This window comes from Meriones unguiculatus, chromosome 1, assembly GCF_030254825.1.
Source record: "Meriones unguiculatus strain TT.TT164.6M chromosome 1, Bangor_MerUng_6.1, whole genome shotgun sequence".
Lineage (NCBI taxonomy): Eukaryota > Metazoa > Chordata > Mammalia > Rodentia > Muridae > Meriones > Meriones unguiculatus.
The window spans coordinates 96,175,988-96,320,166 of record NC_083349.1 but is presented as its reverse complement, the minus strand read 5'-3'; the positions used below and the strand labels follow the sequence as shown (position 1 = coordinate 96,320,166).

Sequence of the window (144,179 nt, the reverse complement as noted above, 5' to 3'; positions counted from 1 at the left end):
CAGAAAAGAAAATTCTCCAGCCACATAATAATCAAAACAGTAAATACACAGAAAAAAGAAAAAATGCTAAAAGCTGAAAGGAGAAAAGGCCAAGTAACATAATGGCAAACCCATCAGAATCACACCTGACTTCACAAGAGAGACTATGAAAGCCAGAAGGGCCTGGACCAATAACATGAATATCCTAAGAGAACACAGATGTCAGCCCAGGCTACTATACCCAGCAAAACTCTCAGTCACCATAAATAGAGAAAACAAGATATTCAACAACAAAAATAAATTTCAACAATACCTACCCACAAATCAGCATTACAGAAGATAATAGAAGGAAACATACAACCCAAGAAAACTAACTACTTTCAGGAAAACACAGGAAATAAATAACCTCACTACAGCAAAACTAAAATTAGCAAAACACACAAATACACTACCACAACCAACATCAAAATCAAAGGATCTAACAGCCACTGATCATTAATCTCTCACAATATCAATGTACTCAACTCTCCAATAAAAAAGACACAGACTAACAGAACGAATGCGTAAACAAGACCCAGCAATCTGTTACATACAAGAAACACATCTAAGTCACAAAGATAGACATTACCTGAGAGCAAATGGCAAAAAGATGGTTTTCCAAGCAAATGGACCCAAGAAACAAGGAAGAGTAGCCATTCTAATATCTAATAAAATAGACTTTCAGCCAAAATTAATCAAAAGAGATGGGGAAGGTCACTCATACTCATCAAAGGAAACGTCCACCAAGAAGACATCAATATTCTGAACATCTATGCCCCAAATGCAAGGGCACCCACATTTGTTTAAGAACCATTAATAAAACTGAAACCACACATAGATCCCCACACATTAATAGTGGGAGACTTCAACACCCCACACTCAACAAAAAATGAGTCAACAAAACAGAAATTAAACGAAGAAACAATGACTATACCAGAGGTCATGAATCAAATGGACCTAGCAGACATCCTCAGAAACATTCACCCAAACATAAAAGAATTTACCTTCTTCTCAGCAACTGATGGAACCTTCTCCAAAATAGACCATATAGCTGGTCACAAAGCAAGCCTCAACAGATACAAGAAGATTGAAATAATCCCTTGTATCTGACCATATTGGTCAAATAGGATATACCTCAACAACAACAGAAATAGAAAAAAGCCTACATACACATGGAATCTGAACAACTCGCTACTCAATGACAGCTGGGTCAGTGAAGAAATAAAGAAAAAAATTAAAGTCTTCCTAGAATTCAATGAAAATGAAGGCACAACATACCCAAACTTATGGGGCACAATGAAAGCAGTGCTAAGAGGAAAATTCATAGCACTAAGTGCCTTCAAGAAGAAATTCAAAACAAACAACTTAATGGTCACCTGAAAGACCTAGAAAAAAAAGAAGCAGACACAGCAAAGAGGAGTAGACAGCTGGAAATAATCAAACCCAGGGATTCAATCAATAAATTAGAAACAAATAAAACAATTCAAAGAATCAATGAAACCGAGAGCTGGTTCTTTGAGAAAATCAACAAGATAGACAAACCCTTAGCCAAACTAACAAAAAGGCAGAAAGACACTATCCAAATCAACAAAATCAGAAATAAAAAGGGGGACACAACAATAGACACTGAGAAAAGAAAGAATTAGAAGAAGATATCAGAAGATAGAAAGATCTCCCATGCTCATGGTTTGGCAGGAATAACATAGTAAAAATGGCCATCTTACCAAAAGCAATGTACAAATTCAGTGCAATTCCCATCAAATTACCAACACAATTCTTTACAGACCTTGAAAGGAAAATTCTCAACTTTATGTGGAATAACAAGAAACCCAGAATTGCTAAAACAATTGTCTACAATAAAATATCTTCTGGAGGTATCACCATCCCTGATCTCAAGCTGTACTGTAAAGCAACAGCAATAAAAACTGCATGGTACCGGCATAGAAACAGGTTGGTGGATCAACAGAATAGAATAGAAGAACCAGAAATAAACCCATATATTTATGGACACCTGATTTTTGACAAAGATGTCAAAACCATACAATGGAAAAAAGATAGCATCTTCAACAAATGGTGCTGGTCTAACTGGATATCCACATGTAGAAAAATGCAAATAGATCCATACTTATCACCCTGCATAAAACTAAAGTAGAAGTGGATTGAAGACCTCAATAGAAAGCCAGACACACTAAATCTGTTAGAAGAAAAAGTGGGGAAGAGCCTTGAACTCATTGGCATAAGAGACAACTTTCTGAACAGAACATGAACAGCACAGGCTCTAAGATCAACAATCAGTAAATGGGAACTTATTTATTTATACACTAACTGAAAAACTTCTGTAAAGGACACTGCTGTCAGAACAAAATGACAGCCTATAGATTGGGAAAGGATCTTCATCAACCCTATATCTGACAGGGGGCTAACATCCAGAACTGAAGAAGTTAAAAGTCAACAAATCAAGTAATCCAATTAAAAAATGGGGTACAGAGCTAAACAGAGAATTCTCAGCAGAGGAAATCGAATGGCAGAGAAAGAATTAAAGAAATGCTCAACGTCCTTAGTCATCAGGGAAATGCAAATCAAAACGACCCTGAGATTTCACTTTAAACCATCAGAAAGGCTAAGATCAAAAACTCAAGTGACAATACATGCTGGAGAGGTTGTGGAGAAAGGGGAGCCCTCCTCCACTGCTGGTGGGAATGTAAATTTGGACAACGACTTTGGAAATCAGTCTGGCACTTTCTCAGACAATTAGGAATAGTACTACCTCAAGATCCAGCTATACCACTCCTAGGCATATATCCAAAAGATGTTCAAGTATATAACAAGCACATTAGCTCAACCATGTTTGTAGCAGCTTTATTTGTAATAGCCAGAAGCTGGAAACAACCCAGATGTCCCTCAACAGAGGAATGGATACAGAAATTGTGGTACATTTACACAATGGAATACTACTCAGCAATTAAAAACAAGGAAATCATGAAATTTGCAGGCAAATGGTGGGAACTACAGTTCATCCTGAGTGAGGTATCCCAGAAGCAGAAAGACACACATGCTATATATTCACTTATAAGTGGATATTAGGCATATAAATATAGGATAATCATACTAAAATCTGTACACCTAAAGAAGCTAATCAAGAAGGAGGACCCTGGGTCAGATTTTCAATACTCATTCAGAAAGGAAAATGGGATGGACATCAGAAGAAGGAGAAAACAGGGAACAGGACAGGAGCCGTCCACACAGGGCCTCTGTAAGACTCTATCCTCCAGGATATCAAAGCAGATACTGAGACTCATAGCCAAACTTTGAGCAGAGTGCAGGGAATCTTATGAAAGAAGGGGAGATAGTAAGACCTGGAGGGGACTGGAGCTCCACAAGGAGAGCAACAGAACCAAGAAATCTGGGCACAGGGGTCTTTTCTGAGACAGATACTCTAACCAAGGACCATGCATGGAGATAACCTAGAACCCCTGCACACATGTAGCCCATGATAGCTCAGTGTCCAAGAGGGTTCTCTAATAAGTGGAGCAGGGACTGTCTCTGACATAAGCTCACTGGCTGGCTCTTTGATCACCTCCCCCTAAGGAGGGGAGCAGCCTTATCATGCCACAGAGGAAGACAACGCAGACAGTCTTGATGAGACCTGGTAGACTAGGGTCAGATGAAAGGGGAGGAGGATCTCCCCTATCAGTGGACTGGGGGAGGGGCATAGGAGGAGATGAGAGAGGGAGGGTGGAATTGGCAGGGGTCAAGGGAACGGGCTACAGCTGGGATACAAAGTGAATACAGTGTAATTAATAAAAAAATATTTTTTTAAAAAAAGGAAAAAGAAAGAACTGAAAGACCTAAAACTCACAGTTGCCACTCATTTTACTCTTTAATACAGCTGTTCTCAACCTGTGGGCCATAGCCCCTTTGAGAGACTGAATGACTCCTTCATGTTATAAGGGAGCACATTAGGTATCCCACATATTAGATACTTACATTTTGGCTGAAAACAGTAAAATTACAGGTATCAAGTAGCAACAGAATAATTTTATGGTTGAGGGTCACCAGAACATGAGCTACTGTATTATAGGGTCACAGCATTAGGAAGGTTGAGAATCACTGCTTTAGTACTAGGCACTGTGGTGGGCACTGGAGGAATGAGCGGACATCAGACATGGCCCCCAAGCACCAAGGTCATGCTGCACATTGGAGAGCAACAAGACTGAGAAACACAAAGCATAACCCACAATGCAGTAAAGGATGCTGACAAGACACCTAAGACAGTCTCCACCTTTCAAAATAGGTTAGCGACATGAAAGCAGAGATGGTTAGTTTTATGTCAACATGACTCAAGCTAAAGTCACTGGAGATGAAGAGGCCTCAACTGAGAAAATGCCTCAGTAAAATAAGATTACAGGCAGTCTCTACAGCCAGTGATTGATGGAGAAGGGCCCAACCCATTCTTGGTGGGGCCACCCCTAGGCAGGTGGGTTTTATAAGAAAGCAGGCCGAACAAGCCACTAAGCAGAACTCCACCATAACCTCTGCATCAGCTACTGCCTCCAGGTTCCTGCCCTATTTGAGTTCCTGTCCTGACTTCCTTCAATGGTGAGCTACAATGTGGAAGTGTAAGCCAAATAAACTTTTCTCCCCAAGATGCTTTTTGGTCATGGTGTTTCATCACAGTAATAGAAACCCTACTAAGACAGGGTGTGAACATAAAGTTTCATATTCAAAGACAGGGAAATGAGAGAAAACAGAATGGATTTTTTAAAGGTGGTGAACAGTGAAGCATGCTTGGAAGCTTGTGTGAGAGATGAGCATTGAACAGAAAATTAAGACTACTAAACTCCTACAATGTGCACCCTACAGCAAACATTTGCTTTTCCTGGTTTCTGGGAAAGGCACCTAGACATGTCTTCTAACTGATAAAGTTGTCTTAAAGTTTAGCCTTCTGCAGATCAGGAACCTCAGTGGTCTTCTAGCTCTTCCATCAGATCCAGATCTGATGACATCAGCATGCTTAACACAAGACCCTCTGCTTCAGCTTGAATGTAATCCAAAATCTGATGGGGAGTCTATTGCCCTGGGAAGCAACTTACTGCAAATTTCTTTGTGGCAAACTGAAAAGCATGTTTCTGTAACTTCTTCTTGACTTCAATAAGACATAGGCCAGCAACTGTCCCCAGAGGAAAGGTTCAAATTGCTGTAATTATAGCTCAAAGATTAGAGTTTTAAATGCACAGTGTTCAGTATGCAACCAATCATATCCCCAGGTACGATGTCTTCCCAAGCAGCCCAGACAGGACCAAAAATGTTAGGAATCAGAAACATCTCAAGAAGAGCTTAAAGTTATGAGCTCTGGGAGCAAAGAAGGCTGGAGGAACAAGCAAAAGGAGGATCCTGGATAAAATAAAACAGAAACTCGGCCAGTGGGGTGGCTCAGCAGGTTTGGCGCATACTATACAAGTTCAGTGACCTGAGTTCAATCCCTAGATCCCTGTAAAAGTGAAGCAAAGAAATGGTCCACAGAATTGTCCTCTGATCTCTACATGTGCATGTGTACATGTGCTTGTATATGTGCACACACATCAGTAATAATTAATAATAATAGATAAAGAATTTTAAACCATGGGAGCTAGAGAAAGGAAGTGCTAGAAGCGCACTCATGATGCAATGGTCCAATGATCCACAGGGCGCTAGGGAAGCTTATATGATATGATGCACACACACAACATAAAGGCTCTTTACATCGTGGACAAGAAGAATAGTCATAATCTGAGTCAGAAAATAGATTGTTACTCACTTGCAGAGAGAAGACAGAATTATTCAACTCCTATCCCTCTTTATTCCTTACATCTAAAAGATATAGTACTGTCTCTTCTAAAGGCATTTTCCGAAAAGAATTCAAGCCAGGGATAGAAGAGAACACAGCAAGACCCAGTAACTGCTGCTTTATATGCATTGAAGGTCCTGACCAGAGATAGAGAAATAACCTACAGATGAAACCAGAGCCCCAAGCTCCAAATCTCAGAAAAATGAGTGTCAAGGGCTGGAGCTTGGCTAATTCTGTCTTATGTATCAGAAACGAGAATACTGCATCCTATAAAATTGGGAAATTATGCACTAATAAGTAAACAGAACAAGCTAAGAATTTGGTAGTCAGGAAAGATAAGGGCAGAGACCCACAACACACACAAAAAAGTAGTTGATGGTGGGCATAGCAAATGAATCACTGATGAAATCAAACTGTGCTCACCATATCCTGAGCCAGACCAACCCTAAGGGGTATATGCCATTTTACAGGTCACATAACTAAGGCAAAAACTTAAAAAGGTCTTCAGGTTGCTATAGTAACTCATGGAGTCTGGATTTGAACCACATGCCAGGGCTGCCTCCACAAAAAGTCAAAGGTAACAGAGACAGACATTAAGGAGAGAAAGCTGAAAGCTGACTAAATGGGGAAGGTATCATTGAGTCAGAGTTGGAGAGCACATGGCGGTCATCAGGGAGACATTTTTTGTTAGAGCTCAGGGTTGACAACAAAGAGAAATACAGTGAGAAGTAAGAGGTCAGATTCAAAGCACGCTTAGTTCCATTCTCAGGGCATTTTCTAATTGTATGAGTCTTCTAAATTTGTTCCTTGATGCCAAGGTCTTTAAGATCTTTAGGGCACTTTCTGTTGTGAGCAATTAAAATATCTCCAAACCCCCACATGACAACTACAGAACAAAATGCAAGGAAAGGGGAGCTTTACTGGGCAAATCCAAGGTCAGGAAAGAGCCCTACAGAACTCTGCATCAGAGTTCCCTCCTGTGGAACTTAAAGTTGGCACAGTTAATGTGCCTGTTACACATGAAATGACATGTAGCTCAGGCTACATGTGTGTATTCTATCTTTTCGTGTTGACAAATGTTCTCCAACTTGTTTGACCACTATAAGAAATATAGTCAACATCCTGAACTAGTCTAGATACACAGGCAAGCATAAGCAACACATGATCCCCAAGGCATACAACCGAGGACCTCTACTCAAAAGCTACGTGTCGGGTGGCTAAGCACTCTGATGGTTGATATCTTCAGGGCATCTTATAATAAAAGCATAATATTCAGAAAAATGTCCCCAAAGATTGTTCCATCAGCGATGTTCAACACTTTTGGGTAGATGACACCTTTTTCCAAATGCAACTCTTAAGTGAAGGCCAAGCTACAAGGTGAAAGATCATCATTTATTTCACTGTACAGTAAAGAGAAGGCATAATTTCTATATTTTCCAAAATGGTTCTGATTTGTTTAAGACCTTGGACCATCAACCTACACACATACACAATCACACACACACACACACACACACACACACACACACACACTTCACATGGGGTAAAGTGATAGATGGATGAAAAAACACGAAAAGACAAAACTCATGATATAATTCCAAAAACTCAGTATCAATTCAACAGATGTCATTTCCTAGTTTACTTCTTCTATAAGGTTCTCTCAGAGTGCAGAAGCACGGGGAGCCTAGATGGTGAGGACAGAAGCCCAATTCTTCACCATTGCTGCATGTAGGTTCTTAGGTAAGTGTCCTAGCTTGGATCCACATGACCTTTTCTTGGTCAGTCCTGCAACGCCACCTCTGCTGGCTTCCAGTGCTGGTGTGCATACCAGATGTAATTCATAGAACACTATTTTCATCAGACCCAGTGTCCTCTCTTCTATCTTGACCCCTCCTTGGTTCTCAACAGCCCTGTGGTACATCTAAAGCTAGTGAGTTTCCGAATGTGTTTCAGTAAATTACCAAGGTTTTTGTTTTGTTTTCTTTTGTTTTTTAGCAGTCCTTCATGGCTCTCCAGCCAGGGTCCCTAGTTAAAAGTGTCTTCTACTCTTTAAGGGGGCGAAGTCATTCTGTCTAACCAAATGGCCATTGCAGCTTACCATAGGGGAAGCATCCGGACCTAAAGAAGAAACCAGGACAAAATCCCACTACCCTCAGTCTGATAGACCACTCCTCTTGCCAGATCTAGCCGGTGAGGACAACCAGTACATGCATGCCTCATGTCTTCCTCCCTCCGCTCCTCACTGTGAGGGGCATGTATTTGTTCCCTTTCACTAGAACATTTCGTCGTTCCAACCCTTACCCTATCCTGCTACCCTGGAGTCACACTTGTAAATGGAGTGCAAAAGGAGAAGATGAAGTGAGAGAGTAAAGTTCCTTCAAGGTTCATAAAGAAGCTTAAACTCAAAGGAGAGAGTATCTATTTCATGTCAGCTATGAAACTTCAGTGTCCCTGCATGGAGCCAGAATAAGGGACTCAGAACTCCCTCCATTGTTTGGATTCCCCATAACTATTTCAGAGCCATGAAGACAAAAAAAAAAAAAAAGCCATGGTAAGTTACTGAAACACATTTGGAAACTCACTAACATAGCCTAGGCTAACATCTCTAACAGACCCATCCCTGGCCATGCCAGTATATGTATCTTCAGTATTCATAGGTCAGCCTCTGCAGGGCTTCCTCCCCACAGCTTCCTCCCACTCAAGGAAGTTATCAGGACAAACCAACAAGATGCATCAAATGTCTTTTGCTCCAAGAAAGAAAATCACTGTATAAATTCTTGAACTTCTCATTATTACACACAAAAAAACAAACATTGTAGAATGCAAAACAGTTAAAATTGTGTATGTTAGTACTTCATAAAAAATTTTAATACACTTCTGACTATGGCTATGTTGGTGTCTATTATATCTGGGAATGTCATGCTGAAGCCACACCTTCACCTTTATTTAAAAGGAAAATGATGATTCAAAATGACAGAAGCCACCTTCATTTGCTATAAATAAGTAAGAGCTATGGGTTTTAAAGAATGTGTTTGTAAAGTTGCATTTGGGTGCAACTTGCCAGTTAATAAGGTAGAAATGAATCTTCAGGAAAGCAAACTGGATATAGGACTTCTGGAAAACTCAAATCTTCTCACAAATCATTTTTGTTGTATTTATTTATTTTGCCTTGTAACTACAAAAATGGCATTCTGTCCTGTTGTATTCAAAGATGTTATATTCAAAAACACAGCTTGGGCACTTTGGCATAACAGCCATGTGAGCTACAGACATATGTGCATAAACCCAGAGTTGGATATTGGGGTACAAATTAGCATAAAGAAGAATAGTGGAATCAGTCACTTCTTCCTTTGTCCCCAGACGTGCTTCTGTTTATGGCTCCACCATAACACTGGACACACAGACAAGGCACCCGTGAATAATAGGGCCATGTCTTGATCATATCTGGATTCTGGCACAGAGCTCAGCACATGGCGAGTGATTGTGAAAGTGATTTTACTGCATTGGACAATCCTTGGGCCCTGAGAACCAACCAGCAAACACATTCCCAGAACACAGACCTTTCATTGTTTGTTGCTGTTGCTCTTTAGTTTTTATTTGTTTTGTATATACTTGCTGCTGCTGTTGCTGCTGCTGCTGCTGCTGCTGCTGCTGCTGCTGCTGCTGCTGCTGCTGCTGCTGCTGCTGCTTCTGCTGCTGGTGGTAACAAGTTTCACAACAGAATCCCGACTATCCTGGAACTCACAGAGTTCCACCTGCCTCTGCCTCCTGAAGATAGGAATCCTAGACATGAGCCCCCACAACAGCTGGAGCATTCCATTTCCAAAGCAGGACAGTTCCCAGCAGACCACCTCTGTTTGCCTGGTATCATTTCCCAGAATATAAGTTTTTCAGTGCTATCAGGGAAAGTATCAAATTGGAACCAAGTGGTCACCCAAAAGCCAATATTCTCTTCACCATATAAATCCATGTCCTTAATATCAATTTGATAAAATGTTCCTGGTTCTGCCCCAAATACTTAATCCCAACAAGAGCCCTTTGATAATAGAACATGACAGTTGTTCTTCCACTGTGGCCCCTGTAAGAGGCATAAAATTCTACCCACTAATTACAGCAAATAAATGATGAAAACTCGAACGTCAGTAATCATGTTGAATTTTCTAAAAAGAGTTTTCATGTCTTTAAATAATTCAAAGATCCAAGAGGAAGAAGTCGCTCATGAAACAGAGCATCAGGAAGTCAGTCCTATTTATTATGTACCAGGCTGTTAGTCTGTGTCCAGACTAATCAACTCTCATGTCGTTGCTGCTAAGGGAGAACCATAGGCTCACAAAGTTATGCTGATTACTTATCTCAGGCACGGATTCAGAATGCCTTGCTCGGAGACACTGTTCTGACCCTGTAATTACCCTGCAATTCCCATCATCACAGGGAAGACTTCAGAGTTGTCTTTGACTCTCCTAAACCGTCCCCCACCATTGGGAGCTGTGATGCTATTTGCCTTGTCTAGAAGGGACTTGAGATTCTGGCCACATGGTATCTTTGTTGATACCGATGTTACTATTCTTCCCTCCAATGTCAACCAGTAACCTCATAAAGCCAGGCTGTCAGAGGCAGTTAGTAGAAACCCGTTGCTGGACTGGACCAATCTGATGGCCACGAAGTGACGGGTGAGCCAGACATCTTGATGGCACTTCAGACTCGGGCACTCGTATGATCATAGCTGCTCTTCAGGACTCTTTATATCCTATGGAGGTGAGAAGTAAGGAGGATGCAGTTCCATGCCTTCCCTGGTTCCAAAGCCACAGAGCCGGCATGAGGCAGAACCTCAGCCTGGGTCACTTCAGGACTTTTCCCTGAGTCAGTGCCCCCATCCCCATGACATTCTGTCAGATACACTAATCAAGTACCCTGTTCTGGGTGCAGGGTGGCATGTGACTCATATTGTACATGAGAGACAAGACCTGGGGGCAAAGGGGGAATGTCAAATTGCCCTACTGAAAAGAAAGAAAACACTGCCTTACGAGTAAAGGTGACCACGGTAGTTTAAAAATAAACCAACCAAGGCATTTTCTATTGCACCCATAGTTAGTAAATTCTGAAACTCATTATCTTAATCCAATATGCCATAAAAAGTCTGCTTCTCACTTATGAATAATTAATTCTTCTAACCAAGTTCCTACACTCCAGAGGTAAAAAGAAAAAATAATGCTAACAGTCCAAGTGACAAAAATCTCTTGGCTCACTTAAAGTGCTATGGTCAGACAGTGTTCCTTTTAAAAGAATTCAAGGAGATATATTTAAAAGTACCCCCACTCTCCTCAACACTCATTCTGAACCTCTAGCATTTTTTTCCTCTTTACTTCCTTCCTTGGAAACAAACAGAACGAAACCAAAAAGCAACTGAAGGACTTTCAGTTGGGAAGTTAACATTCCAGATTGCTGTTCTTTCCAAGGATGCTGATAAGGTGATTTACAGCCTCCTCGCCTGGCTTAAATCAGCGAACATCAAGTACAGAGTCTAGATATTTTCAAAGACAAATTTACCATTGCAGAGGGTGATGTTACAGGCAGCCAAGGTTCCAATGCCCCCGCTAATAAATCCCCTTGAGTCCCTGAAACTTTCACAGGCAGATCGGCCAAACAGCAATTCTTCAGCCCTCAGGATTGAGTACTGTGAGGTCCTAACCCAGGCTTCCCCTCCTGTAGCCTTTCTTTGTGTGTTTTGGCAGGCATTTCTGCCTCCTTTGCTCTTGAAGCACCCTGAGGATACGCCACCATCATCACTCAGTGCTGCAATGTCTACAGAAGGTCCCTGGTGACGGCAAACTTTTTAAAGAAATGCAGCCAGAATTCCTACAAACTTAACATTTTAAGAAGAAATTACATTACTACTTTTAAAACAAAATTCGAGAATTGCAAATTATTTCTTATGATGCCAACCAGAAAGATGATGGCATAAGATTATTTCATATAAATAACAGCAAATGCATTATAAAAAGATCACTAAAGAGAATTCTTTGACAAATGTGGAGGGTGATGGGTAATGTGAATGTCAACCTGAGTTGATTATTGCACAATGTATAAATGAACAGAAAATTCACAGTGTACCTTATAATGTTATTCTCCTATATATTAAAGATATGGATTTCTGTACTTCTGAAGTATTTCCATCACTCTTTCATCTTAAATTCTGTAATTCTTTTTTTATTTTTCTGGTTCAGTTAAAGTTATGAAGTTGAGACAGGAACAGGAATTTCTCCAGGGATTAGGCCAGCTTCACTGACCAACTAAAGAAAGAGCAAGCCTTGGCCAAGACTTGGTCAATGTCTCCAGGAATACAGGAAATAAGACTGGATTTTATGCAGATCTCAGTATCTGTAGAACTTATTTCTCCATACTGAAACAGTTTTGTGATGGTGGTGCTGGTGAATGGAGGGAGGGGGTATTTTGGTTTGGTTTGGTTTTTAGTTTTTTGAATTTTTTTTTTTACTGTTCTTGGAATCTTGGCTCTTCTGGGCATAATGATTGTGTCTTTATTTTAATGAAATGTCTGTTTACAACAAATAAAAAAATCAATGAATGTAAATCAAATGGATGCAAAAGAATAGAGTTTGCTCACACAAAAGCTGTAATTAGCAATTTCCCCTAATCCATTCCAAGCACAATTCACACTATGAGGCAATTAAAACAAGGAACTTCAGGGGACTAAGGATGGCTGGGAGTAGAAGAAATGGTCTTCCTCAAGGCACAGTCCTCCTGATTGCTTATTCAATACCAAGTGCGTGGCCTTGAATCATATACATATAAGTAACTTTATACAACTGAGCAGGTTGAACTTATACATTGATGAGTGTGTGTGTATCTGTGTGTGTGTACATCTATGCATCTATGCATGCGGTATGTATATTCCCAACAACAATCAGATAAAAAGAAATCATGAATCTGAGAGAACTAGGATGTGGTACATGAGAGGGGTTGGAAGGAGAGAGGTGAAGAGGAAAATGATGCCATTATCTTTTCATTTCAAAAACTAAAAATTTATTTTAAAAAATTGAAGCTGCTTTGGGAGCTGGAGCATTAGTTCAGCAGTCAAGAGCACTTGTTACTTTTGCAGAGGACTCAGATCCAGTTCTTAGCATCCACAGCGATCTGTAATTCCAGTTCCAGAAGACCTAATGGTCCATCTCTTCTGACTTCTATGAGCACTGCATGCACAGTGCGCACAGACTTTCACACAGGCAAAGCAGCCATAGCCATTTTAAGTGGGGAAGTGGGGCAGGAATTTGAATCTTACAGTGGAAGACTGAACATCTTGGTCCATGCTCAGACTGAAAGTCCCTTGTGATTACAGGCTTTTCAGGCACAAATGACCAGGGATGAAGGAGCTATATAGGCCATGAGGGGAAAAAGAGAGGAGGTGTCAAATGTTCTTCAGCTCAAACTTCCAGACCCTGTGAGACTGGCTCCACTCTCCTGTCTGACTCATCTTGAAGTTCACTCCTAGTTTATTTCCTGCTTCCCTCAAGGTGAGCAGAGAAAATAAAACAAACAAAAAAAGATTAAATTAAAGTATGGACTATATACCTGAACAGAGTAATAAAAAGAAGAAATAAAAATGACTAAGAAATATCTCAAAAGGTGTTCACCATCCTTAGCAATTAGAAAATTACAAATTAAAACTACTTTGAGATTTCATCGATTTCATCTTACCAAAATGGCCGAGGTCAACAAAATGCTGACAAAAAATGCTGGCAAAGGTTTGGAAAAAAGAGAAACCCTCATTCACTGTTGGTGAAATTGCAAACAGGGGCAGACACTCTGGAAATCAATGTGGAGAATTCTTAAAAAGCTAAAAATAGATTTGCCAGATCTAGTCCTCGTTGGTATATGCCCAAAGGACTCAACATCTTACTCCACAGATACTTGCTAATGTTCACTGCTGCTCTAGCCACAGTGTAGGAAATAGAAACAAACTAAATGTCTTTCAACTGATGAATGAATAATGAAAATTTAATACATTTACTCTATGGGATAGTATTCAGATATAGAAAAAAAAATGAGATTTGAAAATTAGTGGATGAACCTAGAATATATTATATTAACAAAGTAACCCAAACCAGAAAGACAAATGCTTGTGTTCTCTCTCATCTGTGATTCCCAGATCCGAATACTGAAATGTGAGCATGTGACCTGAAATAACTTCAGAAAGCAAGAGAGTAGAAAAGGTACTACGGCCAGGGATGGGGAGATGGAAAGACAAGAATAGCAGGATATGGAGGGTGGAATGGGAAAAAATAGGAAGAACATTAACTGGAGATGGAGGAGGGAAGATGATAACTAAAAGAGCAAGAAGGAAGATTAGTACTACGGAAGTCTGAAAAAGACATGGGGAATTATTATCTTATTGTTTTATAGTTACCAAAAATGATATATAATACATATAATTATAACATGTACATAATATATGTAGATTATTTCTTCCACTGAGTCTGCCAATTAGGAAGTCTGCTGAAAGACTGTCCTATAGATATCACATAAAAGCTAAAATACCCATGAGATCTATCAGCATGGCTGCCTAAACAAGACCTGAGCAATTCCAACACCAGTTGACATGCCAATATGGATGTGAAAAGTCTCATGAGGCCCAACCTTAGATGAAGGCAATTAATCACTGCTGAGAGAGGAAGAATCCATTTCCTCCAGGGATGAGACCCCTAACCGATCATTCAATGCCAAGTGTTCAGCCCTAAAAACATATACATACAAGTAACAGGCTCAGCAGGTTGTTTATTTGTTCCTTTGTGTATCTGTATGTGTATATAACAACAATAATTTTTAAAGGCCATGAAATTGAGATGGAATAGTGGAGGGGTTAAAGGGAAAAGATCGGTGGGAAAATAATACATTTTAAGTAAAGGTAAAATTTAAAAACAACAAGCGTGACTGCTGTTTGAACAGCTACATGGAAAAACTTACTACACGAGAGAAGCTGCCGTTCTCACCCTCTGGGATTACGTGTGTGTGTTTCAGTTCCCCATACTAAACCTTTTTCTCACTAGCCTGAGTACAAGGAAGTCTCCAGAAATGATAATTATTCCTTTCAGAGTCATGAACTCTTGCTCACTCTCCCTTCAGCTTCTGCTGCCTTGGAAAACTGCTGAATCACCAGCTTGTTTTCCAGGCAAAGAAACACCTGGTTGCAAATTTCTCAGGCTCTGTGCCCCATCCCTCCAAACAGATGTTCCTACCCCTTTGTTATTCCAAAGAAGGTACATTCTCTTTTGTTCAAGCATCTTGTTATCGTCATGTCTCTGTTAATGGCTCTTCTCCAAAAAATAGTCTGAACCAAAGAAAGCTGGCCCGTTGGAGCAATGTAAAGCCAGTGTTCCGCTGTTAAGAGACTAGACTGGAGTGGAGGTCAAGTACTCCTAAGCTCTCTTATCTGCAGTCAGGTCCACCCTGTCCTCAGAGCTAGCAGTTTGTAATTGTCTGTCCAAGGAGTTGGCCAGGTCCACATCTGGCAGCCTGAGAAGCATGACATGGAGGGAGTATTCAGGGAAATGGCAAGAACATCTGCTAAGACTCAGAAACTCATATTTTTAAGAAACTCGAGTCTGCTTGGCTCTCTAAAGTGTCAGGATTTTGACCACAATTATACATTTCCTACTAGTGTTTATTATACATGAAATGTATGCTGAGTGACTGGGCTCTGCTGTATGAATCAGTGGCAGGATGGTACAAATGTTAGACTCCAAAGCCAGCTGTGATACACACATGCTCAGTGGACAGAATCAAGTTAGGGGTGGAAAATGGGGAGAAGACTACAAACAGCATGTGGGGCTTGGGAATCCTGCTGTAGCAGAACCCCAGGAGGACTGTACTGGGAGAGAGGCAGCAGCATATTGCTGGTGGTGGCACAGGAGATACATCAGCAGTGTTTGTGTTCCCTGCAAGAGGCACAGGAGCTGCAGTGAATCTAATTGGACCTTCCAGACTCTCGGAGCCACAGAAGGAAGCACCAAAGCACACTCACTTGATCAACAGCAGGAGAATAGGAGCATGGTGTAGAGCCAGGCTAGGGAGAAGATTACAGCAGAGGCACAGGTGTAACTATTCAGAGATGCATGGGGCATGTGGGACAGAGAGAAGGCTACTGAGGCATAGACAACATATCAACCAGGAAACCATAGTCAGTGCTTCATATATATCATAATATTTGAAGTATTCAAAAAATAAGCAAGTGAGCTCGGTTGATAGGGAAGGCTAGAGAAGATGAAAAATGTTAACACCTGGGTAATATGAGCAAGAGCTCAAAGGGGGAGGGCAGCTCTAGACAGGATGGCTCTCAGTTATCTGACAGTAACTATGGCCTGAGAGTGAATGGCTTTCTGACCCCTAGGTCTGCTCCGGGTGACTTCAAAGCAGTCAAAGATGCCAGTGTTAGCAGGACGCTCCCAACAAAGGGCATGAGTTTACTCAGTCACTGATTTTGTTAAAGGTCATTATCTTGGCTGTAATTAGAGGATTTTAATGCCAAATTAAACATAAAAGGCTGTCTGGGGTACAAACGAGAAAAGCGTGGAAGCTTAAGCTTGTCCTTTTTGCCAAATAACACATCACTTGTGCCAATGTGTAGTGAGCATTCTACAGCATGATCTGGAACCCAGGAGCCCCATGCAAATGGGAAATATGCCTTCATCTTCAGATGGCTTCAGAGTGACTTTCAAGTCCTTCCTTTAATCCATTGCCTGTGGTCCTCATCCTTCTCTCTCTTCTGTCTAATTCAGCATGACTGAAGCAAACAAATGACTAAAGCAACCACTATAAAAGAGTATAGATTGTTCAAGGATAGCAGATTGAGAGAAAAAGAAATATTCAATATCTCTAGACAATTACCTAAAAGGTAGGAGAAATTTATGGAAAGAAAACATCACTCCCCAAAGCAGCAGGTCTTCAGCAGCAGGCATGGGATTTCCGAGTCAAAATCAGCATTTGTCTTGACCCTCTGGATGCCTGAGAGAATTACTGAACAGAGGAAAAGAAATGTCATTGGCATTGAGAAACATTATGGCCATATGAAGCTTTATAGGCATTTTTAACCTCAAAGTACATCTTAGAACTGAGAGCCAATGTCAGAAATAGGGAGAAGACTGGACATTTTGAAAAATCCAACTCAGTTTCAGAAATACAAATGCGGGATGTATGTCTTAGAAACTGTGAAATTCAGTGATACCATTTATAATGGACGTGACCAAAGCCTGTAAGATTCTTGAGGAATGATGCTAAGGGGACAGCTCAAATCCAACCACAATGTCACATGATATGCTAATAGGCAATGCATTCTGAAATGATAGAGAGGGACACTAAAAGGAAGAGTAACTTCACAGGCTAAGGAGCTGGCTCCGCAAGTAAAGTACTTTCTGCACAACTATGAGGGCCTGAGTTCAGATCCCAAGATCCATCCTAAAACCATCTGTAGCCTCGGAGCTCCCATGGCATGATGGGAGGTGGAGAAAGGATAGTCTCCCGAAGGTCATGGGGCAGCCAGCCTGAGATAAACAGCAGTGAACAAGCAAAGGACCTTGTCTCAAGCAAGGTGAAAAGTGAAAACTGACGCTCAAGGCTGTCCTCCAATCTCCACATGCAGGCCACGGCACACTCATGCTCACACTCACACACATGAACATATACACGCAACATACACAAAAGCAATGTTTAAAGAATATTTTCATAATCAGTGACAGCAAAAAGTAAATGGAATAAGACCCTGCAGAAAGTAAGAAAGGAGGAGTGGGTACAGAAAGAAGAATTTCTAGTGGTTTGCATTTCACTTCTGTTTCTTAAACATGCTTTTTGTTCTGGGTGGAAAGCGGGCCCAAGTCACTGTTTGCTGTGAAGATGTAAGCAATCATGGGGTGACATCTGTGGAATTTTAATCTCTTATGGAAGGCAAGATATCCTCTCAACCTAAGTAGATGGCCTCCAAGGGTCATGATCCACTTCTCCCACTCTGATTACAGTCAGGACCCTAGATTTTTACAGATGAAAATGAGTTAGAAAATTGGTGCTATAATACTTCTGGAGCTGGAGAGATGTCTCAGTGGTTAAGAGCACTGTGTGTGTGTGTGTGTGTGTGTGTGTGTGTGTGTTCTTCCAAAGGACCGGGTTCAATTCCCAGTACCCACATGACAGTTCACAACTGTCTGTGATGCCAATGTCAAGGGATCTGACACCTTCATAGTAAATGCACATAAAATAAAAATTAAATACATTATAAAAAAAAACAGAAAAGTCATTTTAAAAAAGTTTTTAAAAATAACTTTACCTCCTGGATAGGAAAGATCTTCCTTGGAGTCAATCCCTAAGGTCAAAACAACACTACTAGGGGCAACAACTGATTCTAGCCGTTTGTCCTTGGTACACTGGGCAACTTGATATTTAAGTTCAAATAGAGAAAATGCACCTTATTGTTTGGGGGGAAAGCTCACAGATCTTCCCCTTTTCCATCACACTCTTCCCTCAGTTGATCCCAAGCCCTGACAGAGAACCCTGTCCTTCTGGGACAGTGCTTTCATTTCTGGTTCATGCTTGGTTAAGCATGTGGTTCTGAAAATGTCAGTGTGAGGCTATCCCTGCAGCAGACATGTTTAGACCCAAGCTAGTAAGTGTGACCCTGTCAACGCCTCTAAAATTCTAAAGCAAAGAAATGCTTATAAAATCACCCAATCGTCATTTCTCATATCAGGCAACAATGGCTGCTTTCAGTAAAGTAACCTTGGTGGGGAAGATATCTGAGGGGTTTTTTTAAGGTGTTTTTTTTTCATTCAATTTTCTTTTTTTTAATATTTTATTTATTTATTTTATGTATCAGTGTTCTATCTGAAGAGGACATCAGATTCCAGTATAGGTGGTTGTGAGCCACCATGTGATTGCCGGGAATTAAACTCAGGACCTCTGGGGAAGCAGACAGTGCTCTTATCCACTGAGCCAACTCTCCAGCCCCCAGATATCTGAGTTTTACGCATCTTCCCTGGGATGTGTTCAAACACTAGGCATCCTCTACTTAGAATGTCAGGCTCCTTCATTGTTTTTGGCAAGACAGCAAATCTAATCAGCATGTAACTAAAAGGGTTTTTCTGGGATTACAGGAAATATCACCCATGCTGTTTGGTGCAGTAAATAGCCAGGAGGCAGACATTCTGCATTAGAGACTCCTCACCCCTTTCAACTTGGAATAAGCACTGTTCTCTACAGTTCCGTTCAGCCGTTGCTTCTTTAAGCAGAGCCCAGTGTGACCCCAGACACAGAAGCCACAACAATTACTCATACCCGTTAAAAGGCTGGGTGAAGGCTGTGGACCGCCTCTCTAGCAAAATATACAGGCAGACTGTCAGTAATTATTCAGAATACCACATCCTTCCATGCCCATCTAGACCTCAGATTTACACCTCTTTTGCTTGAATGGATACTCATGTGGGAGCTACCAGCTCACCCCATCTGATGAGCTTGCTTCCTTTCACTTAGAGGATGTTATCTATCCAAAATGACAGCAGGTGGTTGATATAGCTCAGGAATACAGTGCTTGCCTAAGCATGCATGAAACCCTAGGTTTCATCCCCAAACCATGAAAAACACAAGTGTGACGATTCACACCTATATTCCTAGAGCTCAACAGGTAGAGATGGGAGTGTCAGAAGTTCAAAGCCATCTTTAGATATAATAGTGAATTCAAGGGCACCTGGAGATTAAAAAAAAAAAAAAAACAACTTGTGGTTGTTTGTTTTAATCCTCCCTTACTTATTTTTAATAACAGTTTCTTCAAAACCAGGGAACTCAGCCAGGCATCAGGCCACACACATGGAATCCCAGGACTTGGGAAGTGATACAAAAGAATAAGGAATTCAAATTATCTTCATTTACTGTTGGTCCTCCTCCCAAGGGTCCAGCCTATGGGTGAGGACAGGGGGTTCAAGCCAAGGGAGTGAGAGGCACGGAGTCATCACACAGACATCAGGAGTCAGGTGAATGCAAATCAATGGTGAGGGGCTGCAGACTCCTTTATTCTGGAGGAGAGAGCACGGGTGTATAGCTTTGAGCAACCAGTCAGGTTCCTCCACACCATCTCTGAGCCTGCCATTGGTTGTTAGTCTCTGGGCGGACTCTCCAAAGTCAGGCCACATACTCTTGGCCAGACTACTTCCGTAGCCACATCAGCAAGAGCTGCTCCAGGCTGTGAGTCTAATGAACCTTTGCAAGGGATGCCCACAATTGATAGGACTGGTTCAAGGCCAGCAGAGGCTTCATGGGACACTGCCTTAAAAAAAAATAATAATACAGAGTTAATAAAATGTAACTGATAATAATAATAATAATAATAATAAAATAAAATAAATTTTAAAAAATGGAAGGAAAGCAGGTCACAGATTTAAGAGGGTCTTCTGGGAAATTCTTTCAGTAACAGTGTTTGAAGCAATGAATGTTTGAGTTGTGGACATAGCACATGGGCAATACAAAATTTCTTAAAATTTTTCTGAAATTCTACAGTTTTATAAGTTAGTTATTTATAACAGTGGCCAAGCTTTAGGTGTATGATGTTTTTCTGCATTAAAATTAACAATAAGAAAATTTATATCTGTAAAAAATAAAATAATAATAATAATAATAATAATAATAATAATAATAATAATAAATAAACACTAGAAGCTTAAATGTGTTCCCACCTGCCTCGTGGCATATTGTGGCTAGCAAGTAAGGAAGCAGCATAAATAAATATCTTCTAAACTTTGGATTAAGCATTGCAGATGTGTGCAAGATTGGTGTGGAATGCATGTGTCAGCTCTAATGGACTCTGTCCACTCTGTTTCCAGCCTTTGGCATCTCCGTGCTGAAAACACCGAAAGGCTGATTTGATTTTTTTTTTTCCACTGAGGGCTTCTGGGTTCAGAGTGCTTCCATGCGCCTTTGCAAATGAGGATGTATAGGGGCGCCTGCAAGGCTGTGGATCGTTTAACCACAGTATATTGTCACTTGGGGAACAGCCAAATGTTGCTGCAATCCCAATAATTCAGAGGCCATCATAAATCATTCTGATGAGAAAGAAAAGCTAAAGCAGAGATATTGCTTTCTGCCACCTACAAGAGAAAGTGAATGGCTTAAAGATGTTCTTTAAGTGTGGCCTGGTTTCTAATAACCCATTCCTCAATAAGACCATCCCAAGCTGTTGTGTATATCCAGAGAACTCACGAGTTTAAACACCAGAGAAAAGAAAGATATGAATTCTTTCTTTGAGAGATTTATTTGCTTCCTCTTTATATGGCTCTAATAACTTCATAAGCATTCAAACATTGGCCTGCATCTGTCTTGGACATTTGTGTTAACCCTTTTCATGGACTGAACAATTGTTTGTGTAAATTTATGCTCTAGGATAAGATAATCTAAGTACTCTTAGAAAAGAAACCAACAGATCAACCATTGCAAGCCCATGTGTCATAGAAGTACTTCTCTATCAGAGAAAATATAAGGCATTTCCCGTTTGTTTCCTGGAAGTTGAGCAAAGCTCCAAACTTGTAGGATCTCCCCTATTTTCAAAAAAAAAAAATTGGTGTTTGATGCTGCCCTGTCATTAATGTGTCGAAGGAAAGAAGGAAGGAAGGAAGGAAGGAAGGAAGGAAGGAAGGAAGGAAGGAAGGAAGGAAGGAAGAATTAAGTTTGGATGGTTTAATGAACCCAACTGGAGAGTGAGGTACAGTTCAGCCCCTCATGTTCTCTTGTGCTGGTGGAATGAGAAATATAACCTGGCTGTGCACATAGGAAAAGGAGTAAGTAGAACTCTATGAGCAGCTGGGTCTTTCATTGTAGAAATCATATAAAATACTAATTACTTTAAAATCAGTTCAATTCAACATTTAAATGAATGCAGTTTGTTATCTAAGTTACTCAAATACTCATTTATGCATTTATTGAGGACCTACTTTCTGCTAAGCACTGGTTAGGCATCAAGGATATAATATACATAGTATATGTCTACATATCTAGATATACTATATATGTTTATACTATATATACCATATAGATATACTATATATTATATCTAGATATGTATATAGATATATATGTGTGTATACATATATGTCTTCATATATATAACCAAAGGCTTTACTAACAGTATAACTTATACTTTAGTATGGTAAGAAAGACATTCCATAAGTAAAATATATAAGAAACACATACTGACAAGTATTAAGATAAATAACATAACAGGAAGAAGGAGGTAGGGCAGGCCTGTGAGAAGTCTCTTCCAACTTCAGATAGAATGGACAGGAATTATGTCAATACCTTACCCATAGGCTAAACTGTATTCCCCAAAACACATGTGCTAAAGCCCTTACTCCCAGTATTCAGCAAGGAATACTAAGAGGTAAAATTATACAAGGCCTTAATAGTAGTTCCTGATCCTATGAGACTGTGCCTTATAGGAACAGGAATACATACCACACCAATATCAGATTCCAGCCTCTAAAACCATGAGAAAATTAATTTCTGCAACATAAACTACAGTCTATGGAAATTCAGAAAGATAGCCAGAGCTGATAAAGGCACTATCTGAATTTGATTTAAAGACACTCTGATATTGCTTCTTTTCAAAACAAACGCTTTACGTTTTTATCATTAAGAATAAGCTCCCTGAAACTCAAGAAATATCATCTCTGCTTTGCTTGCCAAGGTCAGCTCTGGCTCATGATATTGGAGTCAGCTCTAGAAGTCTTAATTTCAGACATGTAAATCAACTATGCTCCGGGAGAAGCTACCATGGAGACAAAGAAAGTCAGAAATATATCTGTGTTCCGTTCACCATTTATGTATCAACAACCAACTTATTCCAAGCACTTTCTGTGTGTTTGGATGGCTTCTTTACTCAGGAATTTTTTAAGACAATAAATAAGTCAACAAAGGTAGAAACAAGTAATGTGAAGTAATGAAGTTATAAGCAAAATTATAAGAAAGAAAGACTGGGAGATGGGGAGAGTTGGGAATGGTAGGGTTAGAAGGCCAGGAATTGAAGCTCATTCGAGAGGGGTGCTAGCCATGTGAAGAGCAGCCAGAGTCCCCAAGGCACACAGCTTCGCACGCCCCTCAGTGAGGCGACACTTGGTTGGGTTAAGTAATGGGAGGAGGGATAGTATAACCAGCCCATCATGAACGAGACAGAGTGGCAGGGTTCTGGGTAGGAAGCACTTGGGGTTGGACACAGACCTGTAGGCTACAACAAGGAGCTTGGACTTTCTTTCCTAAGAATGTGCAGAAGTCATAGAAGGGTTTGATCAGTCAATGACATAAGGATGTCTTCATTTCTCATTGCTTCCATAACAACTTTATGTATTCATGGTGGCTTCAAAAGTGCAAATTTATTTTCTGGCCATTCTGCAGGCCAGAGTCACAGACTCACCTTCAGTGGTCCGAAGTGTTGGTAGACTGTATGGTTTGGGCTCCTTTGTCAAAAATCAGCTGTGCATGGGTGTGTGGGCTTATTTCTGAGTCTTTAATTCAATATCATTTTTCAGCAAACCTATTTCTATGCCAGTACCATACAGTTTTACTTACTATTGTTCTGTAGTATAGCTTGAGGTCAGATAAGATGGAGCTACCTCCAGAAGTTCTATTATTGTATAGGATTGTTTTTGCTAATCTGGGCTTTTCATTTTCCATATGAAGTTTAGAATTGTTTTTTCAAGGTCTGTGAAAACTTGTGATGGTATTTTGATGGGGATTGCATTGAATCTGTAGATTGCCTTCGGTAAGATGGCCGTTTTTACAATCTTAATCCTACCGATCCATGAGAATGGGAGATCTTTCCATCTTCTGGTATTTTCTTCAGTTACTTTCTTCAGATTCTTGAAGTTCTTGTCCTACATTGTTTTTTATTTCCTTGTTTAGAGTTACCCCTAAATACTTTATATTATTTGTGGCTATTGTGAAGGGTGTTGTTTCCCTAATTTCTTTCTCAAACCATTTGTCCTTTTTATACAAGAGGGCTAATGGTTTTTTGTTTGTTGGTTGTTTGTTTGTTTGTTTAATTAATCTTGTATACAGCCACTTTACTGAATGAGCTTATCAGCTGCAGGAATTCTGTGATAGAATTTTGGGGATCACTTATACGATACTATTGCATCATCTGCAAATAGTGATACTTTAATTTCTTCCTTTCCTATTTGTATTCCTTAAATCTCATTTAGTTGTTTTATTGCTCTACCTAGAACTTCTACTCTTATATTGAAGAGATATGAAGAGAATGGGAAACATGTCTTGTCCCTGATTTTAGAGGGATTGATTTGAGTTTCACCCCATTTAGTTTGATGTTGGCGATAGGCTTGCTGTATATAGCCTTTATTATGTTTAGATATGGACCTCATATCCTTGATCTCTCCAAGAGTTTTATCATGAAGGTGTGTTGGATTTTGTCGAAGGCTTTGTCTACATCTAATAAGATGAACATATGATTTTTTTGTCTCAGTTTGTTTATGTGGTGGATTACATTGATGAATTTTTGTATGTTGAACCATCCAGGAATCCCTACTTGATCATGGTGGATAATGTGTTTGATGTGTTCTTGAATTCTGTTTGCAAGTATTTTATTGAGTATTTTTGCTTCAATGTTCATAAGGGATATTGCTCTAAAATTTTCTTTTTTATTGAGTCATTGTGTGGTTTAGATATCAAGATGACTGTGACTTCATAGATTGAGCTTGGTAGTGTTGCTTCTGTTTCTATTTTGTAGAATAGTTTAAGGAGTATTGGGGTTAGCTCTTCTTTGAAGGTCTGGCGGAATTCCACACTAAAACCATCTGGCCCTGGGATTGTTTTTCAGGGTTTGGGAGACTTTTGATGGATGCTTCTATTTCCTTAAAGGTTATAGGGCTGATTAAACTGTTTACCTGATTTAGGTAAAATCTATCGAGAAGATCATCCATTTCCTTTAGGTTTTCCAATTTTGTGGAATATAGGCTATTGAAGTAAGATCTAATGATTCTTTGGATTTCCTCAGTGTCTGTTGTTATGTCTCCCTTTTCATTTCACTTTGTTAATTTGGGTACTGTCTCTGTCTTTTAGTTAGTTTGGCTAGGAGTTTGTGTACCTTGTTGATTTTCTCAAAGAACCAACTCTCCTCCATCTCTTGTGTTCTGTTGGTGATCTTACCTCTGTGATTCCTGACCTCTTCTCTAAGTTTTCAAGCTCCAGAGTTTTCTCAGTTTGTGTTTTCTTTATTGATTCTAATTCTATTTTCAGGTCTTGAACAGTTTTATTTCCTTCACATGTTTGATTATGGTTTCCTGTCTGTCCTTGATGGCCTCTATTTGTTTGGTTGTATTGTCCTGTATTTCTTTGAGAGATTTATTTGCTTCCTCTTTATATGGCTCTAATAACTTCATAAGCATAGATTTAAGGTCATTTTCCTGTGTTTCAACTGCATTAGAATGTCCATTGTTTTTTGGGTGGTGGAGCCATGATGTCCTAGTTTTTATTGATTGTGTCCACCCACCACAAAATAACCAAAACACTAAATCTGCAGATATATATATTTATACATATATTTAAAGTGGCAAGGCTAACCAACATATAAAGGTAGACCTATCAGAATCACACCTAACTTCTCACAGAGGCTATGAAAGCCAGAAGGACCTTGGCAGATGTCATGAAGACTTTAACAGACCACAGATGCCAACCCAGCCTACCATAATTGAGTTTTTAAAGAAACCAAAACTTCCATTACAAAGATGGTGATCACAATGAGAACCTTCACGATCCTCCACCACAGCCTCTCCATCTCAACAGCATTAGTTTCATCACATATGCAGAGTCCTTTCCCCAAATAAGGAACTATTTGAGGCTTTTTGGATTAGGACCCAGATGTCTTCCTGGGGAAGGAACATTATTCAGCCCTCCATGGAGTACCTGAAGAAACTCCAGTATGTAACAACTTTCCCCAAAATATGTCTTTACATCTTAATGATGTTGCTAGCTGTTACATGAGGGGAAGTGTCCCTGGACAATTAAGTTAAGGTAATCAGATTAAGGCTATCAAAATCAATACTTTTTTTTTTAACTCTCAGAGCCTCAAATGAGATTTCCAAGATGGAATAGAGGTGCAGCTTATGTGGTCACTGACCCATTTGTACACAGAGAACATCTTAAGAAACTGCTATTTCCTGAGACAAGTTTGAAATGGTCCTAGCCTCCGAAAATCTCCAGGAGAATTAAGCTGCTTTGAAACATTTGAAGAACTGTCATGGAAAAGACAGAGAGGAATTATGTAAGGCTCTGGATGTGAAGCCAGAAATCAATGAGAACATGACAGAGGTCAAGTTTCACCTCAGCAGTCAGCCTTCTTGCAGTCTACAGAGCTGCTGTGAGAAGGCTTCCCAACTACTATTTGTTTCACATCTTCAAGGGTTACCACCATGGCTTGTATTAATATTCCTCAGGTTTTACTATAATTAGGCAGCAGCTCCAGGATTGGATACACTCTGTCTCTGTATATTCGGGGCAAGGCCTGTGGTTCTACAGATCTCACAGAGGATTGAGAGCAATGTCAGAAGATGAAGAGAGACTGCAGCATTATATAAGAGTTTAGACACCAGAATCTTCAAAAGAAGCTCCCTTCTAATAATCCTGAAGCTGATGAACTATTGTGATGATAAGACGCTTCCTGGGTGTGGAGGACTTATCTTCAAAGATAAGCATGAATCCATGATACAGTGAGACTACAATTTGCTGGATATTAGTGGAAGCATAACTGAATTTGTGAGTTTTTTCCAGGAGAGAAGGTATTTTTTCAGGTTGTGTCAAATTTGAGAACTTTTCTCCTGTGAACCACACAGTAGACATAAGTGGCTTTTGTGTGCCTTTATTTTTGATTGGTTATGCACAAGATGCATAAAGTAGGACTGGTTTTATTGGGTCAGCCTAATAATAAACTAAACGATATTTATTCAACAGATCATTTTAGCACCCAGTATGTGCCAGATCTACACTAGGCTCTGAGAGCCAACAGTGAACAAAATAGACATGATTTGGGGCTCTAAAGAGCTTATCAGGAAGCTAGGAAGATAGCCTGGAAGGTAAGAACGCTTGTTGTTCAGGCATGACAACTAGAGTGGAAATTCCCAGAACCCATGTAAAAAAAAACTGGAAGTGGTTCCGCTCTTCTGTAATCCCCGCACTGTGGGGATGTGGAGACAGGAAGCTCTCAGGCACTTCTCAGCCACCAACCTCACACCAGATTCAGTGAGAAACCCCACCTTGAAGGACTAGTGCAGAGAGTGGTAGAATAGGTCACCCAGCATTTCCACGTGCTTTCTGCAAACACATACACAGACACACATGCACACGTGACCATTAATATCCACTCCAAAAAGAACAATGGAGCATGCCAGGCAATCCTAGGACTCAGGCAACTGAGACAGAAGGATCATGAGTTCAAGACTGCCAAGAGTATATACTAAGGCACTATCTCCAAAAGAAAAATTAATAAAGATTTAGAGCAGTGGCTCTCAACCTGTGGGCCACAGGGGACAAATGATCCTTTCACAGGCGTCATAGATCAGATATCCTGTATATCAGATATTTACACAATAAATTATAAAACATAAAATTTCAGTTAATATTATTGTATTAGTTATATCATACCAATGCATCCAGACATTCAGGATAAAACTGAGTATGAGAAACATGAAAACTCTTTACAATTTGTCTGGAAACCTAACCCCCTGCCCTTTGTTATTTCACTTTATTTTATTTCCAGAACTGGGGGTAAAACCCAAGGCCTCACGGGCATTAGGCAGGCACTCCTCTCCTGTACTACATTCCCAGCCCTAAAACTAGCTTTTAGAAGCAACCATTTTGACTCATTCCAACTACACATGTCTGCTGTGCTCATTTGGCAGCAATTTCCTTTTGTGCGTTTGTTACATGAGATGAGGTGGGGAAGAAGAGAAGGAAGAAAGTGAGTCGGGGCAAACAGCAAGGCTGTCTCTGTACTCAGCTTTCAGTGTGTCAGTGCATAACAACCATCTAGAATAGCAGTCAGTGGCTTGCAGGTAAGACAGGCGCTGTCTGAAAGCCACGCTCACCCCTGGATTCCTCCATGTTGGTGAAATTCTAGCCCTAGTCGCACTGCTGTGCAGTATCCGACTGCCTTGTATCTGGTAACAGTCTCCTTGGGTCCTTTTTAATAGCAATGATGACAGTCCATAAGACAAAGTATCTGATCGGCACTAGGGTTTTTTTTTTATATTATTTCTTAAAATTTTATCAAATTGTCACTTTATCGATTATGACTCTTTCACTTGGCAATTTCACAAAACGAAATCAATAGACACTTAAACAAAATAAGACTTTATAAAGTCACCTAGCTGAGAAACCCAGAGATAGATCTGGCAGGTACATTTCTATTTAAGAGCTCAAGCACTGTCCTCAGAGCCCAGTGATTCTCTGTCCATTAGGCCTTTGTCTCCAGCTCCGTTCTCAAGTCCTGCATAGTGGCTCAAGCAATTCAAATCACATCCTCCCAAGGTCAAACTCACTGCCTCTCTAGGCCTGACTTTCACGTCACAGGAACTTTCTATTTTCCTGGTTACAAGCGGAGCAGAGGTCCATCTCAGAAGCATGGTTGCCCCTGTGCATGCTCACAGATGGTGGTGGGTGTGTAAGTGATACCCACACACACAAATGGCACATAAGCTGAGACACAGGAAGATGGTGGAGCCCCAGAGGAATCATGGACCAAAATGGAGCATAGAAAATGGAGAAAGAGTATCAAATATGCGAGCAAAGCAGAGAAACTCCTGCAGACAAGCATAAGCAGAGCATGCAGACCCTCCTGCATATTAGAGTAGCACCTTCTCTTTCACAGCCAATCGTTTCCTAGGAGTATACCCTTCCACTGTCCTGTGTGCAGGCTCCAGTGATGTGCTGGATGAATCTGCCACGTTCAGAACTGTTCTCCATTCTCTGTATCACCCACGAAATGTACCACTCCACCCTCCTCAGCTATGTCAGCCCACACTTCTGTCTCATCCACACAGAACTGAGGAGGGTGAGAAGGAAGAAAAAAGTGAACTTGTGCCAGGCTGCATCGCCAGGGGCAAGTGATCAAAGTGCAGGCAACTGAGTTCATGACTGAGGCACCCGCTGCTCCCCTTACTCGGACACCCACACGGAGACTGAGCTGCCTATCGGCTACATCTGAGTAGGGGCTCTAGGTCAGGGCCACAAAGGAAAAGGATCCAGGTAGTCCTGATGAGACCTGATAAACTAGGGGCAGGTGGCAGGCGAGGAGAACTCCTGCTTTCAGTAGACTACGGGAAGGGAATAGAAAGGAAGAGGAAGAGAGGGTGGGGCTAGGAGGAGATGAAGGAGGGGGTTACAATCGGGATATACAGTGAATAAATTGTAAAAAGAAATAATTCATTAATTTTTAAAAAGAATTTATGCTAGGATATTTTGGAAAAGATCTTTTCTGGGTTTTCTGCATTAAGAGAGAGAAAGAGGGGTTTCAAGGCATCTTCCAGAAAATGTAGATTTCTTAGCCAGTTTTGACTAGATATCTTATGGAACTTTGAAGTCACTTGTCCTTCTCTCTGGGTCCACTACTTGTATGTAAAATGAAGGCAAAGAGCCTGCAGGCTCTAACCAGAAATAATGCTATGACTAACTCCCAAGAACCAAGCCCACCTTCTAAGCCTTTTGTCAGCTCACCCTGAGTAATTCTTTTTCTAGTCACAGACAAGGGGAGGTAAATACTGGTACACACATGCAGGGTAAACATCACAGGGTGATTTGTAAATCACTTTTATAATGCTGCTGTGCATGCTGTGGGCATTGCTGACAGAAGAAATAATATCAGAAAATGGAACCAAGACAGAGGGAGGAAAAGAAAAACAAAAATTTTTACTTCTTGGGGTTTGATACGGCAACTCTTACTGGGAAGGTTTGTCTATTCTTTTTTTTTTTTTCATTTGTAATTTTATCTTTATTAATTACAATTTATTCACTTTGTATCTCAGTTATAGCCCCCTTTAGATCCCCTCCAAATCCACCCTCCCTCCCTCTTCTTCTCCTAAGCCCCTCCTCCAGTCCAATGATAGTGGAGGTCCTCCTCCCCTTCTGTCTAACCCTAGTCTATCAGGTCTCATCAGGTCTGGCTTCTTTGTCTTCCTCTGTGGACTGGTAAGGCTGCTCCCCCCTCAGGTGGAGGTGATTAAAGAGCCAGCCCATTGATTCATTTCAGAGAAGGCCCATGTTCTTATTATTGGGGAACCCTCTTGGACACTGAGCTGCCATGAGCTACTTCTGTGCAGGTATTCTAACTTATCTCCATGCATGGTCCTTGGTTGGAGAATCCCCGAAAAGACCCCTGGGCCCAGATTTTTTGGTTTTGTTGGTCTTCTTGTGGAACTCCTGTTCCCTCCAGGTCTTTCTATATCCCCATTCTTTCATAAAATTACTTGAACTCTGCCAAAAGTTTGGCTATGAATCTCATCATATGTTTCGATACTCTATTGGGTAGAGTCTTTCAGATACCCTCTGTGATAGATTCCTGTCTTGTTCCCTGTTTTCTCCCTCTTCCAATGTCCATCTCTTTTGCCTTTCTGAATTAAGATTGAGCATCTTACCAGGGTCCTCCTTCTTGCACATTTACACAATGGAATACTACTCAGCAATTAAAAACAAAGATCATGAAATTTGAAGGCAAATGGTGGGAACTACGCAGGACTAGCCACAGGATTATCATCATGGATTGCCGCAGCCATGAATCATCTGAAGGAATGGGCGGGCATGGGAGCGTTAGCAGGCCTTCTGGTGTTGGTCACCTTGGTTTGCCTGTGGTATATATGCAAGATTAGAGTCTCACAACAGCGTAATGCAGCCACGACCATTCAGGCATTTACAGCCATTGAAGCAGGACAGTCTCCCCAAGCATGGTTGGCTACCATAAAAAGCCAAAATGTTACGCTCAGGTTTGTCTATTCTTGGCGCTGGTGACAGACCCAAGTTCCAGCATCCGGGTCTGTCACTACAGCAAGCCCTCAACGAGGCAGTGTGTGCTCAATTGTGGCTCCCTCACAGTTTTCTGAAGGTTGGGAAAGCCTAGGTTTTCAGACAGACTTTTGGGGATGTTGCCATCAAGGTCACATGGCTCAGACCTCTGCCCCTATAGTGGAAAGAATAAAGGTCATGGGAATTGAAGCTTATCTCCCAGGGTAGCTGGGTGGTCTGGGCGCTGTGTATTCACATGCAGAGTTTCAGGTCCACAGAGCTCCATTAGGGACTTTCAGCTTTTTCTACCCTTTGACATCACTGACCATAATGAAGCTAATTAGACATTCCACAACCCCAGGTCCCTAGCACATCCATTCTCCCTCTCATCAGGCTGTCGGTAGCCTCAAAGCTAACCCATCCTTGCCTCAGCCTCACCATCACACGTTAGCGGCCTCAGTCTGCAGGTTCTCTCTCGGTACCACGTTCAACATGTTAGTGCCTCCTTTGCATCTTAACCAAGCATGTGAACCCTGTCACACTCCTCCCTAGAGCACTGCCCTCAGCTGCAGCAAGGCTGGAATTCTGAGACATATTTTGTCATTGTCACTCAACAGTTTAAAAAAAAATGGCTCCTGGCTTTTACAGAATGAACCCAGTCTGCTCATCTAGATTCACTTTTAATCCAATTGCACCCCCATGCCTTTTCTCTAATACCCTCCACAGAGCTGTCCCTGAGCAGCCTTTCAGAAGGGACCCCACTGTGCTCCCAGCCTCCACCTCTTGACTTGACTCTGCCTTTCATCTGTCCTTCCCACCACTAATTCTGTCCTCCTGTTCTACCTTTTCCAACATATCTTGATTCCTCCATTGTCAAAATGAGCCTGCTTCTTTGCTTTTCTAAACACTGTACTTTACAGCAAGTGTAACGTTTGCATTATCTGTCTACTTACATGCCTGGTGGACAAGCAACTGTGTTATCATGATCTTCTGCTCTCTCATCCCCTGATAGCACGAAAGCTCTAGCTTCTTCCCAGGGACTTTTACACGCACTCTTTCCTTTGACCTTCAAAACTTCCCTACATGCAGTTGCTATCATTTTAACTATTCCTTTAACCATTCCTTCTATGGAAGAAAAACTTAGGCACAAGTAAATTCAGTGTCTAACCCAGGAACACACAGACAATGAGTGACGCTAGCCTGCAGGGGGCATTGGGTGTCCCACCATGGCACACAACCAGGTACAAGATAATGAACAGCCTAGGATCCAGCTAGATACTAAGTTAAATCTCTGCCTGACAAACACATGAATGCTGACAATTAGTCAACCGCAACATGTTGTACAAACCAACTAAGATTCTCTGGCTCCAGTGACAGGCATTTTGGCCATGTTCATGTTTTTGCTTTTCTTCTCACTTTTAAAACAAAAAGTTAATTAGACCTTAGTCTTGGTTCTTCCTATAGAAAACAGCTTCTCCTTACTTCTTTCCAGGGCTGTCCCTTTCTACCTGCCGACCACCCTTAAGTTGTGCAGCTCCGACAGTAAAGATACCCATCTACAAAGATGCAGAGCCCTCACATCAGGAAGCTTGCAAGGAGTTTAAACAGATGGGATAAAGACTCATCGGCTAAATTCTGAGCCTGAATCTTTTCTTCCTCAAGCCCATTAATCTGTTAAAAAAAAAAAAAAAAACTTTTACCAGATGATTGAATAATTTGAATAATGACACATTTCTTTTGTCACAACTTGAATACAATGGCTAAGCCCCAGATCTACAGGTGAGTGTGTGCTTTCTGGGAAAGTGACAAGTCAGCCTTATTGCTTTTGTGTGGGAAGCATTTCAAGTAGCAGAGAGAAGCAAGCTCCATCAACTGCAGGCATAGAGACGAATACACAATGAGTGGCAGTTATTTTCTGCAAGAACATTAATTAATCAAGCAGAGTTGACAAGGATAAGTGATCTCACAAGGCAGGGAAGCAAAGGTTCTTGCTGCTTTCTAAACGGTCGAAGTATCTTTCCCAGCATCCTGTTTAGGGGCAGTGTTTACCATTTCCTTGGGTGCTAACTCCCTTTCTAATGTTGCTATAGCAACATATGTGGGTCAGGTTTTTGTTGTTGTTATTTTGTTTTGTTTTGGAGGTTGTTCCATTTTTTTTTCAGGTTACCAGGTGAAATGTTTGAAGCAAAAGCCTTTGCTGCATTAGTGAGGGGACAAGAGATGTAGTGGTGCTTTAGTCTGTGATGTTATCTTCTGTTTGTGTGGCCCATTTTCTGGGATGACTTGAACATGCCAGATCTCGCATACTTTCACAACAATACTGTGAGGAAGGGCACAGTTTGCCACAGTCTTACAAATTTTACATCCAAGATAGATGAGAAGCAAAGAGAAGAATCACGAAAAATGCCATGTTAGGAAAGACTTTAAAAAAGCATATAAAGGGTCTAAGACTGTAAATGAAGAACGTGGAGATGAGCAACACTGTTTTGTAATTACCAACAACTAACAACATGACTGTTCCTGTCTTCTTTGCTACTGCATGCTAATTTCAGTAAATCCCACTAAAAATTTCAGGAGTGAATTATAGTGTTTGGACTTGAGATTATAACCGACACTGTAGAAATGATGAGAGCAGATAGCACAGGCTATTTGAAGAGTAACAGGCAGATTTTGGAATAGCTGAAAAACTACATGATATGATCTTCTGAAAGGAGCAATCAGGCTGTTGTGAGGGAAATAGATGCAAAGGTGGTAGCAAGGACAGACAGGAGGCAACTACAGAAGTTTGTAAAACAGATGGCAATGGCTCAGATGGAGACGGGAGAAGAGACAGTAGAACTTGATCAGATTCCAGACAGATAGCAAATACAGACTATAATACTTAGACATGAAGAAGACAAAGAAAAACCAAGGATAATTATGGTCTGGGACTTTAAAATGAATGCTATCAAGGAGAGGTAGTCTACAGCTGTTGTGGGTTTGGTAGGAATAAGGAGAACAAGAATTCAAGTTTGAGAGACTTTAAGCTTGAGAAGATGATCTATCTTCCAAGTGGCAGTGGAAGTGCCAAGTAGGCAGCTGGCTGTAGGAATCCAAAGTGTGAAAGTCTGGACTGGTCCTCTAAGCCGTCATGTTGCTGGCAGGTAGAAAATAGCTATAGTCACGGAGCAGGGTGCGCTCTGGAGGAGAGTGGATGGATACATGAGCGAGCTGAGACTCTCCCAACAGTGCATCAGAGGGAGGAGGAAGATCCAGCAAAAAGCTCAAGTAACAACCACGAGCATGCAGCATGCCTCAAGCCAAGCGTATTGAACAGCATATTGAAGAGATGGCAAGGAGCACCATTGTCCAGCCATGCTAACCATTCAAGAAAAATACAGAGTAATGACTAACCAGGCCCTGGAACAGCCTGAGTGTCGTGGGTAATGTTGATAAGAATGATTTTCAAGGAGGGATTTGCGAAATGGCTGGAGTAAGAAGAGGGTGTGGCTTGGAAGTAATGAGCATAAATGCTGTTTTCCCAGAACTTTTGTTGCAACCAGTGGGAAAAAATGAGGGGACAAGCTTGTGGAGATAATTTTCACTGTTTGAAGAGGCAAGAGTAACCGTATGTTCGTAATAAGGACACAGGAAAGAACAGGAGGCAGGGATGACATGCAGCCAGGGAACACTGGCTGCAGTGACAAGCTGAAAGAGCAATACGATGGTGGCAATGTAGGGCACAGGTGAAGCTGGGGGTGGCTTTAGACAGGAAAGCTGGAGCACAGGGGACTTGGTCAGGTGCTGGCAGGAGAACCTCTGTGGAAGCCTCTTCTAAAGGCTATCATGTTCTCGGTGCAGTAAAACACATTTTCTGGCTCCCAGCAACATAGGAGGAGAAGGTGTGGAAGGTTGGAGGTGTGAAAGAATTGTTTCTTGGAGGTACAAAGCGAAGTGCTTCACTGATCTTTAAGTTTAAAAAATATGCACTTGGCTACTCACACTGGCCTTGTTATGGAGCATGCCTACATCCTTTGGTAGTTGAATGGATTTTAAAATGTACACACACACCACACACACATACACGAGTAGAGTTTTATTAAACCACAAAGAAAAACAGACTATCATTTTCAAAAAAAATAAATGGATGGAACTTGAGATCATTGGGTTGTGTGAAACAGGCAAGGCAGGTATCAAATATATTCTGTTATATGTGGACTCTAGGGGGACAAGGGGAATGAAAACAAGGGGAGGATTGTTAGGCATGTGAAGGAGAAAAAAGAAAGAGGTGAGAAGAGATTAATGTGATCTTGTATGCATATATAAAATATATATCACAACCCATTGTTTATTATAATTAATACATGCTAGTAAAGATAATCAACAAAGTAAGAATCATAAACCCTTGAAATCATAAACTCAATAAAATCCATTCTACCCAATGTGGAAAAAAAAGAGAAAAGCTCCTATGACTACTGTAGGGATTAGCTTCAAACTTTAAACTTGAGAAGATAAGTTGCTTGCATCTAAGTACCAACTGAAATATTTCCAAGTAGAATTTCCCCAACTATTGCCTATGGCTGAGATAATAAAAGCATAGGCTATCAGCCTTGAGGGAGAGACCATTAAAGCCCTTTCCCAGATGTTGGAACTTGAGGCTAAATCTAGATTTTTTTTTTCTTCATTTTCTATGAAGAAAGTTGTAGCTGAAGCCAAAATAGTGGTAGAATCAAGAATGTTAACAGACAACACAGTACAGGAAGAAAAGGAAAAGAAAAGGTAACTTTAAACCAGTGTGGAACACTTGGTCAGGATGTGGAGTGAATGAAAGGCAAGCTCACTGACTCCAGAACTCCAGGGACAATCGCTATAGTTTTCCATGAGCAGAAGGCCGTGTCTGGGATAGAGAAATCTACCTCACCTACCACAGCAGAGCATCCGTCACAGCAAAATGGCTAGCAGAAGGAAAGTACCCAGTTGATAGTGGTGAGGCTCCCTATTACTATGGCCTGGAATTTGGCCTTTCTACCACCAAAGTGCCAGCTGCTCAGTATCCCCTAACTACTACTGAAAAACAAACTAGGGAATGTTCACAGCCTTTCATGCACAGGGTCCAAACAATCTAAAGGATACCACCTAGTTGAAACATTATCCTCTTCACATCACCTCAGGAGCTTTTAGGTCTTCTAGCTGATCTGTCAATAAAGCATTCCAGTCCATCTTTTCAGGAAGGGCTTATTTGAGCCAAAGGAGTGGAGACTAGTCATGTGACTACATTATGTATTGCTGTGTATCAAACTGCCCCCAAAGCCCAACATATTTACATTTTCTGGCCACTGCTTAGATGAATCCTCATAAAACGTAATAGTATAAGCTATGTTAAAAAAAAAATCAGCCACATGGGGTTGGAGGGTTATCTCAGGGTTAGAAAGCTTGCCTACCAAGCACAAGATCCTAGGTTCAGTCTCAGCTCAAAAAAATTAATCAGTCATAGCTCCAGTCATGGCAAAACTCAACTAGGAAGGATTTTCCTCAATGTCCATGTCTTTGTGGGTAATATTCAGTTCCTTGAAGAGTGATGCAAACAATTTCTCAGTTTCAGAAAGTCACTCAATTTCCCAGACCCTTGTCATGAGAATCTCTATAGAGAAGTCCACACCATGACAGCAGATACCAACTGAAAAGCAAGTGAGAGTCAAGTGGGGGAGAAGAGAATGGAGCCTCTCTCTCTCTCTCTCTCGCTCTCTCTCTCTCTCTCTCGCTCTCTCTCCCCCCTCTCTGAAGTGAGTGATATATCCGTCCATCTCTTGCTTCCTTCTATTGGAGTCGGCACTACATGTGGCCCCCAGTCAAGGCTGGGCTGAGGCAATGCTTGGACTGCACACTGATGGGACACCAGCACATGGAAATTGGTCAGACCCACTTTACAGGCTGCCTGCTACAATAGTGAACTCAAAACTAAGTTTCCATTGCTGCTAAGAAGGTGGCCTCCACTCTTGGCTCTGGGAAAAATAAACCTGAGAAAAGAGAGGAGCCGGCCATCTGCCTTCTAGCATGTTGCCTTGCTACATTAGAGGTCTGACCCATCAGGTCCCAAGTAACAAAACTCACTTCCCTTTTCTATTTTTCCATGTGTGTAAATAGTATGAATATATGCATGCATGTTTTGGCACATACTGTGTGTGCGTGTGCGTGCATGTGTGTGTCTGCATGTGGAACCCCAATTGGATTTCAAGACTCATCCTCAATCATTCTTCTACATCATTCACTGAGGTTGGGGGTCTCACTTAAAAACCAGAGTTTGCCAATAGGGTTGGTCTTTCTAGACATCTTGCTCTGGCAACTTCCTGTCCCCCATCTTCTGAAGCTGCAATTACAGGCAGACACCACATCCACCAGGCACAGAAGTGGGTTTCTGAGGATCTAAATTCCAATCCTCATACTTGCCTGGCAAATACTCTAATTACTGAGCTATCACCCAGACCTAGCCTCCTTTTTTAAGGCAGGCAAGTCTCTAGAATAGCTGCAGTATATATATACCACTTGAGTTCACAGCTCCCCTGGGCTCGTGAGGCCTCTCAAGATGCTTCCTCTTTGAGCACCTTTAATTTTATTTAGTGTCAGTCCCACCACATTTCCCCCACCAAAGGCCTCTCTCAAGGTTAGAGACACCATGCCTCCTTCTGCCTCCTATTGAATTTCCTATGGAGAGTGAGTGAATTATTTCCCTTTTCTCTCACTCAGACTCTAACCTAGTCAACTTCCACTAAAAGGAAAAACGGGTGACAGAATTAAATAGGTGAGAGGCAGTATAGAATATTTCCAAACTTCGGTTGTGAGGGATTAATTATAACTTGCAGGAGCAGTCACTGGCGTGGCCATTGCTCATGGTTCACAGAAGAAAGCTGTACCCTCTGGGAGCAAAGGACCGCTTTCCTTCCCCGTGGCTTCCGCAGCTGCGAGGGTTGTGGGGTAGGTGGTAACTGCTTTCCATATTTCAGTGCCTCACAAACCTGGGCTTTGGTCCCAGCTCATTTTCTTCTCTTCGCTACCCTGGGCACACATCTGAGCCTTCTGTGCTGGTTACGCGGGGGAGGACAAAAAAAAAAGGGTTATATAGTGTGATTCCTGGCAGAGATCAGAGGCCAAAGCTCTACACCACCCTCGCAGAGACTTCTCTTCCTGCTGGGCTCTCTTCCTCTCAATTCCAAGTCTCTCTCATTCCTCTGAGGTATGCTTGCCTTTTTCCTTAGTCCTTCCCCACAAAACCCACCTCCAACATGCGGTGTGTCAGGACAACCTCCTCCAGGAGGCTCTCGGGTAGAAGGTCAAACAAGTGTCTTTGTGCTAGGGCATTCAAGACCTGATAAATCTGTGAGTCATCCATCAAAAATGGCTCCACAGTTAAAAATGGGCATGTAGAAATACCTTGAAGTGTCCCTCTCAGATTTAATCCCAACCTGTAATCATGCCAATTCCCAGCTCCAGCTAAGCCAAATCTTCCATTTTATCCACTCCTGTTCCCAAGCTGTTGAAAATTACAAATGCCTGATGACCAGCCCCCATTACAAATCTGTGCTGTTCAGCATCGCTTGCTCACTAATCCTTTTATTCATTCTTATTAACTGTCTAGCCTGCTCCATATGGCAGCAATTTAGGTCTATTTTACTCTTCTCTAATACCCCACCCACTTCTTCCATAGCCTCCTGCATGACTACAAACCTGATGTCCTTTACCTCAGTTCCTCTTTCCTGTACCTCAGACAGCTGGCTTGCCTCACCCAGCCCCCTGGCCTCCACAGTATGCAATAGAAAAGAAACCCATCCTTTTCTATTGTTAACTGTGAACTTTTTTTCATTAATTTGTGTATTTAATCACTTTAGAACCTAATCAAAACCCCCACTACTCCCAGTCCCACCCTCACATGCCCTTCTTTCAAACTCCTTCCTCTTCTCCTCAAAGAATGGAGGCACCCCATGAGTGTCAACCCACCTGCCACTTCAAGTCGCAGCAGGACTAAGCACATCCTTCTCCCACTGAGGCCAGACGAGGAAGCCCAGCTAAGAGGAAAGGATTCAAAGGCTGGCAACAGAGTCAGAGACAGGCCCCTGCTCCAACTGATAGGGGACCCACATGAAGAACAAGCTACACAGCTGCTACTTATGTGTAGGGGGGCTAGGTTCAGTCCATGCATGCTCTTTGGTTGGTGATTCCGTTTCTGTGAGCCCCCATGGACCCAGGTTAGGTTACTCTGTAGTGTTCTCTTGGTACCCTTGACCCCTCCAGCTCCCTCAATCCTGCCTCCCACTCTTCCACAAGACTCCCCCAAGCTCTACCTATTGTTTGGCTGTGGGTCTCTGCATCTGTTTCCATCAGCTGCTGGATAAAGCCTCTCAGAAGACAGTTACGCCAGGTTCCAGTATGCAAGCATAGCAGAGTATCACTAACAATGTCAGGAATGGCTCTCTCCCACGGGGTGGGTCTCAAGTTGGGCCAGTCATTGGTTGGCCATTCCCTCAATCTCTGCTCCATCTTTATCCCTGCACTACTTGTAGACAAGACAAATTTTGGGTCAAGTTTTATGGGTGGGTTGGTGTACTTCTCCATCCACTAGAAATCCCACTTGGCTACAGGAGGTGGTGACTTCAGGCTCCACATCCCCCACTGCTAGGCGTCTCAGCTAGGGTCACCCTCAAAGACCCCCAGGAGCCTCCTCTGTCCCAGAGATGCTCTGCCACAGATTTCTTTTACACTCCCAGTCCTCTCCCACTCCCCGCACCTGATTCCCACCCAGTACCCCTCTACACGCAGTTCTGTTCCTCTAGCTACATCAGACATCTGTTTTATTCTCCCTTCTGAGTGAGAGTCAAGCGTCCTTCCTTGGCCCCTCCTTGTTACTTAGCTTCTTTGGGTCTGTGGACTGTAGAGTAGCATGGTTACCCTCTACTTTATAGCTAATATCCACTTCTAAGTGAGTATGCCCGACCCCCTGGCTGCCACAGTGGGCAGAGGAAGAGATGTATCCCTTTTCTATTGTTAACTGTGAACTTCTCATCTCGTCCTTCATGCCTAAGATTTTGTCACTTGAACCTACACCTATCTTCTTACAGGTGCAATGTCTCCCTCTAAGTCAATGGTTTTCAGTCTATGGGCTGTGACGCCTTAATGGGGTTACATATCAGATATCCGGCATATCAGCTATATACATTACAAATCATAACAGTAGCAAAATTACATCTAGGAAGTAGCAGTGAAAATAACTCTTTATGGTTGGGAGTCACCACAACATGGGGAACTGTATTAAAGGGTTGCAGCATTAGGAAGGTTGAGAACCACTGGGCTAGGTCTTTTCTATGTCCTCAGCAACTTCCCATGTCAGCAACTGTCCTTCCACCCACCAACATCACAGCCAAATCAGACTCTCCACCTCCAACCTTCCTCCACCTCTCAGCTTCCTGGGTGTCTATTTTCAGTATTTCATGGAAAATACTTTCTAAAATGTCTAAGTGACAGTTTCCATCACCTGCTATGTCTCTCTCTCTCTTTCTCTCTCTCTCTCTCTCTCTCTCTCTCTCTCTCTCTCTCTCTCTCACACACACACACACACAGAGGCTCATGAATTCAAAGTCAAATTCAAAGTCAGAAACTGTGCCACCTTGTGGAGGCAGGAGCCTACTTGTTGAGAGTAGGTCACCAGGGGTGGGCCTTTGAGGATGAAAGCCCAGACCCTGGGTCAGGCTGCCTTGCTTCCTGGCTCGCCCCAGCATCAAGAACCTCTGCCACTCAACCCTGCTAACATGAACCCTGCTGTATTTTCCCCACTGCAGTGAAAACTTGAGCTGAGATAAACTTCTCCTCCTTTAATTTGTTTCCGAGATGTACTTGGTTCACAACAGGGCAGAAGCATCATATATTCTCATCTACATCCTCTTCCAACCACTATTGAGCAGCAGCAAGCATAGATACTTTATCCTCTACCTTCATCTCTTCCTCTCTATGGTTCAGCTAACCTGCCCAGACCCTATCTACTCTTAGCCCTTCAGTGTAAAGATATGTTCTGGGGGTCTCCTCTTTCCTTTTCCCATCTTCTCTATGCACCGCTCTTGGTAGGTAATTAAAGCTGCTCCCTTGGACTATTAACCATGTCAAAGCAAAGACTCACAGCTGTTTCACTAGAGCTGGCATTCTTTGTGAATCTCAGTTCCTTCTGAGACTTCCTATTTTATATAAAATACAACCCCATACTTTCTCACCTTCACTGCTACCTTAGATATTCTAGAACTGTTCAGAAAAGAATTCATCACTTTCCCCACAGCCTCCCAAACACTCTGCCTCACCTGTTTCCTTTTCTGCCATCTTTGTCATTCTTCTTTTTTCCCTTTCAAGAGAAGGTTTCTCAGTTTAGCTTTGGCTGTTCTGGACTCGCTTTGTAGACCAGGCTGGCCTTGAACTCACAGAGACCTGCCTGCTTCTGCCTCCTGAGTGCTGGGATTAAGGTGTGTGCCACCACTGCCCAGTTTCTTGTCATTATCTTGTCTCCCTAACCTCCTGTTGTGGTGATGCTCTCGTATAGCTTCCTGTGCAGAACTCCAGTTCCCGCATGATGAAACATCACACAGTCACCAGATCTATTTATTCCCTTTCCACTTTCAGCAGCAGAATCTTCAGCATTGGTCATTGAAGCATCATGGCTGAAAATGAATCTTGAATCTCTCACCTCCCCCAAATGATGTTATCACACTGGAGAAATTGAGTTCAAACAGTCTCAAGCAGTGAGAGCAGATCACTGGAGAAGTCCAATCAGTGACAGAACAACTAAGTGAGCAAGACCAGGTTCCTGACTGGACAGACTGATGCCCTCACTCCTTCCAGTGTGTGGTTAAAAAGGGACAGAGCAGTGGTAGGGGTGGCAAGTCACACACATATGTGCTTTTTCACTGTTGACCCCTGTGAGAATGAAGACTATGCTTTAAGGACTCTAAACCAGAGGAAGAAGTCTTAAATCCTCCCACAGAACCACCAGGAAGGTGACAATTCCTGTAAAGTCTTATCCCTGCATGTATCATGAGAACACTAGCAAATGTGTGTGGTTTTCTTGTTTAATTTTTTTTTTCCAGTGGTGGGGTGGGGGAGAACTGTGACCATGGAAATAGACACAGCACATCAGGGAATCCTTCTGAGTTGAAAATCAGAGCTTCTCTCCCAGGAATTTGCCTCATCAGGAAAGATTATTCCTTGTCTTGATTTTACCATCATGGGATCAGCAAAGCTGGCCACTCCAATGGAGGACAGAGTACAAATGAGATATTTTCTCCAGTCCCCTTCAGCTGATTCAGATGTTCTTGCGGTTTATCAAAACATCAAAAAGAGACAAGAACAAGTTTCTAAGAAAAGTATGTTTCTGTGCTGGCAATGAACTAGTGAGGGCAGAGATCGTCAGACAGTCACCAGCCAAGCGAGGCCAGCCTTGCTAACCTAACGGTTCAGACACATTCATCAGTCTCCACCTTCTGCCTGAAGGCACCGCATCTTAAGATCTCAGGGCCCCTGCCTGCTTCAGCAGCCTTATGCAGAAACATGCAGCCTACTCCCACCTGCCTCCACACCACATCTATCATTTCGCTTCCTAGTTCCATCGAGAATTATAGGGATGGCTGGCAGCAAAGAGCCAGCAATGATTAACTGGAAGAGATACCTTTAAGTCACAGATCAATTCACGTCCTTCTGTGGCAGTCTGAAGAAGGCATCTCATTTCTCCACTTTTTTTTAGTATCTGAATCTCAGTAATAAATGAAACCTTCAGAGTCCCTTGCTCCGTTGGACAGTGAGACTGATACCACCTAAATTTGGGGACTGATGCAGAACTGGGAATGGGAAAGAAAGTTTTTAATGGGCCTCTCCTACCAGGTAGCCTCACCCTGCACCATGACCTCTCATCCCATTTTATGGTCCATCTGAGGGTCTGCAGTCACTCCTCAGGTGGCAAGCAAAAAGAAAGTCTCAAGATTCATGTTTTATTCAATAAACACCTGGGAAAGAGACCTCAACACTCAAACCAACATTGAGCAAATTACCTTTTTCAGGTTAACTCAGTCTTCCCATAACACCTCAGAGCACTTGGCAATAAAATAGTCAAAGCAGGTAAGGGGCTGGGGAAATTTCTCAGTTATCAAAACGCTCGCCTTGGAAGCGTGAGAACCTGAGTTAGAGACCTAGTCCCACATGGTTTAAGAAAATCTGGGTACAGTAGCCCATGCTTGTAATCCTAGTACTGAAAAGCAGGCAGACCCTGGGAGCTCACTGGCATCTTTCTCTACCGGCAATAAACTTATGAGGCCAGTGAGAAAAGGCAGAGATGGTCAGACGGCCACAAGCCAACCGAGACCAGCTCCGCTAACTGAACAGTTCAGATATATATCCTCATCTATCATTATATTCTCCTCCTTCTGCCTCCAGTTGCTGCATCTCAGAATCTCAGGGCTTCTGATTCAGCATCCTTTCGTAGAAATATGCAACCTATATCCACCTCCCTCCATGCCGCATCTATTCTTTCTCTTCTTAGCCACCTAGCCTAGTCAAGCAAGAGCATTCCAGGCTAGTGACAGACACAGTCTCAAGGGGAAAAAAATTTTTTTAAAGGTGCACATTGCCTGAGAAACAACACCTGAAGTTGTCTTGTGGCCTCCACATGCACACATATACATGTGTACAGACAGACAGACACACACAGAGCAAGAAAACTAACTAGGAACGTGGTGCAATAAGCCTAGTCTTGAAAATGACTGCATGAGTGTTACAGAAGACAGCTGCAGGGCCACGCTCTGAACCTCTGGGAGAGAAGTTTCTAGACACTTTTGATAGCCAACTGGGAGACTACAGAGCACACCCTCATTTGTTCAGACCTTTTGGTTTGATTCCACTAACAACTTTATCATTGAGGAGGCTCATTGCTTCATAAGATTTCAGTTCTTGTCAGTAGAATTCCGTGTCTATGCTGGTTCCAAAAGACAACTATACACAGTACTTTCTGGATGTCCTGATTGTTAAAAAGAAAATCATTAAGTAAGGACCAAGTCAGTAAAATGACTATTTTCTTGCTTTGAAGGATATTTAACCATATTAAGCATCTGTAAAATGGGGATTATAAGAATACCCACTATCCCATAAAAGTGAGGTTTCTCAGTCTCGTATTATGATATTCTGGGATCTGATGATCCTCTGCTGTGGAGACTGTCCTACTTGTTGCAGGATTTGGGGGTATAATCCCTCACCTCCAACACCCCTGTTCTAATAGTATCTCCCCTCTGCCCAGTTATGATCATCAGGATGTCTCTATATACTGCCAGAAGTCTCTCTCAAGGGGCGAAAGTCACCCTTGCCTGAGAACCACTGCTGCAGAAGAATAAAAGAAACAAGATAAATAAACTTCTTAACCCTGTTCCAGGCACAAAGGAAAAGTACCCTGACGTGACTCAGGAGAAGACAGTGTTCTTTAGCAGAGGATTTCAGTCTGCTGGCAGAGATTCTAAGAAAGTTCACCTTTCTAGACCACTCTCATCCTTCAAAGGCCTTAGTGAGAGAACCCAGGTAGCACAGACCACCTTATAAACTTATAAGCATGTTTGTTACTATCTCTCCCTCTTCTCTATTGACTGGTGCAAGCAATTTGTTGGAAAATGGACTTTATTACCCACACACACACACACACACACACACACACACAATACCTGACTGTCTGCCCTGCCAAAGACATTATAGACAATAGAGAATATTTTTATTGGATTTTTACAAACAATAAAAATAACCCATCTGGTCTCAACCTTTTAATCTTTGCTTAGAGGCCATTTTGTTAGAATATGGAAATTTTGGCTCCCCCGAAGCACAGAGGGAGAACACTACTGCAGCTCCTTAACTCTTCAGTGCCCAACACTGCTCGGCTCTCCCCAAACAGTAAAAGCAGTAGGTGTGTCAGCTGACAGTTCCCTAGAGATGGGTGTGAGTGATGGCTGCCTTTATCCTAGCCCTGACCTTCTCCTCTGGAATCTCTCTGCACATGTTCAGTCACATTCATAGCAGTTGCTGTGCTCCGGTCCCAGAGTCCTTAAACTCACTCATGAGCCCCTTCCCCTTTCAGCGTGAGAATCCAGGATTGTGAAAATAATGGTTGCTGTTCAATTTCATCTTGTCTCTTTTCTTACTAAAGGTTCACTAGTCCTTACACATGATGCTGCCTGACCTTTAATCATCTGTGTGACTCCCATCTGAATGAGCTTGGATACTTGAGCCAGTGGACTCTTAAAATAAGGCACTACACACTACACTGCCTGGGTGATCCTACCCAAGAGTTGGTGGGCCTATATTAAGCTGTCTCTTCAGTAGTCTCAAAGACTCCTAAGCTTTAGGCAAAGTAAAGTATTTTTCATGCAAATCCCCACCTACAGAGTCGACTCCTACCCTCTGTACTCTCAGGTCATATTTTAAACTAAAATGTTTAATTGTCTATTTATTCTCTCCCTTTCAAATTGCAGCACCTTAAACTGAGATCAGGATAGTGAGACAGCTTTGAGTCTCTAAGTCAACCTTCAGCTACAATTCCTTCCCCCAACTTTTTCAGCATCTTTAAACCCTCTTAAATTGTGACTGAAATAATTATTATCATCATAAAAACAGGGCGGGTGAACCAATAGCCAGCAACCCAAATCCAACCACAATCTGCCTTTCTAAACAACATTTTGTTGGAACACAGCCATGCTCATTTGTTTATATGTTATCAAAGCTGCTTTCCTACCACTGCAGAGACCATTAATTGGGCATAGATCAGAAATATCTACCATCTGGCCCTTTATGGAGAATGTTTACCAAAACCCCCAACCTAAGCCTTGAAGTATACAGAGCAGGATGAAACCCAAGTCAGGTTGCTATGGGTTTCCCGTTTGTTTTTAAAGTCACTAAGCAGTATGTTTAGAAATTGTATCTCACACGGTTTTGGATTCATGTAAAGTTGTGATTACTCAGAGAGGCTTCTTCTTGCAGTGGATGATAATGAATCCAAAATCCACAACTAAGACAGTGTGTGGAGAATGAGAGACTTTGGATCACTCGGCCCTCAATAGGACATCTTCATCTTTTTCCCCTCAAGGCTCAGGGATCTACGCCAAAGTGGAGATGTTAGGCCATTCCAAGGCAAGAGTTTTCCCCAGATCCAACACCCCTGACACATCTATGAACTGACAGAGACTGTAGCAGCATGCATAGGACATGCCCAGGTTCAAACCAGATGGGTCTTCAGCCCTGGGAGTGGGGGGACGTGGATGAGCAGTTCCACCCCTAACAAAGACACTATTTGCAATTCATACACGCTGGCAAAGGAAAAACAGGTTTTGTCCAATGGAGTGTCACTGAGCATATCAACCACACTCCAGGCCCCATGCCCAGGAGTAGTTGGCCAACACAAAATAAACTCCATGGGTTTTGTGTGTGTGTGTGTGTGAGAGTGTGAGATTTTTTTTTCTTTTTTTTTTTTTTTCAATGAGTGTGAGATTTTTGTTTGGTTTGGTTTTAGCATTTGCTATTTGGTTTTATTTGTGTGTTTTGATTTTCCTTTGGGGGATTTTTTCTTTTGAGAGAGAGAGAATGAAATTGTGTGGGCAGAGGGAGGTGGGGAGGATCTGGGAGAAGTTGGGAGAGGGAAGAAACATAATCAAGATATATTAAATAAAATTTTTTTTTCAATGCAGTTTATTCAGGAACCTTGAACAATCATCTGACCCTGGGGAAAGCCAGCCCACAGCTTAAATAGCCTCTGGGTAGCTAACCCCAGCGTGCCATGTGGGCAATGCAGATAGGTCCACATACATGGAAGCAAGCCAGATCCTCAGCCTTAGCCAAATATGGAGTTGTTCGTGACAGAGAGCACTCACCATCGGAAAGGTGGAAGGCGGAAACCAGCTCCATCTTTAAGGCGCGGCATTACACAGCTCTCTACAGTTCCCCCTTTTTGTTTTAGACGCATCAGGCAAGAGTAGAGGTCTGATCTCTGATATTAGAAATAAATTGGGACTTTGTACTGATGTTCATTTAGGTGTCATCCACCCAAAGAGCATCAGACCCGTCCAATACCTTTTTCTCAGAGGCGGGAAATAAAAATATTTTAAATGAAATATAAATAAACAAGTATGATCATCCTTAGGAGCCATTTCAGAATTCAAGATACACTCTGTTCTTGGTGTAGCTTGATCCTAATAATCTCATCAAAGTCAAAAGGATAGATTAGTTAATTAACTGTTAATCATCTATTTCAAAAATGTTCATCTAAATATAATGGGAAAGACTGGAAAGTAAATTCTGAAAGAACAGTAGAAGGTTAGAGATAAAATTGATGCTAAGAAGCAGCCAGAGGCCCAGGACCAGAGAGGCTTCTGCAGAGATGAATGGACTTGTCCCAGTGATAGTTAATGCTTTCCACTCATGTGGACCTGGCTTGAAGGTTACCCTGGTTACTGCTTGAAACAAGGCTCCCTCTTTGTTGGCCCTGAACACGGGTCATTACTTATTAAACCTAACTGTATTAGATTCCAACATCACTGTATAAAAGTTAACTCTCACAGCCCTAAATCCAGAGAACTTACAGCCATTTGTCTTCTTTTAAACTCTGGAACATTCTCTTGTTTCCAATGAACAGTTCTCCCAGATGCTTCCAAGGTCTGGATCAGTTGCCTGGATTATGCAATGTAGAGGCAACTGTTCAAATGAGAAAATATATACACATTTGGACTCATGGAGACACTAAACAAAACTACTATTAATAAATCCTGAGCATAGGAAACAAGCAGGGGTGGCTCATTTGTAGGAAAGAGGAGGTTACAAGTCATCCAGAGAGCACAGGTTGGATACTGACAATCTTGTATTAAAACCTTTTCATGCTAATTGATATTTTTGTCTGAGATAAGTTTATGTTGCTGAAACCAAAAACAACTTACTAAAAAAAAAAAAGAGTTGTTTTATCTTACAGCTCTAGTTTCACAGTCAGTCACGGAGGAATGGCAGGGCAGGAACCCAAGGCAGGAACGTGGAAGCAGCAACTGAAGCAGAGACCACAAAGGAATGCTGCTTACTGGCTTGCTTTCCATGGCCAGCTTATGCTGTATTTTGTATAACCCAGGACCACTTGCTCACCAAGTACTACCACCTATCATAGGACCTCCATCAGTCATTAAATCAAGAAAATGCCCCCACAGACTTGCAAACAGGCCAATCTAGTAGAGACATTTCTCCTCATTGAGATTCCTTCTTCCCACATGACCCTAGCATGTATCAGACTGACAAAAAAAAAAAAAAAACCCACCCTACCAGCATACCTTCCAAGCCTCAGTTTGTTCACCTGAAAGATTAGAAATAATAGTAATTCTCCATTATAGGGGCTATATAAGGATAAATGGTATAAATTATATAATGCACGTGGTACCTAGAACCCAGTGAGCACTCAGGAAAAAATAGAATTCCGGTGACTTCTAAGGTGATTCCCCAAATACTCCTCCAAATATAACACTGAAATCATGTGTTTTGCTTAACAGATAAGAACGTGAGGACATAAGAATGGCTCAGTTTTCCGAAGGCAAGAAACAAGCTCTGAAATTGACCTGGAAAGAATGTTCTCGGTCCGCTTGATGAAACCCCCATCAAAGACAGACGCTATCACATTAAACAAGCAATCACCTTTGTTTCATTATTTTTCCAAATAAAAATCTCCCAGGTTGAACTTGAGCACCAACTGCACAGGCATTTGCATGTCTTCCAGCCTCACAGAGGCTGATCAACCTCCCCTGATGAGGCACTGTGGCTCAAACTAGAGTGATTCTTATTCTACCTTCATGGGAATGGCTCAAAGGTGACACAGGGTCTTCAGGGCACTGGGACTCAGGCTCCTTCTCCTTAGCTCTCCCACCTCCTGTGGTCCTTGAGCCGGACTTGGTTGGTTAAGGTTACACTTGGGTGGTTAAGGTCATACTTGAATAGTTGAGGTCACACTTGGTTGGTTAAGGTCACGCTTTGTTGCTTAAAGTTATAGGTGATTGGTTAAGCTCATTCCTCATTGGTTAAGGTCGTTCTTGTCTGGTCACACTACAATGATGAGTGTGTCTGCAAAGGTTCTGAATGAGTGCCTCAGCTAATAAGCCTACACTAAGCATCTTGCACGCAAGTCTATAATCTTTGCAGCAGTCTGTCTGCCTTTAGCTCCAATTTTACAGGTGAGTAAACTGATTCACTGAGAGACATCACCAACTGGAATAATGTCACACAGGAAGCCACAGAGCTGAGAAAAAGTCCTGTCTTGAGGAACCCAGAGCCCAGGCTCTTCAGCACTCGGTTTACCATAGCCTTCTCCCAGTAAGCCATGCCTTTCTCGGGGAAGCTCCACAGAGCCGCTCCTTCCTATGATGCCCCAAGACAGACAAGCTGCTCTGTTACAAATGCACATCTGGATGAGAACAGAAGAAACTGCTGCTTTGAGCAGCAGTTCTGAGAATTCCTCCTGGAGGCCAAATGCCAAAAAAGAGTGTTTCTGGTTCCATTTTATCTTTTACCCCTACCTCAAGCTACACTTGAGGAAATGACTGATGCCTCACAGGTGGGCCAACTGCACTGACCACCCCCATGCCTCACTCCAGTTTCTGCCATCAGTCCCCAGACTAGCAGCTCAATGATGCCCCATCTAAACTCACTTGCTGTAATCTATGGCTCTCGTTTTCCAGATTCACAAGAGCCTGGACGCCACTGACTTGGGAGAAGTTTTATGTGACTGTGGGTGTCTGGCACCCCTACTCCTGAGATTAAGCCCATCTGAAGTGAGGAGGGCCTCTTCCAAATTCAAAGACACCCTACTTTTCCTGCATCAGTATCACTGCTGATGTGTTTTCTGCTCAGCGAATTAAAATGTATATTTAAAGAAAGGAAGAGTGGGGAAAAATGAAGGAAAGAAAGAAGTTATTTTAGTCACTGTAAGGGCAACCTTAATGTCACCTTGGTCAGGTGACAGGGTCCCTACAAGTAGACTGGCCCTTATCTTCAGGGACAGTCCCTTTGTACCCACTACAGCACATCAGAACATGTGTTTCTTTTCATTGTTTTTGAAAGGTAATTGGGGTTTTTGCTGTTGTTTTTGTTGTTGATAATGATAATGATGATGATGTTTTGGGGGTTGTTTCTTCTCAGGTTTTCTTCCCTCTCATTTGGGCATCTGAAATGTTAGAATTCTGGAAATCATTTCATTTAAGCAGATGACACCGAATGGCGAAGCTTCATAAGAAGCGTTTCTCAGCAGTGCACCAACTCGGCTGACTTGGCATTTTTTTCGAGGCTGTCCTGCTTCCTGCAGAGGCAAGATAGCAGCCATCCAAGCACCTCTATTGCTAACAGGCTTACATCTGCCTAAGTCAGGGCAGCTTTTCCCTGGATGGCTTTGGTACCATTCTATTCAGAGACTAGACAAATGGAATACCATTGGCAAGGAAGACAGAAGATGTTCAGAGACTGCCAGCAGCAATCTGTGCAAAGCGGAGAAGGAGTTCTATTGAACCAGAGTTGCCAGGAGCCGGTTCACAGCCCCAACTGCACAGAGCAGCTGTCTCTGCCTCTGAAAGGGAAAATGAATCTAGAGGCTCTCTATGCCTCTTTAATGGAGACTTCATCAAAACCAGTTTAATTCCCATCTGCTGGGTGGTGTGAAAGGCTTTGTCCACAGCTTTGCTATAAGGTGATATTTCTTTTCTATCGCCAAGCTTTGTATTTGCCCCACAATGATGCAAATACATGTCTAAAATCCAAAGCCTGGAGCTGCTTCCCAACCTCGCCATCCTGGAGTAAAAGGAAACCCACCACACAGCAGCACCAGATCCCCTCGGCTTATTCCATCATTCACTCATGCAAAGAAAAAAAAAAAAAAAAAAACAAAAAGCACAGCTCTCACTCTGAAAGGAATACACAGAGTTCATTCTGGAAATATGAGTGACAGTTACCCCCAAATGCTATGTCTGAAAGAGGTGAGAGTTTTGTCAAGCTTTTATACCTGCAGAACCAAAGAAATGCATCAATCAAGGCACTGTGCAAAATCATGGGTGGGAACAAGTGGTCTCAGCAAGGAACTCTCTGCTGCTGCCTGACGGCATGCATAGCCTTTGGATTAATGGAAGTTAGTGGTCTGTTATGTTTACTGTTCTCAAGTTGCTTCATCTGATACTTAGGAGGATGGTAGGTCAGACATACAGAAGGGTAATAAATGGTTATCAAGAGGCTAAAGATAGCTCAAGATAACAAGTCCTAGATCTGCAACATTCCAACTCCCTGAAGTCACAGGAGTTCTCATCAATCAATCGGCCTTATAGAATCTTTAACACAGGTGTTTTGTTGTTGTTGTTGTTGTTTTCAAAGAACTCCAGTTCACACAGTGACATTAGTGGAGGGACTGAAGGATTCTAATGAGAGGTCTGTTTCTTCATCCTACATGGCAAACAGACCATTCAGGCTTCCTGTGAACTGAAGTCCAAGGATTTTCACAGATGACCTTCTTAGGGAGTCAGGAAGCCTGTCCTGGGGACCCTGTGAAACTCCCCAAAGTTGATTTGAGCCATAAAAAGAGACATTTCCTGTTTCTGCAAGACAAGCTGAGCACGCTGTGGATAATCCCACAGGCCGAGCTCTCTTCCCAGGGAAACCTGCAGTTGTCAGTGAAATTCATACCCACAGGGAAAGGTGGGGAGAGCTGTCACTCATTCAGCAGCTCAAGGGGAGAGAGAGAAAGGAAGAGGCAGCCCCATCTGGGGATGTTTGTTCTGTGTGGAGAGGCAACAACTTTCTGAACCGGATCACCCTGAGAATCAGGCTGCCATCAGTCAGCTTCTTCCTCGGCTCAATGTATCAGGAAAGCTTTTTTTTTTCCAACTAAAAAAAATTAACTGTTTTGGGGGAGGGGGTTGTTTTAGTTTTTGGAAAAATGTTTTATGATTATATTGCTTTGTTTTTCATTCAAATTCCATTGAAATAGTATCCACAAAAGCCCACTGCTTTTCAAATCAAAGATGGCTGTGACATGGGGACACATGGAATGGGTTGATGGTTGGGTGTGATTCCCTGGGAGAAAAGCCTGTTGGCCGTGGTGCTGAGGGGCCCTGCCTTCAGTTGCATGTGACTGGACTGATTCTCACCTCTCTTGCTCCATGTGTGGCACCAGCTGAGGTGATGAAACTGGGGCTAAGGACCATCAGACTGTTGGAAGGGCTACCAGCTTTTGCCCAAAAGTTTGTCATAATTTTACATGCCTGAATCAAGTCTGAACACTAATCAGTTCAGCCTTCCTCCCAGCCCCCAACTCACAAATACCCCCTGAACTTGGATGGAGCAAAGACACATAGTGACCAGGAAAGGCCTTGACATTGCTGAGGCTCCTGCTTATGGGTTGCCAGTTCACAGGGTTGGAGACATATGGTCACGTGTGCTCTTTGTACTCCCTGCGCCCATGTGACCAGCTTTAGAGGACTGAAGGAGCAGAGGCATGTGCTCTTCCAATGACTGTGTGTGTGTGTGTGTGTGTGTGTGTGTGTGTGTGTGTGACAAAAAGAGCAATAAAGAACAAAGCTGATGTTCTCTTAGACCAGGTTCCTACCTGCCAGGTACAGCGCTGGGAGCGCCGGCATGTCCTGACTTGATATAGGAGGCCTGAAAAATAAGCAAACGGAGGCGTGGTGGGGGCTAGATGGCTTGACCAAACGCGGCAACCAGTGCTATGAAGTCAACTTTGAAAACTCAGGTCCGTGTGAGCCCACAGATCAGGGTCTGCAGTGCGCTGACAACAGCGCTCTCCCTGTACTGTCTTCCCTTACAGAATGGGGAGGCGTGGGGACGCTGATTGAGAAAGGAAATGAGTAATGTGAACCCTTTACCGTCAGAATGCGTTTATGTGTCGTGTGTGCCATTAAAATATAATACGGGCAGGGACAGCCCCTGCTGGGGAGGGAGCCGCAGCCATGCCTGTCTGCCATGGAGGGAGCCCGCAAGAAAAAAAGAGCTAATCCTCTGCTGTGGACAGGACTCTCATGCCAGCTCACCAGGAAAAAAATAAAAAATGACCCTGATGTATCAGCCCTCACACAGAAGCTGTGAAGTAGAGTACAGACGGGTGTGGCGGGTGGCTCTGACAGCGGGGTGCTGGGGACGAGGGTCACTGAAAAGTCTGACTCTGTTTGCTGAGAGTGGGACAGCGCAGCACAAACACTGCTCTCCAAGCAGACAATCCAGAACCACCTCGGGGAGGAGCTCCAACGGAACTCCTTGATCAGCTTCGGCCTCGACTGCATGGCCCTGCTCGGACTGCCCAAGAAGCATGGAACAGCCGCTGAGTTCCGGAGTGGCATGCTGAACAGCTTGCCCATCGGCCACAGCTGCACCCTGGAGAACGGGATCGAGTCCTGTGAACAGGGCATTTGTGGCAGCTCTCAGGACAGAGTTTGCTGCCAAGGGGCTGAGGTTCTCCCGAGGCGGCATAAGCTTCAATGTCTTTCCCCAGGGCTGGGAAAAGCCCTGATGCCTGTACGAGGACAGCTTTGACAAGATCCACTTCTTTGGGGAATGAGACCAGTCCTTGTGGGAATGACTTTAGGATCTATGAGGTTATAGCCATGGTCTCCCCTCAGGACCCTGTACAATGATGCAGGGAGCTTTCCCTCCCAGAGACAGCCCAAGAGGCAGAACGGTATCCACAGCTGAACATTGGGACCTTCAAAGAGTTCTGGCCAGGCTTGAAAAGAGAACCTGGGGTGCCAGGGTTCCTCCCCCCCCCCCCCCCCCGGCCCAACATGTAAGGTCATGTGGAGGCCCACACATACAGGATCACGATCTGGGTATCAACCGTCCCCAGCCAGGTGGCTCCTGGTGAGATGCATCCCTGCAGTCTGCACTGAAGGACCTCGCTTCTGGGGCTGCTGGTCTTTGGGATGGAATGGGTTTCACCCCAGAGGGAGGCGTGTGAGTTATGCTATGGAGCCTGCTTGCCACAGACTGACAAGGGGCAGAGTAGCAGGGAAGGGGCATTACTCAAAGGGCCTTGTCACGGATATTAACGTTCCCAAGACAACAATAATAATAATAGTAATAATAAGTACTAAGTGAACCAGTTAATTCCCGAAGTCCCTTCCACGTGTGCCATTGTACAGTGTTGCTTAGCCAGCAGCCAACTCAACTACCTCCTGCGGAAGCATGGAAGGGTGGTTTTACTAACGCTGTGGGGCAATTTTGCCATCTACTGGGCACTTTGGAAATTACGGCCTCTTCCCTCAGCCTTTCAAGAGCTTCACCACACTAAGCTTCTAAACAAAAGAATTTTTCCTGAAGACAAAGGGGGAAAAATGATTTTTTAAAAATCTAGAAGCAAAAAAGCATACCCAAAGCTGTGGAAATCGTTGGATTCATTAGGGTACTTCAGAGAGTAAATACTTTACGAACTACTAAAGGTAAATTTGGATTTAAAAAACTGACTTGCAGAGATTGCTGTGGTATGCTATTAAGTGAGAAAAAAAAACAAATTGCAGAGGAAAATCTTAATAAACATACATACATTCACACACACATACATACATATACACATACATACACACATATATACACACACACATACACAGACACATGAACACACATACATACATACAATGGGAAGAATATGTCTAGATATACATCAATTAAAGTAATTTTGCATAGTACATTAACTTAACAGCATATTATCTGGACAGATAATTTCAAGAAAATGCTAAACAAATTGCCAAAGACAGTATAGATGGCCCTGCCTAAGATGACCATATTGCCCCACTGAATCCTCTGCAGTGTGTGTTGGACCTCCCTGGTGAATGGAGTAGATGAGTATCAAATACCTTACATGAATGTCTACACTCACATAAACACAGACACATGGACACACACAAACATGGCAGGGGTGGCATCCGTCTATCTCAGAGTCATCCTGAGGATCAAATAAGATGGTGTGTTTTGGCACTGTGTTAGAGGAACCGTGGGAATGACATGTTGCGTGCACCACAGCGACTGAAGATATTAAATACTCAGTAAATGGTACTTCTACTACTGCTGCTCTATTGCTGCTAAAGAAGACCATGTTTATTTAGACCCCAAGGAAGCTTGAGAATTCCATCTCCAGAACGGCAGACCAGCCGTCACTCAAGTTAGATAAGACACAGGGCAAGGGAATCAAATATCTGCTCTGTCTCAACGCCACGGTTTCTGGGAGTTTGTCTTCTGAGTAAAGTATCTAAGGTTCAGATATGCCTTGTGTCCCTCCAGCCCCATTCCACCTCTACAGCAAACAAAGAATCAGATACTTACATGGAAGACCTAAGGCTCAGGAGGAGGGAAGGAGGAGAGGCTTCCACCCCCTCTCACTGCCTGGCACCTGGCATTTACTGAAGACATGTTTCCTGAACTAAATGTCTGTTGGCAACATTGCCCTCTTCATTTTGTTCTGTTTAACAAGGATATGGCTTGATCCTTGACCTCTGAGAACAGCGAGGTTGAACAGCACATTGAAGTACTCCTCTTGACTCGTGAAGGTGATTTGTGATTTCTACTCATTCTTCCATACAAGCAGAATCCTGCATGACCAACCAACACTGACTTCATTGTTACAGAAGGATTCTTCACTGCTCCAAGTGCATTCTCATGCCAGTCCCGTGAAGCCCATAAACCCATCATTAAAATGCACTGTTACCAGCTGGACAATAATGGTGACATGCAACTCTGTCTAAAGAGTCACCAGACATGGATCAGGTAAGAATCTTGAGAGAGATTTCACTAAGCAGAAGAGAAATCTAAATCAAAATCTCAGTGAAGTATCTTATCCCACTTAGAACTTCTAGGAGCAAAAAGACAAGAAGCTGAGGGTGCAGAGATAAGGGAACTCTAATACCCTGTAAAGGGGAAGGAAATTCACACACTGCACATTGTTGTAAAATGAAAACATTAAACATAAACATTTTTTAAATGTAAAGAACCTGGAGAAGGTTTTGATAGACATCTCCCTGGTCTCCAGCACCTTTATAAGCAGGTGACCATTAGCTCCTGCACTCTCCTGTGGTCCAAAGACGATGTCTTTGAGCTTGTCACACCCACACTGCCTTTTTGTTCTGTTTCAGGAAAACACTCCTCATCTACAGAAGTCTATTTACCCGCTAGCCCCAGAGCCTCTCTGGTCAGCAGACAGGACAAGAATCGCTTCGGTCACTGTGGCATCATGTTCAAAGCAGCAACTTTGGAATGAACAGGGAAAAACTTGCGATTCTCACTTCTGGCCTGGGATAAGTCAGTGTGAGGCTCTTCCTCTGAGACACAGCGCAAGGAAGGTTGTGTCACAGCTAGGGTGTGTGCGCAGGGTTCAGGACAGAGCCCAGCAGATGGTGAGTGTTCTGGATGTGACTTCCTTCCTGCACAGAAGAGTTTGAGAGAAGCCACATGCTGGCGAGCACCCTTTGCCCTTCCGACTCCAGTCTTCAATCTTCATACTGCTTGTCCAAGTGCACAACATTGATCTTTCCCATATCTGGCTAAATCTGAACGTTGAGAAACTCCAGTCGAATACCAAAAGGAAAAGAAAATTGAGTCCTGGCTTCAAATATTTCCCCACTACTGGGTCAGCGAGCTGGATTCAGACTTCCAACAAATGTCACAGCTGTGGTCAGTCATAAATCTCCCTGTCCAAAAGGTTGTTCTCTTCAGGCTTCTATAAATACCTCCTCCCCTTGTAGGAATAGCCCCAAGGACCTTGAGTATGGAGTCATGCACCCTACTGGCTCCTTAGTCTACACCACTATAAGCAATCCTTTTGCAAAAGACACCTTAGTTACCTCCATCAGGGTGGCATTTGTTTCCCACTAGAATTTAACTAACTTAACAACAGTTGACAAAACAAATAATGAAGCTGTAATAGTCCATGGTGCATGTGCCGAATAAGGCAGATACAGACACACATGTACACATGCATGCCAGCATTTATTCAACATGGAAACGTGCTCACATAAGTATGCACTTATACACACCTCTATACATAGATGTATACATATACATATACATACATACATACATATGCATGCACACTTGTGAACATACTTCTCTGTGTATACATGCATTGCTGTAAACATAGAGCCAGTATAGCTAAATTGGTGAGCTCCAGATTCAATATTATACCTTGTCTCAAAAGTAGGGTGGGAATGATGGTCAACATCAACCCCCAGTCTCCATATGCACACACATACCTAATAGTTTCGGAAAAACTTCATGATATTGGTCTTGGAAATGATCGGACCCAAATTCTTTTTTTTTTTTTTTTCAATGCAGTTTATTCAGGAACATTGAACAATCCTCGGACCCCGGGGAAAGCCAGCCCACAGCTTAAATAGCCTCTGGGTAGCCAACCCAGGCGTGCCACGGGGGCAATGCAGATAGGTCCACATACATGGAAGCAAGCCAGCTCCTCGGCCTTAGCCAAATGTGGAGTTGTTCGTGACAGAGAGCACTCACCATCGGGAAGGTGGAAGGCGGAAACCAGCTCCATCTTTAAGGCATAGCATTCCGCAGCTCTCTACAGTTCCCCCTTTTCGTTTTAGACGCATCAGGCAAGAGTAGAGGTCTGATCTCTGATATTAGAAATAAATTGGGACTTTGTACAGATGTTCATTTAGGTGTCATCCACCCAAAGAGCATCAGACCCGTCCGATACCTTTTTCTCAGAGGCGGGACCTGGGGCATCAACCCGCATGCAATCAGACATGCTCTTCTCTGGGTCCAAAGCGGCTGACCCTGAGTGCAGTGCTTAGCCTCGCATCCTGAGCGTATCATTTTAGCTTTTTATGGTATCCAACCATGCTTGGGGAGAATGTCCTGCTTCAATGGCTGTAAAGGCCTGAATGATCATGGCTGCATCACACTGTTGTGAGACTCTAATCTTGCATATATACCACAGGCAAACCAAGGAGACCAACACCAGAAGGCTTGCTAACACTCCCATGCCCGCCCATTCCTTCAGATGATTCATGGCTGCAGCAATCCATGTTGATAATCCTGTGGCTAGTCCTGCGTCCACTCCGGTAGAATTTACTGTGACAATGGCCACTCTCAGCTGCTCCATCGTAGTATCGAATTCTCCAGTCCAATTACCTAAAATATAGCTCGACAATTGTTTAGACAGATTTGAAGCACAGGAAAAATTCTCATGTTGTATGCTAGTGACACAAAGTCCAGCATACTTTCATTGACAGCCAGGTTGAGCGATTTGCCATAGGGTATCAATTTGCTCCTGCAAGAGGTCAATCCTCTGATTGAACACCATCAAGCTTCCTTTTAGTTGAGCATTAATTCCTTTATGTACAACTAAGGCATGAGCTACATTGGCTAAATGATTATTCAGGGTCTGAGCAGTCTGCCCAGTATGACTCATGGCTAATGCCCTGGTGGTAGCTCCAACAGCCGTCAATTAGATGGTAGTAACAATGGTGGCTGTAGTTCCAAGATCCCTTTTCTGTCTGAAGAGAGTCATAGCGTGAGGGGCATCAACAGATGTAGCCCAGGGCAGTTCAGAGTCCAATTGGGTTACATAGTAATGTGAAGAGGGACTGCCTCTGACATAATCTGATTGGCCTGCTCTTTGATCACCTCCCTCTGGGGGGGGAGCAGCCTTACCAGGCCACAGTAGAGGACAATACAGCCACTTTTGATGTGAACTGACAGACTAAGATCAGAAAGGAGAGGAGAATCTCCCCTATTAGTGGACTTGGGGAGTGGCATGCAAGCAGAGGGAGGAGGGAGGGTGGGATTGGGAGGAGAGGAGGGAGGGGCTTATGGGGGGATGCAGAATGAATAAAGTGTAATTGATGAAAAATTTAAGAAAAAAGGGAAAAAAATAATTTAAGAACCTTAAATGACTTTCAAAATTGGAGGAAAACATGGAGTTAGTCAATTGGCATGGAGCACGTCTCGCCCCTGGGGGCAATGGTCTCCTGAACCTACTCAGACCTCGGACACCACCACTGCTAGTTCTAGAACTGACGCAGGATGTTCCAATGAGGGGTTAAGGCTTCTCATAATATTTCCTATAAGCCCACACCTGTTTGTCTATATCCCCCATTTTTATTCATTATTAGCCAGATAGAGCCAAGTAATTGTGGTAATGATACTTGCTTTTTTGCCCAATGGACCCAAATTCTTAAGCAACAAGAGCAAAAGGACATAAGTTAAACTACATAAAAGTAAAAGAGCCTCTGAACAGGAAAGGAAGTGATCAGCAGGGTGAAAAAGAACCTTCAGAACAGAAGAAAATGCTCATAAGCCATTCATCCAGCAAGGGGCTAATGTCCTAGCTGTGTAAGAAACTCTTACGGCTCAATAGTGAAAAGGTTATTTAAAATTGAGTAAAGATGTTGAACAGACATTTCTCCAAAGAAGACATTACAAAAAGCAGCAGATGTATCAAGTTAGTTAGCATAACTGATCATCGGGGAAATACAAATCAAACTTCAATGAGTTACCACCTCACACCTATTAGGATGCCCTTTTTGTTATTAGTTATTCACTTACATCTCAGTTGTAGCCCCCTCACTCCTCTCATTCTGGTCCCTCTCCTCTGTCCCTCCCTCATACTACCTCTCCTTCCCCTCAGAAAAGGAGAGAGCCTCCCCCCCAGAAACCCACCCCAGCATGTCCAGTCTCATCATGACTATGTACTTCCTTTTTCAGTGTCCTGGCAAGGCAGCCACACCAGGGTGAAGTGATCAAAAGTCACACAACAAAAACCATGTCAGAGACAGCCTCCATCACCTTTCTGGGGGACCTACATGGAGGCTAAGCTGCCCATGGGTACATATGTGTAAAGGGCCTAGGTCTAGTCCATGCCTAGTCCTTGGCTGGTGCTTCAGTCTCTGCAAGCCCCCTCTGGGCCCAGGTTAGTTGGGACTGTTGGCCTTCCTTTATTTTTTAAAGAATAACAAATGTTGGTGAGAATGTAGGGATACTGGAATCTGTGTGCATTATTGGTGGGAGTATACAATGGTGTTGCCACTATGGAAACAGTATGGATGGTCTTTAAAAAAAAACAAAAACAAAAAACTAAAAACACACCTGCCTTGGGGTGGGGGCAACATAGAACAAATTGGTAGGAGGAATGTAAAATATGTAAACATAATACTCATGAATAAATGAGAGAGAGAGAGAGAGAGTCACATAATCCAAATAAAACTTTCAAGTATATATAGCTCAATTTTTCAAGACAGGGTTTCTCCATATAGCCCTGGCTGTCCTGAAACACTCTTTCTCTGCAGATCAAGCTGGTCTCGAACTCACAGAGGCCTGCTTCTGCCTCCCAGTTGCTGGGATTAAAGGCGTGCACCACCATGCCCAGCTATAGCCCAATTTTTTAGGTCAAGCTCTCAAGATATATCTGTACTCCCATATTTATTGCACATCATTTACTATTTTAAAAAAATTTTACAGTTTATCCCAAGGTTTACATCCCACAAAAACAGATCTTGGTTAGTGATCATTTTGAAGCCAGGACACATTTGATAGTATCCAGAAGCATTTTCTCCTAACATAAACCATAAATAAACTTATTTCAACAAATTGATTTTACTAAGCCAGTTGTCATTTAACAAATGTTGCTGGAGCAAACAGACACATACAATAAAATAAATGAACCTGAACCCAAACAAACCTCAAAGACCTGAAAGCAATCACAAAACCAAACACATCTAGGAGAAAACTTAGGGAAATATCATGATGACTTCAAGGTAATGATGTTTTCTTGAGGAAGACCCAAGACTCCTGACTGATGGGTCTAGAAAGATGGTTCAGTGGTTAGACTCTCTTACTTTTCACCCAGAGGCTCTGGGTTCAGCTCCCAGCACGCCCATGGAAGCTAACAACTGTCTTTAACTTCAACTCCAGGGGATCTGACCTCTGTGGGCATCAGGAAGCACATAGTACATATACATACATACATACATACATACATACAGGCAAAACACAAAATAAATTAAAATTTTATTTATTAAACATAAATCTTTTTTAAAAAGGATTCATGTACCATAAAGGAAACTGATTAGACTTAAAATTAAAATCTTCTATTCACCAAATAACACCACTAAGAAAAAGAAAAGATAACTATTACCTAGAAGTAGCTACTTAGAGCATACATATGTAACAAAAAAAGTCTATGAGCAGCATATGTAAATAACTTAGACTATCAATAAAAAGACAAAAGAGCTCATTTAAAATGTACAAAATGGGGAGGCTTCCCTTTTCTGAGAAGAAGAGGAGGAGGGGTGGATAAGGGAGAGGTAAGGTGAAAGGGAGGAACTGGGAGGAGAGTACAGAAAAAAAGCTGAAATCAGGATGCAAAGTAAATAAATAATTTAATAAAAATTAAGAAGACAAAAAATAATAAAGTGTAGAAAATGCATGTAGACACTTCTAATTAGATCTACAATAATGGCCAGTGGGTACATTCACCATCATTAGATATAAGGGAAATAAAATTCAAAAGCACAATAAAATATTACTTTATTCCCACTAGAATGATGAAAATTAAAATGACTAGCTAAATGTTGGCAAAAATATGTTTTATCACAGCTCTCAAACACTACTGGTCAGTGTGTAAGTGGCACAGCTGTGCTGGGTAACTGTGACAGTTGTTCAGTTTTGTACAAACTATACATCAGTCACAAAGAAACAACTTACCTCTACTTTCCTTTGCTGATCACTCCATAACATAACAGCAGCTATGAATAACAGCCTACAGCTTTGTTATCAACGCCTATATCTTAAAGGGCTATGTAAAAATCTCACTACTTGATCTGGAAAGACAATGGGCACCATTTACATTACCCGTTCTTGACATTTTACAAATAAATGAATGAAGACCAAAGAGATGGAGTGGAGTGGTTTGCCTACAGTTTCTCATCTGGTTCTCATCAGTCCATATCCTCCACATCTCATCCCAGGGTTTCTTCTTACCTATGATAGCAGGGGGTGGGGGGGGGCCAAGGAGGGGTCTCGTGTACCCACGTGAGATATAATAAGCAGTGGAGAGGCCTATAGTTTAAAGCTTAGGTCTTTTGCTGGTGCAGACTCTAAGTTAACTTCTAATTTAATCTTATTTCCCAGCCTCCCTCAGCCATGTGGCTACTTCTTTACCTCTCTCTGCTCCAGTCTCCCTTCCACACCCTTACACGTCTGTCTTGAACCTCTCACTTCTGCTTTTGTCCTTTCTGTCTCCCTCTGTGTCCGGAAGTTCCTCCCTTGTACTTCCTGCCCTAGCCATTGGCTGTCACATCTTTATTATAACCAATCATCAATAAGCAAATGCCAGAACGGTTCTTAGATTGCCTTTAGGCAATGAGGACTGTTACAAATAGAAAGCCTGTGATGGGCCACAAAAATAACAACTAAAAATTCACCTTCATACAAAGTCAAAGTAAGCAAGGTCACCCCAACAACCCTTCATCTCACAGTCTCTCCAGTCTGACTTGGAAGCAGCAATCCCCAGAGGAGCAAGAGAATTGAAGCCTGACATTTGCATTTTACCCTTCATCTCTAAATGCGATTTTCCAGATCCCTGTCATGGCAATTTCTTGATGTGTTTCAGAGGGGAGAAACTTTAAAGCTGAAAAAGGAAATAAATGTCAGCAAGCTTCCTGCTAGCTCCCTGGAGAGATGCCTGATCCAGGAGGCAGGTGCTGAGTGGGCTATCAAAGACAGTGCCAAGTTGTCCCAGGCAGGCATGCATGAGAAGGAAGCAGGCTTCCTCAGCTTCATGATAGTCTAGTCAGCCCCTTAGCCATTGCTCATGGTCTTACATAGCCTGTAGATATGGAAGCTGGCATCCCAGAAGCTGATCCAGTGTTGTGAGGTCCCCTGTTGTCCTCTGCTGTCTCTACCTTTCTTCTGTCTTACCTCTGTGCAGCCACTGCTGAAGCTGGTGGCAGGGCTTAGAATGCCTTTGAGAATTAGGCATTCAAGAAGAGGAAGACAGGAAGATGCCCATGCAGAACCCTGTGCCCCTCAGCTGGAGACAGGAGACTGAGGAGAGCTCCTCTTCAATAAGATACATGGAGAAACCAGAGTCGAGGTCCACCCCGGGCTGAGGGAAAATACCAGGGATGTAACAAGACTCCTTGCAGCTTAGAGCCATCATGTAAGATGATCCATCAGGAAGCTACTTTCAACAGCTCGCTTCACAGAATCTCTACCACAACTCTGTTGGTCCCTTCATAGCACATGGTAGTTTAAGATCCCATTCTTTGTTTGCTTATTCGTTATCCATTCCCCACATGAGAAAGTTTCCCACGACAGCACCTGAGATTCAGCAGGTGCCCAAGGAAAACTACATGTGGAGATTGTTTGATGATCAAGTGATTCCTATGAAACACCCTCTCTTCTAGAGAGGCAAAAAAATTCTTATTTTGTACAAAGGGCAGATTACTGGAGATTCCTGAGTTGCAGCCAGAGTTTTTCAGGCACAAGGCCACATTCCAGAACACCCAACCATCTAGGCTCAGTCACCTGTCCCAGTACACCAATTAAAGACTCTGGTAACAAAAAGAAGATTTATTCTTTGTGTCCACACTGGAAAGAGAGACAAATAAGGGAGTCAAGTGATCCCAACTCCACCCTCCACCCAGGTACTGATATAAGTTTTAGGTTTAAATGCAGGACAACTTGAAGGTGGAGACAGGAAGTACATGTAATCAAGCAATCCTAGTCGAAACAATTGATGGTCACTGTCCTCATGCTATAAGTTTGTCTGAGGAGATCTATGTTGTTGGAAGGGACCACCTGCTTCCAGAAGACGACTGCTTCTGTCCCAGACAACAGACCTCTCTTCTGGATCATTTCCCTCATTCTGAGTCCCTCTGGCTGGCAAGGTTTTGTTTTTCTTAGAATCTGAAGTGGCCACAGGTTTAGGACAATGATTCATCTCTGTGCCTGCAGCCTTGAAGGGAGATGAATGACATTTGACTGACACTCTTTGAGTGATTAACTGAAATAAACGACACAGTGCAAATGGAAGGCAGAGATGCCAGGCTTTTGTGTTTTACTTAGGCACCTTGTGGGCCCACATAGGAAGTCAACATCTCTTAGGAAAACCTAAGTGTCTGTCTCAGAATCCCATCTGGCTGACAAGAGTCCCACTATGCTGTTAGACATTTATGGCAGACAACATTCATAAAGAGCTATGCTCGTATTCAAGCACTTTCATGAGCATTAGTTGAACCTCACAAATATCATCTTCACCCTTTTTTTACCATTTTTCAACTTTTTATTGATTCTTTGTAAATTTCAGATCATGCACCCCAATCACACACCTTATTCACCCTCTGCCCTTGCAACCTTCCCCTCCAAAAGAAAATAAAACAAAAATAAAAAAAAAACAAAAATAAAATCTCATCATGTCATACAACATACCCTTTTTTCTATACATCTTTACTTGAAAATGTCCATTGGTGTGAGTGCAAATTTGTACAACCACTTTGGAAATCAATCTGGCACTTCCTCAGAAAATTGGGAATAACACTACCTCAAGATCCAGCTATACCATTCCTCGGCATCTACCCAAAAGATGCACCACCATACCACAAGGACATTTGTTTGCTCAACTATGTTCATAGCAGCTTTATTCATAATAACAAGAATCTGGAAACAACCTATATGTCCCTCAACCAAAGAATGGATAAAGAAATTGTGGTACATTTACACAATGAAATATTACTCAGCTATTAAAAACAAGGAAATTATAAAATTTGCAGGCAAATGGATGGAACTAGAAAAGATCAGCCTGAGTGAGATAATCCAGAACCCAAAAGACATGCATGGTATGTATTCATTTATAAGTGGATATTAGCCATCTAATATAGGATAACCATCCTACAGACTAAAGAAGCTAAATAACAAGAAGGACCCTGGAAAGGATGCTTAATTCTCATTCAGAAAGGCAAATAGAATAGACACCAGAATCAGTTGAAGAGAGGGAACAGGACAGGAGCCTAACATAGATACTCTCCGAAACACTCCAACCAACACAGCCAAACTTTTGGCAGAGTGCAGAGAGTCTTATGGAAGAATGGGTGGATAGAAGGACCCAGAGGGGACAGGAGCTTCACAAGAAAACTAACAGAGCCAACAAATCTGGGCGCAGGGGGGAGCCTGCAGAGACTGAAGCACCAAACAAGGACCATGCAAGAAGAAGACCTAGACACCCTGCTCAAACGTAACCCATAGGCAGCTCAGTCTCCATGTGGGTTCCCTAGTAAGGCAAGCAGGGGCTGTCTCTGACATGGACTCTGTTGTCCACTCTTTGATCACTTCCCCCAGGTGGGAGGGCCTTGCCCAGGCCACAGAGAAGGGAGATGCAGGCAGTCCTGATGAGACTTGATAGGCTGGGGTCAAATGGTAAGGGAGTAGTTCTCCTTTCTAAGGATTAGGAGAGGGGGATAGGGAGGAAGAGAGAGGGAGGGTGGGACCAGGAGTAGATGAGGGAGGGGTCTATAATCAGGATATAAAGTGAATACATTATTAAAAAAATAAAAATAAATTATAAAACCTGTTACAAGAAAAAGTGGGGAAGAGCCTAGAACTTATTGGCACAGGAGACAACTTCTTGAACAGAACATGAACAGCACAGACTCTAAGATCAACAATCAATACATGGGACCTCATGAAACTGAAAAGCTTCTGTAAAGCAAAGGACGCTGTCATCAGTACAAAACAACAGCCTACAGACGGGGAAAGGATCTTTACCAACCCTATATCTGACAGAGGCTAATATCTTGAGTATATAAAGAACTCAAGAAGTTAAATAGCAACAAATCAAATAATTCACTTAAAAATGAGGTAGAGAGCTAAACAGAAAATTCTCTGTAGAGGAATATAGAATGGCAGAGAAACACTTACCCAAAGAAATGCTCAATGTCCTTAGTCATCAGAGAAATGCAAATCAAAATGACCCTGAGATTTCACCTAACACCCATCAGAATAGCTAAGATCAAAAACTGAAGTGACAGTATCAAATAACAATACACACTGGAGAGGATGTGGAGAAAGGAGAACCTTCCTCCATTGCTGGTGGGAATGTAAACTTGTACAACCACTTTAGAAATCAATCTGGCACTTTCTCAGACAATTAGGAATAGCGCCACCTCAAGATTCCACTCCTAGCATATATCCAAAATATGCTCAAGTACCCAAGGACATTTGCTCAACCATGTTTGTAGCAGCTTTATTCATAATAACCAGAACCTGGAAACAACCCAGATGTCCCTCAATTGAGGAATGGATACAGAAATTGTAGTACATTTACACAATAGAATATTATTCAGCAATTAAAAACAAGGAAATCATGAAATTTGCAGGCAAATGATGGGAACTAGAAAAGATCATCCTGAGTGAGGTATCCCAGAAAAAGAAAGACACACATGATATATACTCACTTATAAGTGGATATTAGACAAATAATATGGGATAAACATACTAAAATCTGTACACCTAAAGAAGCTAAACAAACAGGAGGACCCTGGATAAGATGATCAATCCTCATTCAGAAAGGCAAATGGGATGGACATTGGAAGAGGGAGAAAACACAAAACAGGACAGGAGCCTACCACAAAGGGCCTCTGAAAGACCTTTGATACCTTTGAGGGGTATCAAAGCAGATGCTGAGGCTCATAACCAAACTTTGGGCAGAGTGCAAGGGAATCTTATGTAAGAAGGGGGAGATAGAAAGAGCTGGAGGGGACAGGAACTCCATAAGGAGAGCAATAGAACCAAAAATTCTGGGCACAGGGGTCTTTTCTGAGATTGATACTCTAACCAAGGACCATGCATGGAGATGTCCTATAACCCCTGCGCAGATGTAGCCCATGGCAGTTCAGTGTCCAAGTGGGTTCCCTAGTAAGGGGAACGTGGATCTTTGATCATCTCCCCATGAGAAGGGAGCAGCCTTGCCAGGCCACAGAGGAGGGCAATGCAAAAAGTCCTTATGAGACCTGATAGGCTAGAGTCAGATGGAAAGGGAGGACCTCCCCTACTAGTGGTCTTGAAGAGGGGCATGAGAGGAGATGAGAGAGGGAGGGTGGGATTGGGAAGGGAAGTGGGAAGGGGCTACAGTAGGGATACAAAGTGAATAAACTGTAACTAATATAAAAAATAAAAATTTAAATTAAAAAGATAAATTATTTTAAAAACCCTCTTATTTTTGTTTAACTCTATTCTTTCCACATGTATCCCTCCTCAATACAGAGATTAACACAGTGTTTACTCTGGGCGTAGATTCTGATTAGCCTGAGCAGATTGGTGAATGGCATTTTCTTGAAGACACTTACTAATCACACAGTGCATGTGGGACCTAAAACAATCCAAACAAATTAAATGTAATCATTTCTCACTAAATACTTGAGAAAGTCATCTCCTTTTCACTTTCTCCATCTCTTCCCCCCTCCCTCTTTCCTTTCCCTTTCTTCTAAATTTCTTACATGAAATTGAGAGCTCATGTCTTCCCAGTTCTTATTAGTAGCTATCTTGTAGCTTGCGCCTCCAAAAGAGGCTCAAGTACACAATAAGGACATTTGATCCTCAACACTGAGAAATGAAATTAGTTAAGGAAGGAAAGACAGGGGGGAGACAGAGAGAAATGGAGGGGTAAGAAACATAAAACTGGGGAGGCTAGGGAATTTTAACTTGTTTTTCTCAACTAAGGAGCTGAAAGCTGATAGAAACCCTTTGGCAAGCTCATGGTCCTAAGACAGTGATTTGGCTGAGCAGCAAAAAAATGCTTATTAGTGAATCGTTGAAAACAGTAGATCTAAGCCAGCTGCAGTGGCACATACCTGTAATCCCAGCACTAAGAAAGGCAGAGGCAGATGGATCTCTGGTCTACAAAGCAAGTCCAGGACAGCTAAGGCTATACAATGAAACCCTGTCTTGAAAAACAAACAAACAAACAAACAAAGAGTAGATCTATTTCCCCAAGCTATGGGTTATATTCTTCATTCTCTGTTTACAGATACAGAGTGCCCAAAAATAAGTACAAGTGGGAGCCAAAGATGCTGGAATGAAGAAAGCCTGGCAGAGGGAGGAGGGAGTTCAGGAGCCAAGGATCGATGTGATTGTCTGGGCACTCCTGAGAGCCTGAAATGCTGATAGGTTTTGTGGTCTCCCAGAGAACAAACAGCTGTTCTCAGCCCAGCAGTGGGAATGTGGGGCAGGGAGTAGACTACCCCACATTGTCTAACAGACACTGCTCACAGCAGTGGCACTGTGGAGGAATTTCCTGACACAACGAGTGGACTGAGAGCCACTGCCAGAAAGTTAAAGAGCAAGGAAAGGGAACTGAGGAATGGACTGTGAGAAAGAAGTGCTCGTTTGAGAGCCCAGATAAAGCACTTAAAAAAAATACACTTAAAAACCTGGGTTTTAAGGCTGGAGAGATAGCCTAAGTGGTTAAGTGAGCTTCCTGCCCTTCCAGAGGACCCAAATTCTGTTCCCCTGACATGGATCAGATGGCTCACAACCACTTGAAACTCCAACTCTAGAAACTTCAACACTCTCTTCTGGCACCTGAGTGCACCCACACTCATGTGGTATATATTCACATAGATATAAATGCACATACTATATACACATTTAAAATTGAAAATAAAACTTTGAATTTTCTACAATCAGTTTCTGATGGCCGTGTGGCTGTATCTGAATCCGTGCTTAATTTCATATGAGTTACTTTACTTGAGCAATAAAAGTCTGGTACAGCTGGAAGTTCCTGAGTCCTAGGCAAGCTGAGATGTCTGGCTGCTCTCAAAGTGTGCCCAATACACCTGATAGGATGATTTGAATATCCTCTCCAACACTCATGGGAAAAAGTAACCCTCAATGCAACAATGTAGAATTGTGAAGGCCCAGAAGTGATTAGGCCATGAGAGGAGAGCCTTGGTGAAAAACAGGCCTGGGTTAGTTATCCAGGGTTAGAGTCTCCTCCATCTCTTGTGATGGTGTGTCATTACCCAGCTCTTAGACTGGACACATACTGGGCCAACCATACTCTTAGTCTATAGCAAAATGCTCAGCAGGAACCAAGAAAATCAATGAGGAATTTCCTAAGCTTGCTGTGAGCCACTGAGGTCAGGGTATTATCCTGTTTGGAAAGGAGGGTGCCTCCAGAGAAGACGACGCCTGGGCCTGGAGAACCAAAAGGGCGATGGATGGCATCAAGGTGGAGGCAAAAGTCTTCAGTTCACTGAGTACCGTATAACAGATGTCAACCCTTGCTTACTTTGGGAAACTGCCAAACACCTAATGAGCAAAAGAAAGGCTAGTTCAGAGGCCTCTTAAAAATAAATTAGCCAGGGAACAATTAAAGACCTTAAATGAACAATTAGCCCAACTGGCAAAGACTTATAAATCCTCCCTTGGTCAAAACAGTTAGTTGGAATTATCTGCCTTCAGAGGCAAATTACTCTTTGTAAATTAGTAGTTGTGGGCATTAGGGTGATGAAGAGCTACAAGGAAAAAGGTCAATCAGGCACTTATTCAGAAAGAAGAGGTCTAAATTCTTTACCCAGATCCACAGTAATTAAATCAACAATGTAACCAAGCAGCACAGGTGTCCTTGGTCATTATTTGGATATAACAGGGTATTCTGTTTTATTGTCTTGGAGCAGACAAGTTATGTGCTAAGCCAAGCCAAAGAAAATACGAGCCAAGAAGTCTACCGTGGTCATCCAGATTCAGTCCGTGGAAGGAGCACTAGCGCAGAGGCACCTAGTGTTGCCACATCTAGTATATCTACTTTGATTCTCCTTGATTTTTTTCTACATTGACAGGTACTTACAATGCAGGAACCTGCACTGCATAATCACGTGTTCACACAAGTATATGACGTGCTTTGAGTCTGTTGTGCCCACCTCCTCTTACCCTCCCCTTTCTTATCCTTGGTTCCTCCTTCTCAGCCCCTTCATTGTTAGTGTTTTGGGGTTTTTTGGTGAGTGTGCAAGCATGTGAGCATGCATGCATGCAAGCATGTGTGTGTATGTCTGTGTCTGTGTGTGTACTTGCATTCACTCACATTTGTTCCTTTGTAGGCATATGCAGGTCAAAGCCAAAGCTCAGCTTCAGGGTGTTGGTCCTCTAGCATCATAAAACAATTGCCTTTAAAACAATGTCTCTCATCGGCATGTAGCTAGCTCACCAAATAAACAATGCTAGCTGGGCCAGTGAGAGCCCCCCACAACCCCACCTCACCCCCCAGCTATTAAGTATATGAGGTCTTGGGATCAAATTTAATTCCTCATGTTTCCAAGGCAGCACTTTAGCAAGTGAAACATCACCCCAGTCACCTGTTAGTTCTGTTAGTTCCTTTTTTTGTTCCTACATAGTGTCACTGTGTGTATACTGAGATATATATATATACATACATATAAATAATGTATATACATATATACATTATATATATATACATACATATATACATTATATATATATATATATATATATATATATATAATCTAGGCTCCATAAATGGAAAAACGCATCTGTCTCTCTGAGTCTGACTTTATTTAATATATCTCCAATTGCATCAAATTTCCTTCCACTAATGTGGCTTTGTTCTTCTTTGTGCAACAAGAAAATCCCATAGTGTATGCATACCACATTGTATTTATTCATTTCCCTGTTGACAGACATTAATCTGTTCACTATAGAAATCAGCATGGAGATTCCCTGTAAGAACTGAAACTACATCTACTATATTGACTAGTGTAGTCAATATAAATATTCCACTCCTAGATGTTTGCCCCAAAGCCTCCATAACAACGTATCACTGAGAGACTTGCACATCAGTGTTTCACTCTCATTCAAAGACATCCTGTCTTCTGTCTTCATTGTAGAATGGATGTGAGGTAAGACTTCATCATTTTAACTGCACTATATTAGACAGCTCAATAGCTTAGACCAGTGCCTCCCGGACATTTAACATGTTCCAGACATTTTTGTTTGTCATGCATGAAGAAGTGGAAATTGCTGACATGTAGTATGGACCAAGGACCCTGCTGAATTCCATAGATTACAAAGATGGCACCTACAACAGCCAAGAATCTCAGTAGTGCTACTATCAAAAAGCTTTATGGGAGATGTACTAATTTCATACTTCAATGTACTCTAAACATCAAAAAGGGGGCTTTCATTGACAAAATAATAATACTAGTATGAAAATAGATTTGGTCAGTTGGTTGTTTGGTTTTGAGACAGGATCTCTAGCCCAAGCTGACCTCAGACTCTCCACGAAGCTGAGAATGACCCTGAACTTCTTATCCTCCTGCCTCTACCTCCCAAATGCTGGGAATACAGGCACATATCACTGTCTTAGTTTGACAAAACACCATGACCAAAGCAAGTTGGGAAGGAAATTGTTCTGCTTACACTTCTACGTCACAGTTCATCATCAAAGGATATCAGGGCAGGAACTCAAGCAGGTAGGAACCTGGAGGAAGGAGCCAATGCAGAGGCCACAGAGGAGTGACAATTACTGGTTTGCTCTCCATGGCTTGCTCAGCCTGCTTTCTTATAAAACCCAGGACCACCAGCCCAGGGATGGCACCACCCGCAAGGAACTGGCTCCTCTCTTATCAATCACTAATTAAGAAAATGCCTTACAGTCAGCTTATGAAGGCATTTTCTTAATTGAAGTTCCTCCCTTCAGATACAGGGCACAGTTACAAGCTGAACAAAGCAAAACCAAACTCCAGCCATATAAACAACTCAATGGCTAATGTCTAGAATTCACTCATGATCTTCTAAGCTCCTCCAAAGGGATTGGGTCATTTCTCAGGATCTGCCCTCTGACACACACACATACACACACACACACACACACACACACACACACAGCTTGTCTTCTAGGCTTCACTGGCTGACTCCAGTCCACCACTGTTGCTGTTCTTGCTGGTCTTCCATCCCTAGAGCTAAAATGTTATTGAAACTGAGTAATAATAGTTGCTGAGAAATGTCTTTACATGTTAAATTTTAAAATTCTGGTTTGGGAGCTAGAGTTGATCCCATTGATAAAATTCCTGCTGCATAAGCATGAGGACCTGAGTTCAGATCCCCAGTACCCTCATAAAAGCTGGGTGAGCAGAACACATCTGTGGCACAGGGCCAAAGTAAATGAAGACAAGTTGGCCTCCCAGAGTCCATTGGCTAGCCAGTCTGGCCAATCTGGGCTCAGTAAAAGACTCTGACTCAAAAAACAGAGTGGAGAACAATGAGGAAAGCACTAACACCAACCTTTAACCTTCACATACACACACACACACGTACACACGTACACATCTGGCCTTCACATGCACACATACATCACACATATGTACATGTATATATCTCACCTTCACATGTGTACATGTACCCACACACATACACATTACACACACACACATATAGACCACTCCCACAAAAAATATCGACAATTTTTTCTTTAAACAAAATCTGTCAGCATTTTATTTTTCCCTTCCCTTTAGTAAGCAAAATGATCACTTTGTCTCTTTGCCCAAAGCCTCAGCAACTGAGGTTGTGGGTGCATATTTTATTCCTGAGCATGCAACATTTATTACCTGAGGGACTCTTTTGCCAACAGAATGCATATTAAACCAGTTACTAGAAATGTGGGGGGTTTTAATGTTAATTTACAGTGACAAACTCACCTCCTCGGTTCCTTGCAGAGATACCAGATGAAGACGAAGCCTCCCTTGCATTATCAAAATCACAGAAACAAAATATCCAAACCCCTCCCACAGGGACATAAAAACATAAACTGCATGATTCAGTGAGGGATTCTATGATAAATGGCAGTCCCAAGGGAAAAAAATATATTTTTAAAGAACATTGCAACCTTCATATATTTCCCATCTCTGGTGAGATTTCTCTAGAAAAAAGAAAGACCCTTAGAAGCCTACACTGTGCCTGTTGGGTTGTTAATTGGAGTGTTGGCATTATTTTTGTTTGTGCTGTAAAAATCTTTCCTGTCTTTAAACGCTATGAAAAAAAAAAAAACAGCAAGAAGACAAGCACGGCATGTGGCAGAGCCCTGGGTTCATCATGCCACCAACTCTGTGACCTCCATGAGTCATCTAACATTCCCGTCCAGGTTCTGTGAAACACTCGGCCCAGGAAGTCAGATTAAATGTCTTCCAGCTGCTCCTAAAACAGTTTAATGTTGCCAAAATCTAAGCAAAAGTAGTATCCTTACATGCACCCTCTCCCCTGCCCCTTGCCCTTGGTTTCCACTGAACAGAACACCTTGCATTGGTGTGGTACATGGGTAAGAAGCCTATGCTTGCCCAGGATCACTTACACAAAGGTCTCATTACCAAATGCAGCACTGTGTTTTGCTAGATGGACATGGGCACGTTCCTATTATCACAGCATGGCAGAAAGGAGTCCACCACCCAGAAACTTTCCTGCCTTTTCATCTCTTCACAAAATGTGGCATTGGTCTTTCCACTGCCCTTACAGATTTCCTTTTTGAAAATGGCTGTCATTGGAACTGTGTACAATGTGGCCTTCTGAGACTGGCTATTTTCTATTAGTGTTATGCACTTAGGTTCTTCTGTGCTTTTGAGTGATTTTATAGCTCATTTTTATCATTGAATAATATTCTATTCTATAAATGTTCTTTATTTGTTTACCTCTTCACCAATAATGACTATGAATCTTGCAGTACCTTAATGACCTAGGATACTGCATGTGTTTTCATGCATGTCTTTTCCATCTGTGTATTTTCTATAGTGAAATATCCATTCAATTGTTTTCTTTTTAAGGATTATTTCTAAACAAACTGTTATCCCAAATAAGGTTTTATTATTTATTATTACAAGTCTGCAGTATTGTCATTTTGTTCTCTTTCATGAATGGAATTATTTTTCAGAACATACAATCTTAATGTTAATAAACCATAACTGAGTCATTTTTCTTTCATGCATCATAATTTGATCTATACAAATCAAGAATCATTGCCAAACTCAAAGTTGGCTGGATTTTTTTCCTCTATCACTTCTTACATGTTTTATAGATTAAGGATAATCCATTTAGCTCAATTTTGTGAGAGGTGTAATGATTTTTGCAAATATATGTACAACTGCTTCAATGTTAGCTTTCAAAATCTCTATCCTCTATCATATTGTGTTTGTTCCTTAGTCAAAGACAAAGTCACCATAGGTGTCAGTATCTGCTTCTAGAATCTCTATTCTAAAGATATAGCTCTCCTTTCACCCACTTCTCCCTATCTTCAGAGTAAAAAAAAAAAATAAGTAATATAATGTTAGTCTTTTAACTTTACTCTTTTTAATATTGTATTTGATGTTCTGGATCTTTTGACTTCTTGACACCAACACTAATTTGTAAGGACTTTTACTGAGGTTATCTGTAGCTATAGATAATGTGGGATAAACTAAAATGTTAAGTCTTCTTGTATGAAAGGCACAGACTTTCTGTATTGCTAACCAATAAGCTATCTCTTCAGAAACCACATGAGCATGAAGGGAGTGGTGTACAATACCAAACAGTGGATAAGAAACCCACACACCGAAAGCAATTTACAGATCCAATGAAATCCCCATCAAAATTGCAACACAAACCTTTACATACCTTAAAAGAACAATATCAACTTTATATGGAAAAAAATGGATAGCTAAAACAATCCTATACAATATCACCATCACCTATTTCAAGATCTACTACAGAGCTATAGTAATAAAAACTACATGGTATAGGTCATAAAAATAGACAAGTTGAAAAATGAAATGGAATTGAAGACCCAAATGTAGACCTGCTTACCTGCATACCTCTGACCATCTGATTTTTTTATTTTAAAAAATCTAAAATTATACAATGGAAAAAAAAGAAAGCATCTTCAACTAATGGTGCTGATCTAGTTGAATGTCTATACGTAGAAAAATGCAAATAGATCCATATCTATCACCCTGTACAAAACTCAAGTCTAAGTGGATCAAAGAAAGACCTCAACATAAAACCAGGCACATGAACCTGATAGAAGAAAAAGTGAGAAATTTTCTTGAATTCAATGGCACAAGACCTGAACAGAACACCAACAGCTCACGCTCTAAGATCTAAAATCAATAAATGGAACCTCAGGAAACTGAAAAGCTTTTGTAAGGCAAAGGACACCATCAATAGTTCAGAATGTCAGCCCACAAAATGAGAAAATATTGTCACCAATAAAGGACTCAAGAAACTAGACATCAAAAAACAAATAACACAACTTTTAAAGTTACAGATGTAAACAGAGCATTATCAACAGAAGAATCTCAAATGTGCAAGAAATGTATGAAGAAATGTTCAACATCTTTAGCCATCAGGGAAATGCGAATAAAAACTAATTTGAGATTTCATCTTACAGATGTCATAATGGCTAAGGTCAAAAACACAAGTGACAGCACATGCTGGGGAGGATGTGAAGAAAGGGGAGCACTCCTCCATTGCTGGTGTGAGTGTAAACTTGTACAGCCACTTTGGAAATCAATATGGCGATTTCTTGGAAAATTGGGAATTCATCTACCTCAAGACCGGCTATACCATTCCTAGGCACTCCATCCATTCTTCCACTAGCTACCCTACCAGCTATACCACCCCAAAGAAACTTCATCCATCCTACCTCGAAGACACTTGTTCAACTATGTTCACAGTAGCTTTATTTGTAATAGCCAGAAACTGAAAACAACCTAGATGTCCCTCAGTCAAAGAACGAATAAAGAAAATGTGGTCATTTACAGAATGGAGTATAACTCAACTGTTAAAAAAAAAATGACATCATTTTTGCAGGCAGCCAGGTGTGGTGGTACATGCCTTTAATTTCAGTACTCAGGAAGGCAGAGGCAGGCAGATCTCTGTGAGTTTGAGAACAAACTGGTGTATAAAACAAGTCAAGGACAGCCAAAGCTACACAAAAAAAACCCTGTCTTAAAAAGAAAGATATGAGTCCTCTGTCAGAAAAAGGGTTGGTGAAAATTCATTCCCAATCTGTAGGCAGTCACTTTGTTTTGATGACTATGTCCTTTGCTTTACAGAAGATATTCAGTTTCATGAGGTCCCATTTATTGATAGTTGCTCTTAGAGCCTGTGCTGTTGGTGTTCTGTTCAGGAAGTTTTCTCCTGTAACAATGAGTTCTAGGGTATTCCCCACTTTTTTATCTAGCCAACTTAATGTGTCTGGTTTTATGTTGAGTTCTTTGATCCACTTGGACTTCAGTTTTGTGCAGGGTGATAAGTATGGATCTATTTTCATTTTTCTACATGTAAACATCCAGTTGGACCAGCACCATTTGTTGAAGATGCTATCTTTTTTCCATTGCATGGTTTTGGCATCTTTGTCAAAAATCAGGTGTCCATAAGTGTGTGGGTTTATTTCTGAGTCTTCTGTTCAGTTCCATTGATCCACCATTCTGTTTCTATTTTAGTACCATGCAGTTTTTATAACTGTTGCTCTATAGTACAGCTTGAGATCAGGGATGGAGATACCTCCAGAAGATCTTTTATTGTACAGGATTGTTTTAGCAATTCTGGGTTTCTTGTTATTCCATACGAAGTTGAGAATTTTTCTTTCCAGGTCTGTAAAGAATTGTGTTGGCAATTTGATGGGAATTGCATTAAATCTGTAGATTGCTTTTGGTAAGATGGCCATTTTTACTATGTTAATCCTGCCAAGCCATGAGCATGGGAGATCTTTCCATCTTTTGATATCTTCTTCTAATTCTTTCTTCAGAGACTTGAAATTTTTTTCATACAAGTCTTTGACTTGCTTGTTTAGGGTTATACCAAGGTACTTTATGTCATTTGTGGCTATTGTGAAGGGTGTTGTTTCCCTAATTTCTTTCTCAGCCCTTTTGTCTTTTGTATACAGGAGGGCTACTGATTTTTTTTTAGTTAATTTTGTATCCAGCCACATTGCTGAAAGTGTTTATCAGTGTAGGAGTTCCCTGGTAGAGTTTTTGGGGTCACTCATGTATACTATCATATCATCTGCAAGTAGTGATAATTTGACTTCTTCCTTTCCCATCTGTATCCCCTTGATCTCCTTCAACTGTCTTCCAGCACTATGTTGAAGAGATATGGAGAGAGTGGGCAGCCTTGTCTTGTCCCTGATTTCAGTGGGATTGCTTTAAGCAGCAAACCAAGTAATCCACTTAAAAGATGGGGAACAGAGCTAAACAGAGAACTCTCTGTAGAGGAATATCAAATGCCAGAGAAGCATTTAAAGAAATGCTCAACCTCATTAGCCATTAGGGAAATGCAAATCAAAACAACCCTGAGATTTCACCTTACACCCATCAAAAACTCAAGTGACAACACATGCTGGAGAGGTTGTGGAGAAAGGCGAACCCTTCTACACTGCTGGTGGGAATGTAAACTTGTACAACCACTCTGGAAATCAATCTGGCACTTTCTCAGACAACTAGGAATAGCGCTTCCTCAAGATCCAGCCATACCACTCCTAGGCATAAATCCAAAAGAGGCTCAAGTACACAAAAAGGACATTTGCTCAACCATGTTTGTAGCAGCTTTATTTGAAATAGCCAGAAGCTGGAAACAGCCCAGATCCCCCTCAACTGAAGAATGGATGCAGAAATTGTGGTACATCTATACAATGGAGTATTACTCAGCAATGAAAAATAAGGAAATCATGAAATTTGCAGGTACATAGTAGGACCTGGAAAGGATCATCCTGAGTGAGTTGTCCCAGAAGCAAAAAGACACACACGGTATACACTCACTCATATAAACATACAACATAGGATAAACCCGCTAAAATCTGTACATCTAAACAAACTAAGCAAAAGAGAGGACCCTAACTAAAATGCTCAATCCCCATCCTGAAAGGCAAAGAGGATGGACATCTGAAGAAGAATAAAACAGGGAACAACCTAGGAACCTGCCACAGAGGGCCTCTGAAAGCCTCTGCCCTGCAGACTATCAAAGCAAATGCTGAGCCTGATGGCCAACTGTCGGGCAGAGTAAATGGAATTTTATGTAAGAAGTGGGAAATAGCAAGAGCTGGAGAGGACAGGGTCTCCACAAGGAGAGCAACAGAACAAGAAAATTTGAACACAGGCAACTTCCCAGAGACTCATACTCCAACCAAGGACTATTCATGGAGATAACCTAGAACCCCTGCACAGATATAGCCCATGGCAGTTCAGTGTCCAAGTGGGTTACATAGTAATGGGAAGAGGGACTGCCTCTGACATAATTTGATTGGCCTGCTCTTTGATCACCTCCCCCTGAGGGGGGAGCAGCCTTACCAGGCCACAAAAGATGACAGTGCAGCCACTTCTGATGAGAACTGACAGACTAAGATCAGAAAGAAGGAGAGGAGGACCTCCCCTATCAGTGGACTTGGGGAGGGGCATGCATGCAGAAAGGGGAGGGAGGGTAGGATTGGGAGGGGAGGAGGGAGGGGCTTATGGGGGAATACAAAATGAATAAAGTATAATTAATAAAAGTTAAATAAAAAAATAAAAAGAAAGAAAGAAAAGAAAGGAAGGAAGGGGAAGAAATGAAGGAAGAAAGGGAGGGAGGGAGGGAGGGAAAGAAAGAAAGAAAGAAAGAAAGAAAGAAAGAAAGAAAGAAAGAAAGAAAGAAAGAAAGAAAGAAAAGAAAGGAAGGGGAAGAAATGAAGGAAGAAAGGGAGGGAGGGAGGGAAAGAAAGAAAGAAAGAAAGAAAGAAAGAAAGAAGAAAGAAAGAAAGAAAGAAAGAAAGAAAGAAAGAAAGAAAGAAAGAAAGAAAGAAAGAAAAAGAAAATTGTAGGCAAATGGATGGAACTAGAAAAAATATCATCCTAAGTGAGGTAACCCCAGGCCCAGAAAGACAAACATGGTATGTACTCACTTGTAAATGGATAATAGCTGTTAAGTAAAGGACAATCATGCTATGATCCACAGACCCAGAAAAGCTAAGTAACAAGGAAGGCTCAGGGGGCATGCATAGACCTCCCTGGAAATGGGAAATAGAGTAGATTTCACTAGTGGACTTGTGGGTGGGTAGAGATGGGAAGGGGAGGGATCAGGAAAGGAGGTAGAGGAAGAGAGTAATGGGAGAGATGACTGGAACTGAGGGCCATTTTGAGGGTGACTTAGAAACACTGTGCAATAGAACCCCCTGAACTCTGAGGGTGACCCTAGCGGTAGCTCCTAGTAATGGAGACATGAAGCCTGAACCAAGCAACCATCTCCTGTACCAAGCAAGCCTGCAATGGTGGGACCCAGCCACAAAACCTTCCACCACGGTTTGTTCTGCCTGCAAGATGGCTGGGGTAACTGTGGCACAAAACTTGTGGGAGCAGCCAGCCAATGACTGGTCCAACTTGAGGCCCATGCCACAAGAGGGAGCCCAGGCCTGACCCTGCCTGAATGGCCATGAATCAGAGGCTTGGTAGCCCAGAACATGAACTAACCAAAACAAACAAACAAACAAAAAACAGAACAGTCAATGAAATGATTCCTAATGATATTCTGCTATACTCATAGATTTGTGCCTAGCCTTAATTATCATCAGAGAGGTTTTATCTAACAACTAATTAGAGGAATGCAAAGACCCACAGCCGAACATTAGGAGGAGCTCAAGGAACCCCACAGAAGAGGGGAAAAAAGAATTGTAGAAGCCAGAAAAGTAAAGGACACCACACAGACTGGGCTTTAAACACTACCATTACGATCTTAACAACTCAAAAATATTTTTTTCAAAGATCCTCAGTGAAAAGATATATGACCTCAAAGTTTGGGGCATGGGAGATGTGAGTTTAACTTTTTATTACTTATGTGTTTATTTGAAGATTCATGTAGGTGCCCACAGAGGCCAAAGAGATCCCCTGGAGCTGAAGTTTCATGGGTACTGGGAACCAAATTTGGGTCCTCAGCAAGGACAACATATTCCTGACCACTGAACCATCTCTCCGGAGTTTTTTTTCATAGTTTATTTTTTAAATATTTTTTTTATTTTATTAATTACACTTTATTCACTTTGTGTCCCCCCATAATCCTCCCCCCTAATCCCACCTTTCCTCCTCCTTCTTCATGCATATACAACCAAAGTATTTTGCATACATAATATTATCCTCAAATGTTCATTTTGAAAATTCTACCAGAGTTTCACCCAATTAAGAGAAGGCTGCAAAAATCTGACCAAATTCAATTTCAGAATTGATTATAATTATTTACAAATCTAAGGACAAAACTGAGCTAAAACAGAGTTTTAAAAGAACACACAAAAGATAGCCAAGCTCCTGCCTCAGCCATTATGAGGAGGGAATATGTGATGATGGCATACACATAGTGGAGAGATGGGAAAGAAAGTGAAGCACTGTGAAGAGAAGTGGAGATGGAGATGAGATGGTTAGGAGCAGGTGGACATGAGGAGCCTGAGCAGCCACCTTAGGATGGCTGTGATGTCCCTGCCCAGGCTGCCACCAAGGGCTATGTCTGGGTCCATGGACATGCTGAAGCTGAGGTATGTTTTGATATTAATGGCTCAAGTTACCACCAAAGGCCGTGAGGATGTTCGTGGTCTGGGCTGCCATCTGAGACCATGTGGATGTCTGAGGGTCATGCTGTTGTGGGGGGCTGAGGAAGACAGGACAGGGATGATGAGATACTGATCTGAGTGGCACTGACTCCTGAGGCCATGGTGACACACAGGCCCATGCTGCCACCAGGGGCCATGTCTGGATCTGTGGTCCTATAACAGCCAAGGTCTGGGTTAAAGTCCAAGGTCTGTGTTACCACTAAAGTCATGCAGATATCCCTGGTCTGGGCTGCTGCCTGAGGCCCCGTTAATGCCCGAGCTCTCTGCTGAGCTGGCACCACGCTTTGCCTGTGGCTGAAGAGCTTGCCTTAGCAGCATGGGAGAGCTGGCACTGGGTGCAGTGGAGGGGACACCCAGGTGAGCAGACCCTGGCAACATGAGTGCGGGAAAGCCAGCCCCTGCCCCTGATCTGCTGCGCATGGGAAAGATGCTTCCCATCGCTGCCACCGGCAGAAGCTGTGTGAGCTGGCCCCAAGACCGTGAGAATGGGTGAGCTGGTGCCGCCCCTCCCCTGGGCAAATCGGGAGAGCTGGCCCTGGTGGAGTGAACACAGGAGAGCTGGTAGACTGACCAACTCAGCTTCCACCCAGGCCCAGATCCGGGGTTCTGAGTTGGTCCGATGCAACACCCACCCCATTTATGAGCTACTGGAGCACAAGAAGGAGCTAGTCCTACAGATCCAAAGCTGCAGGATTTCCATGACACAGGGCAACAACAGGGTATCTCAGAGGAATCCCCATGAGGATCCAGTATTGACAGTGCAGCAGAAGCCAGAGCCCTTGAACAACATTTGCAAGTTATACTGCCTGAAATACCATGACACATCCCAGTTTCCACAGCGAGATGTTTTGTTGTTATTATTGTTCTTGTGCTTGTTGTTTATTTTATTTTGCTTTTTTTTTTGGCAGGGGAGAGGTTGCAAGGGCAGAGGGTGGATGTGAAGGGACAGGAAAATTAGTGGGATTGGGATGCATGCAGTAAAATTAATAAAGAATCACTAAACATTTTTTTTAAAATAGCACACAAAAATGTATATATTCTGATAAGACAGAAATAACATAGTCTTTTAAAATGAACACATTTGTAGCATAAGAAATGTAGAAGGTGGTAATTATTGCAGAAAAACCACAGACTGAGGCTAAGGGATAAAATACTTGCTGCACTCAGGTCCCCAGCACCCACAGAAATGCAAGTAGGTATAACAGCTCACCCAAAATTCCGGCACTTAGGAGACAATATCATCAAAGCAAGATGGCAAGCTTTAGGTCTGTGAAAGCCTGCTTCAGTGAGTAACTTGGAGCAGAATTAAGAAAGGTTCCCAACACCCTCAAGCAGGCCTCCACATGTGTGTGCCTAAACATAAGAACACACAGAGAGCCAGCACATACATACACATGCAAAAAAAATTCTTTTTGCTTTAAGTTTTTCAGAAGAAATAGCAAAAGCTGGACATTTAAATGGAGAAGAGTGAAGGTGAATCCTAGCTAACACCATTCTCAAAAGTCAGCTAAAAATGGATGGAGCTCTAACATTTTGTTATCTGGGACAAGCTCTCACTGTCAGTGGGAATCTGGGTTTATAATATACTGATAAGAACCCAGGAGAAGGCAAGAGCATGTTGCTAAAAATAAAATAAGAGTGATCCTTGCTGAGCAAGGCTCACTTCTAGTCAAATTACCTTTTGAAGTTCTATGATGAACAAAGGTGATAAAGATGACATTGAATATACAGCTAACATTCCCAAACAGAATGTGAAAGGTGGTCCCCCGGGCTGCTTCTAAAAAAATGGAAGAAAAGGACAAATTGAGGATAGGAAGCTTAACAGAAGAGAGAAGAAATTGATCACTCGAAATTTCTCAGCCTTTCCAGATGACAAAAGACACTAAAATTAAAAAATTCAATACCAAAATCAGTAGTATTAGTTCAGTGGGGAAAGACACTTGCCACCAAGACATCCTGAGTTAATTCTCAGGACCTACATAGTAGGAGAAAACCAGCTCCTGTAATTTATCCTCTGACTTCCATATGCCTACCCTCTCTATCTCTCTCTCTCTCTCTCTCTCTCTCACACACACACACACACACACAGTGAGCTTTAGAGACAAGGTCAAAAAGTGTGATTATACACTATCTTTTGCTAAAAGCTAAAACCTGATTAAGAGTAAAGACCCCATCATCCAATTCTGAGAAGGACCTTTAAATAAATTACAGGTTCTCAGAAGTTCTTGGGGTTTGAATAAGTGTAGCCCCCATAGACTCATGTGTATGAATGCTTGGCCCGTAGGAAGTGACACTGTTAGAGGCTGTGGCCATGTTGGAGTTAGAGTAGGTGTGGCCTTTTTGGAGGACGTGTGTCACTGTGGGGGGCGGGCTTTGAAGTCTCCTATGTTCAAGCTCTGCCCAGTGTGGCACACAGTCTCCTGCTGCCTGTGAATCAAGATGAAGAACTCTCAGCTCCTCCAGCATCATGTCTGCCTGTGTGCCACCATGTTTTGCACCATGATGATAATGGACTAAACCTCTGAAGCTGTAAGCCAGCCCCAATTAAATGTTTTCCTTTATAACAGTTGCCTTGGCAGAATGGCCATTTCCACTATGTTAATCCTACCAATCCATGAGCACGGGAGATCTTTCCATCTTCTGAGATCTTCTTCTAATTCTTTCTTCAGAGACTTGAAGTTTTTCTCAAACAGGTCTTTCACTTGCTTGGTTAGTGTCACCCCAAGGTACTTTATCTTATTAGTGGCTACTGTGAAGGGTGTTGTCTCCCTAATTTCTTTCTCGGCCCTTTTGTCTCTGGTATACAGGAGGGCTTCTGATTTTTTTGAGTTGATTTTGTATCCTGCCACTCTGCTAAAAGTATTTATCAGCTGAAGGAGTTCTCTGGTTGAATTTTTGGGGTCGCTCATGTATACTATCATATCATCCTCGAATAGTGACACTTTGACCTCTTCCTTTCCGATTTGTATCCCCTTGATCTCCTTTAGTTGTCTTATTGCTCTGGCTAGGATTTCAAGTACTATGTTGAAGAGATATGGAGAGAGTGGGCAGCCTTGTCTTGTCCCTGATTTCAGTGGGATTGGTTTAAGTTTCTCTCCATTGAGTTTGATGTTGGCTATAGGCTTGCTGTATATTGCCTTTACTGGATGTCTATATGCAGAAAAATGAAAATAGATCCATATTTATCACCCTGTACAAAACTAAAGTCCAAGTGGATCAAAGACCACAACATGAAACCAGACACATTAAATTGATTAGAAAAAGTGGGGAAGACCCTAGAACTGATCGGCACAGAAGACAGCGTCCTGAACAGAACACCAACAGCACAGGCTCTAAGATCAACAATCAATAAATGGAACCTCATGAAACTGAAAAGCTTCTGTAAAGCAAAAGACACTGTCATCAAAACAAAACGACAGCCTACAGACTGGGAAAGAATCTTCACCAACCCTCTATCTGACAGAGGGCTAATATCCAGTATATATAAAGAACTCAAGAAGTTAAAAAGCAACAAATCAAGTAATCCAATTAAAAAATGAGGCACAGAACTCTCTGTAGAGGATTGTAGAATGGCAGAAAAATACTTAAGGAAATGCTCAACGTCCTTAGCCATCAGGGAGATGCAAATCAAAACGACCTTGAGATTTCACCTTACACCCATCAGAATGGCTAAGATTAAAAACTCAAGGGACAACACATGCTGGAGAGGTTGTGGAGAAAGGGGAACCCTCCTCCACTGCTGGTGGAAATGTAAACTTGTACAAACACTGTGGAAATCAATCTGGCGCTTTCTCAGACAATTAGGAATGGTGATTCCTCAAGATCCAGCTATACCACCCCTAGGCATATATCCAAAAGATGCTCAAGTACACAACAAGGACATTTGTTCAACCATGTTTGTAGCAGCTTTGTTTGTAATAGTCAGAACCTGGAAACAACCCAGATGTTCCTCAGTTGAGGAATGGATACAGAAATTGTGGTACATTTACACAATAGAATACTACTCAGCAATTAAAAACGAGGAAATCATGAAATTTGCAAGCAAATGGTGGGACCTAGAAAAGATCATCCTGAGCGAGTTATCCCAAAAGCAGAAAGACACACATGGTGTATACTCACTCATATAGACCTATAAGATAGGAAAAATATACTGAAATCTATACAACTAAAGAAGACAAACAAGAAAGAGGACCCAGAGCAAGATGATCAATCCTCACTTAAAAAGACAAATGGGATGGACATTGGAGGTAGGAGAAAACAAGTAACAGGACAGGAGCCTACCACAGGGGGTCTCTGAAAGACTCTACCTACCAGTGCAAATATTAAGACTCATAACCAAACCTTCGGCAGAGAGCAGGGAATCATAGGAAAGAAGGGGAGTTAGTAAGACCTGGAGAGGACAGGAGCTCCACAAGGACCAAATATATCAGGGCACAGGGGTCTTTCATGAGACTGTTTCTCCAACCAAGGACCATGTACAGATATAACCTAGGAACCCCTGCCTGGATATAACCCATGGTAGTTCAGTATCCAAGTGGGTTCTCTAGTAAGGGGAACAGGGACTATTTCTTACATGATCTCAATGGTGAACTCTTCGACACACACACCCCCAAGGGAGGAGCAGCCTTGCTAGGCCACAGAGGTGGACATTGCAGCCAGTCCTGAAGAGACCTGATAAGCTAGGGTCAGATGGAAGGGAGGAGGTCTTCCTCTATCAGGGGACTTGGAAAAGGCCAGGGAAGAGATGAGGGAGGGAGGGTAGATTGGGAGGGAATAAGGGAGGGGGCTATGGCTGGAATACAGAGTAAATAACCTGTGATTAATATAAAAAATAAAAAATAAAAAAGAGTTGCCTTGGTCATAGTGTCCTTTCATAACAATAGAAACCCTAATTAAGATAAAGATGTTCTCAGGCAACCAGGAGGCCTCTTGGAAGCTTAAGGGTGTACTCCCTCAGTGATCTCAGTGGAAGACCAAAATACTAAAAGGTTTATCTCAGAAATGCCTGTCAGTATGGTTTGTGTCTCGTGGACTGAGCCTCAGGGAAATCTACAGGAGTCTCTCAATGTGCTTAAGAGAATTGTTTCAGTAGAAATAATACCCAAGTTGAAATAAAATAGACAGTTGGAAACAGATGGTCAGATCTCCAAAACTCAAGTGGTAGCAATCATGCTGATTACATGTACAAGCCACTGCATACATGTGCAAGCTGTCATACAAAGAGAAGGGTGCCCAAGCTACAGAGAATCATTCAATTTTCTGCAGGTTCAAAATATTGCCAAACAAAGTGTTATGAAGAAAAAGAAATTCAGATAATCAATATTCATATACAGTAAGTTTGAATGATGGCTTGGAGAAAATACTACAAAAAAGTTTTTCCAACAATCAGGAAACACCACATAAAGACAGTATTAATATTAGAAAAATTAAATAACTTTAATTAGGTATAATGGGCTAATTGTATTAATTACATAGTAGAAATAGATACGTGGGGTGCACATAGAGAGTAAACACAATAAAATCTTAACTGTAATTTTCTAATTTTTCAATTTTTCACAATTATAAAATTTTATAAAATTTTTTTTAATTTTTAAATTGTTTTATTTTTAATTACACTTTATTTACTTTGTATTCCCCCTCTAGTTCCCTCCCTCCTCCCCTCCCAATCCCTCTCTTCCTTCCCCTTCTCCACACATGCCCCTCCCCAAGTCCACTGGTAGGAGAGGGTTTTTCTTCCTTCTGATCCTAGTCTGTTAGGTCTCATTGGGAGTGGCTGCATTGTCTTCCTCTATGGCCTGATAAGGCTGCTCCCCCCTCAGGGGGAGGTGATCAAAGAGCAGGCCAATCAGTTCATGTCAGAAGCAGTCCCTGTTCCCATTACTATGGAACCCACTTGGACACTGAACTGCCATGGGCTATATCTGTGCAGGGGTTCTAGGTTATCTCCATGCATGGTACTTGGTTGGAGTATGGGTCTCAGGAAAGACCTCTGTGCTCAAATTTTTTGGTTCTGTTGCTCTCCTTGTGAACCTCCTGTCCTCTCCAGATCTTACTATTTCCCACTTCTTTCATAAGATTCCCTGCATTCTGTCCAAAGTTTGGCCATAAGTCTTAGCATTTGCTTTGATAGTCTACAGGGCAGAGCCTTTCAAAGGCCCTCTGTGAGAGGCTCGTAACTTGTTTCCTGCTTTCTTCTTCTTCTGATCATCCTCTTTGCCTTTCAGAGTGCAGATTGAGCATTTTAGCCAGAGTCCTCCCTCTAAATTAGTTTCTTTAGATGTACAGATTTTAGTAGGTTTATCCTATATTATATGTCTATATGAATGAGTATATATTGTGTGTGTCTTTCTGCTTCTGGGATAGCTCACTCAGGATGATCCTTTCCAGTTCCCACCATTTACCTGCAAATTTCATGATTTCCTTATTTTTCATTCCTGAATAATATTCCATTGTGTAGTTGTACCATTAAAGTCCAAGTGGATCAAAGACCTCAACATAAAACCAGATACATTAAATCGATTAGAAGAAAAAGTGGGGAAGAACCTTGAACTCATTGGTACAGGAGACAACTTCCTGAACAGAACATGAACAGCACAGGCTCTAAGAGCAACAATCAATAAAAGGGACTTCATGAAACTGAAAAGCTTCTATAAAGCAAAGGACACCATCATAAAAAAAAAAAAAAAAACGAATACCCACAGATTGGGAAAGAATCTTCACCAACCCTCTGTCTGACAGATGGCTAATATCTGGTATATATAAAGAACTAAAGAAGTCAAAAAACAACAAATCAAGTAATCCAATTTAAAAAATGGGGAACAGAGCTAAACAGAGAATTCTCAATATTCCTCTATCGAGAATACAAAAATTTTTATAATTATTTGAGCCAAGTGAGTTCTATGTGCTGGTTTTGTGACTTTTCTGTAATCCTAATAGTAGGTTCTAACTAAAAGGTTGAAAATAAGCATCCCAAGGTTTTATAATTATCAACTTAGGAGCTATTGTCCTCAGAACACATACATTTTATTAATATTTGAGTTAGCAAACAAAGCAGTAGGTTTCACTGTAGCATTTTCATACACGTATATATTGTATTTTGTCCTCATTCGTCACTGGCCCTCACTGCTCTTGCCACCTACTGTGTCCCTTCTTGTTGGTTCTCTCCTTCTTCCAAAATAGTTCTTGTAAAATGCATGCACGGCATGTCACATTGACAGCTAATTTTTAAACTGCACATAAGAACTTGGCGGGGGTGGTGGATATTGATAGAAAATGAAACTACAACATCATAATGTTGGTCACTGGTGTGCTGTGTGGTGGCCACCTAGGATTCTCCCACGCTGTTCTCTGCCTTTATGTGATTGGAATTCTACAATGAAGTAGTAAATGTTTGAAAAATAAGCCATGTCTCAAAAGGCAAGCACTGGGACACGACACGCAGGCTCCCCAGAGTCAAACAGCGGCGTCTCCCTCAAACGTTCTCATTTTTCTAGCGTTGTCTTTTCATTTTTAAGGTGAGCGGACGGACAATTTAAGATCACAAGCGCTTGCTGAGCTAGCGTGGGCCCTCGGTGGGTGTTTAAGCTGCCCCCAGCTTGAAGCATTGGCATCCTGAATTATTCAACACCTTGGCTGTGCAAGCTGCTTATCACTAAAGCAGGTCTTTATGATTTGTTCAGCTATGCAGGTCACTGACAAACCAGAGAATGCTGTCCACCACGCCACAGTGTACACGCACCTAGAACACTGTGTTGTGTACGATGACAAATACACACAATTCCATTTGTCAGCTTAAACAATTTTGAAAAGTTAAAATAAGAGTAGGAAGTTTTTGAAAAAAAAAAAAACTTTCCAAATATGATGGATTACTCTTAAAACTCATAATGACAAATTATTTTGCTTTTACCTATATATAAAATGTCCCCTCCCCCAACCAGACCCGTTTCTTTTCTGCCAGAAGTAGCTTCCCATTCACAGCTACTTTCCACATAAACATGCCAAATCAGTCTGAGGGAAGTGAAACAGAAAGAGGAGATGGCTGAGTTTCTTCTTTGTCTGGTTCCAAGATACTGAGCCAAAATTAACTCTGAGCAGCATATCTGGCCCCAAGTCCCTGAAATGCAGGGCCACCTGTGTTCTACAAGCACAAAGTCACACCCGTAGAGTGTGACTGTCCAAAGTCTCCCTGAGTTTCCAAAATGTATGTGGCCACACCTGGCTCTCCCCACTGGCATAACAGTGTCAATGAAGGAACAGGCCCAGGCATGGTGTTCGCTTTCTGTCATTTTTTAAGACCCTAGAATAATCATAAAATTTCACACATAACAACGTGATGTGAATTTTTTTAAAGTTCAAATAGCAAACATAGAGATAGCATCCTAAGATGATCTGTGAAATCGTGCTCCAGAACTGTGTCTACAGAAGCAATCTAAGACCAAAGTCTCCCCAAATCTGATAGTCAATATGCCATTGTAAGCTTGCCTATTTCTGCCTAATCATGTACTTTATCCACCGAAAAATTAGGTCATCATGGTTGAGGTATGAGTGTATGACTTGCAAAGAGGTTGGTATTTTTCTAAAGTATGGTTATAAACAAACCTACCTATCAAGCTAGACATGGTTCTCAACCTGCCACTCGGGGACCATCTAATACCTCATGATGTGGCGACCCATACCATAAAATTATTTCATTGCTACTTTACGACTGTAACTTTGCTACTGCTGTGAGTTGTAAATATCTGCATTTCCTGATGGTCTTAGGTGACCCCAGTGAAAGGGTTGTTCAGCTGCCACAGGTTGAGAATTACTGAGCTATACTTCTGAATAAAAACAAACAAACAAACAAACTCCTTTTATTATATTTAAAAAAAAAAAAAGTCTTCCCAAGAATCCCTGAGTTTATCAAAATACAAAGTAATAGGTCCACCCTGAGGTTCTGAGATAAAAGATAAAACCCAGAAGCCTGGATTTTAACAAGCCTCCCGGGAAAGAGGGAGGATGTTGTCGCTTAATGTTAGAGCGTGTGCATACCATGTCTAATAAAAATGAAAGGGACCAGAAGGGAGAAAAGTGGTGTGGTGGTTTGAATAGACTATGAATTGGCCTTCATAGACTCATGTGTTTGGATGCTTGGACCACAAGCAGTGGCACTATTAGGATTCTTGGTCATGTTGGTATAGGTGTGTGTCACTGTGGGAGAGGGTTTTGAGGTCTCCTAGTGCTCAAGCTCTACCCAGTGTGCAAGAGAGCCTCCTCCTGGCTGCCTTCTGAAAACAGTCCCTTTCTACTGCCTGCAAATCAAGATCCAGAACTCTTGGCTCCTTCAGCACCATGTCTGCCTGCACACTGCCATGCTTCCCGCCATGATGGTAATAGACTAAACCTCTGAAACTGTAAGCCAGCCCCAATTAAACGTTTTTCTTCATAAAAGTTGCCGTGGTCATGCTATCTCTTCACAGCAATGGAAACCCTAATTAAAACAAGGAGGAGGGGAGGGAGGAAGAGAGGAAGAGAGGGAGAGGGATGGAGGGAGGGAGGGACAAAGGGACTGAGGGAGGGAGAAACTGTTATTGTGTTATACCTAAAATGTTATTTCGGAGCCTTTGTGAAGTCATTCACTATTTATTCATTCAAATATTTGTTGCATGCCAGAGATTAAACATTGAGTTGGCCACCCTTGGGAGGCTCACAGTGGTCTATGAAGTACTACCTCATTACAATGCGACAAGTGCTTTAGCAGCCTGTGCAAAGGACAGCAGGAAAACCGGATATAAATTATGTAATTATACCTAGTAAACCAAGGACAGCTTCTCAGGAGATGTGACATTTGAGCTGAGACTTAAAAAGAAGTTAAGAGTTTACTAATTGAAGAGGGGAAGATAAGTTGCAGGTAGAGACCCAGAAACTCAATCATGTAGGGCATGCTGGGAAGAAGCAGAAAGCTGGACGTGAACCGAGCAGAGGGAATGTGGGTCAAGCATGGGCAATGCACCAGCGATGGCAGACCAGAGAGGGAAGAGCCTGTGTCCGTATCCTGTGGGGGGTTGTTATGGTTTGGATATAAATTGTGACCCCAAAGCCTCACATGTTAAAGGCTCGATAACCAGCAAATTGGGAGGTGATTGGACCAAGAGATCTCTGACCTGATCAATAGATGAATCCATAGACAGACTCATAACCCTGTGGCGTCATTTGGAGGTAATGGAAACTTTTGGAGGTAGGACTGCTCAACCTGAGATTTCCAGGAGGAAGACCAGAGCCACGATTTTGAGTCAAATTTGAAGCAAGCTTTAATTAAATACTGTCCAGGATAATGGACATTACCCATTCCTGGGTTCCCAGAAAACAACGACAAGTCACATTTTGCAGAAGCTTAAAAGGGCCAAACCATAGAACCACCATACTTCCCACTGGGTTCAATCAGTGGCAAGCATGTGTCCTGACATATTTCCTGCCTACCATCCACTCACATTCAATCTAGGACATCCAGTGCAAGCAAACTTGTTTAGGGGAGTGAAAACCTGTGGCTTATTTTTTCCCAAGAACCACAGCCCCAAGCATTCCAACAAGCGATCTGTCTTTGGACAAGTGATGCTTAACTTTGGCTCTTACAGGGCCTGCCTGGAGGATGCAGGCCATTGGGGGTGTGTTCTTATCCCTGCCCCATCCTGCTTCCTGTCCACCAGGTGATGAGCTGCTTTGCTACAGCATATGTTCCTGGCCCCTTTCTTACCACACACAGAAACAGAAGCAACGGGACCAAAAGACCATGAGCTGAAGCCGATGAGTCTCTGAGCTGAAAAATGTCCCCCTCTCTGTTGTTCTTGCCATTTCGTTACTCGTGTGGGAAGCTGCCCTTTGTTTTTAAGAACGGTGATGTGATCCTGCCTGCATTTTAGAAAGATGATTTTGCTATCTATGTGGAGAAGAGAGAAGTTGCAGACAAGGAAATTAATTAGGATGATAGGAACTGTTCTATTTCAGAGGGGGGAGCCTGAAACAGAGAAGTGGCCATGAAAATGGGTTTGAGAGAGTCTATAGGTAGAATGTCTAGGGGAAAACAAAGTGGCTATTGCTAAGGAAAAAGATGGCCATGTTGTCTCTTCCAGATCTTTCTGTAATCTCAGTTTCACTCTTACCTGATATGGCTACCCTCCTGGAGAAAGTCCACCTGAGAGAATCTCCTTCCCCTTCTGTTCTTTATCACATAATCAGAAATAGAATGAAACCAAATAACCAGTGTCCAATCCCTTTAAATGAGGTCAAAGTGAAAGTTATCGTGACTGTGCTTTGTGATGGGGAGTGGTTCCTTTTAGCTACAATCTCTTCGTTATACACAATGAAGAGATGGCAGTTAGGGAAATTAAGTGGCTACAATACACAAATGGTCCTTTAAAGTGTATCTTACATCTCTCAGCGCTGAGACCTTTAGCAGGTGTGACAATCCTCCTGCATAGCGTCCTCCCTTCTTACCGGTCTTAATCCAAAGAGGATAAAGATAGCTAAAAAAAAAATCTGTTAGCTCTGTGTTTTCGGAAAGAAAAAAAAAAAACACGCCAGTTTATCTCACTCTGGAAAGGAGTCTGGGGGACATCTAGTGGCTCATTCCAGAACTGCATCTTTCTTTTGTTAATAGCATTAATAGAATTTTTTAAAATATTTTTAGTATCATTGTAAGTTTAACACATTTGACTGCTTGTGTTAGATCACTGACATTTACCAGTTCTTGTCCCCCAAGGTCTATGTTTTAAAGATATAGTTCCCAGGGTGATCTGGAAATGGTGGTGCCTCCAGAAAGTGGGAGTCAAATGAAGGAGGTCCTGGCTCATTAGGTTCTATCATGGGCTCTTGCCATAATATGCTGCCCTCACCAGACCCACAGCAAACAGGAATCATGGACTAACAGCTCCAGAATAGTGACCTCCAGGTAAACCGTCTTCCTTTATAACTCAGTCACCTCAAATATTCCATTATGGTACTGAGAGGCTAACCTACAGCCTCCCTTCCAAAGCTCTCATCTGTGACTACTAACTGAGTCACCCTCTTTCTACAGAGAAATTATATACATGCAGGGTGTAGTTTCAATATTTGCCCTAATTATAACAAGTTAGATGCAGAGAAACAGATCTCTAAATAAATAATACTCATTTCGTGGGTGAGAATTTGGGCATGAGCACATTTGAAATCGTGACAAACAGTCCAACACCTGCACCTGTACGCGGAATTGCTAGCCATACCGCAGCAGACAGCGCAGACAGGTCCAGGGGTGTAGGGCGGCTGCCAAGGCAGTGCACTGGCGATGTCATTTTCTAAAACGGAGACCAACTTTTGGGAAAGCTGAAAACAAAATAAGGCGTAGGAGCTGGGCTCGGGGTAGGAGGCTGTTGGTAAAGTGCTGGCTACACAGCATGAAGACCTGGGTTGGTCCTCAGCACCTGTGTAAGAGCCAAGCCTGCTGATGTGCAGTTGTAAGCCTAGAACTGCGGAGGCAGAGACAGGAGGGTCCTTGGGGTTCACTGGCCAGCCAGCCTAGCCAAATCAGTGAGATTCAGCCTCAGCAAAAGAACCATCTCAAAAAATCAAGTGAAGAGCAATAGAGGAAAATACTCAGTGTCAACCTCTGACCTCATGTGCACCTGTGCACACACATGTGCACACACACACACACAAATAATGAAGTACAGTCACTCCCTCACTTTACATGATTGTTGTCTTCCTGGGGGGGGGAACCTTAAAGTAATTAATTAGTGACACATGTTGCTCAGCAAAACTGAGATCCAGGCTCTGACTCTGCAAATCCCCTTCTCACTCCAGGAATGCCTGGAGTGTGCAGTGGATATGCCTTTTCTCCACTCCTCCTGAACTTATTTAGAAACAGGACTTAAAGAGACTCTAAAACTTAGACAGAAGAAACCATATCCGTTTATGCCCTGAGGATCCAAATAATGGTATGATGAAGAGGTATCTGAGCTGTTTTTACTTCTCACGTGCCAGAATTGATGCTGAACAAGCTAGCAACATAAAAGTACATACAAAAAAAATTGTTTTCTATATGCAAAGGACCAAGAAAAAGACATCATAGCTAACTAGAGCATTTCAAGAATATAACACACTTTGATGTGGTCAAACATCACAAAAAAAAAAAAAAAAAAAAAAAAAACTCTGATCCATCCCCCTTTCACACCAACAAGGCCAAGTAGGGAGCATATACTTCCTCTCTCAGCTGATGGTAATGAGGCTCCCCACCCCCACCTCCTTCCGCAGAAGTAGAGCCAGAGAAACCCACAGCAAAACAGAGCTCAGTCAACCATCTAAATAATTATAATCAAAAGGAGAAGTTTTAAACAGCAAGAGACAGATGGCATCTTCCCTACAGGAAAAAGATAATCAGGATTGCAAGGGAGTCCTCCCCAAAAACTCCAGCGAGCAGGAGAAACTGTTACATTTTCCCAGTGTTAACAGAAAAGAACTGCCAACCTGGAATGTTGCATCCAGCCAAACATTAAAAACGTCCTTCCGGAAGGAAGGAAAACTCAAGACATACTAAGATGAAAGGAAATGAAGAGAAATATCAACATCAGGCCTATCCTAAGAGATGCCTAAAGAAAGGCAGTTTCTGAAGAAGTCTAGACTAGAGAAATGGCCCAGTGGTTAAGTGCACTGACTGCTCTTCCAGAGGACCTGGGTTCAATTCCCAAAACCCACATGGTGGCTCCCAACCATCTAAAACTCCAGTTCCAAGTAATCCGCTGCAGGTACCGGGTACACATCTGGTGCACAGATATACATGCTTGCGAAACACTCATACACATAAAATAAAAATAAATCAAAAGAAAGAATGAAGGCGAGATAAGTGTACCTGTCAACCAACCATTGCCAAAGAAGCTTCTTTTCTCAGCAGACAGAGACCATTACGAGAAAACCACAAGTGCTCAAAATGCAGAAAAACTGACTGTGCAATTCCCATCCTCAACTGGTATATCTACAACAAAATCCCTCACCTAGAGTTCAGAGAACATCACAGAAGGGGGAGGGTATAAGAAACAGAGGACCAGAATGGAGCATCAACCGGGTGATATTGTCCTCTAGATATGGTATAGGAAAGCTATGCCCAGGAAATTTCAACAACATGGTTGCCTAAACAAGACCTAAAAATGACAGCACCAATTGGCATGCTGATGTGTAAGGGGGAAATCTCACAAGACTTCATTTACCCTTTTTAAAAAAGCTAAAGTCAGTTGATGGTAGCCAAGAGAAGGAATCTCGGTCTTGAGCACCTGACAGGTTGTCCAGTCCCAGGAGATCAGCCCTAAACACATATGAGCAACACTAAGTGACCTCAGCAGCTGTATTTATAAGCTTATAAACATACATATAATGATTATTTCAGATTAAGAGGCCATGGATCTGAGAAGGAGTGGGAGGGACAAGGGAGGAGTTGGGAAGGGAGGTGAGGAGGAGAATGATGTAAGTAGCCCTCACATAAAATTCACAAAAGATAAGAGAAAGAAGAAGGAATGTTCAACAAAAATAAGACATTTACAGCAGGCTTCCCATATTGAGTTTTCTGATTCATGTTTCATGAATAAAGTGAAAAAAAAAAAAACTACACTTTGATGCAGTCCTAAGATGTATATAGGGGCAATATGATGAGACAAGTTCATTAAAAACAGGGAAGAGAAAATGGGCATAGTGAGAAATAAAATGCCTACACTCTATGTAACACATTTTACATTATTTTCCATAATTGCAATATGATGATACCAAAAGTATAGACTTTGGTAAGATCAGGTGGGAGAAGGCATACTATCCAAAACAACCGTGAAAAACATTATGCAGAGAGATGTGCTCCGAACACTATGGGCCTACGTCAACATGAGCTCAAGCTTCTGTCACTGCACTGACCCCTAACAATTGTGTCTCATATTAAAACTCAAGTTTTCTTTGCCCAATTGCTTCTTCCCTGATTTAAATTCTCTTGGCAGTCTCTCTAGAAGAGGACTTCATCCAAACACACATGTGCACACTTGCAGCAGTCCCTCAAGTGTAGCTGTAGACAGTTAGCATTGTGGTAAGAGTGTGTGTTTGTACAGGAATACAAATGTGGACAACTCATGAAGCCTTAATCCTAGGCCTCTTGGCAAATAAATGGTTGCAGGTAGATGTGGGATTGAACAGTGTCTCCTAATTCTATTGACCAAGAGTCCCAGTCACCCCAGCCAACACATGCCCTGATGCCTAAGGGCTGGATCCCAGACACATGAGCATCTTGACTCAGTGTCAATACAACAGTTTCTCCTGCACAGTACTGCTCTGGTCTCCATTGCACAAGCTCCCTCCTCTACGCCCATGTCTTCGCTTTAGCCAGATGGTTAACATGTTTTTCGTGATGGGGGAAATTTTTTTTTACCCAAAGATGATTTGCTTTCCAATACTCTCAAATTAGCTCATAGCTGCTTTGTAAAAGAACGAGAATTGAATTCTAATGAGGCATTGGAAAAAGCGGCTTCACAGAACTGTGCTGCTTGTGACCTGTCTCTGGCAGCCAGACTCCCACTCACTGTTGTTGATCCACAGATAACTTGCGCTGAGTCTGCATTCTCTAATACTGCTTCTTGAAGGAAGGAGAAACCCTTTGTCAACCTGGTATTGGCATGCCCTGGGCACTTTAGCATACTGAGCTCCACTTTGAGTGGTAGAGTAATTTGGTATTTGCTAATTCCCAAAAGAAAAGGGAAATGCTTTGAGTTTTCCCACTTTGCAAAAGAAAACAACAAAGTTATCTAGTCCAAGACTACACTAAACTATGCTAAACTCTATGCTAAACTCAATGTCCAAATGAAAACTGAAATGTAATCACCCAGCTATATTGTGCTAACTAGGCATTTTGTGGAACTTAGAAGTTTTTGACTAGTATTTAACTCAAATTTTTATTTTCTGTGTGATAAATAATTTTTCAAGACTCTCCCGTTTCCCAATGTAACTGATAAGAAACCAGCCCAAACATTGCAAATGAAGGTGAACACAAATTTGTTTGAGCTTCTCCTAGCATAGTTAATTTCAAGCTGGCAGTGAAAGTTTTCCATTCTCAGGGATGTCTAACATACTTCACACCAGACTGCTCGCAAAGGTGAAAGTGCCCATTTACTCTTAGTTGTCCATGATTCTTTTGTAGTTAAGACACCTGGTTCCCAGCCCTACTCTATCTCCCTTTTATACTGAAAAGCTTTGGTATATACACAAAATAGAATATGTGTATTAGTTTGTTAAGGCTGGCATAACAAAATGCAACAGACCAGACAAACGAATCATGGTAAAAATAATTTCTTCCAGTTTTAGAGACTAACGGTCCAGGATCAAGCTGTGTGTAGGACCTTGAGTGTAAGCTCTACCTTAGCTTACTGGTGGCTGCTTTCCTGCATGCCCACACCATGACTCTTTGTACAAGCCCCATCGATGCCCTCCCATGTTTCCAAATGTCCTCCCCTCCTACGGACACTAGTCCTAGTCCTCATAAGAACTTGTAGGGATGCATAGCTCAGCTCAGAACCCCCCGGGTATGGGGGAATTTTCTAAGTCATATCAACAAGAGAGAACCCCACTCCTAGGTTCAGGGCCCTTGGTTGTTTGGGATATTTTGAAAGACACAGATGCTGCATGTGCTTTAAATTTAGGGACGGCATGCTTCTTTCCACTCCAACAAAAGCCTACAAGTTCTCTTATTAAGCTTTTCTTTTTTAATTTTACTTAAATCATAGAGAGGTTTTCCTCATGTAACCAGCTTTACATGAATGTCAGCTGCAGCTGAGACTTCTGTGTGTACCATTAAAGTAGTCCAGAGGAGAGATGTTTCTGGTTGAGCCTGGTGATGGGTGTGGAAGTGAAGAGAAGTGGGCACATGAGGTACAAAACTCTGTGCCTCGAAGGCAAAACAGGTGAACTAGATGTGATGCAGGATAAAAGAGGGGAATAATTCAGTGCTTCATCAGAAACCAAGAAAGGACTAAGTCATTCTCCCAGGAAGAGACTCAGAAGAGTTAAGAAGAAAGGAGCAGAGCATAAGTAGTTCTTCTTGGGGTCTGTGTAGATTTAAGGCAACTTTCAAGTTAAATGAGCAGTTTGACATCAGTGCAGTTTGACTTATGAGCCTGCGGCTCAAGGGAAGGTCAGGATGAGGATTTACATTGAGGGGTCATCTGCATGTAGATGGGCTTAGTACTAGGTAATGAAATCCACCAGAAAAGCAGCATAGGTAAGACCCAGGGAACAGCCTGGAAGACAGACACAGAAAATAGAGCAGGTAAAGAGAATGAAAGGAAACAGCCATCAAGATTGGCAGTGGGGATGAAACCTGAGAGGCTGGGTTAACTGCCAGGGTTATAATTGCTGTAAAATTAACACAGATCGGCCAAAGGTTTGCTGGGTTTCTTAAAGCTTTGGGCCATTTTTTTCTATCTCAACATTCCTCGTAGAAAGAAAGGTGCACCAGGGTCATGGACACACTCTGCCTCCAAAATCTATAGCCTCCGTCTCCTGGAGAGCTAATGAGAATATTCATAGACCTGCTTCCTCTCCTCCGCTGCAATAACCTCAAGGCCTTTAGAACTTATGCAAGAGCACCTCCACAGCCATTACAGATCATCAAAACCAGCCACATCACCGAAAGGACAATGCAAAAGTTAATTAATATATACACATAGATGAGGACATTAGAATTGGTATGTTTTATCTCACTTGAGGATCAAAATGTTTTGAATGAGCTAATTTAGGTACTTTTATGGATAGCTTGTGTGCATTAACAGACTTCTTAAGATTTATATGAGCGACTAGGGAATTTCATGTTATTATTCCTTGTGTTCAAACACCTAAGGAACAGCTGTATGTCTCCAATTATGGCACAGGGAGTCTTTTTCCTCTTTGTGTATAAATTGTGTAGATTAAGGTATCAAAGCAGAGGTGAAAAGATGAGTCAGCAGTTGAGGGCACTTGCCGTGAAATCATGGGAACTAGAGTCTGGAGGCCACCAGCCACACAGCAAGTCAGGTATCCTGCAAATGTCTGTGACTACAGTTCCTGGAGATCTGAACTCTTTGTCTGGCCTCCATGCACCCATATACACAAACGCTTGTAAACACACACAGAGCGAAATGGAGGAGTGGGGGGAATCTTTTCTTTTAAAGATAGCAAACTGTGGCTTTTTATATACCAGGCTACCGGTGGTGAATGTAGAATGAGTTGCTTTAGGGGATAAATTTTAAGGGACATGTTAATTGCCCTTACCTTGTGTTTGAAACACTTGATCTGCTGCAAATATTACATAATGAAAGTACTCACTGATCACCAACTTGTCTCTTAGTAAAAGTATCATGTACAAGAATACTTAAAAGTAAATGATTGTGGTAGTTAAGCTTGTCAGGTTGATGGAATCACCACGGAAACAAATGTCTGGGTGTGTCTAAAAGGGATTATCTAGGTTAAGTTAATTGATATGGGAAAGTCACTCTAAATGGGGCCCTGGGCTGCATATAAAGGAGGAAGTTAGTCGATCACAAGCATTCATCACTCTGTTTCCTGGTGCTGATGCAGTGTGGCCAGTTAGACTCTCCCACCATGATGGATTGTACTTGAACAGAGAAATCTTTTCTTCCTTAAGTTGCTACTGGGCAAGTATTTTGTTGCAGAAAAAAAAATAAGTAATTGATATGAAGATATATTAAAAAGATTCCCTATTTGTCCTAATTTACAGGATTAAAGTTTACAAGTTCACAGGATATTCAATTCAGTGTCAGTTTTAATGGGTTTAAATCAAAAGATCTGAGAGTCCTTCAAAGGGTCCAGAGTTGGACACTTTCACATATTGTTTGCTTCTTTTATTGACTCTGTCATAGCTGAAAAGATACAAATAGTTATTAGGTGCTTGGATAAACAAGGAAGGACAAAATAAAACTCTCTGGTCACTCACACTAATCTTAAGGTGTTTATCAGAGCACATAAACCACACACAAAAGTACCCAAATCAGTCAATCCGGATGATCTTCAAGTGAAATGAAGCAAAGTAATAACCATTTCCTCATCCGCCAAGACACGTGAATGTGTTAATTACCTTTTCGAATTGTTGTGACCAAAAGCTAAAATGGAACCTGAAAAGAAGCAATTTAAGAAAGAAAGTGTTTGCTTTCACTCACTGTAGCAGCTAAAGTCCATTCTGAAGGGGGGAGCAAGGCAGTTGAAGTAGCTTTTGGTTATGTGGTGGTACAGCGGGAGACAGCTGACCACCGGGCATCCGCAGTCAGGACGAAGAGAGAAGTGAATGCTGGCGCTCGCCCGACTTCCTCCTTTTCCCCTTTATATTCAGCTCAGACCGTGATATATTGCCATCCACATTCAGAGTGGATCTTTACCCCTCAGCTAGTCTTCTTTGGGAACAACCAATAGGCAAGCCCAAAGGTGTGTCTCAGGGAATTCCAGTCCAGTCAGGTTGACGATAACCATATAATGAGCTTCCCGAGGGTTAGCATATGGATCTTAGATTCTTTCCTCACTTGGGTTAAACCTGTATAGCTTCTCCTTATTTCCCATCAGGAATTAGAATTTTCAGCTTCTGAATGTAGGGTATGTAGAAGCACTGATCTCTTTTGTTCTCTAGGGAAAAGGACAAGGCCCACTAAGAACGGGAGGAACTGTCCCAAAGGCAGATGACGTTTGAGAGGTTGGCTGCTATCCTGGGTCCTGAAAATGATTGACGCAAGGTCAAGAGGTGCTGTCCGAGGTTCCAAATGTATGAGGCGGGGTTCTCAGAGTGTGGTCCCCATCCCACCTGTGTTGAAACCAATGGAGTGTGATGATATCAGAGAAAGCTCTGGAACAATCTCAGGTCCACTGGGTCAGAAGCTTTATGTGCGTATTAAATATTTTCTAAGAAGATACTTGTGTCTAATGCTACAATAATCTCTAGTCTACATTAGTATCACTTTGTTAAGGACTGGAAATCATTTCATCCCATCTTACCTTGATGATCACTGAAAATGCTCTGATACCTTTAATGTTATGTGTGCTACTAATAAAGGATAGTTGTCATGTCATGTCATAGTTAAACAAGTTTCTTTCACATGGTTTCTGTCAGAATTTGGCACACACACGCACACACACAAAAGTGAAAATATAACCTCATCATGGACAATCAGAAAAACCAAACCCTTTCTGATGGCATCTTCTTTAGGTCTTCAGTAGGTGTTTTCTACATATCTGTAATAGTAACAAAAATATTTTAACAACCAACATATAATGGTCATTCAAGCTGTGCCATTGATCCATATCAGAGCAATGATAATAGTAGCAATATTCTCCATGCCCAGCAGATCAAAGCTCCTCATGTAATATATATATTTAATTTTTATAGTTCTGTCCTATGTTCCAAAAGAGGGAAGATCTGTAGACTGTATTATGTAAGATGTTGGTATTCAGCTACAGGACTCCCCATGAACTATATATTAAAAAGCTAATGTCCTCATGTGGTTTGTATGCAAAGGTGCAGAATAATGAAAGAATTAGATGGCTCAATGTTGATTATTTGCTATGCTTCTAACGCTTTCTGTTTTCTTCATTAAAATATTCGTCCTTTAACAAATTTTATTGTCTCCATTTTAACAGGTTCTCAAAAGTACTGCGATATCATAAAATGAACATATTTAATATAGGTATTCAATTTAATAAGTTTTGAAATACTTGTACACCTGTAAGGCTGTCATCACAATCAAACAAGATAATGAACTATCCATTACCTCCAAACTTGTTTTTGTCCCATCTGCAGCTCTCTCCACACTTCAGGTGGTCCTCCCCAGACAACCACTCACCTTTCTGACACCACAGATTTGCATTTTCTAAAACTCTATGTAAATGGACTTATATACTGAATGCTTTTATCTATTACATTGTGCCCATACTTTGGGTTTTGGGGGATTTGAGGGTATTTGTTTGGGGAAGATGAGACAGGCTCTCTCTATGTAGTCTGGGCTGTCCTAGAACCCACTATGTAGACTAGGCTTGCTTTGAACTCACAGAGATCTTTCTATCTCTGTCACCCAAGTGCTGGGATCAAAGGTCTGCACCACCACATCCAGCCCCTAGGCCTATTTTAAGAGTCATCAGATTATTGCATTTAGCAATAGTTCATTACTTTCTAATTCTTAGGTAGTATTGCAACTATGCCTGTTTTACAGTTAAGAAAATTATAAAATAGGCAATTTTCCTAAGGCTGCATGGTAGAGCCTCAGATTCCAACATATGGCTGACCAGTGTGTGTGTGTGTGTGTGTGTGTGTGTGTGTGTGTGTCAGTAATTCTGCTCATTTTATTATAATTGAGTAATAGCATGGATACATTTTCAGAATACATTATGACTCTCCTCAAGCGACCAGCATATAGTAGTTCTACCAAAGTGGATGACAAATGAAGAATGTTTACTGTCCTTTACGCCCACCCTTTTATTCCTGTACTTATAAGTGTCACTCCCAAACCTTGGCTTCCCATTCTTCCCTCACAAAGAACCCCAGAACCAGTTTACAAATAGGTCCTGTTATCCACACTGTCACAAGTTTTTGTTAAGTACTGGTATGTCATAAATATCACACATTTAAAGGGTGTCATTTAGCTCCAATGACTTGGGCCGCCAAGACTCAGAAAATAACTATACAGGGGCCTAATCTCTAGCCAGACTCTACTCCTGAAGGCCAAAAGGCAAGCATGTAGGGCAGATGATGACAGAGGGGCAGATTCATGGTGGGGGACAGAGGCATCAAGAACTGTAGCAGCCCCTGAGGCTGGGCCACTTATGTGGCCTACTATGATGAATAAGCTGCTACTTAGGAAAGGAATGAATACCTAGAAAGGAAGGAGAAAGAGTCAGGTGGCCTAGGCTTGCAGAATCTCACTGTTCATCTGTTATCTCTGGTACACATGACTCTTGAAACACAAAAGCCTCAGCACACCGTGGGCTTTTCCTGATCTCAGCCAATCAGGAGGGCAGCCAGTCACATGATGCGAAAGAAGCAGGCTTCCAGGGCTGGAGCCCAGATTATGATGAGCGTCTGGGGCTGTATTGTGTTTTTTCCCCAATAAGTACAGTTCTGTGGCTGGAGGGTAAGTGGACTGGCTTGTGTGGCAGTCAGGATGGGACTCTATCTGTCTCAGAACTTGAGATTGTATCCTCACTCATCCCAGATCCTTGCATATGCACCTCCACTGCTAAGACCCTACATAAAGCCCCACCTTCCCTGGCAAAGATTGGTCCTCTCTGCGTGCCCTCATAAACATCCACATTACAGCGTCTCTTGTTCTTCTATTTCTCCCACATTTGGACTGAGAGTATGTATTGTAAATATTTTTGGGCAACTTACTCATGGCACTTTTTTGAACTGTAAAATGAGGGTGGTAACTCACAATCAAAGCTTCATGTTCTGATACTTGCACAACACTTAGAAGAATGTCTTGCACACAGCAGGCGTTTGGATAATAAGAACCACTGTCATTCTTGTATGCACACAAGCATGTAAATACTTGACAGCATTTACAGTTAACTTTATTCATTTATATATTTCTTCTTAGAAATGTACATTTCATCTCTGTCACAGAAAAATGTGTGTGTGTGTGTGTGTATGTGTGTGTGTATCTTCATTGGGGGTTTCAACAGTAACATATTTTCACAACTGAGAGGGGTTTCCTGGAGCTGAAGGTCTGTACTCACATTCTCACTGCAACTGACCGGCTAAAGGACTATTAACTCCTGATTTGCAAAACTGAGACCCCCACCATCAGTCCTCCATGTTTATCTGTCTTTCTTACCAGATTTTCACTTTAACAGCCGGGACAAGTGTGTGAGAGCCAACTGTGACTTGATACATCTACCTCTGTCCCCAGCATAGCACATTCCTGTGTTTCTCATGTAATACAGCAACCATGAGAGGCTTCTGGTTTGCTGAGGGGCCACAGGCACAGGGGGCTAGGGTCCTGCAACCTTGAAGTACAATTTCAATGTCTATACCTTGCTCTGCATCAGTATGTAACTGGGGACCACAGGCAGTTCAATGATGATGGACCACAGGACCACAGGCAAGCAGAAGGGCTCACAGCCGAGATTGTCAAGTTTAAAAGTCTCTTCTGAGATTCATGCAATCCCTTAAATGTAATCCCCTATAAAATAAAAATGAATCAAACACTTCCAACATATCATGGCACAGGATATGCATTATTTGTCCAAAACATAGGGAAGGAGCATAATGAGGAAATACTGGACCAAAGCAAGACTTTTAAACATTGTTGAGACTATGATAGGCTAAATGTGTTTTGCATTATATTATGGCTTCAAGCCTATGGGAGCCAGGGAGTGGAATGTGGTGGTTTCAATAGGTGTGACCTCCAAAGAATCATGTGTTTGACTGCCTGGCTAAAAGGGAGTGTCACTGTTAGGGGGTGTGGCCTTGTTGGAGGAAGCATGTCATGTGGGGGCACCTTGGAGGTCTCCTATGCTCAAGCTCCTCCCACTCTGGCAGACATTCCTTCCTGCTGCCTGCAGATCAAGATGTAGAACTCTCAGCTCCTTCTCCAGCACCATGTCTGGATGGATGCTGTCCTGCCTCCCAACATGATGATAATGGACTAAACCTCGGAAGCTGTAAGCCAGCCATTTTCTTTTATAAGAGTTGCCTTGGTCATAGTGTCTTTTCACAGCAGTTAAACCCTAAGACAGGAAGGATTTCCATATCTTTCTTTTCTCCAGTCTTTAGAGAAGGAAATAGATGGGCTAAGGTCTATGTAATCTCATGTCTAGACATGTCTCCAGCCCACTCAGCTTTTAGACAAAAAGCTCCTTCACATGTAACCCAGTGCAGCCTCACAGCCAGAATACCAGGCAGAATCCACACTGGCAATGTTCTTCATTCTAAGACCCAACATAATACTAGGCAGGAGCCACACTAGGAAAAAAAAATAGTAGGAAAAAAGAATTCAAATGCTGCAAGACCTGCAGGAAGACTTGGAGAGTTCAGAGCTGAGGTTCCACCTCCAGCTCTAAAATCACCATGTTATAAACTATGCATTCCTTGTAATGTGGATGTGGATTACAGTACGCACAAGTATACAAGTATACAGTATGCAAAATGGGCTCTGCCCTACATCGTCTTAGAGTTTGTATCTAGACCAGCGCTTTTCAACCTGTGGATTGAAATCCCCCTGGGGTCACATGTCAGATATCCCGCATATCAGATATTTACATTATGATTCATAACAGTGGCAAAATTACAGTTCTGAAGTAGCAAAGAGCATATTTTTATAGTTGGGGATCACTACAACATGAGAAACTGTATTAAAGGGTCATAGCCTTAGGAAGTTGAGGACCGTTGATCCAGGATGTCCCCCTAATGTTCATGTGGAAGGCTTGGCTCCAGCTTGTGATAGAATTGGGAAGGGTTAGAAACCATATGAAGTAAGGCCTAGTTGGAGGGAAGAGGTCATTGGACACATCCTCTTGAAGGATATACTGGGAGTCTGGCCACTTCCTTTCTCTCTCTTTCTTTCTCTCTCTCTCTCCTTTCTGGCAAGCATGAAATAATCAGCTTTGATCTACTCCATACTCCCTGCCATAATGCCCTGTTTACCACAGGCTCAGAGTAGCCACAGATTTTAGCTCTGAGATCATGAGCCAAAATAGAGTTCTCCTCCTCTTAAATCACCTTTCTCAGCCATGTTCTCACATGGGCAAAAGTCTAATTCATCCACTTCGTCAGTGGTAGAGCTGATCAGCTGAAGCCTTCTGGGAAAATGAGTGGGCGATGTACCACCAAATCCTTTTGACTCCGCAATTTGTCATTTAAAAATCTAATTGAATGAATAATTTCAAAGACCAATTTTTGTACCAAGATAAGCTGTGTAGAACTAAGTATCCAACTTCAATTTTCAAAAGTAGTAAAGCAAGGGCCAGCAAGATGCCTCAGTGGGTAGAGAAATTTTCACCAGCTCTAAAAACCTGAGGCTGATTCCCAGGGCCCACATGAAAGAGTGTGGACTCCTGAATGTCCTCTTACATGTACGCTGGTGCTTGTACACACACACACACACACACACACAGAGAGAGAGAGAGAGAGAGAGAGAGAGAGAGAGAGAGAGCAATTAAAATGTAATACAATTTTAAATAGGAAAACAGTTAAATAAATATTGCTCTTATGAAGACATGTAATATATGAAAAATGTTTCTGCAGTGGCACTGAGGGAAAAAACGACATTCACAAGAATGAGAGAATGAGTGCCTTATGTTACAATTTCTCCAGGACCTGTGCTGTACAGTCTTCATTTAGGCCTCCCCACAAGCAGCAAGGATGCTGAGACAGAGTGTAAAAAAACTACAACCTGGCCAAACAGCAAATGAGTGGTGAAGGGCAGTCAGACTCATGTCCCAAGCACCCCAAAGCAAGAACTATTTGTCAGCAGACACTGTTGAAATTACGAGATAGTCCAAGAGCTCCCATTCTCACATTTTCACTCCCATGATTAAACTCCACAGTTCAAGTAGTCCCCCGGGCCTCAAAAGAGTACTTCTCCATTAGGCCTGCTACAGAAAGAGAGCTTTGGAAGTTGTCAGCCCTGGAGAGGAAACAGAAGACTCTGCTGTGCTGGGTTCCCGGAAGCCCACCAATTTTCCTCGGGAAACACACGGGGCAGTTCAGCTCTCCCTGTCCTAAACGTATTGTCCAGACAAACGTAAGCACCCTTTAACACCAGGGGTGTAGAAGAGAGAAGGGGAGGTACCAAGTGTCCACACAAGACAGCTCTCATGTAGACCATCTCCAGACCACACTCCTGTCTTCCCAGACTGCCCAGGCCCCAGCTTCTTCCCCACACAGAAGGGTCCAGGACCCTTCATTCTTCCCTCTGAGCTGGGTGTAGCCTCTCCTGGAACATAGCCCAGCTGAGGAGAGCCTGGCCCTTCCTCCAGGAAGAAGAGCAAAACGCAATTTTGCCTGAGAACTCATTGCAACACAACTGCTCCAGGCTACTCACCCCTATAGCTTAGCAGTCCTATATATCAACCCAACCAGTCTCCACACAGACCACAGACTATCATCTGCTTACCCCACTGTCTACCTTCTCTTCCTTCATCACAGAACCCTGACTTTAGCCGGGATTGTTGCCTTTTGGAATAAGACTACATTTCCCAGACTCCTTAGAGCTAATTTTTCTGACCAGTGAGCTGTAAAAGAAAGTATAATGGAGGACTTACTTGCTGGGAGGCACGATCAAGGCAGTCCTTTTCTCCCTTCCTTTATTCCTCCCTCATCCTGCTGCCTGGGAATGAGAGGTGGCCTCCTGTAGCAATGGAAGTCTCAAACTAGGCCATCTGACAAAAGCATAAAAGGGAACTTGAATCTTGACAGCTCGGAATGTGGTTGGCCCACCTTCAGACTTCTTTGATGTGAGACCATAAAACCATCGTATGAAGAAACCACTCTCATTTTAACATCCCTGCTACGTGCAGCCTGGCCTCATAGTTGAAAGCTCAGCCTGTCCTTCCCAAGGTTTCAAGGTCATTAGGAAGAAAGCTCCTTAAACCCTATTTACTTTTTATCTATTAAGAACTGAGCAGAGGAATTAAAGTCTAAGCTACCTTACTGAGGAAACAGATTCTTTTGTCTCTATTATATTGGCCAGCACAAATTCACCTTGGGCTCTTGAAACATTTGGGGCCAAAGCACACAACAGCCTCTATCAAAGCCGCTCCTTGGCATAGCATCAACATTATGTTTTCTTGTTGAAAGAAAACATACTATTCTACAAAAGAAGATCCTCTGTGAACAAGCAGACACTGTTACATCTTCGTTGGTGGTCATGTTCAATCCAAGCTCCAAGCTGAACTCTAAATAGCAGCTTCCTTTGAACTGAGGCCAGCCACATTAGCGGTCTCAGAGGAGTGGTCAAATGTTCACAGCTGACTTGTGTTCCAAGCCGCTAAGCCTCCAGCCCAGGTTTCTCCCATGGAGGGGATCCAGCTGGCCCTGCTCTCAGGACGTCATTGGCAGTCCCACCCTCCCTGTGCTGTTGTGTGAGGGGAATCTTTGTCCAGGAGCAACAGTGCTGCAGCTTGAGGGGCCTGAAGCTGGAGGTTATTTGGGGGTGCTTGTTTAAATTCAGATTACTAGACTCCACCTCCAGAGCTTCTGAGTCAGTAAATTTTAGGCAGAACCGAAATATTTGGAGCATTAATAAATCCTCGAAAGGAATCAATATTGCCAGTCCAAGGAGCACATTGGCAGGTCCCCCATCCCGTGGGAAGGGGCATTTCTTCAGGCACTCTCTTTCTGACCTTTGGGGATATCCCAGCCTGGGTGGTGGTCTCTGCATGGCATGCCCTGAGAACACATGCCCAGGCCCATCCTCTCTTCTCCCCAGGATTCCCCTCCACAGCATCCATTGCTGAGGTTCTTTCTCTCTAATGTATCAGTTTTAATAGACAAAGAACCTAAAATAGAAACAATAACTATCACACTATATTTAATACTGAGCAAAACTGTGACAAATATCTATAGACAAAGAGTCTGTTATGAACAGAACTCCAGTGAGAGAACAATGAAATTGAAAATACAAGAAAGAATGAATGAGAGAAAATGAAGCCGTTGGCATATGAACAAATCTGTGCAGACATTGATGTTAAAAAAAAATGATAAACTGAATATGGGATGCACATCTGTAATCCCAGTGCTTGGTGGGAGGAAGCAGAAAGATTGGGAGCTCAAAGCCATCCTCATATGACATCAGAATATCTAAAGGTAGGCTTTACTTGCTTCTCCACTGAGGTGCAGAGATGGTGATATGAGCGATGACCCAGGGCTCGGGAACATTCCTAACTGATCTGCTGAGATACGAAGATACTGTTGTTTTTCAAAGCCTGTCAGTTCTTTCCAGACATACCGCTACCAGCCCTTCAGGTGGCTCCAGCTCATCCCTGTCTGTCTTAGTGTTCTCTTGCTGTGAAGAGGTAACTCTCATAAGGAAAAGCATTTCACAGGAGGTGGTTTACATTTCAGAAGTTTAGCCCATTATCGACACAGCAGGAAGGATGATGCCAAGTGAACAGACGTGGTGCTGAAGAAGGAGCTGGGAGTTCCAAATCTAGATCCATAGACAGCAGGCAGAGAAGGAACCACCAGGCCTGGCTTGAGCATTTGAAACCTCAAAGCCCACCCTCAGTGATACATTTCCTTCATCAGGGCCACACCTACTCCAACAAGGCCACACCTCCTAATAGTGCCACTCCCTGGTGACCAAGCATTGGAGTCTATGAGCCTATAGGGGCCAGTGTATTCAAACCATGACAGTGTTCGTGTCCCAGGACTGAGCAGATGAAGGGAGCTAGCCCCTGAGGCCTCACTGGGGGTGGAAGGGGCTGGGCTGCAGAAGACAGGGTGTGACTCCCCAAGAGTGGTGTGGGAGCTCTGATGAGGTCCTGTCACTTAGAATGGGAGCTTTTCTAATACATGGCTGGGCAGAATAGATCCATGAACTCCAGACTAGAGGGCCTCAGAGGCATGGGCTTCAACTGAGCCAGACAGCAAATCCTGGTAAAGCTTTATAGCAGAAATATGCTGAGCACTGTGGGTAACATAAGTTTGGTGACTCTTTCCCAGTTCCCACCATTTACCTGCAAATTTCATGCTTTCCTTGTTTTTTATGGCTGAGTAATATTCCATTGTGTAGATGTACCACAATTTCTGTATCCATTCCTCCACTGAGGGACATCTGGGTTGTTTCCAGTTTCTGGCTATTACAAATAAAGCTGCTGCAAACACGGTTGAGCGGATGTCCTTGTTGTGTACTTGAGCCTCTTTTGGATATATGCCTAGGAGTGGTATAGCTGGATCTTGAGGTAGCGCTATTCCTAATTGTCTGAGATAATACCAGATTGATTTCCAAAGTGGTTGTATAAGTTTACATTCTTACCAGCAGTGGAAGAGGGTTCTCCTTTCTCTACATCCTCTCCAGCTTGTGTTGTCACTTGAGTTATTCATCTTAGCCATTCTGATGGGTGTAAGGTGAAATCTCAGAGTCATTTTGATTTGCATTTCCCTGATGACTAAGGATGTTGAACATTTCTTTAAGTGTTTCTTTGCCATTCAATATTCCTCTATTGAGAATTCTCTGTTTAGCTCTATACCCCATTTTTTTTAATTGGATTACTTGATTTGTTGCTGTTTAACTTTTTGAGTTCTTTATACATACTCTCTATTAGCCCTCTGTCAGATATAGGATTGGTAAATGGTGGGAACTGGAAAAGATCATCCTGAGTGAGGTATCCCAGAAGCAGAAAGACACATAGGATATATACTCACTCATAAGAGGATATTAGACATATAATATAGGATAAAAATACTAAAATCTGTATACCTAAGGAAGCTAATCAGGAAGGAGGACTCTGACTAAGATGCTCAGTCCCCATTCAGAAAGGCAGAGGATGGGCATTGGAAGAGGAAGAAAACAGAGAACAGGACAGGAGCTTACCAAAGAAGGCCTCTGAAAGGCTCTGCCCTGCAGGGTGTCAAAGCAGATGCTGAGACTCATAGACAAACTTTGGGCAGAGTGCAGGGAATCTTATGAAAGAAGGGGGAAAAGTAAGACCTGGAGAGGACAGGAGCAACAACCTATCCTTTATATCAGCCTTCTAATACAGCACCAAATTCTCAACACCACAAGTGAAAATTGCATTTGGTGGGGGTGGAGAGGACTAAGACAAGGTCTCGTACTGGCCACACTGGTCAGCACATGTAGCTCATGTGAGCCTTGAACTTGTAACAATCCTCCTGTCTTAGCATCCTGCCTGAGTCCTGGGATCACAGGCAAGAGCCACCACAGCCAACTTCTAATGAATTACTGTTGCCAGCAACGTCTACCCTAAGTCCAGTCACGAGAAAACAACCTGGCACACCCAGCAATGGGACACTCTGGGATACAGCCAGCCTGAACTTTGAAAGAAAGCCAATTCCACTCTAAAATAAAATAAAATAAAACACCAAGGTTGCTGAGCTAGCTTACACAAAAGACACGGAGAAGACTAAATGTGACACACAAACGTTGATTAGAGCTCAGACATAAACACATACAACTATGTACGAGTGGGAGTAATATGAGATTAAAACGTGGATCAGATCTTGCCAGGCTGTTGATTTCCTCATTGTGGTGGTGATACTGTGGCTTTTTGATTGTTTATATAAAACATCTGCTAAATATTTAAGAGTCAAAGTGTTAATATTTCTGCCAATTTTTTTTTCAAATAATTTGAGATAAAAGTAAGATAGGGGAGAGACGAGGAGAATGTGGTAAAATAGTCAATACGGGTAAATCTCAGAAGGGAGTGTGGCTGCTCAGTCCACCCTGCCTCGGCTCTGATGACCCGTCATGCAATAGTACGCCTAGCTCACACTGGCCTTTGAAACATTCCACAGTTCCAACATCGGGGCCTGCTGTGGAGCCTCACGCCTAAGGCAGCCACCTTCCCTGTCCTAATCTGAGGTCCTGGAGCCCCTAGAACAACATGTCACAGGCTTCAGAGAACACACAGTCTACAAGTTTCTGATCCTGAGGGTTCAGAATTCACATTTTGGGGAAGATTTGTTGTGGTGTGTTTGATATGTTGGGGGGGGTGCGCGCACACACACACACACACACACACACACACACACACACACGAGCGCACCCGTGTGCATGCACATGCATTAGCCCACACCCAGATGCTTTTGGAGGCCAGAAAAGGGCATCAGATCCCTTCTGGTGCTTGAGTTGTGTGATGCTGGGAAGGAGCACACCTCCTCTGGGAGAAGAGCAGGAGCTCTTAGCCACTGGGTTGTCTCCCCAGTCCTTAGACTTCACACTTCTAGCAAGCATCCAGGTGAGCTGGCCAGGGACCACAGCGTAAGGATGACTGCCCAGAGACTAGAAACCGAGGAAGGCCATTCACAGTCCACATCCTCTCCAGGTGTGCTGTGGCCTCTAGCCCACAAGAAGCTCAGTCTTTCCCCGACCATCTTTGTAATGTGGCAACAGTAGCCACTAGGGGGCAGCAGGCCCCTGTGTAATGTAACTCCTTCCAGACAATTTGAATGAGCCTCGGGAGCCCTTTAACGAATTCTGACATTCTGCAAAGGATGGAGATGGCTGAAGCAACAAGGACTAGAGTACAAAAAAATCCTTTACGCTATTAGTGTCCCCATTTATCACCTCACCTGTGGTGTGCGACAGTCTGGAGACAGCTGCCTGAGCAGGGGTGTTGCCTTCCTGCCAGCCACAGAAGCCACAGCTGTGATTTCCCCGTGGTTAGCCACCCAGAGATTCCCTCCTTCTCCTCATAACCTGTGAGGCATACATCAAAGTTCCCCACTTTTCAGATAACAAAAGTGAGGTGGGAAAAAAATCAAATAACTCCCACAACTGGTTGCAAGTGGAGCTAGGGTTTGAACTCGGGTCGGTCTCAGATCCCATCTGCTGCTTCCCCAAAGTCACTTGTCACCAGGAGGCATGTGTTGAGCAGTGCTTGCAAGCAGGTCTGATGCTGAAGCAGTCCTTAGTGATGCATGTCCCTAGCCTTCAAGTGGTGACCAGTCTAGGAAAGCCCAAGAGGGAAGCTTCCTTTGCAAGTGCCCCAGGGAGGCTCCCAAGTTATTGACCAGTTATTATCCCATTTTACAACACAGCCTAGACAAGTTAATCAGTTTTCCCCAGACCAGAGAACAAGAAGAAATGGACCTATCTATACCTACACAAGTTGTATTATTATACTTCTCAACCCTGAATTTTCTGAGCCAAAACACTGCGCATAGAGAATGTCCCAAAGCAGTAACTATGATCATCCCATCTACTCCCAAGAGCCACAGAAGAAAGGTGGGACCTGAAGCCAGATGGGGGCTGGAGGCTAGCAGACCTGCTCCTGTGTGAGCCTTGGGGCCCCTTGCCCAAGCAAAACCCTCTCCCAGCACAGGTCTTTCATCTCCGGGCAGACTGTAGTCCTCAGCGTGGTTCCCCATCATCAAAGCTGTCACTCCCCACCAAGCACACCTGAAGAGTCTCTGGTTGTCTCCCTCAAACCCCTAGTGGAATAATCCACATTTCTACTGTGCAGCTCCTAAAACGAGCTCACATGCCTGCCACACAGGAGGCTGTATAGAATGTTCAAGGGGCTGTCTTTAGAACTCTAGGTTAAGCTCCGGTTTTAGCACTCATATACAAAGAATCGGGACATACTTTTTGCTACTTTTTTATTTAAAAATAGGGATTTTTTTCATACAATATAATTTGATAATGGCTTTCCCTCCTCCAACAACTTCTCCCAGACTCTCCTCCCAACCAAATCCCCTCCTCACTAGAAAACAATCAAGCATCTTAACATAATAAAATAAAAACAAGCCAGAATAAGACAAAACAAACAAACAGATGAAAGAAAAAGAGCCAAAGAAAAAGCACAGGAAACACATATAGACACGGAGACCCACAGGTTCGTACACACAGAAATCTTATAAAAACACAATACTGAAAATCATAATATATGTGCAAAAGACTTGTAACGGGGGAAAACTGACAAAGTATTATGAGATAAAGAACCTCCGAAAATGCCAGAGTTCATTTCTTATTGGCCTTCTAACTGACGGGCATGGGACCTGCTCTCAGGAGCGTTTCCTATACTCAGTGACACTCCCAGGGGAAAAAAATTAATAATTTTTCCTTTGTGAGCAATTATCAATTAGAAATAGCTTCTGGAGAAAGGATGGGACTTTGTGCCTATGTCTCTCAGCACTGGGCCCTTCCCCAGCCCAGACCTATGCAGGTCCCATGCATGCTACCACAGACTTAACGAGTTTGTTATGTGCTTTTTCTTGATGGCCTTGTTTCCTTGCTGTCCTTTATTCCCTCTGGCCCTTATAATCTTTCTGCCTCTTCTTCCACAGGGTTCCTGAACCCTGAGTGGAGGGGGTTGATCCCATTTGAGAGTAAGTGTTCCAAGATCTGTCACTTTCTACACATTGTCCAGCTGTGGGTCTCTGTATTTGTTCCCATTTGCTGGAGGAAGCTTCTCTGATGATGGCTGAGCAAGACCCTGATCCATGAGTATAGCAAAATGTCACTAGGGGTCATTTTATTGCTACATTTCTTTAGCAGAACAGCAGAATTTGGTTTTCTCCTAGGTCCCTGGCCTATCTAGTAGGAGGTTCTTTGTCACCAAAACAGTGACAGGAATGGGTTTCACCTCATGGAGTAGGCCTTTAATCCATTTAGATATTGGTTGGTTAGATATTGGTTGGTTAGATATTATTGGTTGTTTAGATATTGGTTGGTTAGATATTATTGGTTGTTTAGATATTGGTTGGCTAGATATTATTGGTTGGTTAGATATTGGTTGGTTACTCCTACAAGCTTTGTGCCACTGTTGCACCAGCTGTCTTGCAGTCAGGTCACCACTGTAAACTGAAGGGTTTGTAGCCAGGCCGGTGTTTGCTTTTCTTCTCTGGTGGTGTACAGAGTACCATCCACTACCATGAACACTAGTCCATAGGTGTGAAGGCCCCAAGTAGGCACCGGTTCAGCTTCTTTCTGCTCAATGAGTTCTGTAGGTGTTGTCATCAATAATAGGGCCTGACTGTCAGTTTGTGGAGAACAACCAATCATCTTGTCAATAGCCTGGGTTGTTCAGTTGTTTATCCAACAACTCAATTAGCTGTAACCCATCCTCAGAACTAGAGGTTATGTTTAAAAGATGTCTAGTTGGGGCTTTGTCTTCCACAATTATTTGGTGATTCCATTTCTATTTCTCTCATATATGTATATATTTTAAGAAGTTTCTACTGTATTAGGTTTCAGTATGACCCTTCAGACAGCCCTTAGTTTTAGCTGTAGGACAAACTCCTAATATCTCTGGGCAAGACAGCATTTTTCTCTCCTGTGATGGAAAAGATAACTGTAGAGTTCTGTTACCTCATACCTACATCACAGTCGTTAAACAAGTACAGGCTGACCACCCCTAGTCTGGAAATCTGAAACCTTTTCGAATGACAAAATGATGCCCCAAGTGAAAACTTCCACACCTAACCTCACAAAATTATGTTTAGACCTGGGTCCCATCCTGAAAATATCTCATCATAGATTTGCAAATATTCCAAAATCTGAGATACTTGTCATCCAAAGAATTTTGGATAACAGATACCCAGGCTCCTAGAGTGTGTCATCCAAGTCTTCTGTGATGCATGTTGAAACAAAAATCACATCGTATGGTGGGGTTCCGGGTTATATACCTGTATGTATGTAGATCTGTAACATCTAAAAGGAAGCATAAAGGAACTCAATAGTGAGATCTTTTACATTTCATTCAGTTGTTGGAGCATAGGGATGGGTGGGAATGTTAACTCAACATAGGATTAGGCATTACTAGACAGAATTGTAATTGAGATACAAAAACCAAGAGGCAATTTTGAGGTTTTTGCTTCATCAATCAGAGGTTTCTGGGACTACTTCAAATAACCCTGATACTTCAGATGTGGGAGATTTCAAAAGGTGAGGAATGCCACATGCCTGTGGAAAGTGTAGAAGGTAATCGTGGGAGAGGAGGAACGTTTTCAAGTCCCTAAGAGCATGGTTCAGTCACCAACTCAATGCAGAAACATTGACAAAATACCCATGAATATTAAAGATCCAGAAATACACTCCCTCTTCCTGACATCAACTCTCTGGAAGAGTTCTCCTATAAGCCTGGAATGAAGATTCCCTAAGCCATGCTCAGGAAAATAGGCCCAGTGAGGCCATCCTAGCAAGAGCCTCCCACACTCCTGTGCCTCCTCTACCAGACTTCCCAGAGGGCCTGCTCTTGCCCTTCCGCACACCTGGGGCTCCTAACCACACACTGAGAGAAGTCTTCCTATGATCTCATTCTCAGCCAAGTCTTCCAGATTACCCACATCTTCCAAGACTCATCTGAGACTCCTTATCTATGCTTCCTTTGCAAACAGGATTGTGCCTCTACCGTGCCCCGTGGGAACCTTCACCATAATGGTCCCAGGGCTTTATAGGCTTCGTTTACACATCTGTTTCCTTACTTTCAGAATCAGTGTTTTCCTCTTTTCTATGTCCTCAGCTCCATAAACACTATAGAACTGAATTAATTGTCAACTGAATGAATGAAATGGAGGCCTTCTGGATGTTTTCTCTATTAAGCCTCTTGCCTCAATCTTGCCAACCTTTGCCTGACCTGAGGCTGGCATAACGGAACCAAAAGGGGGCTCTAGCCGTGCCCTGGATGTATAGCCCTTGCAGCCCTGTCAGGATGCTGTTTGCTGGCCCAGATGCTAGAAGCTGCTCTGAATAATGACTGCACATTAAAGTCATCGAGGGATACTTTTACATGCTGATGTTCAGGTCACTCCTTTACCCAAAAACCCTAGGGCCTCCAGGATGAGGCTCAACGGACAGAATTTACCTGGCAGGTGCAAGTCCCAAAACTCAATCCCCAGTGCCAATCACCATCAATCAATGTATAAGTGCCCTAATAAGGGGCCTGAACGTGTTTCCAGCTCCCCAGATGACTCTAATTGGCCACCAAGGTCGAGAGCTGTTGTCTTAGCAGAAGGGAACTTTGGATTTCCACCACCTTCCAATGTGGAAAGAATTCTCAGTTCAACCTCAAATTCATTTCCTAATCTCTCCAGGTGTGGGCTCCCAAACCTTTTCCTCCAAGCACATCCACCTGGAAGCCAGCTTAACATTTAAGCCCACCCAAGAAACCATATGTCAAAATATTTGAAAGTTATAAATTAAGTAACAAACTGTTAAGCAGAGTAAGTCGTTTCCTCCTGCCTTGATAAATTTAACTTTTTTAATGTCAAGATTTAAAAATAGGTGCAAAACAGTTATTTTGTATGAATAAAAATTTGCAAAGTAAAGCAACTGATTGATTTCACGGGTCTGGTTGTATGTGTCAATAATTAATGACATTTGAAGGATAATATAATACAGATATAGCATAATCGATTAATATAAATTTATTCAACAATATTAATATTTCTTAGAACTGAAGAAATGGTTCCACTATTGAAGTCCTTGCCACATGAGCATCTGAGTTCAGATCTCCAGCTACCAGATAAAAGCCGGACATGCTGGGCATAATGTGTCTGTAACCTTGGCAGTGTAGCTCACTAGCTAGACCACCCAGAAGAAAGAGTGACCTCTGCTGGGTTTAGCAAGAAACCCTGTCTCAAAAAGTAAGTTGGAAATGGGCTGGCTGGATGGCTCGCAGTTAAAGGCACTTACGGCTCTCGGAGAGGATCAGGGTTCAGCTCCCAGCACCCAGGTTATGACCTCAGCCACTTGGCTTCACACAATTACCTGCCCCTCAGTTCTAGTGGATCCAACGCCCTCTTCTGGCCTCTGCAGACTCTTGCATGCATGTGGTGGACAAATAAATGTACACTCAGACACATACATACATAAAATACATCTTAAAAACATAAGATGGAAAGTAATTGAGAAAGACACCTGACTGCTAACCTATGAACCACACACACACACACACACACACACACACACACACCTTAAATATGTAGCATACATTTTAATGTATGGGGGCTATGGAGGTGGCTCTGTAAGTAAAATACCTGCTACGCAACCATACAGATCCCCAAGACCCTTGTAAAAAGTCAGGAGGGTTCTTATCTGTATCCCTATAGCTAGGGATGGTGAAGACAGGCAGATCCCTAGAGCTCACTGGCCAGACAGTCAGCCAATCAGTGAATGTAGAGTTTAGCTAGAGAGCTTGTCTCATATTACAGAGCAATACGGGAAGGCACCCCGTACTGACCTTTGGTCTCCACATGCGTTCACACGCAAGTGCACACATTCCTACATGCCTATGTCCACATACAAATATGAATGCATGTGTGCATATACTATGTGCACACAAAATGACATGTGTTGTCCTTCATTTCATCAACTATTTATGTAACTATAATAAATTTTTTTCAATAATGCCAGATTTGGTGAATTTAAGAAAATTCTCTTAAGGTAGTATGGAAATTGTCTACACAATTCTTAAAGCCATACTTTGGTTGGAAATAAACCATAATTTTACCAATCATTCTCAAACAAAGCAGAGTAAATTGGTGTTTTCAACATGCATCACAGAAGACTTGGATGACACACTCTAAGAGCCTGGATATCTGTTATCCAAAATTCTTTGGATGACAAGTATCTCAGATTTTGGAATATTTGCAAATCTATGATGAGATATTTTCAGGATGGGACCCAGGTCTAAACATAATTTTGTGAGGTTAGGTGTGGAAGTTTTCACTTGGGGCATCATTTTGTCATTCAAAAAGGTTTCAGATTTCCAGACTAGGGGTGGTCAGCCTGTACTTGTTTAACGACTGTGATGTAGGTATGAGGTAACAGAACTCTACAGTTATCTTTTCCATCACAGGAGAGAAAAATGCTGTCTTGCCCAGAGATATTAGGAGTTTGTCCTACAGCTAAAACTAAGGGCTGTCTGAAGGGTCATACTGAAACCTAATACAGTAGAAACTTCTTAAAATATATACATATATGAGAGAAATAGAAATGGAATCACCAAATAATTGTGGAAGACAAAGCCCCAACTAGATCCTCCTGCATCAGCTTCCTGCTTCCTAGGATTACAGCCTTGTAACACACCAACCACTGTTTGCCCTTCATCTTTGCTTATATTAGTTATTTAAACCAACAGTTCAAAACTCAACACTAATCCTACTTCCTAGAGAAGACCATGATTCATTTTCTATTTGCGGCTCTTCTTTGGTTTCAATATCTTTCGTATCTTGGCTAAATTAATCCACTGGCTTTAACAGCATTTCATTGGAATTTCCTCTGTACGTGCGAAGCATGCTCCTTCAGTCAGATTTGGAATGTGTTTCATCAAAATGTTCCAACTTTAGCGCCAGTGAGAGCCAGTGAGATGGCTTGCTGGGTAAGGTACTTGCTTCCAAGCCTGAGGACATGAGTTCAGTCCTTGGGCTCATGTGGTAGAGGGAGAGAACTGAATCCTGAAAGTTGACCTCTGACATCCATGTGCAAGCTGTAGGACAGGCATAAACACAAGAAAGGAAATCGAGAAAGGAAGGCGGAAAGGAAGTGTTTCATACTTAGAGGGACATAGAAACGGTGTGCATCATCACTGGACTGTTCAAGCAACACCACTGCTATTCAGAGGGTTGAAACTGTAGTTTTCCTTGTTAAAATGGAAACCACAACTCAAATAATGCTTCCATATTTTCCACCAAAGCCTGGATCATATCTCTTTTTTTCTTTTTCAATAACCACAAGTCATTACTATAGGCAAGCCTTCACCAGCCTTCAGAACCCGATGGCTAAACATTAAAGTCATACCTTAAGTTAACAAGAACTGTATGTTTCACAGTGTTCGTTAAAAAAAAAAAATCAGTGAAATCTCTATATATCTCAGGTTTCCTGTTTGCTTCTGATAGTTCAACAGTGATTATCATAAATGTGACTTCATCATGGCTTGATTCTGCTACACTCTAGCTGAACTGCGTATTGCCCTTGAATTGTCTATGAAAAGGATTCTTTTTTATAATGTATTTAAAAAATTTTTATAATGTATCCACTTTACATACCGATTATAGCCCCCTCCCTTGTTTCCTCCCTTCCTCTTCCTCATCCCCCTCTCCTATTTCTCAGAAAGGGGGAGTCCTCCTCCCCTATCATCTGACCCCAGCCTATCAAGTCTCATTAGGACTGCCTGCATCCTCTTCCTCTGTGGCCTGCTAAGAGCCCGCAACAAGAAGTGGGCATGTGGGTGCCCTAGTAAGGGGATCAGGGGCTGTCTTTGAAAAGGATGATTTTTTTTAAGTTAAATTGGCATTTATTTAATACCATTATCCATTTTTTCAGAGCCTTCTGAGAACTCCTAAACCTCGTTGCTTTTCTGGACAATACAATCAGAATAACAATTAGTTGTTTAATGTTGGTAATGTATTAAGTGGCTTCTGGGGTTTATTCATAATAATGCTTTGCATGGTGTTTTTGCCATCATAGAACTTGTAGAGGAAAATGAACACTTTCATATTCAGAAACCTTGGGTTGCTTTAATAAGTATCTGTCATAATGGAACATCTTTTCCAACTCCCAAACAGAATATGTTATTTCTTCTACAGTAAAAAGTACTTCAAAATTTGAGAGAATATTCTCATAAAATATTCTCCATGTGTGAATTTTGTCTCAGGGAACAACACTGAACCACTTCTATCTTCTTTTCACAATGTTGAGCCTGGACCTAGGACCTCAGGCACACTACGCAAACACTTGAGTACTGAGCTGAATGCCCAGACTTCAAGTTTTATTTTGAGACATGGTCTTACAGATTTTTTGCGGGCTTCCCCTGAACTCACAATATCACTGAGGCAGTCTGAATTTATTATCCTCCTGCCTCAGCCTAATATTGGGGGTCATCACTGCAAACCACCAAGCTTAGCTGTCGTGTGTCTCTGAGGGGTGTCTCGTTCTCTGTTGTGGCCTCGTCATCCCAGATAGCTTGTGGCCACAGTAAATGGCTCTAATCAGGATAGAAGGAGCTGTGTACAGGACTCCTCGGCCTGGAAGGAAGGAAGGAAGGAGGGAGGGAGGGAGGGAGGGAGGGAGGGGGGGAGGGAGGGAGGGAGGGAGGGAGGGAGGGAAGGAAGGAAGGAAGGAGGGAGGGAGGGAGGGAGGGAGGGAGGGGGGGAGGTAGGGAGGGAGGGAGGGAGGGAGGGAGGGAGGGAGGGGGGGAGGGAGGGAGGGAGGGGGGGAGGGAGGGAGGGAGGGAGGGAGGGAGGGAGGGGGGGGGAGGGAGGGAGGGAAGGAAGGAAGGAAGGAAGGAAGGAAGGAAGGAAGGAAGGAAGGAAGAAGAGAGAGGAAGAAAGGAAGGAAACCGTTTCAGCTTTTCTCTACAACAGAGGCTTGTGACCATCTGAGCAAAGGTTCTCCACGCGTAGAGGCTGATGGGCTGTGTGAGCTATGCAGTGGCCAGCCAAGGAAGACTGCAATACCTATTCCTGGTTGCTCCAGACTTCCCTTGCACCTATCCCAAGGTACCCAGGTTTCCAAGATTTCCATGTAGAGCTGATTAAAACTCTGTTTGAAATAAACTGGTCTGGCTCCATTTCATGTCACTTGCAACACACACACAAAATCTAATATGCACAGATGCACACAAGTTTTATATGGTATTTCAGGGGTTCATGCAGCTCATGAACTTCCTGAAGAAAAGAACAATATTTTAAAATCGTCCTATCCAGGAGCAAACTTTTAAGCCATTTACACAAAACCCAAAAAAATTTGTGTTTTCTTTCTTTCTTCTTTGCCCTAGGTTGGCCTTGAACGTACTATGTAAAGCAAGCTTGCCTTGAACTCACAGAGAGCCACTTGCCTCTGCATCCTGACTGCTGGGATTAAAAATGGCATGAACCATACCTGGCTTTTCCTATTCTTTGAAAAGACTCTGCCATGAGTCTTTCAAAAGGCTCCATTCTGATTGGCTAAATGATGTTCTAATTTGAGCAATACTGTCTGATTGTTCCTTCCCAGGAAGCAGCTTCTTAGTTAACTGCTAACTGCTTGTTGACTGTTTACCTCTGCTCCTCCCCAACAGTTGCTTGTGTACTTTTCTGTGAATTTCTCCCTGAAACACCCTCCCTAGTTAAAGCTGACTTAAGATTGGTAATAACTGTTACAGAATTCTCAAAACATTTTGCCTTTGAACTTAAGAGCCAATTTCCACAACATCTCTTTCCAACTGAATTCTGGTGTCAAACAAAGTGTTCAATGTTCTGCCATGCTTAGCCAAGAGGAATAATTCATTTAGATGAGAATGTGCTGGAAGAAAACAGTCCTGCGGGGGCAGAATCAGGCTCCCAGGAGCCAGCAAAGCTCCAAGCATTCCCTATCCAGCCCTCTCTTCCCAAGGGCTTCATTTTATGGATGGAATTTTCTTCTTGTCACCCAGACAGGCCAGCTGTATCTTTTGCTTCGAGGGTCTCAATTTGATAAGGATAATCTTTTAAGTTCTCATTGTTTTCATCATTAACTAGATCTGTTTGAAGTGAGTCATTTGCAAAGCCCTGAGTAAAATTTTTATGTGGGGGGCATCAAGAACCGTCAAACTCATTTCTCCCCTTCCTCCAGTGTCTGGAGGTCTGTGGAGATCATCCCACAAATGACTTTCTGCTTCCTTTAAGCTCCTGAATTTTATGTCCCTGTTTAATCTTTTATAGCAATTCTGACTCATAGCCATTCTCAACAATAAAAATGACTAATGTAAAATGTGGTTCTATTAAAATTTGCATACATTGAATACATTTTATTAAAAAAAGGAAAGGAAAATTAGTTTATACATTTTAGACTTATTTTATTCTTTAATACTTAACTTTATCCATTTAAAATAAAAGAAAAATATAAATGATAATGAGTATACATTTTTTAAATAACGACATCTTAATTTTAAAAATTAAGTATGGTCACACCTAATATTTTTAATTTGCAATAAAGCATAGTACTCCTAGCATTCTAATCCTACCTAGCTGCCTAGTAATATAAACAGGAGTGGTACTAAGAGCAGGCCATGGTAGTCCAGTGATGCGAGTATACAAATTTTAACAAAAATGACAACTTTAATCTTCTAAAACTTCAATCTTATTACATTTAACATTTTTTGTATTCACATTTTTATTTATTTTTAATTTATTTATTCAGTTTACATCCCGATCTAGCGTCATTTCTCCTCTCCTCCTAGTCCCTCCCCATCCTCTCCCCTCAGCCCCCCTCTCCTCCTTCACAACAGGCTGCCCTCATCCTTATCCGCTGAGGCCAGGCAAGGCAGCCCCACCAGGGGGAAGTGATTGAAAGCAGACAACAGAGTCTATGTCAGAGACAGCCTCTGATCCTTTTTCTAGGGACCCAAATGAAGACCGAGCCCATCAGTTATACCTGTGAAGGGGGCCCAGGTCCAGTCCATACATGGTCCGTGGTTGGTGCTTCCGTCTCCACAAGCCCCCATGAGTCTAGATTAGTTGACTGTGTTGGTCCTCTTATGGCATCCCCATCCCCACAAGTCTTCCACAGGGGACTCCCCGAGCGCTTGGCTGTGAGTCTCAGCACCTGATTGGATCAGCTGCTCAGGTTAGGCTCCAGTCTGTAGCGTAGCGGAGTATCATTAATGGTGTCAGGGGTTGGCTCTCTTGCATGGGGTGGATTCCAGGCTGAGCCAGGCGTTGGTTGGACATTCCCTCAGTCTCTGCTCTACCTTTACCTCTGCACATCTTGTAAGCAGGGTAAATTTGGGGTCGAAGGTTATGTAGGTGGGTTGAAGGTGGCCTCCTCAGTCTCCACGACCCCTGCTGCTAGAAGGCTCAGCTAGAAACATTCCTTGTAGCCTACGCTGGCTGTCACAGGACTCCAGTTTGTCTCAGTGAGGCCTCAGTGAGGCCATTGGTTTCCCTTTTCTCTCCAAGCCCTCTCACCTCACCTCCACACATTCCCCACTTCTGATGCCCCCCGTTTCCCTTCCCACACCCTCTCCTACCCAGTTCACTCTCTATGTACACTTTTGATGTCTATTCTGTCTCCCCATCTGAGTGAGAGTCAAGCACCGCCCCCTCCCTTGGGTTTTCCTTGTTACTTAGCTTTTATGGGTCTGTGAATTACAGTACGGTGATCCTGTAATATATGACTAATATCCATTTATAAGTGGATACATACCATGTGTGTCTTTCTAGGTCTGGGCTACTTCCCTGGACCTTCCTTTCTAGGTCCATCCATTTGCCTACAAATTTCGTGATTTCCTTGTTTTTAATAGCTGAGTGGTGCAGGCCTTCTGGTGTTGGTCTCCTTGGTTTGCCTGTGGTGTATATGCAAGATTAGAGTCTCACAACAGCATAATGCAGCCATGATCATTCAGGCCTTTACAGCCATTGAAGCAGGACAGTCTCCCCAAGCATGGTTGGCTACCATGAAAAAGCTAAAATGTTATGCTCAGGATGCGAGGCTAAGCACTGCACTCAGGGTCAGCCACTTTCGACCCAGAGAAGAGCAAGTCTGATTGCATGCGGGTTGATGCCCCAGGTCCCACCTCTGAGAAAAAGGTATTGGAATGGTCTGATGCTCTTTGGGTGGATGACACCTAAATGAACATCGGTACAAAGTCCCAATTTATTTCTAATATCAGAGATCAGACCTCTACTCTTGCCTGATGCGTCTAAAACAAAAAGGGGGAACTGTAGAGAGCTGCGTAATGCCGCGCCTTAAAGATGGAGCTGGTTTCTGCCTTCCACCTTCCCGATGGTGAGTGCTCTCTGTCACAAACAACTCCACATTTGGCTAAGGCTGAGGATCTGGCTTGCTTCCATGTATGTGGACCTATCTGTATTGCCCACATGGCACACTGGGGTTGGCTACCCAGAGGCTATTTAAGCTGTGGGCTGGCTTTCCCCAGGGTCAGATGATTGTTCAAGGTTCCTGAATAAACTGCATTGAAAAAAAAAGAAGTTAAATAAAAAATTTAAAAAAAAAAAATAGCTGAGTGGTATTCCATTGTGTAAATGTACCACAATTTCTTTATCCATTTTTGGTTGAGGGACATCTAAAAACAGATACACTAAATCTATTAGAAGAGAAAGTGGGTAAGAGCCTTGAATTCATTGGCACAGGAGACAACTTCCTGAACAGAATACCAACAGCTCAGGCTCTAAGATCAACAATTAATAAATGGGACCTCATGAAATTTAAAAGCTTCTGTTGGGCAAAGAACATTGTCAATGGAATGAAACAACAGCCTACAGAGAAAAAGATCTTCCCCAACCCCTCATCTGACAGAGGGCTAATATCCAAACAATATAAAGAACTCAGGAAATTAAATACCAACAAACCAAATAATGCAATTTTAAAATGGGGTACAGAACAAAAAAGAGAGTTCTCCACAGAGGAATCTCTAATAGTCAAGAAGCACTTAAAGAAATGTTCAATGTCCTTAGTCATCAGGGAAATGCAAATCAAAACGACTCTGAGATTCCACCTTACACCCATCAGAATGGCTAAGACCAACAACTCAAGTGACAACACATGCTGGAAAGGAGGTGGAGAAAGGAGAACACTCTTCTATTGCTGGTGGGAGTGTAAACTTGTACAACCACTTTGGAAATCAATCTAGCAGTTTCTTAGAAAACTGAAAATAGTGCTACCTCAAGACCCAGTTATTCCACTACTGGACTTTTACCCAAAAGATGCACCACCATACCACAAGGACATTTGTTCAGCTATGTTCACAGAGGCTTTATTGGTAGTATCCAGAAACTGGGAACAACCCAGATGTCCCTCAGTCAAAGAATACATTTGATGAAGAATACATTTTTTATTTTCAAGAAGTCTTTTCTTTTTTTAAAGTGCAACAAGGCATTTTGTCCTGGTGTCTCACGTGTGTCTGGTTGCCTACTCATAGAGAATGAGTGCCTAGGGTAGTGCACATTTTACTGTAATTCTAGTGCTTGTGAGTCTATGACAGGAAGAGCTTGAACTCAAGGCCAAATTAGGCGACACTGCAGCAGGTCTCCAGACCTTAGCACAATGGTTGCCATGTTGGAGACCCCATTTCAACCTTAAAACCCAACATGTAACCCAACACCTGCCAAAACAGCAACGGAGACCTAGTCCATGGTTCTGGGATACAGAAAAGTCCCAAAACCTTTTTTTTTGACCTCTGTAGTTTTGCTTCTTGCTAACTATTTTCACTAACTGAAATGTGTCTACTAGGATGTGGGTTTTGTACGTAACAGACAAAGAAAGGTGAGGCTTGGGGGTGTGAGATTTGGCAGCATCAAGTTCCCTGTGCCGTTGCCAACCAGCCATACAGACTTTCTCTTCAGCTTTCAGAATGTCTGTGTGTCCTCTGGTGGACTTAACTCGAAACAACATGATAAGATCTTGTCTCAGGCTTTCCTCACCCCCCAAACTATAGTGGGTACTGTGCTTCACACCAATCACATCTAGATGCAAATACATACACATGCAGGGACAGTAAACATTGCTCCATCTCTGCAAACAGTGGCTACAAATATCCTGGGGCCTTCTGGGTATATTCAGGAACTGGAAGCTGGTGAGAAGCAAGGAAATGGGCACTTAGGCTTGTCACTAAGGTTAATCTCCTTTGTCAGCTTGACTGGTTTTAGAATCACCATGGAAACATGTCTCTGGGTGTCTAGGTGAGGGTGCTTTTAGAACCAAAAGTTGAAGAAGAGCCACAGCACCACAGGCCAGGGTCTGGACCGGATAAAAGGAGGGAAGTAGGCTGAGCGCATGTATCGTTCTTTGCTCCCTAAGGATGTAGTTTGGCCAGCCCCCTCACACTCCAGCCACCATTCCCTCCCCACACAGATGGACTGTTTCCCCTTGACCTGCAAGTGATCTTCTCTCCTTAAGCTGCTTGTTGTAGGGGTATTTTGGCCACAGCAATGAGAAAAGTAACTAACTCATCACTTCTGTACAGATGGCAGGAAGTTTTCCCAGTTCACAGGTTTGAATCTGGGATGGGATGCCCCCCCCATGCCAGATCCATGTTTTGAGTTCTTATTCTCCATATAGTGAGGCTGTTTTAGGTACATGGTTTTGGTGTTTATTCCTTACAAAGTAGGGCTGTTTGGGGGTTACCTTTCAAGTTCCTATTCTCCACACAGTAGGGCTGTTTGGGGTCCACATAACGAGTTCTTATTCTCCAAGTAGACCTCTAAGATCAGGCCATTGTAGACTGCACAGGCCCTACTTCTTATCCTCCTCGGAAAAGTTTTTCTCCTGTTCCTTTGTCCACGCCTTTCCTCCTACGGTGACAGACTAAAATCTCTCTGAAACCGTAAGCCAAAATAAATCCTTTCTCCTGCAACCATCTCCTGTCCAGCATTTTGTCATGGCAACAAGGAAAGTAACCACTGCAGTTTGTTTGCTCTCGATCTTGTCCACTCCACACCTCCTGTCAGTGCTACTGTCTCTGCTACCCTCCTTGCATGTAGACTTCATGACATTCTCATCCCTGTGGCTGCACAACCCATAAGGCTTTCTAACACAGGGCACAGCCCCCTTCTACCAGGATACACCACAGCACAAATGGAAGATACAAGTCTAGAGCATGAACAGTGTTAACCTGTGAAAGTTTGGAGTGGCAGGACACATAGTGGTTGCTGTCAAGGGTCACGCCTGCATACTACCTCTCCAACTGGTAGGAACAGGAGGAGCTCTCTTTCTTTGGGTCACCATCTATCTTCTCATGTGATTGTCCTTGGACCGTGTGATGTCAAACAGCTGGTTTGACTGGATGAGACCACCCTATTTGGTGTTTTGTAGAGACAGATGCCCCCCACCCCACCACACCCCACTCTCTCCCCAATGCTGCCACCCAAGCCCTGGGACACGGCTTACAGGCCAAGGAACATGGCTCCATTTTCTCCAAGGCAAGCTGAAGTTTGGTGGTTCATTTGAGAGGTTTAGATTTTGCAGACCTGTAGACTATGCTCTCAGAGGCTTCAGGGTAGGTCAGGGTAAGAGAAAAGGCAGCCAAACCAAACCTAGACTGGAGGCCCTAGAAATAGGAATTTGGTAACAGAGTCCCAAAGGCACATGGATGTAAAAAGCCAGGTGCTTCTGACTGTTTATGGGTGCAGCTGTGATCTGGGCCAATCCCAGGGTGGCGGCGGGAAACTACTGTACAGAGCAAGGCTGTAAGAGAAACCAAGTCCCAGGCAGAGAAAGGGCTAGCAGTCTGGTCCTGCACAAGCATCACTCAGCAGAGGACATTCAGATATTGGCGGTCCCCTTAGAAATGCCAGTAACTTTGGTTCCTATGCATCGAATGCCACATCTTGTTTGTCCTACCCTTGGGCTAAGTCTTGCCTGCATTCCCCCCATCGAGGTTATAATGTATTTCAACCAAGGAAGCACCTGAGTCTGGGTGATATTTGTGCAGGGTGATTTGAGAAAGCAACTGTCAGTTTCCTAGTCTTTGTCTTGCACTGTGAGGGCCAAAAGGGATCTTTTGTTTGATATTCTGTGATGACGAACTCTCAGCAAAGGCTTGTTCTCTGACGCGCTGATATGCAAACACCAGACGGCTGGAAGCATTGTCTCTAACAGCTTCCCCATGTTTGCCCAGTTACCAGAAGGAGCCCTAGTTCACACACTCTTGTTAATCCACCAGTGGCCTCTGTTCTTCATCTCTTTCTGTCTCCTTCCATTTGCCCCACTCAGAGTTTATCCATCACAGGCTCTCCAAATGACAGACACGCTTGCTCTTCAACTTTCATGTCATGTGTTTGCAAAATAATAATAATTTAAATTCTCCTTATTTTTTCTTCACAATTTATTCATTATAAATCCCCATTGAAGTCCCCTCCCTCAACTTCCCCAGTCCCACCCTTTCTCCCTCTTCCCCTAGTCCACGGAGAGAGGGAGTTCTCCACTACAGCCATCTTCCCATAGCTTGTTAAGTCTCATCAGGACTGCTTGGATGCTCTTCCTCCGTCGCCTGGTGAGGCTGCATCAGCAGGGACGAGTGATCAGAGAGCAGTCAACTGAGTTCATGGTAGAGGCAGCCCTTGATCCCCTCACTCAGAGATCCACATGGAGACTGAGCTGCCAATTGGCCACATCTGAGCAGTGGGTCTAGGTCCTCTCCATGCGTGGTCCTCCGCTGGTGCATCATTCTCTGCAGGACCTGCAGACCTAAAGAGGCTAAATACTAAGGAGGACCCTGGGGAGGATGCTTAGATCTCATTCAGAATGGGAAACAGGATAGACACCAGAGGCTGTGAAGAGAGGAAACAGGATGGGAACATGCTATAGAGGGTCCTCTGAAAGGATTCACCCAACAAGGGATCAAAGCAGATGCTGAGATTCAAGGCCAAACTTTGGGGAGAGCACAGGGAGCCTTACAGAGGAAGAGAGAGGTGGGATTAGAAGGACATGGAAGGGACAGGAGTCCCACAAGGAGACCAACAAAATTCGCCTTATTTTTAAAGACTTGATTACAACTTACCGTCATTTCCTACTGAATCGCTTTCTTGTAGACTTTAATAGTTACCATATACCAAGAGAAAATGCCATCTCCAAGAATAAATTTGTCTTCCACTCAATGTATTCCTCCCATATTTATACCATGGAAATTTGAACAAGTATAATAATATGACAGTCTGCCTGTTTCCTTCCTTGAGTTTTGCCTTATAAATCTTCACACTCTAAGATCATACCCACCAGTCTAAATCAGCAGAGAATGCACTCCCCTTGCCTGTGAGTGGTTCTTGCAATTTAAAAAAGGTCCTGATAAAACTTCAAAAATAATGTTCACACAATGCGGTGGTTTGAATAGAATGGCTCCCATAGGCTTCTATTTGAATGTTTGGTTCCCGGCTGGTGGAACTATTGGGAAGGATTAGTGGATGTGGCCTTGTCGGAAGAGGTGTGTCACTCGAGGCAGTCGGAGGTTTCAAAAGGGCAGCCACTGCCAGTTCTCTGTCTCCTCCCTCCTCTTCCCTCTCTCTCCACGTTGTTGTCTCAACATGTAGGCTCTTAGCTACAACTCAAGCACCACGCCTGCCTGCTGCCATGTTCCCCACCTGGTGCTCCCCGACTCTCACTCTCTGAAACTGTAAGCAAGCCCCCAAAATAAACTTCTTCCCCATGTTACCTTGCTCATGATGGTGTTTTTATGGAATAGAAAAGTAAGACGCATAATATTTAAATCTAACAGTATGAAGCTGCAAGAAACCCCTCTTCAAAGGACTGCACGGCAAGGGTCTCAGAGGCCTTCTAGTCCAAGCGGTCCTGTTTCGCCAGAATCAAGACCCGGGACTTCTTTCTGCTCAGTCTTTTCATTTCACTTAGTTACTCCCATGAGAAAAAAAGCTGCAGGATTGTGCCTGTGACTAGAAAGAAACAGACAACAACAACAACAACAACAAAATCAACTGTGATGAAAGGAAACTGTCCAAGATTCGGTAAGAAAAAAATGCCCTTTTCTAGGGAGGCTCATTGGGGAAAGGGTTGTTCTCCGTCCTCATTTCACTGCTATAACCACCAGCGCATGCACACTCTCCACACTCATGCTCACACCCACAGGAAGCACAATCTCTGATCCCTGCATCTGAGCTGTGATTTGGGAACTGCTGGTGAGGACAGGCTTGGTGCACAGAGAATGAGAAAGCAGAAAAAACTTTAGCCAGGCAGTGGTGCCACACACCCTTAATTCTTGCACTCAGGAGACAGAGACAGACAGATCTCTGTGAGTTCAAGGCTAGCCTGGTCTACAAAGTGAGTTCCAGAATAGCCAGGGCTACACAGAAACTCTGTCTCGGGGAACAATAACAAAAATAAAACAAAAGAACACCTCATCAAACAGCTGCTTCAATGCGGGCTTTGCATCCCCAAGCCTTCAGACAGTCCTTGAGCTTCAGTTTCTGAATGGCAATCACACTGAGGACTTTTCATAGGTCAAGAAGTTTGCTGTCGGGGCTGCACAGATGGCTCAATGGTTCAGAGCACTGGCTCTTCTTCCTGAGGACCAAATTTCAACTCCCAGCATCCATATGGCACCTCACAGTGGTTTGTAACTCCAGTTCCAAAGGATCCAATGCCCTCTTCTGACCTCAGGCTCCAGGCATGCACCTAGAGCACAGACATGCATGCAGGCAAAACACCCACACACATGAAGTAATAATGTTAGAAAATAAACTTGCTATCTCTCTCAAGGACAGGCAGCCTCCCGCCCCTTCTCTTCCCTTTGAAGTGGCATCCAAACCCCTGTGGTTTCACTGCCTGGTGGGGACCGCTTCTCACAGCATCTGTAAGCAGTTAATTCTCCAAACGGGAGATGAGCACCACAACTGTAAAAAATTTTAAAAATACACACTGGAAAAATATTACTCCAACAAAAGCAGAAATGGTGAGCCCATGTGAGTGAGCAGTGGGTGGCACTGGGGCCGGGCAGTGGATCCAGGCTCACAGGTCACAGTGAATCCTCTCTGCTGGGCCACATGGGCCCTTTGGAGAGTGATCCAGCTCCGAGAGGAGAAGCCAAGGCCTGGGCAGGCTGTGAGTGAGCATCTATGGCAGAGGAGGAGCCCAGAGCTTTCTGGGCTACAGTAAGCCTCCTTTTTATATGGATAGATTATTTGGCTTTTACTCTTTTAGAAAACATATGGCCCCTCACTTCTTGACTGTTGCCTTTAAGCCCTACTTTGGGACCATGTGAAAGAGACTCCCATGCTGGCCCCTAACCATATATACGTATGTACGTACACACACACACACACACACACACACACACACACACGCACACACACACACACTCCAGTTCCAAAGCTAGATGAGAAAGAAGCTTCAGGAAACCATGATATTATAGGAGCCAAGGTCAGAGCAAAACTGATGAAAATCGAGATATGTGCTTGTCCAGCTTCTCTCACTTGTGAAATAGCATGACCAAATTTGAGAACCTCGTGTCCAGCAGCAAAAGAAACCCAGGTCACTGTAACTAAAGGGAGTTGTGGAGAAGTTGGGGCAAGCGAGGCGGGAGACCCAGATGTACCCACATTCTGCCCTTGCCCGTTCCTGCCAGCATAATCACGGTGCCTCAGATCTGGCAGCAGAATGAGGGCGGTGTACATCCCCAGCATGGACACAGCTCAGAATTGGCATTATGAACACGGTAGCTGTTCAGGTGTTGATCAAAATGGAGGAAATACGAGAAACCAGCAGCACACTGCGGACAGCTGCCTGGTAAACTCTTGTCGCTGTTCAGCTACCAAGGGAGTGTGACACTCTACCAGACAACTGTCAAACTCTTCCCCGGGAGATGGTTTTCCGTAGTGAGGCTCCAAATGACAAAGCCTGGACCATTCCAGAAGGAGTGGAAAGTTGTGGGTCTGGAGAAGGAGGTGCGGCAGAGGGGCCATGCCCCACTGCGAATGCCATGGGGAGTCACGGAGGAGCGCTCGGGCGTTGCTGCCACAAGAAGGCGCTGCTGCCCCATCACCAGCCGCGGGCCTGCTGGAAAATGAAAGGTCCACGATTTTCAGCAGCTCCAGTGGGTTTCACTCCAGCTTCACGGTACCCTAACTCCCAGTCTCTTCCTTTCATCTTTGTGGAGTCCCTCCCGGTCACCCTGAGAAGGGACTCGGGGATCACTGGAGAGTCCCACTCTTGCAAGCTTTTCCTTGACAGTTAATTAGCACAGCTTGGCAACCGAGTCTGTAGCTGATGGAGGCCCTGGGTAGGGAGTTTCAGATCCCTCTTGACTTACTTCCCAACTGCTCCCCACATGTGAGTCCAGGTACCAGAAGGGGTGCTGGCAGGAAGGCTTCTCTATCTACAGATCGCTGACAGGGTCCGCTCCAGCAGAGGGCCAGCCCAGGTGGCCCTGGAGTCCTGGTTCAGGTCTAAGTGTTGCCCTGCCCCCTGCCGCCTCCTGAAAGCTCTTTTCCGCAAATGCAAACTGAGGTCGTACTGGAATGATAAGGCACAATGTCGGGGTCCACTTACAACGGCACCAGGATAGACAGACATACGTAAGGACCCAGACGTTGAGCTCTGTCATTGTATGCTCCTAGGCCCGTTCCCCACAAGCAAACCCGGTTCTGTCAGAGGCCAAGCAGCTGTCGTCTAGCATCAGTGCTTACTTGCCTGCATTCAGACACCCTGACGAATTCTATACTCTCCTTGGCTTCTCCATTTTCAGTTCCCTTCCTCAGGCGCCAGCACCCTCATACTGCCCATTTCAGACTACGGTTTAATAGGTATTAGCTGCAGCCCAAGCCTCCAGTGAAGACTCGGAAACCTGTCTCTCCCAAGTTCTAATCACCTCTGAGGATGGAACCGCCACAAACGGAGATTCTCCCAAAAGACAAATAGTGATCTGGTCTCACTCCGTAAAAGACATAAATGAGGCCCGGACAAAGAGCCAGGTGTGCTGGGATCTTATAATGGTTCCCAATTCGGATGTCTGGACTGCGAGTGTGCTAGGTCAGACCAGAGGAACTCAGGCAGCAGTTCTTATGGGCAATCATGAGGTCTGGACCCCGGAGATAAGAAGAGACACCAGCAGAGTCTGGGAATGGAAGGGACCCTGCACTGTCCATCTTTTAAAGAATCAAAATGGGGTCCGTTAAGTAGTCAAGGAAACAGACTCTGGACTGGGCCTCCTAGGCTGGATGGAGGCCTAACATTTCTGTTGGGTGTGGTCAATCGCCTCAGAAGGCAGGCTCACCTTAAACCTTGCTAAAGAGTTAAGTGGAATGACTTTTCCTTTAGTGGCATCACTGCCCCTTTCCTGTGCCAAATTCCTGATCTGGCAGCATGGTCCCTAGGAGCCACCGTAAGTTTGAGGCGAGTCTGCCAGCCTTTCTGAGGCCTAAAACAGAAAGATACAACTTTTCCTTTCCCTCTTCCTCCCCACACACCCCCATCCTCCCATCCCTCCGTCTCTTTCTCTCTGACGCTGGCCAGAACCCAAATATGCTTTTTCTGATGCTTTGGGCTTCTTTACCCTTTCTCTGAAGCCCATCCCACACCCTTCACCATATAGCTGCTTGTCCACCATGCACCTGACCTCAGTGCCTGCTTCAGGGGTCCGGGTCCTACCCCACTCCCAACCCCTTCTCTCCTCCACCCTCCTCCTCTGGGAAGCTGCTGAGGACTTATGCACTGGAATAATTTCTTTTAAAGCCCTAATAGAATTGTCCTGGGGGTTCTGTTTGATTCCATTCATTAACTCCTTTTGTTAATGAGATAAAGATCCATCAGAAGGGACCCTGGTTTCCCCTGTATCACATCTCCAGCGGAAGTCCTCGGCAAACAGAGGACAGCTTCAGCCTCCCATAGCCCCAGCTTCAACTGAAGAGAGCTAAATCATTAGACAAGACCATGATCAGACAGCAGGTGGGTGGGGGAGGAGGTCCTCTGTAGATGCCTTTGGGGTGGGAACGGGGAGGAAATTCTGAAAGACAGGCTGCCTCTGACACACCCAGTCCTCACCTGGAGTGGAGTAAAGAAGAAGGGGAGTGCACCCGGGAGCCTGCGAGTGCAGGAGCCTCTGGATCCATGTCTGAAGAGGACAGTCTAATGCCAGCTTGGAGCGGAGCTAACACCCTCATCTCTGAGGTCTAACTGGAGCACAGTAGCTGCTGGGTGAAAACAAGAGAACAGATTTGGGCCTCACCTCCCTCCAGGGCTTGCTGAGACTCCACACCCCTTTCCTGCCAGGTCAGGACTGACTCGGAGTGGGGCCAGGTGTGCTGGTGGAAGGACATCCAGGGGAAATGGCCCACCAAGGTCCTCCAGCCACTGGGCGCTAATGGAAGGTGTAGAGTGTCGTTGGTGTAGGCCAGTCTTGTGGCTGTGGGCACAAGCACAAATTGCCTGCTCTGGGGACAGCTCTGCTACCCAATCACCCCAGAAAGGGGCTGTCAGTCTTGAACTCACAGAAAAATCAAAGACATTTGGGGAGTGGCTAGACGGTTCCTCCTAGTGGATGTCAGTTGAACCAAAGCCCAACATTTGCAATTGGGATTCAGAGATAACACCAACCTCACAGAGGAAGGTGGGTCCAGTCTACAACGCCTCGAAACACACCCCTGACTGCTTTTTCTAACACCAGCATTTTACAAAGGAGACCAAGACATAACCATATCTTGATAAAAGTATTAAAAAGAAACTCAACTTATGGCCCATAAGATAGTTTAGAGGGTAAAGATGCCTGTTATCAAGTCTGAGAACTTGACTTAATTATTTTTCTTTTTTCTTTTTTTTTTTTTTTTGGTTTATTGAGACAAGAATTTTCTTTTTTAATTTAATTTATTTATTTATTACAATTTATTCACTTTGTATCCCTGCTAGAGCCCCCTCCCTCATCTCCTCCCAGTCCAACCCTCCCTCCCTCTCTCCCTCTTCTCCCCCTATGCCCCTCCCCAAGTCCACTGATAAGGGAGGACCTCCTCCCCTTCTATCTGACCCTAGTCTATCAAGTCACATCAGGGCTGGCTGCATCATCTTCTTCTGTGGCCTGACAAAGCTTCACACACACCCTCCTTCAGGGGGAGGTGATCAAAGAACCAGCCACTGAGTTCATGTCAGAGACAGCCCCTGAGACAGGGATTTTTTGTGTAGCCCTGGCTGTCCTGGACTCTCTTTGTAGACCAGACTGGCCTCAAACTCACAGAGGTCTGCCTGCCTCCCTGACTGCTGGGATTACAGGTGTGCAACCACCACCATGCCCAGCTGAGAACTTGAATTAATTTTAAATCATCAGAGCAAACTTCAGGGGGGAGGAACAGGCCCCCACCAGTCAGTACATGCCTCCTGAGGTCAGGCTCCACCTGACCATGCCTGGCACTCACTGAAGAGCCCTCAGACTCATTCTCAATTCATGAGCAGCTCAAACAAGCTTATCTTTTTTAGTTGTTTTCTGTCATGAGATATTAAAAGCAGCTGACAAAAATAGGAGGAATAAACGCTAAACTATTGATGGTGGCCAGTATGTTAAGAACTAGAAAAAGATAGTTAACTATAAAACTCATGGTAGAATATGCCATGCAAATTAGAGCCTTCCACAACCAAGAACCCCAAGTCATTTTCATGGAAGAACAAATCAGTAGCTATCATAATCCAGCTGATCTGAGGGTACTGCTATGTGCCCAGATTACTTTTTTAAAACAAAAATGGACGCATCATAAACACACTTACAAATTGATGATGATGACAATGGTGAAGATGATGCTCTCCTTTACTTGTCTTTTTTACTCCAAGTGTTATTCCCCAGTGTCCAGTGAGTAGTTTCCCATAATCCTCAGCTCAAGATCCATGCCTGTGCCTCCTCCCCATCACTCAAGCTCAGGACATTTAGAGACAGAGACCAGAGGTCCTGTGCCCTCATCCCCTGCATACAAGAACATGGTTGTAAAGTGACATAAGGACGATCCTCCAAAGACTCTGCACACAGGCAGCACGTGGGCCATGGGAGAAATGGCTAACCCACAGAAGAACAATCCCCAAGCCTCTGGTTATCGACAAACAATGAGCATTAAGCACATAATCACCCCTCACTGTGTATTAAAGGAAATGTCTCTGACGGCCACTGCTGAATGATTGGATAGATGGGTGCATGGGATGGGTGATGGATGCAGCCAGCCACATCGCTGGAGTTACTTGAAAAGCCCCCTGTACCCCACCTTACCCTTCCAACCCCAATTACACACACAGCCAGCCTGCATCCTCCAGCCCTGCTACGTTCCTATTGTTTCAAATCCATTCTGCTGTTTTATATCAGAGGATGACATCCAACACTCAGATGAAAAGTCAAAAATCCATCATTTTGAAGTTCCCGAGTATCCAGATGTTTGGTATCAATAAATTTATGTACTGTACATCCACTCATTGTATAAATATTTATTGAGTGTGTGCTCAGTCATAGTACCCAGCTCTCTGCTAGGCCCTGGAGAGTCCAAACTGAAGAAGACCAATTAATCAGTCAACTTCACAAAACCAAATCAATCACTTTGAAACAGAAGGCAGAAAACATCCACACGGAAAACCTGTACCTAGCAATTCTTAGCCCCCTTCATATGATACTCCTGTTCTGTCCATGGCGACTGTATGAGCCAGCCCCGACACAGGTGAAGAAAATCAGGCTCAGAGAGGTCAGGTAACTTATCCAAGTCACACAGCTATCGAGGGGTCCAGGCAAGATCTGCAGCTTGTTCCTCTGCCCAGCTCCATATAGGGCTCTGATGCAGGGGGAGGCAGAGAGTAGAGAGAAGTGGTGTGACCAGCCCCTGGTTGCTCTCTTCAGAAACTGGAAAACCCTTCTGAGCCCCCTGTTTCTGTGTTCAGCTGACAGAATCACAGTGCCTCTCTCAAGAGCCAGGTGGGACTCTTGAAACAAATACACAGGCAGGCTCCTGGCTCTGAAGCTCAGACATGTGAGTTGCCCTTCAAATGATGACAATGTGGTTGAAAGGGGCTGCAATGCCTCCCTTCCTTCCTCTGTGGTCTTTGGCACCAGCATCCACTAACGCTCCTGAGCAGGCAGCTGGACTCCCTGGACGCCCTTTCTCAGAGGCAGAGGGCATTCCTGAGCCTCATCTCAGCCTGGCCAGACTGCACCCAGTGTGGAGAGGACAGGACAGGCCTGTGGCCAACCCTGGGCTGAGACAGTTTGGCTCTGGAGATAAAGCCTGCCCATCTTAGGAACACTGAGAAAGAAGCAGGGAAGAGAATGTTCCAACATGCATCATCGTCAACCACAGAGTGGGAGGAGACTGTAGTCATGGCACACTTCCTCATCCTCCCTCAGCCTGGACTCCTCCAGAGGAGCTGAACTGACATCCCCCTGCACCCAGCAAACAAGGCATCCAGGCCTCATCTACAACCCCAACACTCACAGAACAAGTTTCACATTCTTTCTTTCTTTTTTTTTTTTTTTTCTTCCCTTCCTTCTGGCCAATGCCCTTTAAAGCCATTGTGCTGTACAACTCCTAAGCCAGGCAGAAAGCTCCTAGGCTGCTCAGGGACTAATCTTGATCAGATGTTTTAAAACTGAATCACCTCTTTTCATGGCCATTCAAAAGAGGGAGCCGAGTCCCCAAATCTACCGCTCTAATTTGATGTCTCTGAAACATTCAAGGTATTAGACAAAATGATCTGCTTGGGCTGATGATGTAGTTTTGTTGGTAGGCTGCTTGCCTGGCATGCACAAAGCTTTGGGCTCAATCCTCAGCATGCTACATGAACTGTGAACATTGCGTTTGAAGGCAGCATTGGATATAAGAGACCCTGTATTGAAAAATGATTATATACTAGTTATAGTTTTACTTTAAGTAAGCCTTGATTTTCTTGTCGGTTAATGGTCCCTCCTATCCCGAAGAACAGATCCACAATCTATCGGCCAAATCTAGCTCACCACTTATGAGAGGGAAAAAAAATGGATTTTACATTTTAAGTGGTTGACAAAAATGAAGAGAAGCATACCTTGAGACTCAAAAAGAATACGTGAGATTCAAATGCCTGGGCCTGCAAATAAGGATTATTAGAACGCAGCCACACACATTTGCATGCTGCCTCTAACAGAGACTGTATCATGGCACCAAAGACATTCTAGTCCGAAGAGCCTGAAATATTTACTCTCTAACTCTTCACAGAAATATCTGCCAACCCCTGGTTAAGAGAAAACAGGGAATGATTCGTGAGTGACTGCAACAGACTGCACAACCTAAAGCACGTCAGACACTAGCACTTAGGTACCATGAGGCCACGGTATCCAGGCCACTTTGGGTGTGCTTTTGGAAACACATCCCCAAGTGTTTGCAAACTATTATTTTCCTAAAGTGTTTTCATAGTGATGTAGAGCAAACCTAAATAGACCTTCAACATGCTAAACAAGCCCCCAGCCCTGAGCTACAGCCAAAGCTTCCACTAAGCTGTTTTACAAATCACTGCATGTTCTACATTCTAACCCCCACTACCTGTAGAACATCTGCTGATATCCGGTCTTCAAACAACATTGCTGACACGGAATGCATTGTCCCAGCCTCACTGAAAAGTGGTGGAAGAGGGCCCATCCACTCAAATGCCCTCTGTTCTTATCTTTATCAAAACACACAGTCCAAGGACCTGGAACGGAAGCAAGAATTAACAGAGGTCTCTTGGTTTCATTGCATCACAGAACTGAAGGGTGAAGGTCTTTGAAGTCACTGGATCTGGCTCTCCCTCTTTCCTCATGTGCAAGTAGCTAAGGACTTCCCCCGTGCCCTCATCTACAAGCCCTTCCTGTAGTGCAAACTCCGTCCATTTGATTTTAAATCCTTGGCGGAAAGAGCACGTTCTGACTGTCTTGTGATGTGACCTTTAAAAAAATATATAGTGGAAGTGCAGGCCCTAGCTGATTAGATGTTAAGAATCTGGAAAGTAAATCAAGGTATTGTTGAAACAAAATGCATCTATCCTACCCAACCTTGGCACTGATTACACAGTCAAGGCTGCTGTTTGATTTCCCTAATCAAGAACTGGCTGTTTAGCCGGCCTCCGCTCATCTGGGCACCAGCCTCCTTGGGCTGCTGGGCTGCTTCAGAACAGGTGAGAGAAGGGGTAAAGGCCCAGCTCAGAGCCGTGGGAGCCTGCCCTTCACACAGCGGGACACAAGAGCCTTTCACTTTCGCCAGCATGTCACGACAGCAGCCGAAATTACCTTTAAATGAGGAAGAAAGTCATTATTTCATCAATAGGATTGCGTCAATTGAGGAAAATTTGTCTCCAGTGTAAACAAGCGGAACGCCTTTGCGCTCTATGAAAACAAGGTTAAATTACTTGCAGATCCGGGCGCTGGAGCGAGATGTAGGAAGTGAACCTGAAGCCTGACACATTCAAGGTCTGGGAACCGAAAATAATAGGAATTGTTCTGAGTTTTCCAGTGGAATGGAGCACAGAGATGGGCACGCCTCTTTGCAGATTCAAGGACTCCTGTGTTTCCCCTGTGCTTGTGGGAGGAGGGAGGGGCAGAAGAGGAGCAGAAGCGAGAGGAAGAAGAGGAAGAAGATGACTACCGACACCAAGAGAGACAGCGACACAGAAAGGTAAATGCAGCCCAAGCCATCTAGTCCCTTTCAAGCTGGTCACTGTCAAGGACAGCAAGCTGGGGACACTGGGTTTAAATAAAAAATGAGGAATGCCCAGGTCCCAGAGGCCCAGATTTTGCACAGCCTCTTCCTTGGCTTCCTGATTCCATCTGAGAATTCATGTTGAGCACACTGTTAGAGCAGCAGCTCAGCGTATTGTGAGCCCTTCCTGGTGGTCAGGAGTGTAACCAGTCTTTGAGGGAGGGGTCATGAGAGCTGCACAATGACAGGCAGTTCAATGACCGCTATCCCAGTCTGTCCCAGTCTTCTATGGACTCAGGGCTTGGTGGGTTTTATATCCTCCCCCCCCCCCCCGCTGCAAGAGTCCTAAAGAATGCAGGCCCTTCTGCATGTCCCCACGGCCACAGGGAGAGCACAGAGCATCCTGCTGCAGCTCAGCATGTCTAGGTTTTCTTGACTGAGACTTCTGCTCATTTCTATCCCTGGCCCTCTGCCCCATCCATGCTGACACCTTTGGCCTCCCGAGATGAGCTTGGCATGGCCAATGTGCTCTCTGGCATGGGAAAAGGGCAGTTGGGAAAGTTTATATGCCCTGTTTCCTGAAGAACTTCCTGGTGGGAATGCAGCCTTTGGCATCCTCTCACCAGCTCGGGAGACCATGCTCATGTCAGGTGAAGTTTGCTGACACTCTCACCTCTTCAATGACCAAACTGAAACAAAATGCATTTTACCTCTGGATTTCCCAGCCTCCACCCCCAACCTGATCATAGCCCATCTCTAGGATGGAGGCATATGAATAGGTGGCAACCTATTTCCTTCAGTGGCGGCATTCCTTTACGTTCTCAGATGAGGATCAGAAAAATTCTGTTGCTTTAACAGGAATCTGAGGAGGCTCAGGCCAAAGGCCTCTGCATCTGTCCCAGGAGAAACTGAGTCTTGCTGGGCTGTACATATGCTACAGCAGCCTGTCCATGAGAATAAAAGCTTGACCTAGCAAAGAGAGAAAATGCTTCAAGCTTTTTAAAAGGAAGGTAAAAACAATGAAAAAAGAAAGGAAGGAAGGAAAAGAAAGGAAGAAAGAAAGAAAGAAAGAAAGGAAGGAAGGAAGGAAGGAAGGAAGGAAGAAGGAAGGAAGGAAGGAAGGAAGGAAAGAAAGAAAGAAAGAAAGAAAGAAAGAAAGAAAGAAAGAAAGAAAGAAAGAAAAGAAAGAAATAAAGCATGTTTGACCTGGGAAGAAATAAAAGACCTTGCAAAGTATGAAAGTGGCAAGTGAGGGAAGGAAGCAGAGTAAATAAGAATGCCTGGACTCAGGAGTTCTCAGATAGACTGGAGAAGGCTGGAGGTGATGGAGGAAAGGGTGATTCATCCAGGTTAGGTTGAAGCCAGTCAGAAGGCCCTGAAAACTAGACACAGTCTCCCCTTTGTACTGACATTTATCTAACTCGTCAAATTTATAGCCACGTTACCTTCCAAGTGTGTAGGAAAGCAGATATCTGTGCTGTCAAAAGCCCTGGCTGTGGTTTGCACGACATAATGACAGATGCAGAATACCAAGGGGAGGAAAGAGGGGCCTTCAGAGACCACAAAAGAGCCTTTATAATTACGCCTCTGCCTGTCTCCAGAGCAGCCTCACCCCCCACACCACAGAAGTGCCTGACCAGTCTGGGGGTGCTGCCATCCCTAGATCTGTGGCTACTTGGGGGCGGCTGCCTTGCACGCATCTCCTACCCACTCTGCACATACGTGACAGGCACTGTTTCATGCCGCCCATCTCCAGGCTAAACGGCTGCCATCCCCTTAACCTTTTTCATGGTCCTGATTTGCCATGCTTTTGATCATCCCTGTCACTTTCTGTTGCAGTCCCCAGCCTCACCACATCCCTCCCTTGCCCTGGCCCCTCTTCGGAGTACGGTGGGGACAGAGAAGCCGAGCCAACTGGAGTGATGGCTGTGAGTGTTGTCTTCTCTCTGTTCATGGACCTGGTAGCTGTGGGTCTTGGGAAGTCTGTAGCACGGCAGCCCCAGGCCTACAGACACAGAAGACGACACCCACAACCTATCTTCCCTGCTCCCTCATGAACCTGCAGGACCAGAAAGTCGCTGAATCCAAGAATCTTTTTGAGTTTATTCTCACCATTTTCCTCTTGCCACTAACCTTACTATAAGACCCTAGAGCAAACCTCTGGTCTGTCATGTGATCCCTGAGCATAGCCCTACCCCCACAAGTCCACCCTCACCAGAATTCCTGGCAAAAGACATAAAAGCTAGCTTTAGGATAAATTTAAAGGAACTGGAAATTAATCTTTAAATAAATTTCTCAACTTGACTGCATCTGAACCGGTGGGGAGAGGACCACCCTAGCAAGCATGAAAACCCAAGTTCAGATCCTGAGCACTACATCAGGGCCAGGTACAACAATGGGCATGTACCTGTAACTCCAGCACTGTGGGGTAGGGATGAGAAGGTCAGGCAGAGACAAGCGGGTCACATCCCAGAAAGTCACTTAGACAGACAGACAGCCCAGCTAAATCCATAATCTCCAGGTTAGTAAGAGGTGCTATCTCAAAAATAAAAAAATATAAAAAAGAGCAATTGAGGAAGACGCCTTTTGTCAACCTCTAGCCTACACATGCGCATCCACCCACACATGTAAACACATACACAAATACATACATACACTGCACACATATTGTGGCGGTTTGAAAAAGAACGACCCCCATAGGCCCATATATTTGAATGCTTTGTTCTCAGGGAGTGGCACTGCTTGAGAAGGATTAGGAGGTGTGGCCTTGTTAGAGTAGGTATGGCTTTGTTGGAAAAAATGTGTCACCATAGGCTGCCCTTGAGATTTCAAAAGCCCTAGCCAGGCCCAGTGTTGCTCTCTTATGCTGCCTCAGGATTCGGATGTAGAACTCTCAGCTCCTTCTCCAGCACCATGTCTGCCTGCATGCTTCCCTGCTCCCCGCCATGATGATAATGAACTGGACTTCTGAAACTGTAAACCTTCCCCAATTAAATGCTTTCTTTCATAAGAGTTGCCTTAGTCATGATGCCTCTTCACTTCAACAGAGCACTGACTAACACACACAAACAACAACAAAAAAAGTGAAATATAAGTCTTAAAATTGTCTTTGTTGTCAAGTCCTCTACTTACTCGAGAGCTTTCTAAAGTTCTTGATGCTATTTGCTGCAGGAGATGCAAACAGCTCACCAGATTACAGTCCCAGGGGCTTTCCTAACTTCTTTTCTTTTTGGGTCCAGGTCCTTATTCCCAGAGCCTGCCCCTAGTTCATTTTCTCCTCACTTTATCTACTACAGTGTTGAGGATTGGTTTTGTGCTGTGTATTCAAATGCTAAATACCTGCCCCCAAGATCTGATTACCACTCAAATAAGTGCATTCTCATGTACAACAGGCTTTGTTGTGTAAGCCTTGCCCCCCAATTCTAAGGTGATTGATCAATAAAATAGCTAGGAGCCTATAACTAGGCAGAAGAGAAGAAGGCAGAGCTTAGGATCCTGGGCTTGCGGTCTTAGATGGGCAGTACCAGATGGAAGGGAGAAGCAGGAAAAAAACTAAAGAAAAAGAAGGAAGTAGCCATGGAGCAGTATGGAGCATGAACACGTGGTCATGAGGGCTGGCCTGACGGGACAGAAGCAGCCCCGGCAGGAACAATTATGGCAAGTAACTTGGGATGTGTAGCTGGGAAATAGCAAAGTAGCTTTGAGACTTGATATCTGCCCAGCTCTAGTGCTTTACGTCTCATTATAAATCTAAAAGGCTTCTCTGTCTTTCATTTGGGAACTATACGGGCTGAAGTGGGGTAGAACCCAAATAGTTATTAAAGGGCAAAGGTAGGGCATAGGACCCCTACCCCAAAAAATAATTGTTACTTCACCACAGCCCCATGCTCACCTTATTGGACATTATATGAGTGTCTGTGTATATACGAGTTAGGATTCTTTGACCATAAATGATGGAAATCAGCTCTGACTAACTTACAAAACAGAAGTGATAGGTTAGAAATTAAAGGCAGCGTTAAGCCTGTCATGGTGGCACATGCCAGTAATACCAGCACTCACAGTGCAGAAGCAAGGAGATCACAAATTCACTGCCAGCAGGGGCTTCAAAGCAAGGTCCTGAATTTTAAAAAAGGAAAAGAAAATTTAAAAAAACCAAAGGCTTGGAATATAGTTCTACGTACTTGCCCAGCTGATATATGACTTTGTCTGAGGAGATATGAACAAATATCTATTCACCCCAGATAAGGCACTAACAACACACCAAAGAAATGAATCTACCCGCCGTGGAAAATCAATGAGTTTATTGTAGTTATCTATGGGCTAAACATGAATCTGTGTCATCAGAAAGCACATCCTGGTGTAAATGACAAGTCCAGAAAGCTCCAATCTTGGGGTCCCTACCCAATTCACAGACAACTCTGAAGAGAATCTCCTCTCCCTCACGAAACTGCTGACTACTTCTGTAGCCTTGGGGAGGCAATTCCCAAGCCTTTTAAGTTTTGTGAGCTCCCTGACTCTTACGAGGCTCTTCCTTCTTCCGAGGGGATGTCAGGTCAAAGGAAAGCACCACACAGCACAGCATGTGTGCACGGCCCTGGGGGTGAGCCTCAGAACAGAAGGAAAAAAGAACAAGAGGGAGAAAAGAGGTAGAGGGAAAAGAGAAGGGAAGATGAGAGGAGGAGGAAAAGGAGATGAGAGGAGAAGGAGAAGGGAGGGGAGTAAGAGAGGGGAGAAAGGCACAGTCAAGAATTCCCAAGTAGGCTTGGGAAAGAGCAGACACCTCTGAAGATGTTTCTAGAACACATCATCAGATAATCAGTTACAGCTGCTTCTATTCTGATTTGACTTTGCTTAAAATTTCCTTTCAGGATCTAGAATCTAGCCAACGTACATGATCAAGGGGCTTATAGTAGACCACCTTAGCACACGATGTG

At 43.1% G+C, this 144,179-nt stretch overlaps 1 pseudogene; it reads left to right on the top strand.

Moving 5' to 3' along the window:
* Nucleotides 1–52,894: 52,894 nt before the first annotated feature.
* LOC132652716 (phosphomannomutase 1-like) lies at nucleotides 52,895–131,658 on the top strand (annotated as a pseudogene).
* Nucleotides 131,659–144,179: the final 12,521 nt, after the last annotated feature.